The sequence below is a fragment of the Clytia hemisphaerica genome, unplaced genomic scaffold, assembly GCF_902728285.1.
Source record: "Clytia hemisphaerica strain Z4C2 unplaced genomic scaffold, Clytia hemisphaerica genome assembly, whole genome shotgun sequence".
In the NCBI taxonomy this organism is placed as follows: domain Eukaryota; kingdom Metazoa; phylum Cnidaria; class Hydrozoa; order Leptothecata; family Clytiidae; genus Clytia; species Clytia hemisphaerica.
Window position 1 is genome coordinate 380,858 of NW_027103833.1, and position 110,802 is coordinate 491,659.

The 110,802-nt window shown below is 35.0% G+C and overlaps 3 protein-coding genes across 10 annotated transcripts; all 3 read left to right on the forward strand.

The window, feature by feature from the left end:
* Positions 1-7,005: 7,005 nt before the first annotated feature.
* LOC136806875 (serine-rich adhesin for platelets-like) lies at positions 7,006-9,780 on the forward strand. Of its 2 annotated transcripts, none has more exons than XM_067063451.1 (2): positions 7,006-7,099; positions 7,481-9,780. In XM_067063451.1, the coding sequence occupies exons 1-2, from the start codon at positions 7,045-7,047 to the stop codon at positions 9,703-9,705; spliced, it is 2,280 nt and encodes a 759-aa protein (XP_066919552.1). In that variant the 5' UTR covers positions 7,006-7,044; the 3' UTR covers positions 9,706-9,780. The 2 variants fall into 2 exon arrangements, with proteins under 2 accessions (XP_066919552.1, XP_066919553.1); XM_067063452.1 differs by having other exon boundaries at positions 7,024-7,176.
* A 2,822-nt stretch (positions 9,781-12,602) lies between these two features.
* LOC136806876 (uncharacterized) lies at positions 12,603-28,635 on the forward strand. Its single transcript, XM_067063453.1, has 9 exons — positions 12,603-12,643; positions 14,474-14,783; positions 16,128-16,248; positions 16,762-16,908; positions 18,017-18,182; positions 20,825-20,922; positions 26,170-26,313; positions 27,232-27,529; positions 28,257-28,635. Exons 1-9 carry the CDS (start codon positions 12,612-12,614, stop codon positions 28,417-28,419), a joined length of 1,479 nt encoding a protein of 492 aa, XP_066919554.1. The 5' UTR covers positions 12,603-12,611; the 3' UTR covers positions 28,420-28,635.
* Positions 28,636-36,642: 8,007 nt separating this feature from the next.
* On the forward strand, positions 36,643-72,418 carry LOC136806877 (alpha-1-macroglobulin-like). Of its 7 annotated transcripts, none has more exons than XM_067063456.1 (27): positions 36,643-36,925; positions 38,019-38,081; positions 38,636-38,793; positions 39,594-39,791; positions 40,337-40,465; positions 41,236-41,434; positions 41,941-42,076; positions 42,639-42,872; positions 43,628-43,801; positions 44,064-44,282; positions 45,209-45,362; positions 46,003-46,199; positions 46,811-46,960; positions 47,682-47,831; positions 49,463-49,631; positions 61,677-61,764; positions 62,152-62,386; positions 62,864-63,413; positions 63,867-63,948; positions 64,949-65,106; positions 65,601-65,837; positions 67,021-67,241; positions 68,477-68,626; positions 69,031-69,318; positions 70,582-70,653; positions 71,390-71,492; positions 72,082-72,418. In XM_067063456.1, exons 1-27 carry the CDS (start codon positions 36,864-36,866, stop codon positions 72,159-72,161), a joined length of 4,656 nt encoding a protein of 1,551 aa, XP_066919557.1. In that variant the 5' UTR covers positions 36,643-36,863; the 3' UTR covers positions 72,162-72,418. The 7 variants fall into 7 exon arrangements, with proteins under 7 accessions (XP_066919557.1, XP_066919561.1, XP_066919555.1 ...); XM_067063460.1 differs by lacking the exon at positions 49,463-49,631 and adding an exon at positions 56,944-57,043; XM_067063454.1 differs by lacking the exon at positions 49,463-49,631 and adding an exon at positions 51,252-51,423 and having other exon boundaries at positions 36,690-36,925.
* Positions 72,419-110,802: the final 38,384 nt, after the last annotated feature.

Below are 110,802 nucleotides of genomic sequence, written 5' to 3' on the forward strand. Positions count from 1 at the left end.
ATTCAACAAAAATGGGTCGTTCGCCAAAGTTAATTCTCGCCAAATTTAAATTTCTTTCACATTAGTCTCTATTTCTTCTAAAACCCCTTTTTCATCCTTTTTAACCCTTTGAGTGCCAGGGTCCTTTTTTCTAAGTTTTTTTTTAAAAATTGCTAGTTCAAACTTTAAGGGCTTATATCTTCTGATCTAGAATGAATTAGAAGCTCGTATATAGCTCGTTGGATAGCTTAGAGTCTCCTCTTTCTTTTGGGCGCCTTCGGCGCCGCCCGATTTAGGAAGGGCGTGGTGGGCGGCGGCCAAGGGGGGGGGGTAGGTTAGGGAATTAAAGCAGTCAGGCCCGCTGCGCGGACCTGACTGAACTGATGGAAAGGTGCCCAGTGGTAAAACTTCAAATCGACTCACTAGAAGACAGAATAAAGTAAAACAGGGCCAAATTTGGAGGTTCTTGGATCACTCGTTGACCAAAAATAGTCAAAAAACGGTCAGAATCTCAAAAAAGTGAATTTTTGTCAATTTTTTGCATTTTTTTGACTTTTTCGCTTAAAATCTCGCTGGAAAGACTCACTTTTGAAATTTTTTTTGCTTGACCATAAAGGACAATCTAATTCCTACGAGTTCGACCAAAAATAACGATTTCTAAATCAAACTAGGCATTACAGGAGGGCTTCGCCCTCCTATATAGCCCATGTCGTATATATACGACATCGGCACTTAAAGGGTTAAGCTTAAATATTCAACAAAAAAGGGGTCGTTCGCCAAAATTAATTCTCGCCAAATTTAGAAGTTTTATTAAATCGCCAAAATGAATTCCGCCAAATTGCAACAAAATTGGCGAATTGGCTCATTCGCCAAAATTTCTTCCCGCCAAAATTTCTTCCCTTAAAATAAGATAGAATTTCTTTGCTCCATCCATAGAGAATCAATTCCCAGAGCACTGTTATAAACTCTGTACCGCTTTCTTACGAACATTTTGTACACGTTTTTTTATAAGAACATCCAACATTTTTGAAGCCTTCAAATGTTCTTAACTTTTTGAGTTTCAAGCCTAAAAATATTCTTAGCATGTTCTTATTTTCACCATTTCTTGAGCAATTTTGTCCATTTTTTCTAAGAAATTGGGTGTTTTAGAGTCGGCAAAACCTTAAAATGTTCTTAATCGAAGCGTTATGTTCTTATATAGTTTGTTCTTATAAAAAACTTACTTAACTTACCGTTAGGCGACGTTAAGTTTTTTCATTGCAACACATTAAGGTCGTGTTCAGACCAAGGTTTAAAGCAATAAGGTCTACATGTTTCTTTTATATTGCTTTTGTATTTAACGGCACGCTTCTCATTAGTTAAACCAAAGTTTATTAAAAGGAATCACCCTCTGGTTTAAAAAAAAAGTTTTTACGATTTCGTTACAGTTTTCTGAATAGACGAAATCAGAAGTTGCAAGTGAAAAGCATGCTCCTTTTGTAAATGAAGAATAAAGAACGTGAAATTTATGACTTAGAGACGCTCGGAGCATCTCTAGCAGTAATGGCTTCAACGAACACGAATTAGTGTTTTGCAGAGGGATTCCCTGAAATCTTTTTTGTTTCAAAGTATCTCAAGAGAGAAGATGACATGATTTCAAGTTAGGAAAGGAGATTCCTCGAGATCGCCAATCGATGATGACAAAAGAAAAGTGATTATAATTGAATTCCCATATCAACAAAATACTACTTAAACCTTAAATTTAAACTTTCAGGTCTGAACACGACCTAAGTGCTGAACCTATGAGTCATCGTGGGAACAGCTTTAATGAGCAGGTCTTTTTAATTGATTACCTATGAATTAACAACAATTGCTCGATAATTTGCTCTGACTCATTTATGATGTTATGTTTGCAAGTAATGACCTTTTAAGCGCTCAAACCATCCTATTTAATTGGGTAGTTTGTGAGAAATCTTATTGCAGTCCTTTAAATATGATATTCAAGCGTGTGAGAAACTTTTCATAACTGACAACTCAGTTTTGCATCTGATAGTACACTTACTCTGTTCATTGATTATTTTAAGATTGAGGCCAAAATCGATTGGGAATGGTAACCAAAGTGATTTCAAATGTTCTTAATTTTTTTAGTTTTAATCCTAAAAATGTTCTTAACTTTTTTAAGTGCCACGGTCATTTTTTTCTAAGTTTCTAAAGAAAATCGCTAGTTCAAACTTTAAAGGCTTCTATCTCCAGATCTAGAAAAGTTAGAAGCTTGTTCATAGCTCGTTGGATAGCTTATTAGAGTCTCCGATTTAGGAAGGGCGGGGTGGGTGGCAGCTAAGGGGGGGGGTAGGTAAGGGAAATTAAAGCAGTCAGGCCCGCCGCGCGGACCTGCCTGAATGATAGAAAGGTGTCCAGTTGTAAAACTTGAAGACAGAATCAAGTAAAGCAGGGCCAAATTTGGAGGTTCTTGGATCACTCGTTGACCAAGAGTGGTCAAAAAACGGTCAAAATCTTAAAAAAAGTGGATTTTTGTCAAATTTTAGCATTTTTTGACTTTTTAGCTTAAAATCTCGCTGAGCATTATCGTCCAATTTCCCAACTAGTTCTTAATATTTTTTCAATAGAAGCCTCATGTTCTCATATATTTTGTTCTTATTAAAAAACAGTATCTCGCTTGAGTATTTGGTTCATACTTTAAAAAGTAGAACATACAAAACCCGCTGGGAGTAATTTGGCTTAGCAATACTTTGAAAACAAGGCAATGTGTTGCTAGGGACCGCAATGATTTTTTCAAATTGTTTTTAGCGCATTGAAACCATGCTCATTGGAAAGAGCATCAAAAAAGAAAAAAAATGAGGGGTCATTCATCAAAATCGGCCAAGCCGTTCTCGAGATATGAAATTTTCTATCTCCTGAAAATGACCCTTTTTTTGGAACGATTTTCGAGGATTTTTGTAAAAATCATGGTTAAATAGGTTTAAAAGTGAAAATCCGGGGGTTATGTCAAAAAATACATTTTTTGCAATAACTTTACTTCTATTAATGCTATAGCATTGAAACTTGGCACAAAGGTTCTCAAGACAAAGTTTTAATTTTTTATCAATTTTTTTTTCAAATTTTCGTTTGCCCGTACGAATGAATCGAAAATATCCTGTATGCCGGAGAGTTGGCAGATTGTCACTCTCCGTGGACTTTGAACTTTCGAATTGTAAACAAACACGCGCTCGACAATTCTGTAGAATTTCTCGAATACCAATAAACTTTGAGCCAAAAAAGACAGCAGAGCGCGGGTGGAAAATGTTAATTTTATTAAAACAAACAATATGTAAAAAAGGTTGAAATTTCATATTATCTTGTTTTTTGTCTTAATGCCGGGGAGGACAGCTAAAGCCCTCAAAAGTGGCTTTTTCCCAGAAAAAACTGAATAATTTTTTGTAGGATTTGATTGGGTCAATGAGACAAAAAAAACAAACAGCGCTGATCTCTTCCAGTTCCAAAAGTGTATAACATCATGGGGGTTTGAGGACGCGCTCACCTGTCTAAATCAAATTTTCTGTTGGTAGGTCGTCTGCCATTCAAAATTTTACAAAATTGCTCATATTTTCATAAAAAATAAAGTTATGGCCACCAAACTTTTACAGGACATTTATTTAATGATAAGAATGCTTCTAAAACTTATCCCATGGTTATAGGTGGTCTAAAACCTAAAAACAACATTTTGGTTTTTCCAACCATTTTACCCCCGTCTTTCGCGGTCCCTAGTGTTGCCCATCACATATATCATGAAAAGACCGTACGCTAGAGCAGACCATACGCTTTTTTGTTTTAGTCCATACCCGGAGCTAGCAGTCTGGTCGGGGATCCGGTCAGAAGATTGTCCAATACAGAAGGTCAGAGATTGTTGGGCTATTAATTAACAAAAAATGTATGGACTCAATAACGTAGTTGAGAATAAAGTTTTTCCTCTCTACCAGTGGATACCCCTTAAAACCCACAATAAAAAGTGGTATCCTCTATCTCATTGTTTAGTTGGAGTGTAAGGCTGAAACTTTTTGTGTTGAAAGTACGTTGTCTATGATTGTCTTCCCTAGCAGTGATGTTTTGTAGAAAACAGTTTTCAGTTTTTCACGAGGAAGTGAAAAAGTGCAGTTTTAGCTATTTACCCCTTAAAACCTACAAAGTGGTTTTTCTCGAATAACTTTTTACAAAAAAGTTCCTTTGACCTCAAATTTTGAACAGTGATTCACTGTAAAGTTACTAATGTTATGAATATACCATTAGTACCTAAATGATCTCAAAAATATGTGTTAAAATCAAAATACCCCTTAAAACCTACAAAAATAAGGCTAAAAACCACAAAAAGTCCGACCCTTGCTAACGGGATACTCAAGCTGATGGATACAAATTTGGTGTTGCTTCGTGATTCAATGGTTCAAAGACTTGCTAGAAATTCATTCCCACAACAATATTTTCATTTTTCAGGATTTCATGCCCATAATGCAATTATGTGTGGTTTTTTCGTCAAAAACGGCTACGAAAGGCCAAAACCTACATTCGCTTCATTTTTGACCTATGTTTCTAATGTTTTTCTAAATCTCCATCAAATTTGTGACATTTTGGTATGCAACATGACCAGGTTTTGAGAAAGTCGATTTTCAGATTTTATTGATCATCACCATAAAAGTGCTTTAAAGTAGAATTTTAAGGGCCTGTCATTTTCGTTGTGGTCTATTCATGAAGATGAAAATGATTTTTTCATACCTACCATAAGTATAGGTATCTAAAAAGTATAGGTTTTATGACCTTAAATTCAATTGTGTAATTTCTAGGTCCAAAAAACCTGATTTTTTGAAGGGATTTTTGATAAAATTTTGAATAACTTCGAATTTTAAGATACTTTAGCATCTTTAAAATCCTTAAAATTTGGTATTTTATGAAAGAACATTTATAAGAGGTTGTAAAAAAGTGAAACATACCACATAAAATTAAATCTGGTAGTTATGAAAGCCAAAAATGCAACATTGTGGGTTTTAAGGGGTATGTGGTTTTAAGGGGTATCCACTGGTATATATCAGCAGTAGATTATATTCATCATAACTTAGCTGTCCCCAGCTGGACCCAAAACCAAAATCACTTAAAAATTAAAAGGTCTGATTGCATTACAAAGGATTTGTGTATTAAAATGAGTTAATTATCAAATATTTATTAAATTTAAATTGCAAAAAAACTAGGGTATGTAAAACATATCAAAAATACAATCCAAGGATCAGCCAACCGTAAAATTGAATCAGAGGAAGAACTGTCAGTTACCAAGGGCAACCATTAAAATAAACAGACATGCTTTTGAAATTTACAAAAAAACAAAAGCACATTTTGAGCATGTTCTTTAAACAATAGGTTCGATTTATAAACAAAAGAAATCAAATTAAAAGTTCGAAAAATGCCTTTTCTGTTTCATTTTAAAAGACGCAGAGATTTTTAGCTTCGATTTTTTTGTTTAGATTTTTTAAAAGTTGTTTTACGCTTTTGAGACAGATTTTGGCAGGACATTCTCCATAATTCAGCTTTTGAGGGGAAAATGTTTTGTTCCAGTTATAGCAAGAAAACATTTTAGGGGACAGAGAAACCATATGAACCAAATGAAGGTTCGAGTCATGAATAATAGACTATACAGTTCGAATTAGAGCAGAGTTGTTTTGTTTTGGTTCGACCAAATAAAGATTTTAATCTTTCATTAAAACATATGTTTGACCCACTGAAAAGTATATGAAAAAGAAAATCAGAGGAAAGGGACCCAGATGTGCGGTACCTAGATATACATGGGTGCTGGGTATGTGCGGACGATAACGGTCGTTTTTCACTTTCCAAAGTCTAAGGGTTGGAAAAAAATAAAGTGTAGTCTCTCTTAGGGTCGGAAAAATCACAATTTATATTTCAGAGAATTTTTTTCAGTTTCGAGAGAAACAATTTAAAAAAGTCTTCGAAAACCAAAGAAAGTTTTTCAAAAATGTCTTTCTAAGGGTAACCTTTTTGCAAAAATTTAAACTCTCTAAGGGTTGGTTTTAAGAGGTCCCGTTCACACATATCCGTGTTCTACTAACACTAGTTTCCCCTCTCCCTCTGGGAGGGGAAGCTGGATTAAGGTGTTTCCCCACTGGAAATGCTTAAATGCTCAATATTGGTCCAATAAACTTGATATTTGGTCACATGAAAGTATTTGAGGTAAAAATAAATATTTAAAAAAAAAAATTTCAATTTCCCTAATTTTCCTCATTTTGAGCATGATTTATTAGCCATTTAGAGGGCTCCATTCTGCAGTAAATGGAGGACGCAATTTTGATCAGAATGTTTTCAAATTTTGCAGGTGCATTTTATATAGAATTTTCCATGTTCCCTATAAATTTCTAAGAGTTTGGACTATTTTTTGTTGAGCTATGCTATTTTAAGTACGCAGTTATTAATTTGGCAAAACTTGGAGAAACTTCAAATCGTCACATTGAGCTCAATTTTTTTGCTGTCTTAAAGAAATTTATAGGGAACATGCATAATTCTAATATAAACATTCCCTGAAAATTTCAAGTGAAAAACTCAAACCGTTCTTGGGTTATTTTCTGCAGACTTTCTAAAAATTAAATGGAGAAAATCACGTTTAAAGTTTTTTCTTTACATTTTAGCCAAGAAAAGGACAAAGAAGGTCTAATTGAAAAATCTTTTTGCTTTTTTCTAAAAGTTGGACATATCAGCACTCATTTAAAGTCATAAAAGTCACTTTGATCACAAACGGCGAGCACTAACGGCGAGCCTAGTCAAATTTTCTTTAAATCTTAGGCGCAAAATAACTCCTTGTGGTGGGCGGGGAAATTCCCCAATGACCAAATAAGTTCCCCAGAAGTGAAGTTCAACCAACAGGAAGTCTTTCTAGGTCAACTTTGAAAATGGTATTTTCCGGTGGGGAACCACCTTAAGATTTCACTCAACTTCGTGATAGATGATTCCAGTAAAAATGATTCAAGAGACGGATCAAAATAGACTTAACATATTCTTTAACCAATTTCTTTTTTCAGAAAACGTTTAAAAATAGACATGACCAGTCTCAACATGACGGTGGATGACGAGCTGAACTTCGCCGAAGCTGACAGTAAGATTTCCGAGATTGTCTTCTTTGACTATGCGAAGGGTCGTACATAATAATCCTCATAATTTTCAGTTTTTGAAGTGTGTATGATGGTTTCATGTTTTGTAACTTCCGCCATTGTGGAAGCAAACGTTCGATTTGTGTAAGGAATCACCTCTAAAAATGTTTACTTTCATTTGCAGAAATTATGTAACTTGACAAAATATGAAAAACCTCTATTCTTGATATTCATGATGCAATGTTTTATGCGGAAGCACCCAAAATAACCCTGGCTTTACCACTAGCTTTATTGCTTAGATTCAAACACCCAGGCTTTTTTGGGTGCTACGGTATAAAGCATTACATCATGAATATCACGAATTGAAAACTCTTCTTCTTTAACAGGCGATTCCGATTCCATCAGCGTCAAATACTTACTATACCCGATCATTGGCTCCATATTAACGGCCCTTGTAATCATCGCCGTTGTAGCCTTCATTCTCTCAAACCGGAAATGTCAAAAACGGTCACCCAAAGATACGGAATCACAAATCTTAAAAGAGAAATTAGAACAAGAGAAGAAAAGAGCATTGAATACTAGTCTTGTTTATTCAACAATGCAAGGCAAACCCGTCTATACCTCGATAACCCAGCAGGAGGAAAACGAGATAGCCGAGGAGGTTCGGGAATGTTATAAAACGATATCTAATAATGTGAATCTGCCGATTGAATGTTGTGCCAATGGTTATAGTTATATACCGAAATCACAATATCCAGATAAAGAGCCAGAAATAATGCTCAACAAGTCCGGTAATCCAGAAAGTCATGGGGAATCTACATTTAGATCGAACACCGAGAATCAGAATATTGATTTAGAATCTGACTTTGACAATGATTCGTTGTTTAGTTTCCATCAAAATGAAGACAACCTTTGGCAAGATCACCAGAATATGGATAATGTTCAAAATTCAAATTTTCAACAGCATGGGGAATATAAAAACGAGTATGATTCGAATCACTCATTAAGTGATTGTAAGGATGATGAAAATATCCCAGAAAGCATTTCTTCTAGAAGTGAGGTATACCCAGAATGCAATTCCAGAAAGAATACTGTAACTAATAGTCGAATTTCCACGTGGGTTAAATCAGATGAAGACCGAGTTTCAGAAGAATTTGATAATCGTGATTTTTCCACCAAAACAAATTTTGATTTCGCTTACGAGGATGATGAATCCGTATTAACGTCAGTATCCCGTATGGATCGGCGACGTATAGAAAAACTACGCGATACAGAATTCTATCGTAATTTACAACAAAATGATCGTAAAGCATTAAACTTGTCGTTAGATAGTATCGATTTTGATAATATAGACTCTACGATTAATACCCCGATTTTTGGGAACACGAAACGATCGGTGTCCCACGAAGAGATTGTATCTGTAAGCTCCAAAGATGGCGATAGTGCTAAGGATTGCCAGCACCTTACCGACGATGAATCCGATTACGAAAGTACTCTTTTAGAATGGGAAAACATATCTAAGAGAAGTCTCAAGAAACCGTTACAATACATCGATAAAGATTCTGAAAGTTTTTTCAAGATTGTCCGACCAGAATTGAACCCAGATGAATTCAGCGAATCGGGACGAACTTTTTCGGATGATTTTAAGAAATCTTATCGTGAAGGGTCAGAGTTCTTAGAAAGCTCTTTATCTACAAATACTTATAGTTATGATCGAGAAAGCAAATATATCGTAATCGAACGGCAAAATCAGGAAGTGAATTCTGTCAGACTGGTCTCACCCGCATTCAAGGAAAAGAAACAAAGCGTCCATAATGGAGGAAAACATCAAACGGCCTCTAGTCTAGCAACTAGTCACACATCCGATTTTCAATCTAACCTGGTGTCTCATTCTAGTAAAGAAACTTTAAATGAAGAAGACTATGAAGAATTAGCTGCGAATCTAAGCTATGATGACGAATCATTATCACTCACGCTGACGGATTGTCAATCTCAAGAAAATTCTGATTACTATCCACCATTTGCAGGTTTGCCGAACCTACAAACACAAGAGCGAACATCTAAATATTATACACCTTCAACTAAAAACTATATCGGATCTGGTAACTTGTCATTATCTGACTCAAACATTCAAACACAATCTAAGAAGAATCTTGATAGAAACCGATTGCTTCCTTCCAATTTCATTACTGGCAGTGATCGACAGTTGGTTCGGATCTCAACTTCACAGTTAATCAGTTCAAGTCTAAATAACAATTCGCTGACGTCAGCATCTACCAACAACGAGGCCATTTTCGAACCCGACAATGCGAACGAAACATCAAATGATAATTGTAAATTCGTAAATTCGTATAAGGATCAACAATCAAAAACAGCTAAAAATCAACGTACAGTTCCGTATCATTTACGAACACCGACTAAATTCCGATCAGCACGTGCTGGGAATCTGAGCGCTTACATCAGCTCAAGACAGTCAGCCAGTAAGTCTGGTTCAACTACACCATGTAACAGAACTTTGAACAGATCAGCTTCTCCAAAGATGATGGCAACTCCAAAGAAAACTAGACAATCACCTGCACGAAGAATGTTTTCCAGTAGTGCTAGGAAATAGATAGCCTGTACCAGACTCTTCTTCGCTGACTGAAAAGGTTAGAAAGATTAGAAAGCAAGTTCTTTTTCAAAATATAGAAAAAGCCCGTGGCGATGGCGTGACACAGGCTAGGAAATAGAGAACAATGGGCTTTTCAAGAAATAGTCCTTGCTCGTCTGTTGAGAATATCGGATAGTTGAGCTAGACATCAAGGGGGGCTGTGGAGCTCGAAAAATTATATCCTCAACAGGGGGAGGGTATGGAAAATTTCTGAAAAAGCCCAATACTCTTGTGTGCTTAGTTGGGGGGAGTGGTCGTATTACAATTTTTGGAAAAAAATCACCCCCATATCACTTTATAATGATCCCCCATTTTATTACCTTTATGCTACAAAGTGCCAAAATTGGCTAAAAACCTTCATTTTCGAAAATGAAGCACTTCAAAAGCAAGTCAAAAGCACTTAATTATGAACCCCCCCCCCCAATTTGTTGATTTTTATCTGGAGCACCCACCCCCTGCTTATTCCTACCCACTCTTCAATTAAGCATGCAAGAGTACTTCTTTCAATTCTAGAAATTATTAGCTAATTTTTTCAAATTACAAAGGAAGGGATAGCAGAAACTTGTAATGTAGCTCGAAAAGTAAAACAATTTCCCGTACTAAGAATATTCCTGGCTTATTTTGTATGATTTTTGGCTGTAAACCATACCTTGAAATTTGGATTGAAAGGTCACTAATGTTCCGTATTTGTTCATACTCAGAAAAAGGCGAGTTCACTTTCCAAGAAAGCATAGCTGGTCATGGTGATACATACAAACTGTCTAATGGATTTTGGTGTAATTATCAATTAGGTATTTTAAATGGTTTTACAACCATGGACTTTAATGTTTGAGAAAAACACTGGAAAATGCTCTGGAAAAACCATGGAATGGTCCCCCCTTCCCCCCCAGTGGCAATGTTTAGTGCGAACGACCTTCCCACCAACTTTTCCAATGCCCTTCAACATTGCCACTGGGGGGAAGGGGGGGGGAGGAGGGTTGTCTCACAATTTTCGTCCATGATTGTAGATCTTGTAAGGCTGCTTCTTATTAAATTTTGGGGCAAATTTGGGCCAATAAACGGCTAAAAAACGGGGTTTTATGGACTTAGTGAAAAATTGGATCATTAATTTTTTCTGATTTTTTGCATGAAAGTAGGGTGCCATCATAGGTAAAGGTAAAGATGGCTGAAGCAGATTTTTGCAAAAAAATTTTGTTGGCTCAAAAAACGCATGTTTATCTATAAGAATCACTTGTAATAAGCATACATCAATGTTCTTAGTCAAATTACTCAATTTTTATATGAGAAAGATGTTTTATTTTGCTCATGAGGCCTTACTGTTGAAGAATATGTGTGTTTAGACAGGAAATCTGGGTTGCTTGGCGTGTTTTTATAAAAAAACTGGCCAAATTCGATATTTTCTCATAAGCACATTATCAATTACTTAGGTATTAGCTTTTCTCGAGATTGGCTCTTTCATTCTTTATGATTTATTGCACAAACATGCATAACTATAAACCCTCGAATGTAACGGAGCCCGATTTTCGAAAGAAAATGTTTTTGGGCAAATTTGGGCCAAAAAAACGGCTAAAAAAAGGGTTTTTTGGACTTTGTGGAAAATTGGATCATTAATTTTTTCAGATTTTTTGCATGAAAGTAGGTAAAGATGGCTAAAGCAAATTTTTGTAAAAGAAGAATTTTTCAGCTCAAAAAACGCATCTTTATCTATAAGAATCACTATTAATAAGCATACATCAATGTTCTTAGCCAAATTACTCAATTTTTTGATGAGATAGATGTTTGTTTTTGCTCACAAAGTCTTGAATATGAAAGAATATGAAAGAGCATGAAATTTTGGTTTCTAAACGTTTTTTTTATAAGAAACAAACGACTAATTTTAATAGATCGTCACTATTTGTGTTCTGAATGATTGTTTAATGGTCACGTCACGTAGATATCAATTATAAATGTGTTAAATGCATAACTAGGTAGGTCCATAAAAGTATCACTTGTTTGGTACGGTATTACGGGATTCGACGAAAAAAGTGACGGGAAAACGGTATTTTAAAATCAGACGGTGACGGTATTTACCCTATTTTTTTGTCATTATGCCGTTATTTCAACCTCTACAAACCGGTGTGACGATGTTGTTAATTTCGCCTTAGCGAAAGTATTACAATCAGCATTCTGCGGCGGCGGCGGCGAGGAAAAAAAATTAGAAAACAAAAGTACTTGATACGGTGGACGAACTCACTAAAAATAATTTACAAATTACACGCTCGTATAACCACGGACGATTTTTGCAGGTTTTCTTCGGATTACGTCATATATCTTTGTGTCTTTAGCTTCACAGTTTTAATTTTTTCTTTATTTTCTTATAAGCATATACTTTATAAGAGTCAAATCAATAACTCTTGATAGACGGTGATATACCTTTCGGTAATTAGTTCTTACAAAGTAAACAAGGGATGGTGCACAATATGAGCATATTTATTTTTCTTATAAGCATAAATAATATCAAATAATCAAAAAGTACACAGTCATAAATATATTCATAAAGAATATTTTATTAATTTATATTCTTTAATTTCATAGTTTAAGATGCAAGACAACGAAATTTATGTATTTAAAATGCGGTTTTAACGAATGACGCTTGGCAACTCAAACGTTTTTTCAACGTCCATCTAAGGACCATAACATTCATATCGTCTAAACTATGTAGCAAGGTTACGGGAAGATTTTGCACTCAATGGCATTTGTTACGAAAGTGAAAAAAAAAACAATTGAGAAGGAAAACTTTAGACAAGATTTTTTTACGATTTAATCGGATTTGAAGTCAAAGTTTTTAGTTCTGTTTAGTTTTTTTTTTTAATAAAGTTTTGAAGAGGATGATGATGAAATTTTCAATTTTGATATGCAGGTAGATATTTGATTTGTTTTTTTTACTGTTCACTACTTGTACTGACTGAACGTCAATTCAACGTTTATCAAACCATAGTATAAGAAAGCCGCGGCTGGAATATGTACTGCATTGTCTTTTCAGTTTATTGCTGTTCCATCTCTGTCTCCGAGCTTTATAAGAACATCAAGATGCTCAGTTTATTATTGGTAGATAGTTTTTGAAATTTTTCTCTTATTTTCCTTCACAAAAAGTTTTTTTGTTGCTAGATATCTTTGAATCTGTACCCAATAGAACACTTGAACTAATTTTGGACATATTTTAGGGGTATTTTGTGGAAACAATAGTTTTTCGCCAAAATTGAAATTATAAGAACTATATTCAAGATGACAACTTTCCTGTCAGTTTAAAGGATAAATTTTGAAATTGCTGGCTTGAAATTTTCACAGTATTATCTTGATGTACTTTTTCATTGATTTCTAAAAAGATTTTACTGAAATATTGTGAAGGCATTTCGAGGCACCTCATTAATTTTTGAGTTCTTTCAGCCCAGCCATTTTGTGCTTGTTTAAATTTCTTAGTGTTGATTTTTCCTTTACAATGATTTTATAATGCAAGTGTATTATCAAGGGCATATCATTAATGTCTAAAACGCACTGAGAAATAAGTATTAACGACAAACCAATAAAATTTACCATTTAAGATGCTACATTACTGATCTCTTGATCAAAAAATAGTCATCAAATACGACAGAGATAGAACAACAGAAAATCAAATGTTATCATTCCAGCCGCGGCTTTCTTATACTATGATCAAACGTAAGAGATACAAAAACAACAAAAAGTTTAACAAGTTTTTCTAAAGGTCGGGATTTTCCCCTTTTTTGGGTCCTTTTATTAAGGGTATGCAAACCCTGAAAAGTAAAAATATCGTCTCTCCAAGGGTCCTTTAGCGTAAAAATTTGGTCACGACGGCGGATATGAAGTTTTTCTTCTCCAGAGGGTCCCCTTTGGTAGCTTTTTTAAAGAAAAATGAAAAAAGTACTATATCCGCAATCATGTGTATAATGGATTTCAGGGTGTGACCGTCTTCCTGGGGTGATTTTTTCTCGTGACACAAAATATCTTTCTGAACCTGGCTGGACCTCTGTGCTAAATTTCATTATCTCTTTACCATTTTTTTTTCTGGGTAGTTATGTAATTTTACCTTATACCCTTAAGGGAAATAATTTTGGCGGGAACTAATTTTGGTGGATTTGGCGAATTTAGACGAAATTCACCAAAATTAGTTCCCGCCAAAATTAGATATTTTGCTCACTCGCCAAAATAAGTTCCCGCCAAAATTAATTTTTTTTGTTTTTTTGCCCAAATGAACCCTAAAATTCATCAAAGTTGCTCAAGATAAGGCAAAATAGAACAAATTTACGCTGTCATTCGCCAAAATAAGTTCCCTTAAGGTAATTTGTTATAACTTTAAGCTTAAAGGGACCATAAAGGGACATAAAATTAGTAAAATGTAAACATTGCGCGAACTACGTGTCATTAAAGAGAACAATTAAAATCACGTGTCCAAAACAAACTTGTAAAACAATTGAAACAATCAAAATCAGCCTCATTTGTTTTTATTTTTTATATTGACATGTGACATTTGTTTTGATTTTGTATCTCGCTGCAAACGGTTTGTTTACAAATTTTGTCAATACTTTTATGTCCTTTTAAGTCTCGTTGTTTTTAATCATAATTTTTCAGCCTCGTTCCTAAAGGTAGTTTATAATGAATTTTCAGCAAATCTGTTATCTATAAACGACCTAATAAATAATGTATTTTGACATATTTTTGGTATTATTTTCAGTATTTTGCTGGGCTCAGTAGAAAGTCAAGAGCTCAAATTCAAGAAAGACACGTCATGCTCCACCAAGATGGCGTCCAAGCTGCGAAGACACAGTATTTTAATCGCAAGCAAGATCTCAGGCAACCAAGCAAATATCGCTACATTGCGAGATTGTTTTACCGGATGTTCGAATCACGCAAATTGTGAAATGTTTGCACATCACGAAAAAGAGAAACGCTGTATGTTTTTCAAAGAGATTTTGGTCAATGAAGTGCTTTCAAGACTCATTTTTGAAGGATGGAGTCCTGGCAAAATAAACGCCCAAGAAAAAGTATGTTTCTGAAAAATTCGAAATTCCTATATCCACCGCACTGGCTCAACTTCAGTATCTTTAATGTCACTTGCTGACCAAATTGTAAAGTTGATGAAAAAAAAAGAATTTAAGCCAAATGGGACCATTTTTGAAGTCTTCATTTTGTCTGAAAGCTTTTAGCCTCGTTTCGGGGCTAAAACTAGTGGCAACACCCTTAAAAATCTAAATTTTGAAAAATAGTGACTCACAGGGATTAGGCCAAGCATCAAGTGTGCAAACTTTAAGTCAAATCGGACCATTTTTGAAGTCTCCAGTCTGTCCCAACGTTTTTATCCTCGTTTTATACTCGTGACCGCGCCCTTATTAAATGAAAACTTTGAAAAAATTAAAAAATCATCTCCAGGGATTCGCTAAAGAATCAAGTGTGCAAAATTTAAAACAAAGTCAATATCTCAAACACAATTTTACGTAAATAAAAAATCAATAAAAATTAAATCAAATCTTGAACACAGTTTTTCGTATTAAACCTCTCGGCTAAAAGTTCGATCATTCACACGGGGTCTACGACAGACCGACTCGACAAACTGTACACTGAATGTAAAAATAATGGGAATGGGTAGAGATTTGAACCGGGAACCCTTATGGCTGACCCTTGACACTTTTGAGTTGTGACACCTACGCTACCACGCGCCTCCTTCCTCCATTAGAAACTCGGAGTTCAAATAATAAAGAAGAGTCTCTTTAAAGGGACATAACAGTACTTGCGAAATTTGTAAACAAACTGTATGCAGCGGATACAAAATCAAAACAAATGTCACATGTCAAAATAAAATATCAAACCAAGAAATGGCTAATTTTGATTGTTCAATTGTTTTACAAGTTTGTTTTGGACACGTGGTTTTAATTGTTCTCTTCAATGACACGTGGTTCGCACAATGTTTACATTTTACTACTTTAATGTTCCTTTAAGTCAAACCTCTAGAACTCCTTAACTTGAACAATTTTTCCCGTCCCTCCAGTTAACATCACCTAACCTAAAACTCCACAACTCGAAATTTCCTTAACTCGAACAAATTTGTATCCAGCTTTGCCGGTTCGAGTTATGGAGACTTTGAGGTCTTTGATGACTTTGATAATATATGAATGAATTTGGAGATGAATTTCTCCCGATTCACTGTCTCTGTCCAGTCAGTAGACAAGAATTCACTTCAGGTTCCCCATGGACCCGTAGCTCAATGGTAGAGCAAATGCCCGCAGACGGCGGTGGCTTGTTCTAGACAACATGAGAGCAAATATACTCACTTCATTGTAATACATAAGGGCGAAATTCATGATATAAATAAATGCTTTTCTATTATTCAGATAATTTCATACATTTCGGATACCTGTTCTGAGGAGTATTGCCGAGATTCATGTCTATCTGGAGTAAGAGAGACTTGCACCCCGTCTTTATACAGACTACCTGAATGTACAGCATATGATGGTAAGAGCTTTCCATTTCTTCTTTCGATAGCTTCGGAAAATGGACAAAAAGAAGAATATAACATAAGAACATGTTAAGAACATTTTTAGGCTTAAAACTCAAAAAGTTAAGAACATCCGAAAGGATTCAAAAATTTTGGATGTTCTTATAGATAAAACGTGTACGTTTAGCCTTTCGAAGGCCGATAGACTGGAGTCGTTTATAATTCATGGTGTATTGGTTGACAATATTAATACAATGATTAGACAACTGCGTCAACCTGAACTTGTATCATCTTGTATAAAGGAGAATTTTTAAAATGATACCTTAAGGGAAGAAATTTTGGTGAGAAGAAATTTTCGCGGAAGATATTTTTCGCGAATTAAGGTCTCGAAAATTTCGTATTTCGCGGAAGAAGTTTTCACGAATTAATGGCATAAGACTTAATTCGCGGAAAAAATTACGCGAAAAAGGGGCAAATATTTTTGGCGAAAATTTCTTCTCTTAAGGTAACCATTTCCTTCTTATATGTAGGCGTTTTTACTGGCTGCGATCATGCAAGGAAAATACTGCAGCAAAATCCATCCATGGGTTTATCATTATCCTCAGCCTCGTTCGATCAAACCATCAGGATAAGCATTGGAGGAGGTTCGGTTTATGTCCCCTGTCAAGAACACGTTGGTAAGATAACCAAACGCTATAAGGGAATGGTTAGAAAGTATCTACTAGGGTGGGGCTGGAGGATACTTTCGAAATATATTCCAAAACAAATTCGCACCCCTCCCTTGATATCCTCAAAAAAATATTCAAGCCCTTTTCCCTAACCAGTCATTATATTTTCGACACCCCCTCTTAATATAGAAAACCCAGTAAAGACATAAAAATTTTTTGAGACCCTCCCCTAAGGGTGGTAAAAATTTGAAAGCCCCCCCTCCTAGTAGATATTTTTTGACCACTCTCCCTAATTCGAATCTTCAGTAATTCAAACTGAGACTATCGAGCCCTCAATCGTAAAGTAATGTTACTACTGATACTGTCTGTAATTCGAATATTTCCCTGATTCAAAGAATGTTTTTTTCGGTCCTTTGAAGATCGAATAAGAGAGAGTAAATTATTTTTTCGAAGCCACTTGTTCATAAGGTTGCTTAGCATTCTAAGTCAATTTTGGAAAAATCTGCTTAAAGCCATCTATCCCCAACACTACTCTTCTGTGCCTAATTGTAGGGGGTCACTTTGCAATTTTCGCCCCAATTGCATTTTATAATGACCCCCCACGACCCATATTATGAAATTTTATGACTTTTTTATAAAAAAGTGCCAAAACCTTCATTATTTTCCTAGGGATTTTTGGGAAAAATATCCCAGAAACACTTAATATTGACCCCCATTTTATGAGTTTTCTCCCAGAGTACCAACCCTCCTGGGACCCCTTCCCATTGAAAAAATTGGCCAAAATATCGTCCCCACTGAAAATAGCTGAATAAGTCAATCATCACTGCAAAAAAATATGCTATTTTTCCCATCCCCACTGAATTTTTTTGAAAACAATGGAATTCAAATCCCAAGCCATAAAACAATTGGGAATATTTGTCCCATCGAGTTTCGGTCCGTTATTTTTACCCCCCCCCCCCTGCCTGAAAAAATCCTACCGGGTCTGTGAGAAGGGGTTGTTAAAAGGAGCTTCATCTATTGACTATACAAATATTTGATAATCCCGGGTTTTTAAATCATGGATTTTAGAATCATTAAATTTCACTAAAAACCGCAAATTTTGTTTTATTGCATTTAGAATATACTCAGATCGTAGCCGGAGATGGTAAATGCATGGCCGATGATAAAGATAATTGGTACGGCTTCTATCGACGTAATTGTTATGGCGGTTATGGCACAACCTACGCTTACAATCGTATAACGCATGTGTTAAAACCATTATATCGTTCCTGGCAATTCTTTAAGTAAGTTTTATCATTCCATGCTTTGTATGAAGTGTTTTGAAACCATCATTTTCGTCCCTATCAATTCTTTAGGTAAGTTCTATCATTCCATGCCTTGTATGAAATGTTTTGAAACCATCATTTCGTCCCTCTAACAATTTTTTAAGTAAGTTAGTTAGCTAGAAAAATAACTATATATAAAAGTAAATAAATCTAGGAAATCACAGCGCTATGACAAATAAAATAAATAGTGTATGTAAGAAAAACTAAAAATATTAGACACACTATAACCCATCAATCACATTTTTCCAAGAATTACGATCAAGAGCAAGACCAGACCAATTAAATCTATCAAGATCAACAGCCTTCAAGGCTTTAAACATACCACGACCATAAGTGAATTCTGGCGACCTAACCCAAGACGATAACAATTTAGAATTTGAGAATAGATTTCATGAATACGATGATTGGTCTTCATTCCGTGAGCATGTTTTGAAGCCATCATTTCGTCTCTATGAATTCTCTAACTAAGTTTTACCATTCCTTGCCTTGCTTGAAATGTGTTGAAACCATCATTTTGCCCCTCTATCAATTCCTTAAGTAAGTTCTATCATTCTATGCCTTGTATGAAATCTTTTGAAACCATCATTTCGTCCCTATCAATTCTTTAAGTAAGTTCTATCATTCTATGCGCCTTGTATGAAATCTTTTGAAACCATCATTTCGTCCCTATCAATTCTTTAAGAAAGTTCTATCATTTCATGCATTGTATGAAATGTGTTGAAACCATCATTTTCGTCCCTATCAATTCTTTAAAAGTAAGTTCTATCATCCCATATCTTGTATAAAATGTGTTGAAACCAGCATTTCGTCTCTATGAATTCTCTAAGTAAGTTTTACCATTCCTTGCCTTGCTTGAAATGTTGAAACCATCATTTTGCCCCTCTATCAATTCCTTAAGTAAGTTCTATCATTCTATGCCTTGTATGAAATCTTTTGAAACCATTATTTCGTCCCTATCAATTCTTTAAGAAAGTTCTATCATTCCATGCCTTGTATGAAATGTTTTGAAACCATAATTTCGTCCCTATCAATTCTTTAAGTAAGTTCTATCATTCCATGCATTGTATGAAATGTTTTGAAACCATCATTTTCGTCCCCATCAATTCTTTAAGTAAGTTCTATCACTCCATATCTTGTATAAAATGTTTTGAAGCCATCAGACAAGCTTGAAGACAAAGAAATGGATAAATTCAACCCATCATTCTAAATCCGGTGCAAATCGTTATAGGCTTCACTTTTTCTTGCTCGACAAAGGTTGAAGATCCCTATGTTAGCCCTTTCGAGGGTTTAAACTCAACAGGCTCTTCAGAAAATGTCCGTACATCGGGAGGGGGTGGGGGTGGAGGATATACTTTAAGGGCAGAAACTTTCGCGGGCAGAAACTTTCCCGTTTTTCGTGTTTTTGGCATTTTTCGCGAAAGTTTCTGCCAGGTAAGAAATTAAACAAGAAATTTGCGAAAGTTAATTTCGCGAAAAATGAAATTTTCTTAAAAATCGCGAAAGTTTTTTCCAAGTTTTAAAAGCCGAGGAGAGTCGATATTATCGATATTATCGCAGTGAATTGGATTCGGAATGGGAGGAAGAAGTGCAAATAGTTTATTTTTCATTTATTAGCATATCACTCTTTCGATTGAAGAAAAAAATTAGATTTGAAATAGTTTTTTATTCACTTTCCCTAGCCACTCTGGAAAGTTATTGCTACTAAAATTGAACATTCGCAAAAAACCGCGAAAGTTTCTTCCGTAAATTTTCTTCAAAAAGTAAAAATCGCGAAACTTAAATCCGCGAAATTTCGCGACTTTTCGGTCTCGCGAAACTTAAATCCGCGAAATTTCGCGACTATTTGGTCTCACGAAACCTTCTGCCCTTAGTGTCCGGAAAAATTTGCCTTTTCCGGGGGGAGGGGGGTAAACTTGCTCTGTTTCGGGGCAATTTAGCTCTGTTTGAGGTTAATTTGATTTTCAATGGGATTAACTAATGCTTGTCCGGGGGGTTAGACTTGTTGTCCGGGGGGGGTCAAAAGTCACAATGTCCGGGGGGTAAATTTCCAAAAATATGGTTATATCCTCCACCCCTGCAAAAGCCCAATGTTGGAAAGGCAATGTTTATCGGTGTTAATTGGGTATTTTTTTATATTGTTAACCGGTTACTTTTTCGAAGCGGGCTACATGGCTTTTTGCGCAATGCAATTGGTTCTTTTCGCATGACGACGGGCCTACATTGTCCAGAGTTGCCCGTCGTTAGGAAAATTCATTGTGACGTCACTTTTTCAAAGGAAAATGAACAATGCGTTGACATCATTTCTCTCATTTTTTATTTCTGACGTCAGAAATTATAGCAATTTTCTATCTCTTTTCGCTTGTTTTTTCTGCTTTATTTCGCTATTTTTCCTGGATAAAGCGCTAAAAATCAATCAAAGTTGAAGGAAACGGTTAACAAATACAATAATGACCGGGTTTTTTCGGGCTGTACTGAAAATATTGCCCTCGGTCAACGCAACAACCTCGCAAGCTCGGTCGTTACTTGACCTCGGGCAATATTTCTCAGTACAGCCCTCACTAACCGGTCGTTATTGTATTAATGTTTTTATCTACTTAAAGGATGGCTAGTCATAATTATTATTATCGCTGGGACGTGTCGCAACATTTGATGCCGACCGAGGATGAAGCAGAGAAAGAAACTTTCAAGCGCACAGGATGTAAGTGAAAGCAATCTCATATTCTAATGGTGGATTTGCGGCCGCCCACGCTCAACATCTTAAAGAGCGAACAAATTTTCAATCGGAGAGGAACGATAGTTCGGCCTTTGATTCGTCTAGCAAGCTGGACGACTAATTCATACATAATAGAAATAAACAAAAAGTAAAGGACGGAACAATTTTTACACATTCTAGATTTTATACACACTAAATCCTGTAACAATAATCGTATTATCATATAACGCCTATACTTCTGTATTACACGCATTATGAACTACTCCAGTCTAGCCTTTGATATGCTGCATCCGCATTCGGGCTCAACTAACTTTGCCTGTTACCCTGAAAATATATTAGTTGGACAAGCCCTCCCACTACAAAATCCTTGACGCGAAATTCCTTAATCTAAAACCTGTCAGATGTTGAAGATTTACAATCATGGTTGTAATATTTGAGCAAAAAGGTAAATTCCCGCGAAATCTTATAGCCACAATCGATTTGGAAGCCCTCTAACTTAGGTTGAAAGGGTAGAGTTTTAACTCTGAGTTTTAACATGAGACTCAAGACTTTTGATCCAAAAGTTCAAAAATGGTCCAATAAGGCTCATAATATAGCCTGGAAGTCTATAAACCCGAGCCAAATTAAAACAATCAATTCAATTTTATTTGACGTCAAATACAGTCGCATCGCGAGAGCAGCAAAAAATGTGCACAATATGGCGGAAATAACTGGAAAAATATACGAACGAAAATCCGAGGAAATTGGTTATTGTACCCCATCAAGCTGCCTCATCCATGCAAACAAAAATAAAAAGGACACTTTACAATGCAAGAAATGCGAACGTCGAGTTCATTTGGCTTGCTCTGAGCTTCCTCCTTATCAAATCCAGCTTTATCTTCAACACAAATCTAGAAGCTATCAATGCATGAGCTGTGTGATCATAACACCAGAATTGAAAAAGAAATTGAACTTCAAGTCTGTTGGAGATTTACAAAAAGATATCGATGCATGTGAGAACATAATAAAAGCACAACGGGAGGACATTTCAAATTTGAAGGCTAAAGTGTCAACTAACAATGTGAATAAAGCAGTCGCAGAAATTGAAAACACCTTCAATAAAAGAATTGACGTGCTGGAAGGCAAAATAAATAAAATCGCAAACAAGAAATCTCCGTCTGTGAATGAAATTGCTTGTGAAAAATCAAGTTATTCAGAAATAACAAAGAAACATCTTCAGTCGCAAACGAAAACGATAAAGCGTTTCCTTGAAAAAGAAACTAAGGATAAAAAATGGATTGAAGCGACTTCGTGTAATCTCATGATACATCATCTATATGAAACTACGGAAGACACGAAAGAGATAGCGGATAAGAAAGATATCGACTACATAGAAAAACATGTAATTTCAAAACTGAATATAGGAGAAATCAAGGTAAAAATATCAGAAAGAATCGGTACCCTAACACTTGAAAACGAAGAGAAAAAACATTACCGTCCATTGAAACTTACATTTCAAAGTGAGGAAGATAAAGAAAAGGTGCTAAAGGGGATCTGCAATTCAAGACGCCGTTACGAATTTAAAGCAACAGACGATCTGTCAAAAAACGAACGAAACCTCGTTAAGGAATGGTGCCAAAAGGCAAAAGAACGAAATATGAAGAAGAACGATGACAGCTTCCAGTGGAAAGTCCGTGGAAGCCCAAGAACTCGACTTTATATGAAAAAAGTACTTGTACAATAAGAATAAGAACTTTGTTACATTATAAAGATAAACTGTAAATTTAAATGAGATTGTTTCATAGAGGTCAATGGACCTGCGAAATATACTTCTATAATAAAAATATAATCGATTAAATTTAAGAAAATCGATTTTCTCGCCCCAACTCCAAATTTCGAAAAACGAAGAAATAAGCTTAATTCTCAATAGATTTCGACCATGATTGTAGAGCTTTTTTTTAGCTGTACCATGTCAGAATATATGAAAATCAGCAAATACAAAATATAGACCCTTGCAATGACTTCGCACAAAAATAGTAGCTTGTCTTGTTTTACGTATATTATTTGCAACCAATCCATGATATTCATGACGTAATGTTTTCTACGGAAAGACCCCGGCTTTTGCCAGTAGTGGCAGATTTTATACAACTTTTGTCTAGTTAAATTTGCCACTGCTGGCTAAAACCGGGATCTTTCCATAGAAAACGTTACGTCATGAATATCATGAATAAGACGATCTGAAAATGACGTAATATTATAAGACATTGATTGCAGGGGTGAATATCCTGAATAGAGCAATCGCAGCCGATGTTTTTCGACGTTCATCTAACGTTTATGGAAATCATGAAAATTCATGAAAAATTATGAAATTCTTGCCATTTGCTTACACAACAATTTAAAACAAAAGAAAAAACAACTATCTCTTCTGTTGGCGCCACCAAGGAATCACAAATCTTTGAGAATATCTTTTGTTTATTTACTTTGTCAGCATAGGCTCCACTCTATATCATAAAGACTCGAACTCACAACCATGCCATTCGCGGGTATTTAGGGGCTCAACTGCCACTCGGTAGAGCTGGAAGTGAATTCTTGTCTACTGACTGATCAGAGACGGTGAATTGGGAGAAATACATCTCCAAATTGCTAGTGTGTTGGGATCCACCAACTACTACACTAACGGAAGGTTTGGGCATGCGACCACAGATATTAATCATGAATATTGCCCTTGTGTATTACAATGAAGTGAATAAATAAATAAATATATATAATACATAGACTGAAGTCGTTTATAATGCATGTAATACAAGCGTATTATGAGAATACGAATGTTGTTACGGGATTTAGTTTGTAGAAACTAAACTAAAATTGTTCCCTCCATTACTTTTTGCTTTATTTCTACTATGTCTGAATTATGCAGCAAAAAATGGCTTTTAGAATTGCACCCTAAATCGGTGAAATTCATATCCTTATACAGGGTGTCCCTAATTAAAGTATCGAGTCGAAACACAACTATGAGTAGAAAGTTTTATGTGCGAGTTCACAAAATTGTTTTTTAAGCTCTCCCTCTTTTTTCTTTGTCATTACAATTAATTTATACGTTGTAACTACAGTATATGGCCCCCAAAACGGAGACGGCCCCCAAAGCGGAGGTTTTCATTAAAATGAAGATTCTGACTTGTAGATTTATCAGAATTAAACGATTTTTGTTTATTTTAAAAGAATGATGGTTATACTTAAAAATGAGCATGTTTTTGCTGGTTTGAGACAGATTCAAAATAACATATTTGCGTCTAAAGGAAATATTGTAACACCAAAATTAGATAAAGATTGCATATAACTCACTCTAGCTCCTTGGATATTGAAAATAAGTTATGAAAACGGGGTATAGGAAACTTTCTACACCTAATGCCGTTCAGAAAATGCAAATACATCTGTGACTTTAGAGGCTGGGTAAAAGATATAGCATCTTGAAGGTCAACCATTATTTTGGAGCCCTAGAATCAGCATTGCCAAAACCGAAAATTCTAAATATGAGAAAAAGAAAAAAATCTTGGAATTCTATTCCTATCACCTTGAGTGAATAGTTTATAACAAAAAATTAACATTATATATAAAAATTTTCTCTGAATCAGCAAAAACGGCAAATTCTGTCATTTTTTTGCAAAATTTAGGAGAAAAATATCTTTAAAGCTTAATATTTTCAGTATCAGTTAAGCTTTTTTTCTAAAATTTTCACAGCTTATTCCATACATGAATGGAACTATTTTCAAAAGAGATTTGTTTTCAAAAACCTGATTAAGACGTTGTCAAATCAAAATTGTCATTTCGAAAATTTCTAAATTTTCAGTTTGGACTTTTCAATATCGAAAATCTTGAAATATTTCATAAAAATCATAAATTTTCCATCCATCGGGTCGTAAATTTAAGGGAAAACACAAATATGTTCATAGTTTTTCCCGCTATTACCACTGGGCTTAATAATTTGATTTTAACTACACCTCCATTTTGGGGGCCCCAAACCTGCATTTTGACAACCAGGGATATACTGTAAAAATTTTATCAAATAAATTTATGCCCAAAACCCTATAAATCATATTTCAAAACTATGGTCAAAATTTTGTATTCATATCTTAGAGATATCTCGAGAAATCGCTAAAATTTCAAACCTCCGTTTTGGGGGCCATTAGAAAAAAGCTACCTATCTTTAAGCGATTGAAAAATATTGTTGAAATTGAAAATTTTGAAAAAGAACTTCCAGGAAATAAAGTAGAGATGTTAAAGGTTTTCATGCAGCAAAAATTTTTGTAAAATCTATTTTCCTCTAGATTTGAGAGAAATTTCAAATTTGATCACCGTTTTGGGGGCCACATACTGTACCTGTTGTAATAAGCCTGTGTGATGGAGAACGTTCTTATATTTTAGCGATAACACACACAAACTTTTCTACTCAATCGCATGTTCAAACTCGATACTTTAATTAGGGACACCCTGTAGTGCATACATATCTGCTATCTTGAAAAACATACCCTTAACCCTATTTTTATCAGCTTTTTTGCTAATAGCTACATAAAGTTTTATTTGATACTCTGTAACTTTTAACATTTAATATTACCTTATTAGCCACATGTATACCAAATTTTATCATCATACCAGGGGAAGAGATTTGTAATTGTAATTTAATTGTCTTTGAACGAGCGTTGCACTCCTTCGTATGTTTCCGACGTAATTGCTCTCTATTGTCTTAAATCCGCCAGTGATCCACCTAAAACCCTGTCAAATCTCAAAATCTTAAAAATCGGCAGTTACATCTATTTCTGATTGGTTCGAATTTATTGACATTAATAAAGTTATCAGCTGTAAGTTGTAAAGCAAGTAACATGGGAACAAAATCACGTGAACTTTTTCGAGTAATTGCATATTTTTGACTGCATTGATATAATTTTGCAACCTGTGTTTTCTTTTTTAAGACCATGTTCAGACGTTACAATTCCGTTACGTTCCGTTCCGAAACGGTTCCGAAACAAGTGTGAACGTCAAAATTCGAAACGTCAAAAAAGAAGACGTTACAAAGCAAAACAGATCAAAATGATTTCGCTCCACTTTTTTCATCGGAACGGAACTGCTCCGTTTTCTTGTTCCGAAACGTTCCGAAACCAATATGAACACACTCGATCCGTAACGAAAATCATACCAGAGCGAAACGGAACGGTAACGTGTGAACATGGTCTAGTACTTTTTTTCTCTCTCTTCTAGTCGGAACATACCAGATCAGTGATGGGCGTTACATGATGAGAGAACTACACGTGCATATGCTCAATTACTTTTACCAGGAACTTTCTTCACCTCCATTCGCATCATCAACTTTGTCTCATGAATATAACAACTTCACAAACATACGTAAGAAAATTATTCATCGACCGCTTGAGAGTAGTTTTAATGGTGTAGATATATAAGTATTTAAGTTTGCCTTTCCTCTTAACAATACACCTTTTCGTCCGTAGCCGTCAATTTCCGCGCGGGCAATTTTTTGTCCATTTTACCACCCTAAAACCGTTCCAGTCTTTTCACATCTAAAGACAATAGAAAAGTGTAAAAAAAGGATTGGATCGAGTTTAGGGTGGTAGATTAAATAATAAAGTGACAAGCGCCTGACCTCGCGACTACGGTCGAAAAGGTGTACTGTGGCAGTTCATAACGTTACGAGAAAGGGTTTGTAAAAGTTTCTTATTTTTTGAAGCCATTGGATGTTCTTAACTTTTTGATTTTTAAGCCGAAAAATTTTCTTAATATGTTCTTAATATCACTATTTTGTTAGTTTTTTAAAGCAATTTCTTAAGAAATTGGGTATTTTAGAGTCCACAAAGCCTTGAAATGTTCACAGCTTGTATTCTTAATAGTTTCTTCTTATAAAAAAGAAAAGAGTCAAAGCCAGATTTTTTAGCTACTTATATTCCTATGAGCATCAGCATAGCAACTTGGATGAAAAGGTCATTACACGTTTTTTATAAGAACAAGCTATATTAGAACATAAGGCTTCGACGGCAAAAATGTTAAGAATAAGTTAGAAACATTTGAAGGCTTTGTGGACTCTAAAACACCTGATTTCTTAGGGAAATTGGCAAAAACACTCACAAATTGGTGAAATTAAGAACATGTTAAGAACAATTTTTAGGCTTGAAACTCAAAAAGTTAAAAACATTCGAAGGCTTCAAAAATTTTGATGCTCTTATAAAAACGTGTATTTTTTCTAAATCTTATCAAGGAAACTTGAGAAATTGAAAAAGTCATTTTTTTACTTTTCTTTGTCAAAAACAGCTGGCGCAGTGAAAGTCTCGCTATATGAAGGCTTCATCGGAAACTTGGATACCTTGCACGCCCAAACGCCTTCAAGAATTGGGCGTTATGACAACTTCGAATCTTTTAATTTCGATCGTTTATTGGAAAACTATGGTATGATTTTACAGACGTATTTTGTACCTCCGTCTGATGGATTGTATCGTTTCATCTTGGTTTCTGATGACGATGCAAAACTCTTCATATCTTTGAATGATCAAGAAAGTGACAAATTTGAAATCGTCCACAACCTAATAGCAATTGGAACAACCGATTACAGGTTTGTTAGTAGCTTTTCCTTTAAATTTTTTTCGGGTTTCGAAGACGAGAGAAGAGGGGAATGAAGCAAAAAAGTGGGGAAGGGGACAGATGAGAAGGTGAAAAAGTGAAGAAAAGAAGAGGGGCAAGATGAGAAGTAGAAAAGAGGAGAAGCGGCGAAGGGGGGAGATAGGATGAATAAAAGCGGGAAGGGGGAGACGGGAAGGTGAAAAGAGGGAAGATAGGAAAATAGGAAGGGGAAAAAGTGCAAAGGAGAGAGTAGAAGGGGGAAATGAGGGAAGGGGTGAGATGACAAGGGGAAGAGTGGGAGGGGAGACGAGAAGGGGAAAGAGGGAGGGGGAGACTGGAAGGAGAAAAAGGAGAAAAGATGAGAAGAAGAAAAAGGGGAAATGGAAGGTTAGAGTAAGGAGGAAAGATGGGAAGGGGAAAGGGGAAAGGGGAGGGAGAGGTGAGTGTGGGAAGGGGAAGGGGAGAGTAGAAGGTGAATGAGGGGAGTGGGCAAGAGGAGGGGGGGAGGTGAAAGAGGGAACTGGACAAGAAGAGCTTGGGGAAGGGTAAGGGGAGAGTAGAAGGTGAAATAGGGAACTGGACAAGAAGAGAAGAGGGAAGGGGGGAAGACAAAAAGGTTCTTTTTGTGAAAGTTTCATGATAGAGGCCTGGGATTCAAAGATTATCTTTGCATGGTATGGGTTTACAAGAGCTAATTTTTTGGTTAATTTCTATGATAGCCGTCAATCAAGCGCCATTCAACTTCAAGCCAACCAAAAATATTACATGGAAATTATCGGACGAGAAATACACTATGATGATTATTTTATCGCAGGTGTTATTTTGCCGAACGGAGATCAAATTGTACCGATTACCTATCAGTACTTGGAGCATTATTATTGATCTAACGAAAAAATATCACGGGAAATTATCGCACAAGATTAATATTTTTAATATTTTTAACACGTTGTTTATAAGAAAGAAAGGTCCAAAATTTTGGAAAATATTTTGAAGGATGTTTTTAACCTTTTGAATTTTAAGCCTAAAAATGTTCTTAAAAAGTTTTTTTTTTCATGTGAGTATTTTTGAGCAATTTCTTGAGAAAATGGGTGTTTTAGAGTTCGCAAAGCCCTAAAATGTTCTTAACCAGTTCTTAATATCTTCACCATCAAAACCTTATGTTCTTATATATTTCATTCTTATAAAAAACGTGTATTGATGGCTTTTGATAGTACCAGTAATTTATCTGGGCCATTTAGGCGTACAAACTTTCGCGTGCAGAAACTTTCGCGAGGACGAAAAATCGCGAAATTCACGACATTTACTTTCGCGAATTTAGCGGGAAAATATTTTTTGCGAGCATAAACTTTCGCGAATCAAGACGTAAAATTGAGAATTTTCACATGAAAAAATGGCTTAAAGGGACAAATACTTCTTGAATTGGCTTGAAACATTTGTCCTTTGACTTATTAAAAAAAAAGTTACATTTCATTTAAAGTTTGAAGTTTTACAGATTTTCTATTTTGTCAAGAATTTTTCGCGAGCATAAACTTTCGCGAATGGCCCTTCCTAGAATTTTTAAAGACATTTACTTTCGCGAAAAGGGCCAAAATTCGCGAAAATCGCGCGAAAGTTTGTACGCCTAAAGTACACGCTTTTTTATAAGAATATACTTTATAAGAATATCCCAAGAATATTCATGATGAAATTGGCCGCAAACTATTTTTTGGATTTATGCTCAATTATGCCCAAATGAATAGCGTCGTCAATAATAGTTGATGATAATTTACACCGATAACAGTTATATGAAAATGATCTCGTAGCTAGTGTAAGGGGTCGTAAAAAAGCCCCTCTTTTCTGAACTGTCCCTTAAAGTCTAGTATAGTATTTATTGATAGTGATAGGGTTAAAATAAAAAAACAATCTCTATTCCGGGATTTATTCCTAATTTAATCATGTCTATAGTATATTTAAAAGTTGTAATATTATTCTTAACTATTTATTTGTAATAAATTCAAAAAAAAAGTTCACTGTACTCGTGTGACTAGGTTGTGAAATTTGTAGCCTCTAATTTCACCTGTCTTTTCATGATTCCAAATTTTCCCAAATGAATCTAATCATATTTGAGAAATTTCACGGCTTTTTCAAACCTCAAAATGAGACTATTTATATATCGTCAAAACTATTATTGAAATTATGAAATTCGAATTTTCAACGTAGTTTCTACGCGTGAAAAAAAACCCTTCCAAACACATTTTTTTCAAGAAGTGATTGATTCGATTGTTTTTTGGATTTATTCTTCAACATTGAAAGAACTTATTTTTACGACAGCTAGTCTCGAGGCCAGAGCAGAGTTTATCAACTTTTGAACCATAAGGCCCAATAAATCATTTCTTGAAGAAACCTGTTTGAAATCGGCTGCTGACCCAGAGACAAAGATTTCTTTCCGTCTACGTATTCAAATAGGACATTGGGTACTATCAAACCAGGACAGTTTATCCATCTCGCGATTGTATTTCGTTCTACTGTATCCAGAGATAGTTTACATATGATAAACCACTATGGATGGTTATTTCATTACCGATGTCACATTAAGATCTATCCCAGTCATTCTGCACAGTATTGGCTTAACGCTTTTATTAAGAGTACGTTATAAACAGAATTTCAACAAAATACAACGACTCTACTTAATAGTAATGAGTTTTAACGAGATGTTTACCAACCTGTTGCGCATCGTCGAAAAATTCTTAGAGAAAGACACGGTATCGTTTCACATTCGATGTTTTCGCCAAGGTTTCTTAGTCTCGCAACTGTATATGGTTATGACAGCACTAACGATAGACCGGCTTTTATTCGTCCGCTTGAACATGCGTTACGATTTATACATCACTATATTTCGGACAAAACTATTGCATCTTGGGATAGCCTTAATCTCTTCATCAATAACCGTTATGTTATTTATCACACAAACAACGCTATCCCAATTAAACTATAATTTAACGTTATATTTTTGGACCATTTCTGATGCAATGTTTCTGATGGTTTCGATCACGTGTTTTATTTCAATCAAACAAAGTCTCAAAGCCATCGTCAAATCATTGAATCAAGCGACTGCCTCGTTATATCACCGAAAAATCAACAAGGCTTTAACGATACCTACGTTTATTATCGTGTCTTTTATCTTAACATGGATTGTTGGAGACATGATTTATTTGTATTTCTCATTAACAAATACTGAACAGCCTTCATGGCAGAAAGTGGTGTTGAATTTACTGTTTGTTATGGCATATTCTATTGATGCCATATTTTATACGTTTTTTTGTGGACGAATTAGAAAAATGATTCGAGGTATCTTTCCAACGTTACGAGGGAGAAGAAGTACAGTTACGACGAAAAGGAAAGTCAAGTCGAAGAACAATTGTAAATAATTTCAAGGGATTTTCAGATGATTTTTGATATTTGGCTTAGAGATCCCTTTTATCCAGAGAGACACCTATGTATCTTTTGACCCATTTTTTTCCAAAGCTGAGATATTTGACTTTGAAATCTCTAAAAATGCGTAAAGACTTGTACAACTAAGAATGAATTTCTATTGCTTTCAAGTAAAAATTTGAAAATTCTGAGCCGAATATCTCAGCTTTGGAAAATAATTGGGTCAAAAACTTTGGAAATGTTTCTTAGGACCATGAAAAATATCTCTAAGCCAAATATAAAAAATCATTTGATAACGCTGAAGCAACACAATCTTAGTTTAAGCCCGCCGTTGTAGAGGAATCGAACATCCCAGCTGGCTACACGGCGGTGTGTGTTGCTGGGGTAAACAGGACAGATAGACATAGACAGGACATGTTCCCATTTGTGAAATTTTTAGCATTTGGCAGACTTCCAATATTAGATTTATGACAAAATTCAAGTATGTAAAGACTGCGTAAGTAAAATAAATGTTGTCTCAGAACTAAGGGGAGGTTTCTGACGTTTGTCTAAACATCGTATTACTAATACCCTAACTCCAATATTTGTTTAGTTTGTAAAGTCGGATTAAGTGAAAAATGGCCTTAATGGAAGAAGTTTGTCAATTGTCAACCACTGAAAATTCATTTTTTTGAATCATGAGAGCTATAATGATACAGAATGTCCTGAGGATACTTAGACAAAATGGGTGTCAGGTATATGCAAGCCAAATGGGTCTCTTTTTTACGTCCTCGAACGTCTCTCACACAAACCATAATTTGGCAATTGAGCCTCTTTAAGGGTTCCAAAATTACTAAATAACATAAATCGACTTCTTCACAGGATTAAAATTTGAAAATTTTACTCATAAATTGGGAAAAGTAGTTTCTCAATCAAAGGGTTGAAAAAAACTATTTGAACTTTGGTTTGGACATATCCATCACCTTGCAAACCTCATCCCCACCCCGAAAGCATGTCCCGAATAAAGCGTTCAGTTTCTACTTTGTATGAAAACAACTTTCTTGGCCAGCAAAATCAACACTTTCGTGTTTTTGAAATTATACAGTAGCGCTTTTAAATATCGTCTTATGAAATAAAACGAATATGAATTTGAGGCGACACTGGTGTTACTAAGAGGATTAATCTAGATGCAATTCTATAAGTGAACTTATACGAATTTTCCATCGATACTTTACAGTTTAAACAAATATCATATTGAGATATATGTAACCGAAGAGTTTGGTTTTCAAATAGGGTATAGATTAAGTAAGATAACCGCAATTTTCGTTAGATCTTATTGCGAAAACAATTCTTAGCTTCCCGGACCGTTATAAAGCTTTAAAAAAAACTGTGAATGGACGTCAAGACAGTATATTAAATGTCAACGATATGTAGGAAAACGAATTCTAAAAATTCAGAAATAAGCCACATTATTGGTTTGGACATAAATTAGTGGATAGCCTTTCAAAGACAATTTTAGAAGGTTTCTCATTTCCAGAAAAAGAGTGTATATTTTACAAACCTGTCTATATATCCTGAGAAATATTTACTTAGACAAAAACCTTTTTATTTGACACGTTGACCTTATTTTCGCAAAAATCGATTGATCACAAAATTTATTTTTAAAAGCCAATGTAACAATCATGTTTGTAAAATCTGAAATATTTTATTAGTAAATATTTATCACAGTTCAGTTCTCAGATGTGAGTGGGTCGAACATTGCCTTAACAAATCTGCATATAAATTTTTGGAAGATACTCTGAACTTAACCTGTTCTAGTCTGAATCGGAGACCTCTAAAAATCCACTGGTAGATAGATACGAAGCACGAATTCGATCGTATTCGTTCGTTAGAAATGATGCAAGCAGTTTAAACTATTTCGAAGTGGAAAGGTTGGTTCGGAACACAGTTGACTCTCTCTAATTCGATCCTCAAGGGACCAGGGATTTTTATTCGAATTAGAGAAGGAATAAAATCACAGAGAGTATTTTTTACTACTTTCTAGTTGAGGGGACCAATATTCTAGTTCAATTTAAAGAAAGATTCGAATAAGAGAGATTCGAATTAGAGAGAGTCGACTGTTGATTTAACCGACAGTGGCCATGTGGGGGCCATGTCCAATAAATAATAGATAATGTTCGAACAAAATCCAGTCCACACATTTTAATCCATTGCTCTTGAAGGAAAATATATATTTAAAGGTAATACCTCGTTGAAAAGATCGTGCTAGGTGGATGATTTCAAACTGTTTTAAAAAATCGAAAATAAAGATAAAAATGAACATGAAAAAAATGAAGATTTTACTTTTGTGACTTTTCTGAAACTTTGAACCTTTCTGCTATTAAATATGTTTTCAGATTTCTTAAATACACGCTTTTTTTTATAAGATACACTTTACAAGAATGTCCATAATGAAATGGCCAAAAAAACAAAGAATATGCTAAGAATATCACCATCATGGAATTTTGCTATTCAAGCTAAGAATGCTAATTTTAGAGCATTTTCAATCATAAATTGTCAATTACCCCCAAGTAAGGCTCACACCTTTCACAAAAATGACATCATATGCTTGAGACGTATGTACTAAATGTTAAATCTAGTCTGAATTAGGACCCTAACCTAAGAATATGCTGTAAGAATATTTTAGGATGATTTTCCCAAAAAAGTTAAGAATATCCATGATGAAATGGATTACACCATTCTTAAAAAAAAGCGTGTATCTCTTGGATCAAAAGTTACGGCCCTTGAACACAGTCAAAAATAAAGGGGGTTTTGTGACATTTCTACCTTCTGTCATATCTGATACCATATCTGGTGAAATTTTGAGGTTACCATATCAAAACTTTGAAGAACTCAAGTATAGAAATTTCTCGTTGTTTTAGAAGAAACACGAATTTAAGAGGTTACTTCAATCCTGAGTAATACTTAGAAATATGATGTGGTTAAAGTGAGGTTACCCAAATGAGGTTACCTCATTCTAAAGCTTATAAATCAATACCTACTGAAGCAAAATTGCTCAAAATTTAAATATGCCTCAAGTAGGCCTCATTCTAAGCAAAAACTAATTTGGATTTCATATAAGCCGTATTTTTGGGGCTAAATTGAGGTTACCAATTCACAATTTTCATAAACCCCTTTATCCCTATTTATAATTGGCTTAAAAAAAAGTGGATATTTTGTTGGCAATTAGTTTGATAAAGGTAATAGAAGCTAAATCATGAAAATTATGACTGATAAACAAAAAGGTTGTATATTTAAGGTTACTCTTGTAGAAAAGCACCATTTTCACTGTAACCCTGTGTTGAGCTAAAGCTAATAAGGCTATTAATCAAAGATCAATATTATTTGTTTTGCATGACTATAACATCAAATCATAAACTAAATCACATCTCAAGATGGATTATTAGAAGTAGAAGAAATCAGAATCTTTAAAATTCAAATTTTGATGGGTTTTTGAGGTTACTACAATCCACCGAAAAGTAACCTCAAAAATCACACCAAATTTTCAATATTTTTCGCACTTTTTTCGACCAAGTGTTGCCATGTCAGTATAGAGTATGCTCTCAAGTTTTTAGAGGTTAAAATAGTTTTTACTAAAAGATGTGGTGTTTCAAAGGTTACCCTATAAAAATGATGGTAACCTCAAAAATACCCAATAAAATCTTCCAAAAAATTTATGACAATACCGTGCTAAGACACCGACCCTGGGTGTAAAATTTCAAAGCCTAAAAATGATTATTTATGATTTTATTCTAAATTTACCAAAAAGAGCAATTTTTTGACTTTCCAAAAATATCACACAATTTTTGACTGTGTTCCCTTCAAAAGGGTTCCATTCGCCAATTTGAAAATGTTTGGCCATTATTAGTTTACTTTGGAGATAATGCCTTCCTTGAGATAGGAATCATTGGCTTTCAAAAGATCATATCACGTTTGCTGGCTTTCAATGTGGAATTGTTACACCATCAGAAACTTTTATTTAAAAACATTATTGAAATAAACAATGACGCATAATTTGACTGAAATTTTAGAAACAATATACCCAGTCATAACTTTAGTAGCCTTGCCGAGAATGCAGTCAACAAATATAATAGGACAATTAAAGTAAATTTATCACAGCTTGTATTTCTGAGAAATTCAGTACGTGCATCACCCGGTGGATCATTTATCGATTTAAAAATAAAACGCTTTTTATCTGGGCAAAAAAAATTGATGAAAAGGGCGCATTATTATCGTTTGTTAATAAATATTTCGCAATACGAAACCCTACCCAGACTTCATCAATGAAAACAGAGATATTATTAAAGCTGAGCTGAGCTTGAGAAATAAAAACAGTTTTGACGTCACGCCCATTTAATACGTTGTCAACAAACATTGTAATAGATGCCTATGTCAGCTTTTGTCATTTTTTTCATAAGAAAGCTCTATAAAAGCTCAAATTCAAAAGTCAAAAATTGACAAGAACATAGACTGAAACAGTGCTCCGGAAACAGACTACATTTTTTTTCTATAAGAAAAATTTTATAAGAACAGGCTCAAAAATGCAAAAAAAAACTGATCATGAAATTACATAATTTTTATAAGCAAATCAAGTGCCAAATCAGTTTTTCTCTAGAAATACGAACTTGGTGAAAAACAACTTTTGGCTCAAACTGCCCAAAAAATAAAATTATAAAACCAGAAAAATATGCGAATCAAATATTCTTCACTTTCATTTTGAAAGTTAAATTCTAAAAAATTGTAGAGCGGTTAAACCTTTGCCTAAAAGTTGACAAGGCTAGAATATGAAACATTACCCTGTTCCTTCTTTCTACCCAATTGGCATTTAACTTTGTTTTATAGTTTGTTAGTGCGAAGATATTTGGCCGTTATTTCGACGTAACTTTGGGGTACTAGGGTTGACAGATAAAGGGGTGCGGACGAAACCTCCCAAACGGCCGAATTTTAATGAAAAGTGACGCTTAGAGAGACATGTTTGAGTTTTCCGACCCATATAGTGACCACTCAAAACTTTCAGATTTTTGTAATCCTTGAAGAGACTTTTATCGTCCCCGTATACTCATCACCTATCTTTGCTTGATAACCCTCCTCTCCTTGAATCCTATTGATGGAGCCTATAAGGAGTGGAATTCCATATGGAATTTCAATAAAGACTTGTCAAAAAAGGTTGAACCTCCTCAAAATGGGGTATACGGTTTTATTTCTCTGGAAAAACCCATTTTAATATGGCTAGGTCCTTTTAACGCCGAAATTTGACCGGGAAGGTTTTCTACGAAAGAGGTTCTTATATAAAAAAGAAACTAATAAAATTTTTCTGTAAAGAATTGTCTAAGCGTCAAATGTAAATTAAGAAACGGTGATGACATTTGTATTGTTGTGAGTCAAAACAGTCTACTATTGCTATTTTCCTTAATATCATTATCAAAATAAATTTTTTATAAGAATCACATATTTTAGTCTGTTTGTTGAATTTGATATTCAGATTTGAAGACAGTCTTTTCTACAGATGAAGGAGATATGTTCATTCGCAAATTTGCTTACCGCAGTTGGTAAATTATAAAAAAACATAAGTAAGACGAAGTGTTTCTACGTCCGCACTTTTTTGATCGAGGAAATTATTTCTGAACAAGAGCTTTAAAAAATTCTCATACTATGATAATTTTCTTATAAAAAGGCGGAACTGTGTCATTATTTGACAAAAATGATTTCAGTGGGTTCATGTATATAAGTATTATAGATCAAAACGAACAAAAAATTAGGTTTGCCGCGGAATCACTTTAAAGATTAAGTTAAGTTGTAGAGTCATTTCAAGAACTGAGGAGTTTGAAAGTAAAAAGCAGAAACTTCTCTGAGTTTGACTTCATTCAGACGAAGCTATTCACTGGTGAATCTCCAAGATGAGCCGTTTTCTTTGGCATATGCTTTTGGTGGCTTTGTCAATACTGGTTATTACTGAAGCGTAAGTTGTGTAATTTTTTAAATATACTTTTTTATTTGATAACGACTTTTTTTTGCTAAATTGTCCAATTATGGGTTAGCATAAACCTTGTTGGGGAAGATAACCCCCTTCTCACAGACCCGGTGGGATTTTAATAGCCAGTGGGGGTAAAAATAACGGACCAAAAGTCGATGGGGATTGATATTACCATGTATTTTATGACTGGCGATTTGAATTATATTGTTTTCTAGCCAGAAAATTCAGTGGGGAAGGAAAAAGTAGCCTAATATTTTGTAGTGAATCCTCAATTGCTTATCTGATTATTTTCAGCGGGGACAAAAATAAGAGTATAATTTTCCACTGTAGACGATATTTTTGCCAAGGTTTCCCAGTGGGTCTGTGAGAAGGGGGTATGTAGATATAGTCGAGGTGAGTGAATAATATCTTGGTGTAAGTTTTCAACAGTTTCCCTGGCCGATTTGAGAACTCTAGCCGTGCTTTTTGTCACGGAACGATAGTCGGTTCAAACATTAGTCAAAGAAATATTGTGTAGACGTTTCATTTTTCAAGACGTCAAACAAACCCTTTATCACAACAGAACAATTAAACCGTCAAAGACTGCACATGTTTTCGTTAAACCTTGAAGTTAGATAAGGAACTCTGCGTTTCTGACACCTTCTTCTCACAGACCCAGCGACCCTTCCAACTGGAAAAATCGGCCAAAATATTGTCCCCGGTGGAAAATTATCCTCCCATATTTGTCCCCACTGAAAATAATCAAATAAACCAATCCTTACTGCAAAATATTATCCCCGCTGAATTTTCTGACTTGAAAACAAAATAATTTAAATCCCCGGCCATGAAAAATATGGGAATATCAAACCCCATCGAGTTTCAGTCAGTTACTTTTACCCCCACTGGCTGAGAAAATCCTACCATGTCTGTGATAAGGGGGTGTTTTCTGGTAGGAAATTTCTTTTGAGGGATTCCTATCCAGAAGTTGGGCGAATTTGAAGAATTCAAGACGAAAAATGGTAGCTTCCCCGCAAAAACATAATTTAGGATAGAGAAATCTGTATTGAGTGAATATATTTTGGTGTTTTCTTGTATACAGTGAGCTGATACAACGAGATGAGGCGAAATGCAGTAAAGACAAAACACTCAAAGAATGTTCATGGTAAGAAACCTTTCTCAGGAAATAGGCTTTAACTTCGAGCAGAGCCTGATTACTTCGCGCTAGCAAATATGCACTCTAAAGGTTATGGCTCCGTAAGCGGGCCGCTTTTATCTATTTATCCTGATTTGGGATGAGTATTGAATGACCTTTTGAGCGCAGTGATTGGCTAAAAGAACATTATCGTCCTAAAACAAGCGCCAATTATAAACATAAAGATTGGAACCCAGTCACTTTCGCTTTCGTTCTAAAGCAAAAAGTAACGCAGTTTCGAATGTTCTGGCTGAACAACCAGATCGCTACATTCACCATATCCCTTTAGAGCAGTTCGTAGAATGCGCAAGATGGATCTGATCTGTTATGAGATTATGACATCATCCGGAATCACTAGGAAATGATTTTACTCCTGTTTAAAAGAAGGAATTGCTTTACCGGTTTCTCGTACTCCTAGTTATAAATTCGTTCGGGTGTTTTTTTCTCTGTACTTTTTTAACTCCCATTTTCACCATAGACCTTTCTCTGTAACTTCATGAAATTTTCATCCCTTTACACTGCAGGCATTACTTGGCATATTTCCCAAGAATGTTTCGATCAGGCGTTACAGAAAATATCATGATCTCAACACATGGATTTCCGAAATCCGTTTCGGTTAACATTCGGTTAACGAAACAGGACGATTCGGATTACACAAGTGTCAGCAAAATTGTACAGCCAGGTAAGTGTAAAAACAAGTGTTTCGACATCAATCTAACATTTAAGTAACATTAGATGAACGTTGAAACAACCTTATGCGTTGGTTTCGTTAACGCTTCAAACCTGAGTACAGTGTAAACACGTTCTTCGAGACCTTTCTAGTGGTACCAAAACCATTGTCTAACTCTCAGGGTTACAAGCTTTTATGCCAGTTTGAAATTTTGGATTTCAAAAAAAAAGAAAAACAAAGCTGGTAATGAAGAAAAGACGTTTTTTTTATTCTGCTAATGGCAGTTTCATGCAACTTTGGTGACAATCTTCAGGTAAAAAAAAACGTTCAAAACTTTTCGAATTTTTTCAAAAAATGTTGCGCATTGGAAAGCCTTTATGAGCAGATACGAGTATTCGGACAGTAGGTCTCCTTGTTAGATAAGCTCTTTAATATTGATTTTTACTAAACAATCCGAAACATATATTGTCAATCTTGTTTATGAGAACATGGTTCAAATTTTTGCTTGTCTTTTCCCAGTACATTGAACATAAAACAGGTAGCTGAAATACACCTTTTCGACCGTAGTCGCGCGGTCAGGTGCGCGCCACTTAATTATTTAATTATACCCCTAAACTCGATCCAATCCTTTTTTGGCACATTTTTCTATTGTCTATAGGTTTGAAAAAAGGACTGGGACGGTTTTTGTGGGATAAAGGGGACAAAAAAATACCGGCGTCTACGGTCGAAAAGGTGTATTCATTTTGGGCTAATTGTTTTCATCGACCTTCCAAAATAGGTTATAATGCAGAGAAAAAAAAAATATTTTTAAGGTCAATTATCAACAATACCTTTGTTTGTTGGTCACGACGCATCCAACCGTTTGAAGCTTCACATTGAAGGTCTTGGAGAAGCCATCGACGGTGATTCCTGGCTCTTCAAGAACACAACAGATTACATTTACGTTCAGAAACTTGGATTGAACATCATGGTGCAAACTGACCGACCAATCTATAAACCAGGACAAACTAGTGAGTAATTTTTAGCCTCCAATTTACACCTACAGTATTGACTCAAGGCAAGGTTAGCTAATTACCATTTTATGACTGAAGTTTATTCTTGGTGTACAACATTTTCAGCCGGTAACTAAACATCTTAAAGACATTCCTTTAAGTCTCCTGAAAAACTAGTGAATGATTTTTTTTTAACACCCCGATTGGGACAAAGACAGCTGAGAAATAACTAATTTCCCCGATTTTCGGCTTTCCTCTTTGAGTTGAAGTGTGTACCCGAGTCATAGATCTATATCTTTGGGCTCAGCTCTGCTGTGTCAGCTTCGCTACTTATTGTGAAAACAAGAAAGGTGATACATAGCCTGTTAGACGAAAACCACTCTTTTTGCATTTTAACGATGATATTAGAAAATTGGGTTAGTGGGAAGGTACTGGCTACAAAATAATAAAAGGTTATCAAAACAAATAGAATCTACTAGCCTAATGTTATATGAGTGATAAATGGGCATTTAGATTATGTATTTATTAAAGATTAAAAAACTGTGATCTTTCTTCAATTTCAGTCAAATTCAGAGTGATTGTTGTGGACACAGACCTCAAACCTTTCACTGGAACGCTCAACAAGGTGCAAATCGAAAATCCGTCAGGATCCGTAATGAGACAATGGCGAGAAGTGGATTTAGTGGATTCAGGTACAAAGCAGATTCAATAATAGCCCATGCTTTCATTATCGAGACGTTCCTTGTAGAGGCTCCCCCATTGGTAACTCTGATCACGATATCACGCAAATTTTTGTCTTTAATCACGATCACGTAAAAAAGCAAAAAACTTGGATATCTACTCACACATCCCTTTAAAAAATTCAAAATCACGCATCACGGCTAAAAAGTCTTTCAAGTCACGATCACGTTTTGACCTCTGATCACGCTATCACGAAAAAAGATTTTCCAAATCACGTAATCACGCTTGAAAAAAGTACCTATCACGACATCACGAAAACTGCTTGGAGACATTCCTTGTAGTCCGGTTTCTATTAGATTCCTACGTGAATAGATTTCAGCTAGACCACCAGGAAAATAAGACATAATTGATATGAGAATGGGGATTTTCTGGACACTTAGCTTGCCCTGGCAAGAGATATAGAGCCAAAATGGAGAAAACGTACTGTTTTTGCAACTGATGTTAATAATCCAGTAATTTCAAATATCTTGTTCGATAATTAAGTTTTCAAAATTCGACTACCCAATGGGCACAAACGTCTTTTGGATGTCTAATGTACGTTTCTAGGACGTCCAAAGTCTTAAAGCCGTCCATTGGATGTCCATAAGACGTTGCATGCCCATAGGGTATGGTCAATATGACTTCATGCGAGTAAACCATGTGAACCGGGCAATCTTGATTAAATAGTAGAACTTTCAGGTTGCTTGGCAGTCGAAATTAAGTACAATATTTCATTTTACAGGCTATGCATCATTCGAATTGAAAACATCTGAGAAACCAGTCTTAGGAAAATGGAAGATCACAGCTCACGTGAAATCGTACAAGAAAGTTTTACAAGTGGAAGTTAAGAAATTTGTTCTTCCTAAATTTAAAGTCACCATTTCACCGCCTTCATTTATTTTGGTAGCTGATACGACTGTGGAAGCAGAAATTTGTGCGAAGTAAGTGAAGCCTGAAATTTCAATTAAGGGAACTTTAAATATCCACCGAAATTAGTTCTCGCCAAAATTAATATTTTTTTGCATTTTGCCAAAATAGAACCCCTAAAATCATCAAAATTGCTTAAAATAAGGCAAAATAGGACAGATTTAGCCTCTAATTCGCCAAAATCAGTTCTCGCCAATATTAGAAATATTCAAGATTTTTGATGTTCGCCAAAAAAGTCTCGCCAAAATAAGTTCCTTAATGTATAATATTGCCAAATTAAGTTCCCGCCAAAATTTCTTTTTTCCACCATCCGCCAAATTAAATTCCCGCCAAATTAAACGTATGATCTCTTTTAAGGTGTTTTTGCCATTTTTTCGCTGTTTTGACGCTATCTTAAGGTTAAATTTTTAAGCGACCGCCAAATTAAATTCCCGCCAAAATTTCTTCCTTTAAGGTATTAGATTTCTAAATCCTTTGCTGTAGACTCAACGCTATCAAACACTTTTCAATCCCGTTTTAGATATTCGTACGGAAAATCAGTGATTGGTCAATTAACAACTACAATTTGTGCCCGAAAAGATTACGGTTATCGTCATTGGTATCAACCTATTTCGCTAGATGGAAAAAATCGGAAATGTAAAACAATCAAGAAAAGGGTACACAACCACATAATTCTGATAGATTTTCGCTTGAAAAAAACAACAACAATATAGGTCTAAAGAGATCTTTCTTGTTTGGATAAGTTACGTAATTTTTTACCATTATGGAAGCAAATATTCAAATCCGCAATTGAATCTGCAAAGTTCGGCTTTGAAATTATATCAATTTGATGCATCTAAGTAGACCTCACAATTATACGCGCTTTTTATGAGAATATACTTTATAAGAATATAAATGATGAAGTTAACCAAAAAATTAAGAATATGCTAAGAAGAATATCACCATCATGGGATTTTGCTTCATCATCTAAAAATACTATTCTTAGGGCATTTCTCTACCATAAATTGTCAATTATCTCCAATCAATGCTCAATACTTTTATAAAAATGCCATTTTTTGCTTCAGAAATGTAGCACATGTTAAATTTAGGTTAAATTTCAATTCTAACCTAAAAAGACCGTAAAAAAATATTTTACCCCAAAAAGTTATGATTATACAAGCTGAAATTGAAAAACATTGCAGATTTGATTTATATATTCTCACTAATTTTAACAACTAGATTGATGGTTGCGCAACAATCACCATCCCAAGAGACGATTTCTATCCGATCAAAGACGAGAAGTCATCATCCAACAATCAACTTGCCATCTCCTATGATGCCAAAGTCAAAGAATCCATCACCGGTATTGAATTGGAAGCTGAGAAGGTCGAAAGAAAAATGCAATCTGTTGGCTACCGATTGAGTTTTGAAAAATTTGATTCTTTCAAACCAGGATTTCCTTTGAAAACTAAGGTAATTGTTGACTATTGAATGTCTTTCCCGATCCAGCGACGTCTGGACCATTGACTTCGAATCCCCGAAGAGCGAGAATCGAGACTCCTGGTTGGGAAATGAAACCATTTATTTCCCATCCAGAACGCCCACGCGTGGTTTTTACACAAACGCCGGATTGAAAAAAAAATGCAGTCCTCCAAAGCAAAGGAAGCACTACAATCCGTCGTCATGATTACGGCGCGTTCTGGATGGGAAATAAGTGGCTTCACCTTTTGTTGCCTGGGGAACGGTTAGAAATTCTACTCTAGCTCTTCGGGCTTTAAACTCAATGTTCTGGATAGCGATTTGCGTTCATTTTTGAAAAAATTCCTACTTTGTAAGAAATAGGGCCAGTTCACCCAATGACAACGGCTTTATGACCGTTGTTGACTGAAGAAAATTTGTTCTTGATGGTATAAAGATGTCTTTTACATTCCTATTGTTTGTTATTATAAATATTTCAGACATTATTAATTGTTCTCAGGTCTTAGATTTTTGGTCAAATATTCTTTGGTTGGTTTGGTGTTAACTGATTCTTATTTAAAGAGCTTCAAACTTCCAAAGATTCGGTTCGCCGCCTCAAAAACATCTTACACTAATCAATATACTGGAATTGCAAAAAGTTCGCCAGCCTAGAATCTAGAATTCGCCGAAGTAAATTTTTCATTCTCCAGCCTATCAGAAAAAAGCAATACTCACTCTTACCTTTACTCATTTTTTCATTCGTTCTCTAGCTATTTGTCAAAGATTTGGACGGCAAGCCAGCTGACAAAGTATTGGTAACGCTAAAAGTGGGAACAAACTACAGAAAAGGAGATATCTTGGACAAAAAAGCAGTTGTTACAAATGGCGTCTTTGAAATTGATGTCCCTATTCCACCTTTCAAACACAATAAAATCTATTTACATGTAAGCCAGCCTTATGAGCTACTTATTTTACGGCTCTTCTTACACCTTCCACATCGTTTCTGCGTTGGGAACGGCTGGTGATGTTATAAGAGCCAGTGTAAAAAGCGCATGGTACAATAATCAGAATTTTGCTACATGCCACTTATATTCTTTTAAAACAAATTCCCTTTTCTAATTTTGGCTTACTTAATATCTTCTTCATTAAGGGTAAAACCTCTTTCGACTATTTAAAGTCTAAACATTTCATATTTTTAAAATACAGGCCAATCATGAGCGCAAACCATTGTATACAGGTGAAACACAATGGCGTAGACGGGCGGAGGATTCGAAGTCATTGACGGCCTGGTTTTCGCCATCACATAGTTATCTTAAGATCGAAAAACAATTCAAAGGAGCTGCAAAGATCGGTAGCTTTGTTGATGTGAATGTTCATTACACAAGTGTCGATGCTGGAGATATAGATCGAACCGTTTATTATTCTGTAAGCTGCTTTTGATTACTTGTCTTCATTTTCTGTCTCTCCTAAGTCGGGAGGCACTTACGCAAAGTTGGGTGCATGGACATGCCGCTGTGCAGGGCCCCTTTTTTAGGCTCTGAAGATCTTACAGGGTCCCAAATTTACTAATTTTCCAGATGTGTCGACTTTTGGATATTTTGGACAATTTTCAGAGTTGACATTAGAAAATCTTTCAATTTTTCGTCTACTTCTAGTCATTTTTGCCACTTTTCAAGGTTAAAATGGGAAAACATTTTCGTTTTGTCGTTCAGACAGGGTCCTAAATTTACAAAACATTCATATCTGACAGGGTCCACTTTTCAAACTCCAGCGGAACGTTTCCCCGTCGGCTGTCAAGGCCGATGCCCCCGGGCCTAAGTCGTAGGCTAGACAAGAAGAAATCTATAAAAGACGCGCCAAAAGTAGAACCAAAATTCACGAATTCGCGCAAAGCAATTTCGAGACTCGTGCAATCCTGATGTTTAAGAAGATCGGGAAAAAATCTAGAAAATTAAAAAAATCCGGGGAAATTTACTCCAAAATTGTGGTTTAATGGAGAAGGTTTTTTATATTCAAATATATACTCGCGTGGATTTCGCGTCCACGATTTTTTTAGCGAAAAACACTTATCCGCTAATTTACGTAAACCTCTGCTGGTGGGAGCTCCATTAAACATAGGCAAAATAACGGCTAGCAGAAGGACAATGTTGTAATAGAGTGATAGTCTCTTTAACTTGAACCTCTATAACTCGAATTGCTCCTTAACTTGAACAAGTTTTATGGTCCCTTTAGATAATAATACATTATAAACCTTACTCCATAACTCGAAATTTCCTTAAATGGAACAAATTTGTGATCCCTATGCGTGTTCGAGTTATGGAGACTCCATTATAATGATAATTTCCTTTCAGACAATGTGCGCAGGGAACATTGTAGACTCGGGAAGTTTCACCAAAACATTCGTCAACGATGCGACGCCTCAACCAACGGCCACAACGACCACAACGACCACCACAACCACGACAGCTAGTCTAGCAACGAACATCACTACTGAAATTTATAGATGTAAGATATTTCATAATCTGAAACAAACAGACTGAAGACTGCTTGAGTAGAGAGATTAATTAATTATGACCTTTGATAAAAATGTAAGATCTGATCAAATATTACGAATACCACGATTACCAGTCATTAGTTTTACCAGCGAAACCCTTGTTTGAGGGTTGAACAACTGAATTTTTTTACCTTTAGATTGCTTGAATCATCAAACAGTTTTACGTTTATTTTTTGCATTTTTTTGGCTTGCATCGAAATGGGGCTGCTCTAAAAGGGTCCGTAAACTGAGGGACAATACAGTTGGCAGTATTTTCAAAGTTCCACAACGTTCTATTATTAGATAGGCTCCCTTATTCGATGAAAATCTAATTCCCCTTGAAAATCAAATTTGGAGCGCTAAATGTATACTGATTTTCCATTATTTCATAATTTTTTTATATCAAGTATATCTATTCATGATATGCACCATTGCAATGTCTTCCACGGACCTAACATTTGATTGGTTGCAAGTGACGTAAAATCAGTCAATACGTCACTTGCAACCAATCAGCTGTTGGGTCCGTGATGTAATGTTAGAAGACATTGCAATGACGCATATCATGAATAGAAGTCTGCGATTTAGACTAATTTTCCATTCTCTCTTTTACAGCGATATTTCGATTAAATAACGTGCCACCAACCTGGCCACCAGTCCCTTCAACTCTTCGCAAAGGATCATTCAAATTCTCTTTCGACATCACCAAAGAAATGATGCCACATTGTAAAATGGTGGTGTATTATATGCGTGGTGAAGAGATGGTCGCTGATAACACCAAGTTTGATGTGGAAGATATCTTGGAAAACGATGTAAGTTATGGTTATGGAGATCTTTTTGGAGCTAATTTTCACGGGAATTAATTTTTAGCGTTTTTCGCGGTTTTTCGGCAAAAGTGCGAAAATTTGAACCCGTCAAATACAATTATTTCCAATTTTATCGCAAAAATTTGAAAAATCCCTAGAAAATTGAAAGAAATTTGTTCAAAAAAGGGCAAAACCGCAAAAACTAAAACCCGCGAAATACAATATTTCCAATATTTCGCGGGAACTGTTGTTCCCGCGAAAATTAGTTCCAATAATAGTCGCATTCTTTTTCACCGTTTAACTATCCTTAGTAAAGGGATAACCAGATGGTTTGATATGGCATACTTGACATATCAGATATTTGGCATAAACGTTTTTTATAAGAACTTAAACTATATAAGAACATAAGGCTTCGACGGCCAAAACTCACAAACACTCGATTATTCTTAGGAAAATGGGTAAAAGTGATCACAATTAGGTTAAAATAAGAACATGTTAAAAACATCTTTAGGCTCGAAACCCAAAAAGTTAAGAACATCAGAAGGCTTCAGAAATTTTGAAAGTTCTTATTAAAAAACGTGTACTGTATCTTTTTAAATTCAATTTTCCACAAACAGGTTTCCATAAAATTCACCAGTGATGAAGTGAAACCAGGAAGATCAGTCCAATTGAATTTGAAAGCTGCTCCCAACTCGAAAGTAGCCGTCACTGCAGTTGACACCAGTATCCATTTCCTGGCAAAAGGAAACGATTTGAAACAAAAAGATGTAAGTTGATTTATGGATTTTTTCTTCAACGGTAGAGACGGTTAACTTTTTAATTTGTCTAGAATTCGTTCTAAATTTTATGGTTTAAAAAACAATTTGTTACTTCAATCGATTCCTGATCGTAAAAAATTTGTATGTTATGTTTTGAGATGCCTCTCTTTCATCGAATCTTTTCTACGTTTCTTATTCGTGAAATTGGTACGGTAAGTTGGTCTAATGTCGACATCCCTCATCTAATTCCGACACCCTTCTTTAAACCTCGGAATAATGGAAAGGTCAGAATCCCTGATTGATATTTAGCGGTTAGAGAGGAACCATCTTTTTTTCAATCCGTGATTCTGACCTTCCTTTTAATCCTATCTCTAAGAAGGGTGTCGGAATTACACGAGGGATGTCGACATTAGACCAACTTACGGTACGGCCTTCAACCGAGATTTTGTCATGGTTACTTTTGTTCTTGCTAAGTGTGCGTTGAATAGAATTAGAATTTGTCGTCACATCACTGTGATACTGGCTGAAGGGGAAAATTACCCGTGACAACACGGAATCCGCGACCCTTGGAAATGTTACCATGTACGCATCTCAGAAATAGCTGTTTCTGTAAGGAATGTAAAACGGACTCGCAAACCACGTTTGCTTACCAACTTTTGAGTCAGAAAATGCAGTCGGCGGATAAATAGCGCGCCGGAAGATCATGAATTGCTTTGTATTTTATTTTTAGCTATTTGATATCCGAGAGAACTTAGATATATCAGCGGGTTACGTCCGAAGCCGTTGGGACCGTTGCCCGAATCCATACGGATTACGTCGAAAGAGAAGTATTATTCCGTATGACGATACTGAAATGGTCGATTCCGAAAAAGCTTTTGCCGTAAGTTTCAACTTTCATTTTCTCCTTAGTTAGTGAAGTTAAGTAAGAGGCTATTTATGACGTAAAAATGTGTGTTCCCACCTGTACTGTTCTTTCAAGATCATTCTCACGGGTTTTGATCGAGCGGGCTATGTACAGATGGGCACACACATTCACGTCATAAATAGACTCTTGCTTTTAACCTCACTATTTTAGGCATAGAGGCGACTCTCTCTAATTCGAACCTTTGTTTATTGAACCTTTTTGTAATTCGAACAAAAAGGATAATATCTTCTTACTCGAAAAATCTAACATACTAAAGACTTTCCCCTAAATTAGAAATTCTCTTAAATCGAAAATTTGAAAATCCCTGGCCCCTTGAAGAGATCGAATTAGAAAGAGAGGGCTAACTGTAGTCCTATTTCTAAGGGAAGAAATTTTGATGCGAAATTAGCTGCTATTCCATACCAAAACCGAGGTGTTAATTTCTATTGGAAATTTCTTCCTAGAGGAAAATATCGCTGCCATCAAGGCAAAAGGTCCAATCTCAAAATTAGTGTCTGAGAAAACTGAGAATTTTTCTATTTGGCTCACCTTAAATCTTGAGCTTGGCCCTTTTTTCATAGTGAGGGGGATCCCATCTACATGAAAATTTTGAGATTGTACCTTTTGCCTTGATGACAGCGATACGGAGCTTTAGATTTAGGGACCTTCTAGTTTTTGAGAATGTTTAAGATACTTGCTTCAAAACTATCAATGCAAAACGCATCTATCTATACATAGCACTGCACATAGCACTTAATAGCACTTTATTCAGATGTAGCATGAATTTACGTGAGCTAAAACTTGACTATTGTTAGCTAAATAGCTATTCTGAAATGCATTATTACACGAAAAATAGGTTGATACATAATTAACGGCCTTGAAATAAACGCGCCAAAATAACAGGAATTTTATTTGCTTTTTCAAGGACACCACCGCTGAAATTTTTTAATTTGTGTTAATTGCATGTTAACTTAATTTCTTGTAATAAGGTATATATAGCTTCATGTAAATTCATGTTTTTCTGAGATCATAGTTATAAGAAAATAACATGGTTTTTCTCTTATGAACTATACTAAGATTAAGGAGATAAGAGATTCACACTTTCTATGCACCTGAAAACCCAAAGCCAATGCACCATTTACACACGACATCATCAACATTTTCATAAACATCAATATGAAACATATCATATTCAAAAGCCAATCTCTATACATTTGCGTATTTGGTCAACCAAAAGAAAAGAAAGAATCTCATTGGTCAAAAGTGATATCAACCATTGGCAAAATGTCTTCATGTTTGATTAACCCTTTACGCGTTTAAAGGGGATTAAAATGAACACACACTAAAGCTCTGAAGATCGGAAAAATTTTGAACATCTGGACGGTTTAGATTACGGAATCTCGCCAGACCGTTTCAAGGATTTGAAATGGGAGGCCTTAGCTCAGTCCCTCGTTTTCGCGGGTTGGCGGGTCCAACCAAAATCGGATCCAGTCCTTTTGAGCTTTAGTGTGGACACCATCGGAATATCAGATAATAAACGGATTTAATCAGTCTTTACGGACGATAACATTCTACTAACAACGTTCAATGGAAATCTAAATTTACAGGAGATTGGGTATGAAGTTCTAACTAATTTAAGACTCGATACCAGACCTTGTCAACGCCGTAGATTTGGTCCACCGAAAATTGCATACAGTTTATCTGGAGGTCCATGGCGTGGACAGACTACTTCGACCACGATGATGCCACGATTAACAACCACTACAAGAATACCTGGTACTTAGTTTTGTTTATTGTACATTAACTCGCCCCATTCCGCCCATTCTTCTATTTCTACCACTTCACTGTTACGACTTTTTCCTTACATTTTTCTTCTCGCTCAAATTCCAAAATTAAAAGTCAATTCGCTTTAAGTGTGCACTCTTTTTTGCAGGTAGAAACCACCCTCAAGGTAATTACTCTAGTTACGCTGAAATGGTTTCTATATAACAACAAAAAAACAGTGCGCTTAAAGCGAATGGACTTTCACTTTTCTGTTCATTTTCCTGTCAAACTTTAGGATCACCTCTTCTTTTTCATCATCCATCAAACTAGCTAGTACTTTAAGAAAAGTTTGGCGAGCTTACGAGTAAAAAGTTTTTTGGAGTAAAAGGTCTGGGGGTCAGAGTATTATTTTTTTCTATTTTATTGTCAGCAAGTTTTTTCCAGTTAGCAGAAGCTAGAATAAAGCAAGTCCGTGAATAAAGTTACTGTTGGGAAGGAATTATCAAAGATTCATAGCAAAGACCTAGTCTAGATAGAACAAAACTAGACGTAATCACCAATGTCGAGGTTGTTATTGACCCACATCTATGCCAGTCCCTTTTGGCTTTATCTTCAATGATCTTTTTCATCAATATGGACGAGTTTTAAAATTTAGTATTTGTTCTGTTTGAAGCATTTTTTTTGGAAGTTCTCACCTTATTGACATCATGAGCATTAAACTGCAAATGTTGTTAGATTGAGGAGGGCTGATAATGTTAGCAGTTGACCAGTAAGGTAGAATTGCATATCTACAGGGACAAAAATGGTATAAAGATGAAATCTGACACAGAAGTTCTGGAATATGTCAGGAACCACAAAAATAGATTTATCCAAAAAAGATAGAACATTTGAAGATTTGACACCCCAAAATCCTCATTAGCGGACATAGTGCTGAAAATTCAAACTCATTCAGGAAATCTTAATTGGTTCAAATTAAGTACCGAGGAACAGGAGTAAAAGAAATTTTTCATCTTGACGTGGACGATATAAAGAAAATTATGGAATCATCATTCATTTGTTGTTGAATTACGTAACTTCCTCCATTATGGAAGTAAACATTCGATTTGCTTGAGGGCCTCTGCAGATTCGAACGTTTGCTTCCAAAATGGCGGATATTACAATACCCCTGTCTCACAGCCCCGGTGGAACTTTTTTTCTCAGTGCGGATAAAAATTCCTAATATAAATCCTTTTTGCTTTATTTTTCAGTGGGGCTGGGATCCCAGTGGGTCTGTGACACAGAGGTGTATTACATAACTTGATAAGTCCATCAAAAATCTCTCTTTGTGAATTTTGGTCATGTGTTGGTGTATTGGTTTTGGGTTATCAGGAGTTATGTTCTTCTGTGAACTAAATAAGTATTGTCACCTTTAAAAACACTTATTGTGGTTACAAAGTTACATGTAGCTGTTCTTGGGTCCTTTTATAAGCATTTTTAGCATTAAGTGTACAATTTCTTCGTCCACCAAATCATCTGGTAAACTATTTTAAGAATTCGATGCTCTTACGATCATTCTGATACTAAAATTACATCAGAATAAAAAGTGAATGAAGACCCTCTCTGGTCGTATAGTAAAATAATTTGAATTTACAGGCGATTGGCTACGAGGTCCTAACAAATTTAAGACTGGATACTAGACCATGCGAAAGAAGGCGACCTCCAAGGATCGAATTTGGTGAAGGTGACGGCAGTGCTGAAGTTGACGAAGATAGGGTTTCTGGACTACCAGGACCCAGAGCAGAGAAGAAGAGAGTGGAAACCCGTGGTAGCTACTTATTCTCCGTATTTAATACAGTCCAGTCTCCATAAACTGAACACGGGCGGGGACGACCAATTTGTTTAAATGATTGAAATTTCAAGTCGAAGATTTATAAGGCACTGTTAAGTGAAAGGACCAGAGAACCTGTTCGAGTTAAGGAGACATTCGAGTTATAGATGCTCGAGTGAAGATTTTTCTCGATGTGTGAAATTCAACCTCAGTTGGTTGGACTTAAATTTTAAAAAGTCATTTAGCTACCTTGACACGTCATGGAACGCCCCCCCCCCTTCATAGGAGGTGTACATCAGAAAGGTGAGGTGACTTAAAAACAAAAGTGCGATAGACCAGAGTAAAAATACTAGTACAGTCTCCATAATTCGAACCGCTATAACTTGCATGTCTCTTGAGCAGGTTTAACAGTCAGTATAACTCAAAATTTTCATAACGCGATGCCAATTTAATTTGTTGTTATACGGAAAAGAGGGTCGGTCGGTCGGCGAAGAAATAAAAATAAAAGTAGAATTTCACCTATAAAATCTCGTAAAAAGGCAGCAAAATTGGTCTCGCCTAACCAGAACAAAATTGCTTCTCCCCGTGTGTGTTCAAATTACAGTATAGAGACCTTACTGTATTGTATATCTTCAGCTGAACGTTAATTAGACTGTAGGACTGATCTAAGTTTTACTGAGAAGTATCTGCAGTTTTTGGTGAATCGGACACTTAACAATAGAAATAAGATAGCCAGATTAGGAAGTAAAATGAAGTATTCTCACAGATACCTTATATAAAACACTAGATAGAGCTACTCCGTCCCTATTTGAATCAAAATAATCCATTTAGGTTTTTTTTGCTTGGTTGAACAAATTACCGGTACCGAACTGTGACCTACTTTCAGTAAAGATGGCGCATTGTTTTGCTTCGCCTGTCGCTGCTTGGGAAATACAGAGTAGCTCTATCTAGTGTTGTATATTTAAGACATTACTTTGATTCAAAGGAGGAATCCTTATTATAATTCAAGTAATAATGAAAAAAGCTTCTAATTCTTCGAGTCCTTCATTTTTTTCATTCAAGAGTCAGAACCGTATATGTGGAGTATACAAAATTAGTCCCCTGTTGTGCTTGGTTGGGCTTGATTTCACAATTTTGTTGGTGATAATACACAACTTGCAAAATTAAAGTTTGAGGACAAATCACACTTTTACTCGAAATTCTTATGTGCTTGTCACATGACATTTATTTCTGATCCAAACCGGCTGTAACACACAAGGTAGTTTCAACGTCTATCTAATGTTCACAACGTCCAAATAACGTCCGATAAACGTTGAAGCAACGTTGTATGCCAGCTTGGAAACAACCTCAACATATTAAACACAACAAACGGCTTTGGAACACAAACACAGACATCCCATCTAAACACGCACAAACTTCCCTAAATTATACAAACTTTTTATGAAACAATAGGAAGCTGGTTTCCAGTCTTTAAGCAGCATCCGAATGGACACACGCCCTTGCCCAGACTACATTCATTTTCTATTAAAATCATCCGGTTCAGATATCTTAAATGCAGAAGTTGAAGAATTGCCGAGGCGATTTATCATTGCAGATTCTTTAAGAACATCTTCAGGTATCAACGGTATACGGTTCCAACTCTTTATAATAAGAAACAATGGAATTTTCACTCAAGTCTTAAAAGTTCAACATAGTCAAGCTCTTTTTAATTAGAACAAGTGTCAAAGGGACTAAACATTCAAGCTCTTTTTTATAAGAACAGGTGAAACTTTCACTCATAAGTCTAAAAGGGACAACATAATTACAGCTGTAGTAGTAGTATGTAGTTTAATTAACACTTTTTGTAAAATTTCGTTAGGCAAAGTCAAACGCAAAAGTCTGGGAATAAAGTTATTATAATAAAACATATAAGAAATGAATGAATTCTTTGAAGAATTTACATGTACACTGCCTCAATTACACCCCTGTGTCACAGACCCGGTGGACCCCCCACCCCAGTGGAAAAATAGGCCAAAAAATTGTCCCCGGTGGAAAAATATCCTACAATTTCAACCTCACTGCGAAATTGCTCTATGATTTTAAAAAATTGCACTCAAAAACCATCCCCACTGGAATTTTAGAGCTGGAAACAATAGAATTTCTATCTCCACTGGCAATTTGATAGAAATTTTCATCCCCACTGAGGGAAAAAGTTCTACCGGGGCACTGAGACAGGGGTGTTCAATTTTGAGAAGTGGTACTTTAATAAAATATATTTTGGTAGATGTAAAGATAACTCAGTTTGGTTTTCCCGGGGACCAATTTTTCCATTAAAGGTTTTAAAAAACAGTGTTGCAACTAGGTTTTGTGAATATGGACGGAAACCTTAGGATTAGATGGTCATTTAAACCAAAATCCCTCTTACTGGCAAGACGGAAATGATATATTTGTATCTCAACTGGACGGAAAAGTTGCAACACTGAAAAAAGTACTTAATGTTCGCCGGTACTGGGTCTTAGAATTTGCACTTTCAGGGTTGTTTTAAAGTATTTTATTTCGAATTTTAACATTTTAACACAATAAGATGAAAACTAATATCCTTCAAGAAATATTTGAGACAAATGGGAAATTCCCCAGGAAGTTTTGAAACCACAATCGATTTGTAAGTGCTCTAAAGTAGGTTCGAAGGGTAGAGTTTTAACTCTGAGTTAAGATAGGACCTTAGGATCTGAGGATCCAAAAGTTAAAAAATTGTCCGGTAAGGCTCCGAATATAGCCCGGAAGTCTGCCTACCCGTCTCAAATTGAAACATTCGATTAAATTAAAGAACCGGCTTTTTCGCCCGAACTTTAAATCTCGAAAAATGTCAAAATAACCGGAATTCTCAATATACTTCTTGAAAGATTGTAGCCTCACCACGTCGTGCGAGGCCATTCTGATCATTTTTGATGATTATGTTTTTCGGTGCATTTGTTTTGAGGACAAGGTGTATGATAATCTGAAAATTGAAAAATAAATCTTACCAACTTATGTGACGAATAGTGTAAACATTTCATGTCATCTCCATGGCTTTCATAACTTTCACATCAAACTGTATCATCATAGGATTCTGGCTTTTCCATACTGACCGATTTCCACGTGGACGTTCGACCATGTGTCCGTCCAAATTATGCAATTTTGGGACAGGTTCCAATCCATAATGGTGGCATTGGAACGTTTAGCGCTGTCAAATCTCGTTTGTCGTTCAATAACAATAATCTAAAGAAAACAGGTACCACACGTTTTTTATAAGAACAAACTATATAAGAACATGAGGCTACGATGGCCAAAATGTTAAGAACAAGTTAAGAACATTTTAAGGCTTTGTTGAGTCAAAAAATACTCACAAAATGATCAAAGTGAGAACATATTGAGAACATTTTTAGGCATAAAATTCAAAAAGTTAAGACCATCCGAAGTCTTTAAAAATTTTGCATGTTCTTATAAAAAAACGTGTATTTGGTTGCATGTAGAATCAAAAACCATAATTTGGTCAAATATCGTCTGTCATTCAATAACGATAATTTAAAGAAAATAGGTACTATTTTCTCGCAATTAGAACTATAACCATAATTTGAGGAACAATTGATTACATAACTAAAGAGTTCTTTCATAAAAAAGGTTTTGGAGTAAACTAGACCTTATGCCTATATCTTCCTAGCGATCAAATGACCCAGAAAAGGCTTAGAGGAAGCACCGTTTACATTATGCCTAGACTTTCGCAAAATTGTCATAATTTGAGAACGACGCGAAAATTTATCCACGCCAAATTCAATGCACGTAAAATAATTGATTTGCATATCTCCTGCCATTTTCCGTAAGAGCATTTTCAAACCCTCGCCACGCGCAGAATGAGAAAACCCTGTTGCTAATTTAGCGTACTTTAAGGGCAGAAACTTTCGCGGGCAGAAACTTTCGCGTTTTTCGCGATTTTGATCCTTTTTCTGGCAGGTAAGAAATTTAACCTGAAAAACGCGAAAGTTTTTTTTGCGAAAAATAAACTTTCCTACTCAGTTTTGCACTGTTTGCTAAATTTTTGCGTGTTTTATGAGTTTTTGTTATCAAAAAAAGGTAAATTTTTTATATGAATTCGCGAAAGTTCTATCTGTGAAATTTCGACTAAAACCATAATTCGCGAAACTTAAATTCGCTAAACTTTTTGACTTCGTAAAACTTTCTGCCCTTAATATATGTCTTAATAAAGGAATTGTAGTTTAGTTAGTTTAATAGATACTAACTGGCAGTAGTTTAAACAAGTCGAGCCTTTATACAATCAATGAATTAAAATCTTAGTTAGCAGTGTCATATTTTTCTTACACAGACCTCTCCGATTGTAATCTTGTACGTTTTATGCAATCAATACCTATTATTTTCATCAGCAAATACACCTCCTTAGCACCCAAAAACGCACATTCAGCAATTTACTTAATTCTTCACTAAACAAACTAAGAAATTTGTATTGATAATTTGAAGCATGTATAAAATTCAAGGACTAAAAGTTTTTCTCTTTATAAAAACAAACTATTTTAAGAACATAAGGCTTCGATGGCTAAAATATTAAGAACAAGTTAAGAACTTGCTTCTCAGACTCTAAAAGACCCAAGATTTCTTAGGTAATCGCACAAAAGTACTTTTAATGGTGAAAATAAGAACATTTTAAGAACATTTTTAGATAATTTCAAGATGATTCACTCCTCCAAATTACTCTAGGACGCTGGCCTTTCCACCATGACTAACCTGGATATAGACGTTAGACCGTGCACCTCGGCTAGAGCAATTGCTATGGCATTAAAGGAATCAAACGAAAATGGTGGAGGTAATCCTAGTAAAGTTATCTGTGATGATCTACGGATCCGAGAGATACCTAAGTGAGTTCCCAAAGCTGTATCACCCCGGGTATCGTACCATCAAGCAATTTTCATTTGGCTCTCCTCAAGAACACGAAATTGGACCAAATTTTCCAGCTTGATTTTTTTAGTGAAATTGGTAAAAATTAATTCATCGTGCGAAAAAAGCGGAGAATAGCCCTAATCACACATGCTAGTAATGCATAAAATCCCTTGCCCTCCCATCGAAATCTTAACCACGCCAAAACCTTGACACCGCATCACACCAAAACAAATTTGAAATCACACCACCATGCAAGAAATAAAAACAGTAACGCGTTATTATCAAGAAACCACTTGGACCTCAATAAATTTTTCACAAAATGTACGTTTTTCTTTCACTGAAGGTAGTGGACACATTTTCAGTGTTCTTTCTAGCTAGAAATTGAAATTATAATTTAAATTTACAAACATTAAAGCTGTGCCAAAAAGTCACAACTTCAACGCTAAATTATCTTAATTTGACTACTAAGTACGATTTCAAAATTTTGCGGATTCTGCGATTTAAAAATCAAAAGCGTTCTAGTACCGGAGCTCGTCATCACAGATAACTTTAAACCTCAAACCATGCACGTGTTGATAACTCAAAGTAATATTACCCATAACCCTTTAGAATACCGGCATGCAATTCATGACTAGCCTGAATGTGGATGTTAGACCGTGCGTCACAACACGATACCGCGTGGAAGCACTGGCGGAGAGCAGTGTTGGAGGTAACATTAATATATTTGTATACAGCTTAAGCGCCAACATAACAAAATTACACGAATGAGCTTTTCCAGAAAAAAAACCGTATACCCCCTGTTGATGAGGTCCATTTCCGTTCCAATGGGGTAAGGTTTGATATGTGATGGATTTCCATCGGAAGATACAATAATCTGTCAAAAATAACTGGAATTCCATTAGGGTAGCTTTTTAAATCCTACTGAAATTCAGAATTCCAGAGGGGTTTAAACCTGAAATTGCCTGGAATTCCAGGGGGTTACGGCATTTCCAGCCACAGAGGGATGGACCTCCTCAACAGGGGGTATACGGTTTTTTTCTGGAAAAGCCCAATCTGATCGTTAGGATTTTGAAGAGTATAACTTATTGAACACTTTGAAAGTACAGTAATACCTCGTTGGAAAGGTTACTTCGAGCAGCTTGATGTTAGCTTTGTAGAATTTTCTCAAAAGTTAAAAACGAAGCTGAAAAATGAAGAAGGAAAAAATGAAGATTTTTCTTAGTTAATTACACCAAATTGTGCAAATAGCAGTACTAATATGCTTAACAGTGTCATGATTGAGGAAGGTGTCCCCCTCTAACAATTCAAAACAATCAAGGGATTATTCAGTTATCTTTTTTTCTTTCTTTCCTAATTTTATTTCATCATACATCACCATTATCTAAAACATTTTCCGGATTCGTCGTTTTATTTTAGAAAAATTTTTAGTTTGAAAATTGTGAATGTCTCGTTTGAACTTACTAGAAAGTTTAGTGGTGGTTAGCGCTCCACTTGATTGCAGGATGTGTGAATTAGCGACTCACACTAAATTTTGGTTAAAGAAATCCATTCGTTAGCATTTTCAGATAAGAAAAATTAATTTTGTACCCAAATCCACTTGTACCTCCTTTAAATTTTACTTGTGGACGTGATTCAATTTTGTCAGCTCTATCAGTGAAAAGTGAACTATAAGAAACTTGGTACGAGTTATAAGATGATGTTTTGATATTTAAGGAAATAGCTTTAAAAGCCTTAAAATTGAACGTAATTGTAGCTGGATTGCCGAGAAATAATGAGTAGTAGACCGATAATTGAAGTTTTATTCAAGTCAAATGGTTTTTTATTGGGTTGGTTTGAAAGTATGAAGGCATTTACCGTTTCAAGTGCTTAGGTTTTTTCAAGAGCAAACATACATCCATAACCTAAAAATGACAATATTTCCATCACCATCCGAATATAAACAGACTTCACTCCAGATACCATCATTTCAGCTCATTAGACATCATTATAAATTCAAAATTGGCGTTTTACATTGAGGTTATGACTCAAGTATCCCCCTCGAAAATATGATCTTTATACTAGGCCTGAATTCCTATTTGTTAGGATTAACTCTGGCAAAATGGGCTATTCCATTAAAAGACCATACAGGAGGATGAATGAACCTTTTCAAGCCGAAAAAAAAATTATTGAAAATGTGTAGTTACCTCCTAGAAAATGACAAAATTAGCAAAAATACCCTCGGAAAAATTATTTTCATACCTTAAAGTGAGGGTGGACGAACTGAATTAGTGCTTTTACCCCCTAATCTAACAGGGTTGTAATGATGCTGAAACTGTTCGGATGACTGTCGCTTTTTGCTAGAGATCGTCATGGTTAATTTTTGAAATTCCAGCGGCATGACCCTGTCTGTCCTCCAGACCGTTGTCAACGAACTAAATTAAGGGGATAGGTATACAAAATCCGAATTAAACTACCGAAAAGATATAATTCTGCCGTTTCAGAGCCAAAGGAGGTAAGTTACAAATTTTCAAAAAAATTTTTTTTTCAAAAATCATGGTTTTTTGACCTGCTCTATCAGATGGTGTTACTAATTTTCATTGAAAATGCCTATTTCAGACTTGCCAAAAGAGGTATGTTACAAAAATTCATAAATTTCTCATTTTAAATGATAAAAAAATGTTTTGAAAGGGAAAAATTGGAGGTAAGTTACAAAATCTGTTTAAATAAAAAGCTGTAAGTAACAAAGATTTTCTAAAATTTTGCTTAAAAAGATGTAAGTAACACATTTTTGAACAAAAATTGGATTAATCAAAATACTTTCAATAAGATCTGAATAGATTTTATGGAAATCAATTCTTTGCTAGATTCTTTATATTTAGTGTAAAAATTGGTACTAAATGGTCAAAATTGATCCTGCTGGCACGTTTTTCTTGATTTATTCCAAATCCAGAATATTCAAAAATTGTTACATACCTCCTTTGGCTCTAAAACGGCAGAATTTTGCTTTTGAGATAGCTTTGGTGAAACAAACAATCGACCTAGGTTCTTGAATACTGCTACCTGTGTCTTAGGTTATTGGCTTGGATTACATCAGTAGTATAAGACTTGACTTGAGGCCTTGTCCATCAAAAAGAAATACTGAAGGCTCAGGTGATTATGGATCTGGTGATGGAGATGATTCTGAATCTGGTGATTCTCCTGATTCCGAATATATGGAATCAAATGTTCAAATATTACCGGATGGAATAGGTATTGAAAATTGTGTGCATGAATGATTGGAACGAGATGGAGTTTTTTACAAGCTCTTATTTGGTTTGGTTGGTCGTTAACCAGTAATAAAACAATTTTTGTTAATTTTTCTAAAGAACCCGTCATTTTCATTACTTCAGATGACCAACTATTAAAGTATCTTATAAAAACTCCATCTCATCTGGAATGATTGACCACGTGTGTAAAATGTATTCTATGGTTACACGTTTACATTTTTCTTTTTAAGTAAGGGTTCATTCGAGCTGATGCTGGGTATATGCTTAAATGTCTTTTGTTCTATAATAATAGATCTATTGTTTTCAAATCTAAATTCTAACCAGGCTATGCTTATAAACGCTTATGCTTATAAAGAATTACCGACGAATTTTGTGCCGATAAGGTATTTTATTTCCATTTTACAGACAATCAATGTAAAAGAATTTCGTTTTCTTGCAATTATTTTGTGTTTTTTCGAAAGATTACCTATCGTTGATTATTCAATTCATCATGACTAATTCAATTTCAAAGAAAATTCAGTTGAGTTGGGAAATTAGCATAATATTTTGCAGTGAGGATTTGCTTATCTGATTATTTTCAGTGGGGACAAAAATTGGAATTGTATTCTTTCTTCTAGGGGCGATATTTTGGCCTAAAGCTAAACCTAGGTTTTACTATTTTCAGTGGGGACAAAAATTGGAATACAATTTTTCTACTAGGGACGAAATTTTGGCCAATTTTTCCAGTGGGAAGGGGTCCGAGAGGGCCTGTCAGAAGGGGTATCCTAAGAGGACGTTTACACTTAGTTGGTATAGTAGACAAATTTATAGCTACAAAAAATTCTTTAATAATTTATAGAGATTTTAGCTTCTAGAACAGTTTTATCATAGCAGGTTTTATGTAGTTATGATCGGAAGAACATCTGCAGAGTTGAACATTCTGATCAAGTTTTTGAGGTTGTTTAGGCGCGGGAATAACTCGAAAAATCGTTTAATTCAATTTTTGTTTCCAGTTTTCTTTTACTCTAATTCCATTTAGTAAAATTTTCATAGAGCCATTTTACCAGATCATCTTCAGACATTTTTTTTCATTCCAATTTTCTAATTTGAAATTAATTTCTTTTTACAACCTAATATTCTAAACTTACAAACTACTTTCTCATTGCACATCCTCGAGATTATCCTGCTGTTTTCTACGAGAATGCTGGCAAAAAAGGAAGCCCTTTTGCTCTAGGAGTGATTGCCTTATTATTTAAAGTTAATTAACTTTCACCTACTTTAATGGGATAAACTTTCGCGGGGATTAAATTTTCGGATTTGGGTGTCATCCACGAAAATTCGCGAAATTAAGTCCCAATGGAAATTTGGAAGGGCCTGATCCGCGAAATATTTCTAAACAAAACTCAAAATATGTCAAATAAATACTATTTGAATGTTTACTTGCATCAATAAGGCGCAAATAATGTGTATTTCAACAACCAACATGCATGATTTGACAGTAAGTCACAAAATCGTGAAAATATTGCCACCCAATAGTGCCACCCACGAAATTAAGTCCCCCCCCGCGAGATTCTTGAATTTCGCGGATAGGCCCAACCGCGAAATTTAATCCCCGCGAAAGTTTATCCCATTAAAATATCTTAAGACTTGGTTATTTTCCGTTACAAAGTGGCGACGAGAAAGTTTCACCGGGAATGAAAAAGTTTAGCCTTTTACAGTAAATTTTCATGATGTTATATATTTATAATTAGAAAGTCTCTGCTGCTGCCATCCTTTAGGGAATTTCTATGTACTATCTGTGGTTTCTAGGGGTATGTGACTCAGACTGCTAAGATTCTTAATGTGTACCTTTATTTTGAAGTATATTTGAAGAAGATCTCGATAGAAAAACAGCTTATTAGTCAGTCTTTTTTTAAATTAGAGCCTCAATTTGTTTTGAATTTTACAAGCATTTTTTTTCTAAAATTGAGCCTTACGTTTTGAAAATTGCTCTTGTTAAATGACTAGCGGCTCCGCACATGTCTGAGCACCAATGTCCTCAATGATGCCTTGCAAAAATGAAAAGTGCAGTTGAATCCAGTTACATAAATTAATATAATTTCCAATTTTCATTCATAGTTGACGCAACAAACTCAGTTAACAAAAAGAAACCAACTCATGTTCGCCAAAACTTCCCTGAAACTTGGTTATGGCTGGACGAGACTGTGTAAGTGAACACAAATTGTTTCCATTGTATTGTTAAAAGGCTCTTGCTTCAACCGGGGGGGGGGGGCTGGGTTTAGAAGCCGACTCATGTTCGGCAAAACTTTTCCCGAAACTTGGTTATGGTTAGATGAGATTGTGTAAGTGAACACAAAATTATCTCCATTGCAAGACTCAAAAGCCTATCCTTCCACTTGGGGGACTGGGTTTGAAAGCCAATTTATGTTCGGCAATGCTTCCCTCGAACTTGATTATGGCTAGATGAGAGACTATGTAAATTGTCACAAAATAGGATTCATAAACCTTTTAATCGAGCTTAAACCTTTTGCTTTTTCTCCCTCGACTTAAAGATCTTTTTTGGACAACCATGCCAATATTTTTACTTTTCCAGGTCGAATGAAGGTGCCAAATCCATCGACGTTAAAGTGCCAGACACCATTACCTCATGGTACGCAAGTGCTTTTGGAATCTCAAAATCTGCTGGTATGGGAGTTGCCAAGGCCACCAAGATTCGAGTCTTCCAACCATTCTTCATATCGTTGAATCTTCCATATTCGGTAATTCGTGGTGAATTGTTGACAGTACCTGCTGTAGTGTTCAACTATATGGAAGACTCTTGTCTATCAGTAAGTTGAAAAACGAAATTCAAATCAATGTCAAAAACATAATACGTAACTACCATTCTAGAATTACCAGCCGAAAACTCAATAAATTTCGATGGAGGGGGGCTTCCGAGAATCCGGTAAATCGGTATACCGGTATTTGACCGATGAATGACCGTTATTCCGGTATTGAAAGACCAAACTTTGGGTATTCCGTCCTGTACTCATCAGAACATTTTTGACCGGTATTGAGAAATTCTTTGGCGGTACACTGGTTCTCTGGTTTGAACCCTTGGAAGCTTTTGGTATAAATTCTTGGCAAGGGGATTATTGTTCTCAACAAACAAGCTACAAAATTTAGATTATTCCATCTTTTAGCCCCTCCACTCTTACAGTTGTCTGGCCGTTATTGGTTAAAATCATTTCAACGGTCACCCTACAATCTTTCAGCTGAGGCTTTAACACGATAACAATAAATCATGTTCTCCTTTATTTTCATAGATTCGCGTTTCACTTGAACGTTCATTAGACTTCCAAATGGTAGCCGGTCCATCCGCAAAAACATGTCTGTGTGGGAAACGATCTGCTAAAATCCTTTTCAAACTTATCCCAAAAAAACTTGGTCAAATTCCTATTCGAATCACTGCTGAGACGCTAGATCACAACATCTGTGCTCTAAGTAAAAACATCGACTCTACTGTCTCTGCATCTGATATCCTGGTCCGTAAATTACGCGTCGAACCTGAAGGTGTGAAAAACAGCTACACACTTTCTGAATTTATTTGTCCACGTGAGACACCTACGACTGAATTTAAACTTCGCAGACCGGAAAATTTGGTTCCTGGTTCGATCTTTTCTAAAGTGAGCGTTATTGGAGATATCATGGGTAGCAGTCTGTCAAATATCGATGAATTGTTGGCCATGCCTTACGGATGTGGTGAACAGAATATGTTGAAATTCGCACCCAATATTTTCATCATGAACTATCTAAACCATACTAATCAAGCGACTGGTGACATCACAGATAAAGCGCTTGGATACATGAGATCAGGTAAGAGTCATGAAATTTATAAAAATAGCATATTAACAATAGATCTTCAAAGTCCTACAAGGGATTCTATGACAATCACCACCACGGCTAAATGAAACAAGTAGTAAAACAATTAATAATCATATCATACTAATGCAGACATTTTGGTAACGCAGGTGTTTCTTTACATGAGATTATCGCAATACATACCGAGCTTTTAAAGGGACATAAAAGTAGCAAAATGTAAACATTGCGCAAACCACGTGTCATTAAAGAGAACAATATAAATCACGTGTCCAAAACAAACTTATAAACAATCAGAAATATTTGTTTTTATTTTTTATTTTGACATGTGACATTTTTTGATTTTGTATCCCACTGCATACGGTTTGTTTAATTTCGTCAGTACTTTTATGTCCCTTTAAACTAAACTTATTTTAAATTAAACACTAAAATCTTATCCATCATCAACAGGCTACCAACGCGAGTTAACCTACAAACATTCGAATGGCGGTTACAGTGCTTTTGGAAGTCGAGATACAGAAGCCAGTACTTGGTAAGATTGTCCTTATAATCTAAAGATTTTCGTCCATTATTATAAGAAGCAAAATACTGTAGTTCAAATTTTAGTCTTTTCCCCTGCGAATTCTTTGAAAACTTTTCCAATTCCGACTGAAATCTTGAAGGGTTTTGTGAAATTCAACCAATAAAAAAAATAATGGACAGCCGGCGTTTTCGTCGAACCAATCTTTCTGATGTTACTTTTACTATCATAGAACACTTAAACAGGGTTTAAAACAGTATAGACCGATTCCGTGTGACGTCATTTTCACCCACGATCTAAGAAAAGGCAAAAAGAATATGTACAGGATGATTTGGTAACACCTTGCTTAGCTGCAAGGTTTTAACTGATCCCACTTGGACCTGCGCATAGTTTTTTGTTTCGTGGGTGAAAGTTTTAGGATGTTAGGAACAGGCAGCTTTGCTTGAGGTTGTCTTGAAGATAGTTCCTAACTGGATTTTGTCGAATCGGTCTATATACATCAACTCTTAAACGTGAGATGACTGGGTTGGGTTTACCACGTAGATTTTGATAACAACTGTCTGAAGCTGATAACACCCCCCTTCTCACAGACCCAGTAGGATTTTTTCAACCAGTGGGGGTAAAAATAACAGACCATAACTCGATAACTGTTTTTTATGGCTCAGGATTTGAATTGAATTCCATTGTTTTCGAGCCAGAAAATTCAGAGGGGATTGAAGAAATAGCACAATACTTTGCAGTATGGGATTGGCTTATCTGATTATTTTCAGCGGGGACAAAAATTTAAATATAATTTTCCACTGGGGACGATATTTTGGCCAATTTTTCCAGTGGGAAGGGTTCCCTGCGGGTTCGTGAGAAGGGGGTATGTATACAGACATTTCAACGTCATTTTTTATTTGTAAACTCTAGCACAATATATTTTCACATTTTAAGAGGTGCCTACTCACTGACGATTAGAAAAGGCAGGGTAGAAAGTCAACCGTCTAAACTAGAATTTAAATACCTTTAGGTTGACAGCTTTCGTTTTGAAATCATACGCTGAAGCACGTCCATGGATTGACATTGATGATAAAGAAATTAAACACTCATCCCAATGGTTGCTAAGAGCACAAAGCAAAGATGGCTGCTTCCCTTCAATCGGTTCTCTCCATAATAAAGCCATGAAAGGTATGGGAACTACTCCTAAAAGCAGAAATACAAAACATACAAGTGTTGATAGCTGTCTAGTCCAAACAATGTGAAATGATTTTGTTTTCTCCACCGCAAAAAGCTTTAATATAAATAAACTATCTGGTCGATCTTTGTGCTAAAGAGTTTCTAGAATTTCATAAACACGTTTTTTTATAAGAAAATCAAAATTTCTAAAGCCTTCGGACTTTGTGAGTTTTAAGCCTAAACATGTTATTATTTTCACCCTTTTTTGAGCATTTTTGCCCATTTCTCTAAGAAGCCGGTAAAGTCTTAAAATGTTCTTAACTTCTTCTTAACATTTCGGCCATCGAAGCCTTATGTTCTTATATAGTTTGTTCTTATAAAAAACGTGTAAAGAATACAGTTAGTGAAACTTTAATCTCAAACAATTCGTCATCATTTTTCTAAAATACAATAAACACTTTTAAAGTTGATATCACTTTTATGATTGATTCATTTTATTCTGACAGGTGGTGTTAAGACCCCAGCTACACTGACAGCCTATGTCACCATTTCACTTCTCGAGGCCGATGTTGCATCTTTTGACACAAGGCTATATGCGGCTTCCAAATGCGTCCGCAAATCTTTAGACGATATAAACGATTCTTATTCGTTGGCAATTATTGCATACATGTTCGCCAAATTGAAAGATAGCCAAGGATATGATCAAGTTATGAAAAGATTAAACTCAATGGCTATTGACGAAGGTATATACACAATTTTTACGGATTATTTTCATAAGGTAAATAACATTTAAGAAGGCGGGTCTTCTCTTGATATGACTCGACCATAATTTCTGTCAAAAAATTGTCAAATAGGCAAATCTCTCGAATTAGAATTTCTGGAATTATTGCACTGTTATACAATTTTTGTTAAAATTTGTTTGGCGCTGTTTCTATGATTACACCATTGCAATGTTATACAACATTACACCACGGATCCAACAGCTGATTGGTTTTAAAAGTGAAATCAGTCAATACGTCACTTTCAACCAATCAGCTTTTGGGTCCTTGAAAGACATTATGCAATGGTGCATATCATGAATTACTTCGTCTCTCCAGCAAGACTTCACGAAATTTAACACAACCTAAAATTTCAGCAACCTACAATCCTAAATCTAGTAACACGCAAAATACGTACGTTTCTGTTCATGAAAATAGACGATATCGGCTTTCCAAATTCTCCCCGAATGATTACCCATGATGCATTGCGCAAAGAATTCACGGAAAATATCGTCTATTCAGTAACACATGAAAAATTGAGTAAATCACCCGGGTGGGAAGAATACATTTCATACCTGGGACCGTGAATGCTTTCCCAATCGGGTGAATACACCTTTTCAATCGTAGCCCCTCCAAATGCCACGCGGACATTTTTTGTCCGTTTTACCACCCTAAAACAGTCCCAGTCTTTTTTCACACCTATAAACAATAGAAAAAGGTGTAAAAAAGGATTGGATCGAGTTTAGGGGGATAATTGAATAACAAAGTGGCACACAGGGTGTCCCGAAAAAAAGTAACGAGTCACTTCTATAGAAAGAAAGTTATTGTGTTTGTTTCACTAGATTTGCAATTTTTATCAAAGTTTCTCATTGTGTCATGTTAATTGTCACGAGACATCTTTTATAAATAACTTTTACAAAAAACAATTCTCAATAACTTTAATGCCATGAAACTTGTAAAGAAAGTTAATCCTTTTTAATCATAATGACTGTTGTAAAAACAATTATTGTGTTATATATTTTCTTACATTTTGTTAAACACGCACAGCAACCTTCTACTCAGAATCATGTTCGAACTCTATATATTTTTTACGGGACACCCTGTACACTTGAGGTTAGTTAATTTTTCCTTCATCCTAAATAAAACAACGTTTCATTTTTCACAACAGCGGGTATGAAACACTGGGAAGAATCGAAAGACGAGGACGACGAAAATCGATCACCGAACAGATGGTATTATCAAGCACGTTCAACAGACATCGAGCAAACTGCTTACGTCATGTTAGCCATGTTGGAAAAGCGAGGCAAAGAAGCCATTTCGGATGCTATTCCGATTGTGAGATGGCTTTCCAAGCAAAGAAATGGACTCGGTGGTTGGTCTTCAACTCAGGTATTTGAATGGCGCTATGGTATAGTGGTCATTGACCTTGGTTGCTGCACAGGCGACTGAGGTTCGATTCCCACTCGCAGCAGTTCATTTGGCAAGTGAATGAACCTTCGACCGGTTCAACCCATGCCATGTGAGGGGAATTGGGTAGTCAGTTCAAGGTGCTGGTGGGGCGCTAATTGAAAGGGTCTATAGTTGCAAAAATGGGCCTCAAAGCCTCCTGCCACTCAATCGAGTAGAAATAGAAATAGAAACGAGTTGAAAAAATATTCGGGGAAAAATTGGGAACAAATCGGAAATTATCTTAGCCGTGGGAACTTTTAGTCACAATTCCCAAAAAAAATTAAGGAACCTTTGCTTTTCTCTAAATAAATTGATGGTCTTTCTTTTGCGGGTATCACTATTCCGTTTTTTTTTCCAAAGAAAAGTCCCTCTATTCACTTGTTGACCAAACTTGGTCAACTTTTGTAAAAGATTTCTGACTTGTTTAGCCCAAATTTCGGTCGAAATACAGAATTTTTTCTTAGTTTAACCCTGAAGAATTTTTATTCGACGATGTTTCACGTGACGCAATCTTCAGACAATGAAGTGTATTGGGCTATTCCAGAAATAGTCTGTACACCCTGTGTTGAGGAGGTGTGACGTCCAGGGTGGTCTGGAAAATAAAAAAACCTTGGGTGGTCTGGTTTTTTGAAGGGTAAAATCCAGAGTAGTCAGTAAAATCGGGTTAAAAATCCAGGGTGCTCAGTATAACGAGGTGGAAAATTCAGGGTGGTCAGTATAACAAGGTCGAAAATCCAGGGTGGTCAGTATAACGAGGTGGAAAATCCAGGGCGGTCAGTATAACGAGGTGGAAAATCCAGGGTGGTCAGTATAACGAGGTGGAAAATCCAGGGTGGTCAGTATAACGAGGTGGAAAATCCAGGGTGGTCAGTATAACGAGGTGGAAAATCCAGGGTGCTCAGTATAACGAGGTGGAAAATCCAGGGTGCTCAGTATAACGAGGTCGAAAATCCAGGGTGGTTCAAAGAAATGGGAGAAAAAAATCCAGGGGGTCACCTTTTCAAAAAAAGATCTCCTCAACATTGTGGGTACAAATTTTTTCTGGAATAGCCCATTGTAGATTTTATTTGGAGCAATCGTAAGTTAGTTCTTCATTTTTCGATATTTTCCTCGGATGTCTTCGAATTTTGCACTTTGTAATTTCATTTATTTATAAATACGCTTGAATATTTCAGGATACTGTTTTGGCGATGCAAGCATTGGCGAACTTTGCAGATTTGACGTACGGCTCCTCAATGAATATGAACATCCAAATGGAGGATGGGAAAGATACAAATGAATTTGAAATCACTTCCAAAAATAATTTGGTTCTTCAACAAGTTGAGGTAAAAACTGAAATTTTACTTTTCCACCCAGCACAAAGCGTTATTTATAAGAGCGAGCAAGCAAGCTATAAAGAACATAAGGCTTCGATGGCCAAAATTTCCAGAACAAGTTAAGAACATTTTAAAGACTTTGCAGACTCTAAAACCATAGAGGTATAAAGAAAGACAGGAGATAAGATTAATAAGCCAATAAGATTTTACCTATCAACAAAAGAGCTCATTAAAAATGCACAATATATGAGATTATGAGCATGCATACCTCGTAATATTTTTAATCGTAGGGCGAGCATGGTTACAATAGCATACTTCTCCTGTTTCTTTATACCTCCATGCTAAAACATCACTGTCTTAAAAATTGCACGCGATGACTTTTTCCATAATTTTTCCTTTTTTCATCTTTTTAGGATATTCCAGTGCCAAGCACTCTAAAGATCAAAGCCAGTGGGGATGGTTGTGCTCTTCTACAGGCGCACGTTCAATATAACGAGAAACATGTGCTCACTAAACCTTCATTCGCCGTTCGTGTTGAAGAAGCTACAATCAAAACAGGCAAACTTACCCCCCTCAAAACATGTTATTCACAACAGTTGACAGTCTGCGCAAAGTGGTTACGCAAAGGAGTATCCAACATGGCTATGATCGATGTCGTAATGGTTTCTGGGTTTTCACCAAATGAAAAATCGTTGAACAAGGTTAGTATCAAGAAATTTTTTGTTTTAAAGTTAATTTTTGTCTAAAGAAAAACGGTTCTGAACGTCTTGTACACGGGACCGAGTTATTCAAGATTTGCACAGCTGCAATGACTTTAAATGAATGTAAGTTTCCAACCAATACGTCACTTTTTGATTACCTTACTCACGTAAGGCGTAGTGGTGTAGTGGTTATCATCCTTGTCTCCTGCCTGGGAGGCCCGAGTTCGATACCCACTGTGTCACTACGATTCACTCAGCAAGTGAATGTACCTTCGCCCGGTTCAAGCCATGCCATGTGAGGGGGATTGGGTACCATTACTCTGATACAAGAGTGTAGGTAGATTAGACAGGCATTGTGATGTGCCATGGCACTCACGAGGTTCGGCCTCACTTGAGCATCGCTCTTCCAGTGCCGTTCGAGTGTCACGGTATACGTCATAGCTTGGCAGCTCGCGTCTGTCAAGTCGCAGTGTCTGTCAGCGCTGCAATTTCTACTCCTTCGGGAGTAGGACCCATTCCGAACGCATTTCGAGGGCTCATACCGGGTGACCCACGAAAAAGTTCAGACGTTTCCCGGCGTCTTGAGGCCGAAAAAATGTCCCAAAGTGCTTGGAGTTTTGATATTTAGAAAGTAGATATCCTAACTGAAAATTTGAGCAATCACTTTTTAAATTTGACCAACTTAAAGTCAAAATTCACTTTACGGAAAGTGTAAAAAACACGTAAAAAAGGGGTATCAAATTTGGTATTTTTGGACGTTTTTGATATACAGTTTTTGAAGAAAATCTATGAAAGCGCCAATTTTTATAAAAACTAGTCTTGTTTTAAACAAAAATTACTTTCAAAGGTGTTTTTATTAATTATTAATGTCATAAAACTCGTTAAATAAGTCAATTTGTAAGTGATTTTCTAATTGATTAGATGAATTTAATACCTCTTTTTTACGCGTTTTTTACACTTTTCGAAAAGTGAATTTTGACTTTAAAAGCTCATAAGTAGAGAACAAGTTGGTCAAATTTAAAAAGTGATGGCTCAAATTTTAAGTTAGGATATCTACTTTCTAAATATCAAAACTCCAAGCACTTTGGGACATTTGTTCGGCCTCAAGACGTCGGGAAACGTCTGAACTTTTTCGTGGGTCACCCGGTATCTATATCTTACTCACGTATTTGGTAAAAACTCTTGGAAATAACATATGGCCATCAAAGAATTACAAAGAACGAATTTAGTTTTCAATTTACTTTCAAAATTGTTTATTTTCAGGCGCAGTGGACGACACCAGGACTGAAAGACGTGGAAACCAAAGGAAAGAATGTATACTTCTACTTCAATCGAGTAAGATGTTTTGGAGTTTGGATTTTGTTTGTTTCAGTTATCTTCTTAAGTTGCTTATATCTTCTTCAGCGAGAGAGTACTTGACCCGGAGGAAGCATTTTACACAATAAATTGAAGTCGAGATTAGAATTGTTTGATACTCAAGTTTCACGCAAATTTTCGTTACGATCTTCAGTCAAAAATTCTTTACTAGAAATTCGTTTCAAGTTTACAATTTTACATAATAATCTTATTCACAGTTTTTTGTTTGTTTACACTCTAATGCTAAGATTCTACAATCAGTACCAAAATACTTGGCACAAAAGGGAAATTCCCCACGAAATTTTATAACCACAAACAATTTGGAAGCGCTCTAAATTAGTTCGGAAGGGTATGAGTTTTAACCCTAGACTTAAGACTTAAAACCTTAGGATCTGAGGATCCAAAAGTTCAAAAATGATCCGGTAGGGCTTGAAATATAGCCTAAAAACCAATAAATCCCTCCCAGATCGAAATATTCGATGAAACCAAGTTGAAGGCCTGAAATTGACATTCTCGCTCGAACTTCAATTTTCGAAACATGGTAAAATAGCCAAAATTGCCAATATGTTATGGCACCGATTGTAGACTAGAAAACATAAGATCTATTGTTTATCGAAAAGTAAAGGCAAGAAAGGATACACGGCAGACAAAATTCGCTTTGAACGCCTTCTCCGAGATCGTTTACTAGAAAAACAAATCTATGTCATTCCTTTAGTTTGAGAACAAAGAAACGTGCGTGAAATTCATCGTTGACCAAGAACAAGTGGTCGAGAAATCGAAAGAAGTTCCCATCAAAGTTTATGATTATTATGATACCGGTTAGTATGTCTTGATAACTCCTCCCTTTATATAACTGTTTCACTGTCTTAATATACAGGTTGCAAAATTAAAGATTGGTTCGAATTTATTAACACCAATAAAGTTATCAGGTGTAAGCAAGTAACATGGGAATAAAATCACGGGAGTTTTTCGAGTAATCACATGTTTTGACTGCATTGATATAATTTTTCAACCTGTGTATTTAGCCTTTTCATCTTGGTGTCTGTTAGGTTATTGATGAACCGGGAGAGGGGGTCGGTACTTGGGCAAAAAGAAATAAGTGTCTGTGAGGACAGGATAGGGTAGCTTTTTCATACTCATCGGTTCAGGTAGGGTCGCAAAAATACAAAATTGGAGAAACAGACTTTCGTAGAATACCTTTGTGTTAAAAATAATGAAAAATAATGAGAGTGTTGAGAAAATTGTGGAGTTCTCTCAGAGTCACTTTTTTGAACTACAGGGTCATTGCCTCGATCACCACAAATAGCATCGCCGCGATACACTTGTAGGATTGTGGAAGATTTAAGTCGAAATAACGGGGTCTATTTTCTTCTGTTTTTCATTTTTTAGTAATTTTCTCTTTTTCAGAGAAATCAGCGACCGTCATGTATGGGTTCAACAAAGAAGAATGCAAGGGAGAGAAGCACAATTTCTCACTTTTTCCTTGAAACAAGTGCCAAGGTTCTAGTCTAGGTTAGATCAGTAACAGGATTAGAGTTAAAGACAAAGTGAAAAATACAGAATTTTTCAAAGCTGATGACTAATTTTTTGTCGAAAAAAAATATTGACTATTTTAATTCATCAAAACATATTATTTGTAATATTTTTTCTATTTTTATAATATAATCAGTTTATTTTTGAGTAAATTTACTTTACAGACTAAAAAAAGATTAACACAAAGATCTGAATAATTGAATAATCCAAATTCTTAAATCTGAAATCTCCTGAGCTTTTGAAAACTTTAGAACCAACCGGGGGGAGGGGGTTCTCTTAGGTCGCTCTTAAGGGTTCCTTTTATGGACTTCCAAAGTCCCACTGATGGAAAATAAGAAAATCTAATTTCAGTCCAACTAAAGGTCGGGAAAATAGGAAAATTTCAACTTTTTGCCCCAAAAAACATCGAAATTTGGTCAGATTAGTCCCAATAGGGATAGTAAAATTCACATTTTCTTTAATGTTTTTCCTCCTTTTTAGTCCCGCTAAGGGTCCGAGGGACGAAAGTCGGGCGGCTCATACCCGTCAGCTCGCAACCCTAGCAACCCCTCTGGTAGAGTCATTAAGATATCTTTTACTCTTCCGTAAAAAGAATGAAAAACGAGTTACTTTGACTTGATCGAAATTTTTAAAAACGGGTTTCGATGAAAATAACCCTTTGTTTGATTTTCAATGATATACCAATCAAGGTACATGCCCGGACAAAAGGTCTATAGACTTTTCAAATGTTGTTTAAAATAAAGGGGGGGGGACTAAGAAATGGCGAAATAAAGTCATTTTAAAGGGGACGTCTGCTTTGGTAGATCATTTCAGTCATATTTCTATGCCAGATAGCTAAATTAGTGAAAAAAAGTTTGCAGAAAAAACGAACTCAAAATCTTTAGTTTTGACTGACATATTCAGATTTTAGTGTTTTACAATTTCCTCTCTTTTACCTGATTTTTGACGTAACCTTTGTTCGTAATTTATAAGAACAGAAATCTTGTCTGTAGCCTAAAGTACTGTATTTAAACAACTTTTGATAAGAACATTTTAATTCAAACTTCTAATTTCGATGATTTTTCAAGTCCACAACTATATAAATATTTCAGTTTTCTATGAAGATGTTGGAGTAAGCTTTCATTGACAAAATGTTTGGAAAAAGATGTTTTAACGACTTTAAATGCTCTTGCACATCTCTGACTTACTTAAAATCTTCTTATAAAAATTCCAGCTGCACAGAAAGAGGAGTTAATCTTGTTTACTTGAAAGAACATAGAAAACATATAACATAAGCTACGTCATAAAATTTGAAAAAGAGGGATTTTTTAAATGGCCATAGAAAGTGATTGAAAAAAAATCTCTTGGAGTGAGATAGCTCATTTTAATCTCCCTGGAATAATTTTTCCAAAAATTCTAAAAAAACAATACCTAAAATCAGACCAGACGTCCCCTTTAAGTATGGCAAACCTAAAAGATTCCTAGAATTCCTTGCAACTTTAGCCCTTCTTTATTAAATCAAAATAAAATCACCTCAGATTAGGATAAATGGGTTTCAAAAGTTTACTTAAACCTTTTCCATTGAATTTCGAAAAGTTTTCTCCAACTTTTTGGTGAGGAAAAAAAAATTCTCTGAAAATCTAAATGAGCAGTCAACCTATAATATCAAAAAAAAAAGGAAAACCCAACATTTCTTATCCCCTACGCCAGTTCATAGAATTCTCGCAAATTGAATAAAATATTCAGAATCTGGTCTTTATAAGAATCTTAAAAAATTAACGGCTTCGATGGCCAAAATGTTAAGAACAAGTTAAGAACATTTTAAGGCTTTGGGGACTCTTAAACACTCGATCTCTTATAAAAACGTGTAAGCTCTCTAACTTCAGGAAACTAAAAAATCTAGATTAATCAGAGTATCAAACATCGAGCCCAATCTAAGGGTATTTCGACATTAGGGAGAAGAGCACAAGCGAGCAGTAGTATGGGTAACAATTGCCTTACCACAGCTGCTGTTTGCCGAGGGGACCACTGATCTGATCTAACTGTCTGACTAGATCGGGCTTTCCATATAGATTGCCCAGTTTTAGATAGCTGACCAGTCCACCATCTTGCTTTAAATTCCGGTCGGCAACAGCGTGATTCGAATGTTTTGAAATTCGAACATTCGTAAATATAGCGAAAGTTTATAAAGTTAGAAAGCAACATGACAGACTAGTCAAATTCAAAACTAGAAGTTTTGAAAATCTCCCAAAAAAGTCCAATCTGAATCCGAATCTTCACAGATTCTTACAAATAAATAGAGTCCTAAACTTAAAAGGATTAAAAGGCAAAGTTTCATATCCCATAAAAATGTCTTCATAAAATATATATTGGAACCAGTTTTTTTGAATCTATAAATGACATCAATGAAGAAAAAGAACATATATTTTCTTCATGGCTCACCATTTTCTTAAACTGAATTGACCATATAAATCCGAAGAGACATGTTTTGCATGAATGGCTTGATTCAGATTTATTCAGTGTCTTTTCTATACAGGGTTCAGGTTTTGATATATTTATATCTATATTTTTTTCTTATCACGGGGAACCCTTGCATGTTTGAAATGTTTTGTCGAAAGTTTGTACTTATTATTCAGTTTTAGTTTGTGTTTGAAATGAGCGAGGGTTTCTCGGAAGGCATGGGTTATGTTATATGAATACAAAGCTCGTCTATGCTGGTTTATCATAATATTGGGACTATTTCATTGATTGATCTTCTGTGTCTTCTGTAAAGAAATATTTGGGATGGATGAATCTCCAATAAGAAAAATTACTCTCGACTAATCGTCCTCAAACTTAAAATTGCAAGATCGACAATTGATTTATCTAAAGGAAAACATACATTTCTGATAGATTAATCTCCATTTAAAATTTTCAAAGAAGAAAGCTTGGGGATTGATTAATCTTCAACATAGAAAGATTGGGGATTGAATAATCTTCAACAGAGAAAGATTGGGGATTGATTAATCTTCAACAGAGAAAGATTGGGGATTGATTTATCTTCAACATAGAAAGATTAGGGAATGATTAATCTTCAACAGAGAAAGATTGGGGATTGATTTATCTTCAACATAGAAAGATTAGGGAATGATTAATCTTCAACAGAGTAAGATTGGGGATTGATTTATCTTCAACATAGAAAGATTGGGGATTGATTAATCTTCAACAGAGAAAGATTGGGAATTGATTAATCTTTAACAGAGAAAGATTAGGGGCTGATTAATCTATAGAAAGCTTAGGGGCTGATTAATCTTCAACAGAGAAAGATTGGGGCTTGATTAATCTTCAACAGAGAAAGATTGGGAATTTATTAATCTTCAACATAGAAAGATTGGGGATTGATTAGTCCTCAATGGAAAAAGATTGGGGAATGATTGATCTTCATTGAAAAAAGGTTGGAAATTGATCAAACCCAAACGAAGAATGAATGATGAATAATTTTCCTAGAAAAGGACTTTAACATTGAATGGTCTTGTAAGAAGGATTCGGAACTGACAAATTATCTAAGAAGAAAGATCCGTTATTATGTTGTATATCAGTTGATCTTTGATATTAAAAATAATCCTTAGGAGGAGTCAAATATAATATAAACAATATGTAACCTATAGCCTTACTTTCGATCTGAAGGTCAAGGCAAGTTTTTGAACTTCCGCAACTATATAGAAAACTCTCACGTTGTTTTTGAAGTATTTATCCATATTTAGCTCGAAAAAGAAGAGCATGAAAGAAAAATGATCTGATGTGATCCATGTCGACTTTTATGACCGGAAAAAGTACCTAATTATTCCCTAATCTAACTTGTCATTTCATAAATTCCTTTAAACCTTCTTCCAAATTGGTTATTTCCGATTCGACTACTGATCGTGAATTTTCAAAACGAATAAAAAACATCTTGATTTCAAGCAAGATACGTGATCAGGCAGTCTAAGCGAGACCAAATTAATTTACTGTTCTACGCGCTCGACCAACCCTGCTTTTTCCGAAAATCGAAAACAATTATAATATTGATTTTGCAAAGCTGGGGAATGGCTTTTATATTTTTTTTGTAGATATTCTTAACTAAACCCTAGGTTTTGAGAAATTTATTTTTATCATACCGACCAACCGAACCATATTTCCTCGCCAAAAAAGTCCGAATAAGATATCTCAGCATTTGTGGATATAATGAAGTCAACAAGTGACTAACTGACTGAACGAAAGAATTAAGACTGGAGATTAACGGATACAAAAATACCAGGAATCCGAGGGAAAACATGTTTAAAGAGCGAAAAATTAACTGGGTAGGGTTCTTCTATCAAGCCAACTTCTTCCCTGAAAGTCGAGCACAAAATATTTGACATTAAGTAATAGAGGCCACAATCATGAACAAAACTGTTCCCTGTTGAGACCTCCATACTCCAATCCAAAATTTGAAGGGAGGGATTTGCATTCTAAATTAACATTGAAGATGGGGGAAGGGAGGTGCAGACAAATAGTTCTACGACATGGATTGTGCAGTAGAAAATCTTTTCTTATGCCTTACACACGAAACTCTCCAGAGAGGAAATCTATCATTTGTAATTATAATCACGTTAAATACTAATGATGAGGCCTCGAATATTCGTGAACAAAAGAAAAAATTGACAGCTTATAATTCGTTTGTGTATCACTAAAGTTGAATGTTGCGAAGGAGTTGAGTTTGTTGGTTTTTTATGGTTGTAACATTTTGCTGTGGGAAAGAAGTTTTTGCACTTTTCCTTCTTCATTCGAAAACAGGACTGATATTTATAGTAATTTAAGCAGCCGAATCAAGAATCTTATTTCATAGTTATGGGGTCGATTTGGCAATGATTTACTAATAGTTAATCGAAAATCAAAAAGACAAAAGAAGCACATCAATGAGTTGGTCATAACTGAAATAAGTCAGCTTGCTTTAGAGAGTAAATGACTTACAGTATTAAATAGTGGAATCTGAACGAGTTTTGACTAGTTGAATGCTTAAAGTAATGTAAGTTACTTTCAAACTCATGAACAATCGTTTGTAAAATGGCATATTTAACGTATAATCCGAAATAATCAAATAATGCGACCAGCCTTAATCCACAGGTGGTCATTTATAAGTAAGGATAAATTAAAATATAAAGTAAGAGCATTTTGAATCATGAAATAATGTTCAACTTTAGTTGCATTAAAACGAATTCGAAATGGCTTGCTTCCTGACGTTATGTTGAACAACAAATGATATTATGTTATTCCCACGTCAATCTATTATAAGAATAACATCGGATCATAATATGTATCCAGAATAAAAAACTGAGATTTATTGGACACTTTATTTAGATAGTATGCTCCGATGAGCTATCGAGTTAGGTAGTATGTTTTAAGAAGGATCATCACTCAACGGGTGAAATGGTACAGGGATATAATGAGGCCTGAAATCAGTAAATAAAACACCCCCTTCCCACAGACCCGGTAGAATTATTTCAGCCAGTGGGGTTAAAAATAAAGGACTGAAACTCAATGAGGATTGATATTCCCATATTTTTTATGGCTGGAGATTTCAATTATATTGTTTTCAAGTCAGAAAATTCCGGAAAATTCAGTGTGAATGGGAAAAATAGCATAATATTTTGCAGTGAGGATTGGTTTATTCGATTATTTTCAGTGGGGACAAAAAATGAAGGATGGACGATATTTTTGCTAATTTTTCCAGCGGGAAGGGTTCCCAGGGTCTGTGAGAAGGGGGTGTAAAAAGGTAGCACTGGTAAATAATTTTGAAAAAAGACAACGTTGGAGGCATAGTTTTTAGAGTGCCTGTACCAGTGAGTCCCTGCCTGGGATTAAAAGGGTTGAAAATAATCAAAATCGATAAAAATGATCAGAACAAGTGATGTCTTAAGGGACTAAAGTGATTAAATAAACCCAAAGCAACTTCTGTCAAAAATCAGGCAAACCTATGATAAACTTTTAAGCAGTAAACCGTCATCAACCTGTGAATGTGCTTATAATAAATATTGCATTTTATAATTGGATAACAATCTCTTTTCAAGCCTATTGCCTATGTGTATTTGATTAATTGTACTAATGTTTTTATTATAGCTTTTTTTTCGAAATTTCTTTCAAGAACTTTACTGGGATGAGATTAGAAAACTTGTTTCACAGTTACAAAAATATCACATCAATCGTTCAGATTGGTGATTCAGATCAAATCTATGGGACTTAGTTAGTTTTACATGGCTCAATTTTTATTCTTAAATTAATCTTAAATACTGAATTCCAACGGTTTGCTAGTGCTTCGCTATTATTAAAGTACAGTATTTCATTAGATCTTATAACTAGAGTAGGTAATCATCATTAAAGCAGTTGATACGCTTTGCTTTTTTTCTGTTATTGTCTTTTCTTAATGGATGTTTAATAACTTGCGGTATATTTCTTTTTCTCTGTTAACCTTTCAAAGGTCTATTTTGTTGATTGGAGTGGGAAATGATGTAGATATTTTGTTGTGTAAATGGTTCTGGTTCGATTGCTAGTTGTTATTTAGATTACTTCTATCTATGGTAAATCATGAGGTATTGGTGTAACAATGTCAAATAAAAAATTTGGTTTTATGGTTCTTGTTCGATTGCTTGTTGTTTTTTAGATTACTTTAATGTTTTGGCAAATCGTGAGGTATTCGTGTAATAATGTCAAATGAAGAATGATATAGATGTTTTGTTGTGGAAATGGTTTCTGGCTTGATTGCTTGGTGTTATTCATATCAAACTTCAATTTCTGGCAAATCATGAGGTATTCGCGTAATAATGTCAAATGAAGAATGATATAGATGTGATGTTGTGTAAATGGTTTCTGGCTTGATTGCTTGGTGTTATTCATATCAAACTTCAATTTCTGGCAAATCATGAGGTATTCGTATAATAGTGTCAAATGAAGAATGATATAGATGTGTTGTTGTGTAAATGGTTTTTGGTTTGATTGCTTGTTGTTATTCATATCAAACTTCAATTTCTGGCAAATCATGAGGTATTCGCGTAATAATGTCAAATGAAGAATGATATAGATGTGTTGTTGTGTAAATGGTTTCTGGCTTGATTGCTTGGTGTTATTTAGAATACTGTAATATTTTGGCAAATCATGAGAGTTATGGGTAAAATTAAAATAATATCGAATGAAAAAATGTTTCGACTAAATGGTTCTTGTTAGGTTGCTTGTTGTTAAATTTAGATTATTTCAATCTCTGGTAAATCATGAGGTATTGGTATGATAAGGTAAAAAGATTACTTCGATCCATGGTAAATCATGAGGTATTGGTGTAACATTGTCAAATAGAGAAAGATGTATAGTTGTGAAGACGTGTAAATGGTTTTTGGCTTGATTGTGTGTTTTTATTTAGATTACTTCAATCTTTGGTAAATCATAATGATTCTAATAATGTCAAATAAACAAGTGATACTTTTGTGGACCTACCTGGTTATGAATTTAACACATATAATTGATATATTTACGTGAGCATGACCGTTAAAAAATCATTCAGAACACAAATAGTGACGATCTATTAAAATTAGTGGTTTGTTTCTCATAAAAAAAAACGTTTAGAAACCAAAATTTCATGATCGTGAAATATTCTTTCATATTCAAGACTTCGTGAGCAAAAAACATCTATCTCATCAAAGAATTGAGTAATTTGACTAAGAACATTGATGTATGCTTATTAATAGTGATTCTTATAGATAAACATGCGTTTTTGAGCCAACAAAATTTGTTTGCAAAAATCTGCTTGAGTCATCTTTTACCAATGATGTTATCCTACTTTCATGCAAAAAATCAGAAAAAATTAATGATCCAATTTTTCACAAAGTCCAAAAAACCCGTTTTTTAGCCGTTTTTTGGCCCAAATTTGCCCAAAAATTTTTTTTTTCGAAAATCGGGCTCCGTCACATTTTGGCCATTACCATTTTGCACCTTTGTACCAAAAATCAAAAGAGTCTTATTATTCAATCCTGAGAAAAGTTGGTAACAGACGAACGAACGGACGGACGGACAAACACAGGTTAATTTATAGGACTTCCACCTCACCGGGGTAGGTCCAAAAATTTGTGTAAATGGTTCTTGTAAGGTTGCTAGTTGCTATTTAGAATACTTTATTGTGTTGGTAAAACATGAGGCACGAGTATAATAATCAAATGAAGAATGATATAGATCTGATGTTGTGTAAATGGTTTCTGGCTTGATTTCTTGTTGTTATTTAGATTACTAGAGTAAATCATGGGGTATGAGAACAAGAAAGTCAACATGAAAATTTTGTTTAAATAAAGATAATTCGATGTTGTGTATATGGACACAGGTACCCAAATCAAGAAAAACTTGTACCTACTCTCGGGTACCTAATAGCCGTACCCCTCCGCTAATTAATTTTTCGAAAATTTTCCACCCAGGACATTCTTATTCCAACTCCCCCCCCCCGGCTTATTAATTTTTGGGAAAATGTCTTTGAAGGTTCCCTTTTTTGTCCAAATTCTGCTGTATTAGCCTCCTTTAGTAGTAGTTGTATCACAACGAATTTGTGATTCTTTCAAAAAATATTGACCAAATTAATAGAGCAAACGGGTGTTTCGAAGCTTAAAGTGCTTAAAAAATAAGGAATAACCAAGGATTACCCCAATAAGTAACCCAATTGGGGTACCCTACCTTTTAGGAACACCCATAACCAAGCCTGAAGATTTTACTGATTCCTATGAAAAAAATAATTGTAACAGAATGAGAATGTTTTTGGGGAAAGGGATTGTAACATGTTTGTTCTGATTATATGTTCAAAAGAAAATCATATTCATACCAATGTGATCGTAAGTTGGTGTTAAAAATATCACATTTCCCAAATTTCATTTAATGATTTTACCATCTATCGGTCGATGGTTGTGATTCCAAAAAGGGTCTGAGAAAAAAATTTCAAATATTGTGAGAAAGTTTGGTACATGTTTTGAGCTGAGGTTACTTAGGTTTGAGATTCAATCGTTCTTAAATATTGAGTCATTGTACATCCCCTTCTCACAGACCTGGTAGGATTTTTTCGGGCAGTGAGGATACAAATAATGGACTGAAACTCGATGGGGATTGAAATTTCCTTATTTTTTATGGCTGGGGATTTCAATTCCATTGTTTTCAAGTCAAAAAATTCAGTTGGGGATGGGGCAAATAGCACAATATTCTACAGATTCTTTTATTTGATATTTTCAGTTGGGCAAAAATTGGAGGATAATCTTTCAACAGGGACGATATTTTAGCCAATTTTTGCAGTGGGAAGGGGTCTCAGTGGGTTGGTCTGTGAGAAGGGGGTGTATAGAAGCTTTATGTTCTTATATAGTTTGCTCTTATATAAAACCGTAGTAGTAGCGTGTAGTTTAATCATCCAATTCCTTCTTCAAAGTTCCAAAAGTCTTTTGGTCAGACTTTAACACCCCCATCTCACAGACCCAGTGGGACCCCTTCCCATTGGAAAAATGGGCCAAAATATGGCTAACAATATATCGCTAAAATACCCCACTAAAAGTAATCAAGAAAAACAATTCCCACTGCAAAATATTTACTATTTTTCCCATCCCCACTGAATTCAAAACAAAAGAATTTAAATCCCCAGCCATAAAAAATATGGGAATATCAATCCCCATCGAGTTATTTTTATCCCAACTGGCTGAAAAAATCATACCGGGTTTATGAGAAAGGGGTGTACTTTAGGATACTCTTAATATTGCTTTGTGACCACATTTTGTGTTGTCTAATCTTAATTAAAAAGTGAAAATTTTCCAATATCAGTGGCATCCTTGACACCGTTACATGTATAAAGAATGGAATGCTTTTTTTGTCGGATATGTTGTATTTCATGTTTTTGTTGTGTGTTTTTACCGATGACTTGGCACGATGCCAATATTCTTGAATCTAAAAAAAATTCATTGGTATAATAACATTATGCGTTACATGTTTTTTTTTTTATAAGCATTGCACTTATAAGCATATCTAGGCTCAGATATGGGGAAAAATTAAGCATATGGCAAGCATTACTTGAGCCTACGAAAAATGTTTTTTCCTAATTTTGGCTTTTTTTGGCTGGAATTTTACCGATTTTCAGTATTTCCCTAAATTTATGCGTTAAATTTTAACCATCCCCTCAAGCATTTTTCAGCCTTATTAAGCTTTCGACCTAAGCATTTCTGAGCCTGTTTTCGGATTTTTGTATGCTTATAAAAAAAAAACATGTATGTTATGGTTTTGTCGCCTGAGGTATTTTCTGGCTTATAAAGAATGAATTGAACACAAACGCAGAATTGCTGGATTTCGAATAAAGCAGTGTCATTTCGAGGAGAGTGAATATTAGATGTATACTGTATGATTATTCTACAAATGAGTTCAAAAACGGGGAAGTTTATAAATTTGAATAGATTTTAAAAGAGCTGTACAGATGAAGCATTTATCCCACTTCGGAAAAATTGATAAAACATACCCTCGAGAGAAAATGCTTTCAAAAATTCCAAAACTGAAAACAAGATAGTTGAAATTCCTAGATATAGAAAATTCTATCATTTTAGTATTTACAGATTTACATTAATGACGTTTCAATGATTTAAAATTGAAAGTAATCAAGCAATTGCCTGGGTAATAAATAGCTTACATGATGAGATAAAAAACATATTAATTTCATGCTTGACTATTGACTATTAAGTTGAAATAACTTATCAATCATTATCCACAGCTCAAAAGGGATAAGTTTTTTCTTGATGCTAACAGCAGTACGGAGTTTTTATTCTTGTATTTTTTTGATTAAATCTAATCGAGTTATGCTACTAGCACGAACATTTAGAAGATTTTTATTAACTCCTTCCTACTTGACTTAAATCAATTAGCTTGTTAAGAGTGTTAAGAGTGGATGTTCATCAAAGTATGTATGCTTAAGAAGTAATTCTTAATTGGTTAATTCATGCGGGTGTTGTATGGACGTGATGTTTACAAAGTGTCCGGGAAAAATTGTGACAGAATTTATGTAAAGAAAGTAAAAACATGATTTCTAATTCATGATATGCACCACTGGAGTGTCTTCTGAGAACTGTAAAAACCTGATGTCCCTAGGTTTCAGAGGGTTGTATTTTAGCTGGTCGGTCTTTAGCAATAATAGTCGAATCTTGATTTATTAGTTTACATGCTTCTTCCGTTCACTTTAGATAATTATGAAAAGTAGCTACTCTAAAACGTGAGTTCACAAGTTTAAATACATGGAAGACCACGAGATAATCACGTGATTTTAGAATAATAAAAATATACAAAGAAAGAAAAGATAAAAGATAATTATGCGAAATATGCTAATTATGAAAAATTATGTAATATATTTTACACTCCCCCCAAAATTTGTTTACCCAAATTTTTCAATAAGTCTCCGTTTCAATTGTCCATCTGCGGCAGCTTTACGTTTAGATCTAAGATTACTACTGACAAGCTTGATTTCGCTGGGTGCGCACTTATTTTCAGGTTCTGGCAAGGGCTGAGTCAAAGAGTCCGAGATAAAAGGTACTAATCTTTGCAATGGGCGGCTGCATGTTGTTCTGCGTCCTTCTTTCGATGTTGTCTGCAGCTTTGCACCTTTAACGAATCCATCACGTCCAATGACCAATTCTTTCACTTTTCCCATTCTCCAGCGGTTGCGTGGAAGGAGATCTTCTTTTAAAAGCACGATGTCCCCGACAGAAATGTCCTGTTTTATGGATGAATTTTGTTTTCGGTACAAATTGAATTGTTTGAGATCACCGAGGTAACAAGTTGAAAAACGACGCCAAAAATGGTCAAGTAAAGAAGAAATATGTTTTAAACGTTTCTTGTGTGTTGGAAAAGTGTGTCGAGTTTTTGTTTAACTTCGCTTTCGATAAAATGTTTCTGCCATAAAGTAAATGAAAAGGTGTAAGCGGCTCGTCAATGTCATCTTCGTTCAAGTAACTGAGAGGGCGTGAGTTCAGTGTACCCTCGATTTCACATAAAAAGGTAGAAACTTCTTCAAAACTTAGAAGAGAATTTCCGAGGATTTTGCGTAGTGATGATTTCACGTTTCTTACTAAGCGTTCATAAAAACCACCCCACCAAGGGGCTAAAGCCAATATAAATTCTTGTTTGATGCCATGTTTCAAGAAAAAGTGCTTCACTTCGCGTGATTTGAAAGTTTTTGCATTATCATGAATTACCAGTTCAGGATAACCCTTCCGGGCGAAAAAACGAATGATTCCACGAATAAAAGACTCGTCACCCATGTCAGGCACTAATTCTAAATGCAACGCCCTACTAGTCGCGCAAGTCAGTAGCAAAATATAGACCTTAGTAAAAGAGTTCTCACAACATTTTTCTTTGACGTATAAAGGTCCACAAAAATCCAAACCAGTGTGTTGAAAAGCAAAATCGCTTTCAAGTCTATAAGACGGAATATCTGCTGTAGGTGGAGGTAAAAAAGTTCTTTGGTTGAACCTCCTACATATCGTACATTTTCGAAGGATGTCTTTTACACGTTTTCTTCCTTTTGTTAGCCAATATCTTTGTCTCACGAATGCCAATGTTGTTTCAACTCCGTGATGTAACGTCCGTTCATGTGCATCTTCCACAATGAGTTGACTGAGGTGTCCGTCTCTCCTGATGATTGCTGGATGCGATTGATCGTAAGGTAGAGATGTGCCCATAACGTCCTTTTAACCGTAAGATGCCGTTGTCGTCTTCATAAAGGTTCAATGATGTCTTCATTTTGTCAAAAGAAGCGTCTATCTTGATGAAGTATTGTTCTTCTTTGATGATTCGATCGTGTGCATCTTTGAATTCTTCTGGTGACAGAGTTTGATCCATATTTGGTGGTTTCTTTTTGCGAATTAGGTTGATAAATCGGGAACACATAACCAACAACAGATATGAACTTTTTCAAAGAACCAAAACGAGTAATGTCAACCACGTTAAATAAAGAATTATTGCTTTTGTTCTCGACAACAGATGCTAAGGTTAGAGTTTCTAAATCACTTTTCCGCTTCTCCTTCATAACTTCCACCAGCAAAGCTTGGTTATGACACTCAAAAGGCTCAGAATTCAAGGAAGAATTTAAAAGAAAACTTGGTCCTTTTTCCCACATTTCAGAATATGTTTCAAAAGGACGAGTAGGAAAATCAGATGGGTTTTCCTCACTCTTGACATGAAACCATTTGTCTCTATCAACCACTTTTCGTACTTTCACCGCTCTGTTCTCTACCCAAGGCTTCCAATCTTTCTCCTTACCTTTGATCCAACACAATGCAATCTCAGAATCCGACCAACACAACGTATCACTAATGTCAACCCTCCCATGAAAGGCTGAACGACATTGTGATAACAGATCAGACAACAAAAGACATCCAAGGAGCTCTAACCTAGGAGTACCCAAACGTTTCAAAGGTGCTATCCTTGTCTTTCCACCAACAAAATTCACCGAAACTCCACCTTCCGAAACAAATCTCAAATAAACTACAGCACAATAAACCTCATCCGAACTATCAGAAAAACCACACAGTTGAACACTCACAAAATCAGTAGTAAGAACAAACCGTTGCAACTTCAAAGTACCAATATTCCTCAAAAGAGCAAGAAAATCAACCCAATACTTCTTTAATTCCTCAGATACATCATCATCCCATCCAACTTTACTCTTACAGAGCAACTGGAAGAGAAACTTGATCCTAGCCGTTACTGACGAAATAAAACCCAAAGGGTCATAAAAAGGAAGCAGAAACACTTAAAATGTTCCGCTTAGGTCAACTTTAAACCTTCACACATCTCGAGAAAACTTCTTAAAATCAAAGACAAAAACAATCATCAACTACATCCCATTCAAACTCCTAAAACCTTTTTCAAGCGGACAAACTCCGCATCCCCAATCAAAAGCTTTCTCAACTCAGGATCACTTGTTAAACCCACTTCCTTAACTCCATACCAGCATCCTTGATAATCTCAGATGTTTCTCACAAAAAACTGTTCACCTTTCTCACCACTCTCAACACCGGATACAAGATCATCCACATAAAAATCATCCATAAGACGCTCAATCAACTCCTTGTCAGTCGACAAATACTTCTCCAGATGATGCTTGATAGTACCATTCAACAAAAAAGGGCTTGAAGTCATACCCATCACGACTCTCATAAAACGAAAAACAACCAGTTTAGGATCACCATCCGACTCAAAAATCATACCACAAAAAAAACGAAGAAAATCACGATGCTCGTCAAAAACCTCAATGTTCAAAAAAGCTTTCTTAATATCCGCCAAAATAGCAACCTTGTTCAAACGAAAACGAATCAACATATCAAACACCTTCGAAAACAAATTAGGACCAGAATACTGACACTCATTTAAAGAAGGACCATTTATACCACAAGAAGCATCAAAAACAGCACGGATCTTGGTTGTCTCTCTATCTTCCTTCACTACTGGCCTGTGAGGTAAGTAGTGAACTTTACCTACCTCTGCAGAAATCTCATTCTCAGGAACTTTCTCAATGATACCTTCTTTCTTATACTCTTCAAAAACAAAACCTCATTATACCTCTTTACCAAGTCTGACTTTTCTAGTCTCTTCTTCAAGGAAACTAATCTCTTCTCAGAAGTCTTAAAATTGTCTGGAATAGTATCATGATCTGGCTTAAAAGGCAACTTCACTTGGTACCTCTCTCCAGTATGGACAATATCTTGCTCAAACTGGTGTACCACACAATCTTTCCTACCAATGTTCTCAACTTCCCAGAAACGATCCAAAGACTCCTTCAATTGTCGATCCGAATCACTTTCAACAGAACACCTAAAGTTCAAAAAACAATAACTATCCTCTTCACTTTTGACCTTTGCCTTAACCTTTCCACTCAAAACCCAACCAACGACCGTCTCCGACGCAACTGGACCTGACTTACCTGTTTTGGTCTTACCGGAGAAAAAGTCATGGTAAAAATCAATACCGACAAGAACACCAACTGGGTAATCGATTGAAACCGCATTAAAGGTATCCGCCAACTCTAAATCCATCAAATGATCGTATTTTGAACGATCAAAGACCTTGGATATCGAGCCACAAATCCTCGGGACACAAAGTGCTTCAACAGCTGTGAAAGAGTTGCGGCCTTTGTGTTTAACCTTGATCGTGACAACATCCAAGAACTTGGAAACTTTTTTGCTGTTGTCTCCCTCACCGAAAGTCTTGATGACTACTTTCTCTTTTCTTTCAGACTTCAACTGTAACTTATCTCTCAAGGCTTGAGTCACGAAACTCCTTTGACTACCACTGTCAAACAAAATCTTAGAAGAACTCCCCTGTCTCTTACACTTATCCTGAATATAAGCTGTAGCTGTCTGCAACAAAATAGACTCGCGTTCTGCTCTGGCTGACATAACAAGACCTTGCTGAATTTCTTCTAGTGACTCTCCGTCATCCTGATCTCTCTCTCTGTCTTCTCCACCTCGATCACCATTTCTGACTCTATTCTCTTGATCTCTTCCTCTACGATTTCTATCTCTATCTCTTTCTCGATTTCTCTCATTCCTGTCTCCCTTTCCAAAACAAATTGCAATGTTATGCTTCCCATTGCAGTTCCTGCAAATATACTTTACTCTACACTCTCGCTTCTGATGACTTTTCTTCAAACAGAGAAAACATCTCCTATCTCTCCTCAACATGTCAGTCCTGGACTTGACATTAGTAACCTTTCTACACTTGTGAGATGCATGATCTTTACTACAGAAAACACACTTATCAGCTACATCCTCACTCATACCACCGAAAAGATTCCATGTGGTAGACTTACCTTTGGACGAAGGAGACGATGAAGATCCACCTAAGAATGAGGAACAATTCTCACTAGTTCTGATCTCCTTGTTCATATACTCAATCAACTTGTCTAAAGTCCAAACTTCATCCTCAAAACGTCTAGAAATGTGGAAAACTAACTCATCTGGAAGTCGCTCCTTCAAAATCGGAATCAAAAGACTACCATATGTGGAAGTTTCTACGTTCATAGACCTCAAATTTCTGACACAATTCTCCACATCACTAGCTAATTTCCTCAAACTTTCTGTCTCTAACATACTGTCAACCTTTCTTAATTTCAAAAGAGACTCCGTGTAAGCTGAAATTAAAACTTGGTGATTCCCATACCTACCTTCCAAAAGTGACAGTGCTTCCTTGTAATTAGCAGCTGTTAAGGACAAACCAGAAACGAAATTCGACGCTTGACCCCCCAAATATCTCTTCAAATAAATAAACTTGTTAATATCACTTAAACTTTCGTCATCATCTACAGTCTTGCTAAACTGTTCAATGAAGCCTTTCCACTTTAAAACATCTCCTTTGAAAGTCGGCAATTCTAACTTTGGCAACCTACAAGACTTTGTCACTGACGAAGCAGAACTATTGGCTCTTTCAGGTACAGAATTAGAAACTTTCATGGTCTCAAGGTGAAGTTTCTCAAGTCGAAACTGAAGGTTAGCCAATATTTCGTACGTCGGCTTGACTGCTTCTATACTGTCAAGAACATCCCGTTGAATTTCCTCAGCGTCTAAACTGTTGGCAATCTCGTCATCTAAGGTACTTAGTCCTTCTCTAGAAGTCTCCATTCTCTGTTTCAAACTCACCATTTTAGCTTGCCCCAAATCTTCATTTACTAGCTCTCTATTCGCTTCTTCAATAATCTCTTTGAGACTAGTCCTGAAAGCCTCTCTCCTTGCTTTCTTTCTCGCAAGAGCAGCAGCCATAATAACTTATAAATTCTCCCAAATATCAAAACGTCAAACTTTTACTCAATCAGATAAAAACGCAACAAAATTTTGTCAAAAAGTGCTTATAAAAAATTCGTAAAACACGTGTCAAAAGTTAAAAGTATGCAAAAATATCACGTGATTAAATTTTCTCAAAATGTCCACCCGGCTGAAAAACAACCGGTAAAAAATTTCACACACGAATGAAAATGGTAAAAACAATAAACAACCAGTGGACAGTTGTGCTTGATATCAATTATAATCAAAGCTTCCGAAAAAGGAAAATTTTCACACCAAAATGTAGCACTCAAATAAAGACGGCTGAAAAATTCAATTCATAAAATAATCACACAAAGCTTTTGGCAATTAAAAAAAATTACTCACCAAAATGTTTCTCACTCAAAAGACAGCTGCCGAACCAATTCATCAAAAAGCACGCTATGACAATTCCTATGTCAACACTAACTTGTGCACGAGGGCAACAAATAAAAACTTTAAAAATCCCGTAAATCACAAAAAATGCATGAAACCAAATTTCAGCAACAACACTATCATTTAAAAAGAACTCTCCCGTACCACAGACGTTGAAAATTTATATGAGAAATACTTTTAAAAATCCTTTGACTGATTTAAAAGAACGACTATTAAGCCAAGACCATCACAGCGAAAAAACACGCAAAGAAGAAAATGTAAAAAATTTTTGAAAAGAAAGACTCAATAAAAACAAAAGCAATAACCTTTACTTAGCCTATGGCCTTCAATACCGCTAAGACTCAAAGATTAATATCAAAACTGATGAAGGAAACGCGATACCTCAACTCCTGACGTTTTTTCCAGTTTGATCTGCTTCCGTTCCAATGATCTTTAGATGGGTTCTGTATCAGCAAATCGGTGCGCCATGTAAAAACCTGATGTCCCTAGGTTTCAGAGGGTTGTATTTTAGCTGGTCGGTCTTTAGCAATAATAGTCGAATCTTGATTTATTAGTTTACATGCTTCTTCCGTTCACTTTAGATAATTATGAAAAGTAGCTACTCAAAAACGTGAGTTCACAAGTTTAAATACATGGAAGACCACGAGATAATCACGTGATTTTAGAATAATAAAAATATACAAAGAAAGAAAAGATAAAAGATAATTATGCGAAATATGCTAATTATGAAAAATTATGTAATATATTTTACAAGAACTTTTCAAATTTTCCACCCAATATGTAAAAGTAAACAGTAGAAAAAGTGACGTATTGGGTGGAAGTGGTGCATATCATGAATAGCAATTTTATGACCTATAGTTTAATTGATTAATTCAAATTGAATGAATGTATTATTGTATTGGGAATCTTTGAGTGAGAAAAGTAGGCAAAAGGCATTGAAGTTATATAATTTTGAAAAAAATGAAGCAGCATATAGCTGACTGAGGCTGAAACTTAAAAGTGCTTATAAAAAAAACGAGTTGGAAATTTTACATATATTCCTATGTATTTTTCTTCCATTCTTAAAAAAAACTAAAACAGTTATTAGAAGTATAAATTTTGAATAAAAAATAAAACAAATGAAAAAGACAGTTATTAGGGCCAAGTATATAGTAGAAAAAATCAAGATTATTTTTATATGATTGCACAAGATAAGGGTTTGAAAACTCGATCGTGATGAGCAGGGGATATAAAAAGGGGGATATATTTTTCAAAAAACTCTACAAAGAAGATTCGATTGGTTAACGGTAACGAAGATACAGATACACGTTTTTTTGTAAGAACATCCAAAAATTTTTAAAGCCTTCGGTGTTCTTCTTAAAAGTTTTAAAATTTTAGGCCTAAAAAAGCTCTTATTATTGAAACATTTAGTGTGAGCATTTTTGTCCATTTTCCTAAGAAACAGGTGTTTTAGAGCCTGCAAAGCCTTGAAATGTTCTTAACTTGTTCTCAATATTTTGACCATCGACGCCTTTATATAGTTCTTATATAGTTTGTTCTTATAAAAAATTGTGTACTCTTTTATGATAGCCCGAAAGACTTGTTCCTTCGTAGATGCTGAGAAAAATATGATAGGTTTTCTTCTGTTACCCAAATTTCATCGCATAGAAGTTAAAGAGAATACTTAAATGTACTTCTTCGAAAATTCGAAAAAAAAATGATGATTTGAAAGAGAAAAAGAATAAAGAAAAAAAGACCTTAAAATGAAAAAAAATTGCACTTAACTAAAACCCCCCGAATCGATTGACATTCACATAATGACTTTTAGACGTCCATCATCTTTCTATGTATGTGACTTTATGAGCCCAAAGCTAGATAGAATGGTCCATTTTATTGACTAGATTGAAGACAAGTATTTTTTTCTATTGTCGACGGATAAAACTGTTTCAATTCTAACATCGATAAAACTCAAAAATAATAACAATCTCTTTTTATTGGTGTACATCATTATACACGATAGTCTCTCAGTTGGTCGATGCTGAGACTTATATATAATATTTCCCTCTATACTGTTCTAGTTGATGAGAAAAATTTGCTCAAGAAAACGGCTTAACTTGGTACAGTTGCTATGATGAGTATGAAAAAACTGTTAAGGCACAATCTGTTGAGTGTAAAAAAGGGGAGACTTTATGATTCTTATGTTTTAGCCATTTTATGTTTTGGATGAGTGTAGGTGCCTATGTGGGCGATGTTTGTGTAAGATGTACAATACATAATCACGAAAGTCTGTTGCGTTTTATCCCGGGGGCGGGCTAGGATAAAAAACGACGGGCATTGTTTGTACACGATTTTTTTTTTATAAAAATGGTGTAAATCCATTTCATCATGGATATTCTTAACTTTTTTGGGAAAATGATCCTAAAATATTCTTACAGCATTCTTAGGTTAGGATCAATGCAGACTAGATTTAACATTTAGTACACACTTCTCAAGCATAAAATGGCATTTTTGTGAAAGGAGTGGGCCTTACTTGGGGGTGATTGACAATTTATAACTGAAAATTCTCTAAAATTAGCATTCTTAGCGGAGTAGCAAAATTCCATGACGGTGATATTCTTAGCATTATTCTTAATTTTTTGGCCATTTTCATCATGGACATTATTATAAAGTGTATTCTTATAAAAAAGCGTGTATTCGGCCTTAACCTTTAAAGGAGTTGTGTTGAGCGGTGAAAAAGAATGCGGTTATTATATTTTGATATTCCCTCTAAAAGTGTTGGTGTGTATCTGTTTGTATTTCAGAATCACTGAACGCACCTCTCCCCACGCTATTAGAGATATGTTCGTATAGAAAAGTAAACTGTAACGGGTTGCCGAAAAGTGCAAAATCTATGATAATGTTTGGAAAAATTTATTGTATAATTTTTCTGTTAATCATAATTTTCCTAATTTTCCTAAATTCTTGCATTTTCCCAATGTATAGCCTTAGCACTGTAGTCTATATTTTGAGCCCCTGGGAGCCCCTCAAGAACCATTACGTCACGTGGATCAAGCACCCTCGTATCATCTACTTCAAATGAAACATACGCCAAATAATCCTTTCGAAATACCTAAAAGATCCAATCCCAATGGGGAATGTCATAACAGTCAAAACAATTCATCCCCACTGAAAAATCAATAGAAAAAAACGCCTTCAAAATTATCCAAACTGACTTTCCAGTACTGTACTAGGGTAAAAAAAGATTAAATATCTTCGGGGGCCCCCTTAATGGAAAATTTATTTCCCAGTAGTTAAAAAAGGTCCACCAAAGCACTGAGATAGGGGTTTTCGGCATTTACTTCGAAAAGCAGTCGAAGCAGGCCCGGCGGGAGCAGGGAGACTGGGAAGACTTCAGCCTCCCCACCAGTGGCGTGGTGGCAGGGGGGGCCAGGCCCCCCCAGCGGAGCCCTTTTGAGAAGGGGCGCCCAAAAATAAGGGACGTTAAGAAGGATTTTTTAGGCGCCCATATCGAAAGATTGACAAATGAAAAAACAAAAATGGCGCCCCTCATCACCTCAAAAACTCAAAATTTTCTGGCTCGCTTCGCTCGCACACTCCCTTTTTTGTGTGTTCATAATGAGCGTATAGAGAGGGGCGCCAAAAACAAAAAGTCTTTAAAAAGGGCGCCATATTTGCCTTGGCCACCCCAGAGAAATTTTCCCACCACGCCACTGCTCCCCACTTTAGAGCAAATGAGATCTTTCTATAAGTAGTACAGTAGTAGTAGGAGAAGAAACTTGTGAAAATTTAACAAGCCCAATATTTGCCAATTTCTTTCATTTTTTTTAAAAAGCAGGTCTTTTAAAAAAATTCTTTACTTTTTTATGTTATTCGCACATCTTTTTATAATATATTTACGGGATATTTTCACAGTTTTTCTTCAATAAATATTTCTGTGAATTTTGTTTGGAACTTGTAACATTGAATTAATAGATACACATATAATATGAAGATAGAATCTCGTTTTACTGGGAAATGCTGGAGAGGCGACTGGAGAATTTAGTGTGTGTAATTCAAAGATGACGAATATTTCATTATTTAGCAAAGGCGGAGTAGGAGGGAAATTTCAAAAAACTTATTAAGATGGAGAAAAATCAATTAGAGACTCAACGTAACACAATAGCAAAATCTGTACAAATTTTGTACAAAATACAATTAATTTTCTTGGTTCTTTATTTATTACTATGGTGTGGTGAAGAGGAGTTCTTGCACTTAAAATTTTAAGAAATGAAAATTAAATTACTAGATTTACTAAAAGATTCAAAAGTTTCGAACAATTTGAAAACTTTCGAAGATTGATTTCAATTCGAAAAATTTCCAAGCCTTACATAGAGACTTGATTTTCGGTTTTGCTTTTATAAGCCTTTTGGAGTCTAAAGAATGGGTTGAAAAAAGTGAATGAATTTATTTAGTCAATCGGCTATCAAGCTTTACTGATAAATCGGAAAAATCCAGCTAATATTTCCCATTTTTTATTTTTTCGAACGATTAAAATATTTCAAGTTCATGTTGAAATATTTTGAAAATCTTTCTTTCTAGGGAAAAATATTTTGTGGCAAAAAGTTTTTGCGGTATTCACGTTTTTTTTTACAAGGAACATTTTTGTAGAAATCTGGCTAACTTTTTTCGATTCGATTCTTCTTTTTACCCAATTTCAGCCAAAATGCTTTTATAAATTGGTTTCTAATAATAATAGCGCGAGGATTTAAATAGAAGCAGTAAGTCTTGACTAAGCCCAAGCTATCTCATGATTTTAAGAGACCCAACAGCGGTTTTCGTGATGGTGTGATTGGCATTTTTTCAAGTTCATGATTTCGTGATAAAAGATTTTAAAACGCGTGATTGCGTGATCGGAGGAACCAACGTGATAAACGTGACCGTGATAGAAAGGAAATTCAATTCGTGATAACGTGATTTGGAATTTTTTTTTGCGTGATGGCATGATTTGAAAGGTGACTGGGACCTTTTTTAAAGGTGAAGTGTTTATAGAGTATACAAATAAAATCCTTAAAACACTCACAATCCAAAAAAATTATTCACATTTCTACATATCTTCAAATTTGAAATCACTTAATATCTTTGTTTGTTGAGAGGGGTTGGATATCAAAGAAAAACGAGAGATGTGTACACGACTGATTTTAACGTAACTGTTACAAAATTCCCTGTGAAAGAGATGCCAGACTGAAGCTCCGACGTTCAATCATTGTTTATTTTACGTTATAAAGAATTCGTCCGGCTTTTTAAAAAGTTGAACTATAACGTAACACCTGGCATTTATAATAATAATTTTCATATTACTCTGATTGACTGACTGACGGACTGATTGATTGATTGATTGATTGATTGATTGATTGATTGATTGATTACTGCAGCGAGATTCCCGCATCAAAACATTTCACTAGCGATTTTAGCTGACGAATCTTCTTTGCATAATTACATTATCTGATTTATAATTTCGTCAGAGGTCTTTTCCTGGAGATCGTCAACAACCTTTAGGGTCGTGGCGCTTTAGGGTCGTGGCGCCCCTAGGTGGTGTCCAGTCAAAAAAAGGGTGTGACACAACTTACATATAATTTATTGATTGGACAATCATTTAAGTCTCTTTGTTCATAATGTTTTAACGATACATTTAAATTTGACTCATTTCACCCCAAAGTGAGAACATATCTTAAACGAGGATGATACACGCTTTTTTTTATAAGAATACACTTTATAAGAATGTCCATGATGAAAATGGCTAAAGAATATCACCGTCATGGAATTAAGCTAAGAATGCTAATTTTAGAGCATTTTCAGTTATAAATTGTCAATCACCCCCAAGTAAGGCCCACTCCTTTCACAAAAATGCCATTTTATGCTTGAGAAGTGTGTACTAAATGTTAAATCTAGTCTGAATTAGGATCCTAACCTAAGAATGTTTTAAGAATATTTTAGGATGATTTCCCAAAAAAGTTAAGAATATCCATGATGAAATGGATTTACACCATTCTTATAAAAAAGCGTGTATTTTACGGGTAGAGTTTGACGAAGGTTTTATGTATGAGGACACCCATAGTGATACTAAGTAAAAAGTTTGTATTCATATTAACATGTTATTTCCTTCACAAACTAAGGAAGCCACGGTGCACAGTCCTCCATATATCTCTATCCATAACCCTGGAGGCCCTGGAGTCCTCTGGGATGTCAGTTAAAACTTTTTTACTTATTTTATCTACAAAATTCATTTCAAACTGAGATATCTAAATTTCACATCAAATTATTTCTTTATTGTCAAAATTGTTTTTTCCTGGTCATGCAGGGCATATCAAATGTATTAAACTATTTTAGATCAGTTTGTTATTAATTTTCTGCTGTCCAGGTCACCCACGGTGTAACAAAAATTCCATCTCAAAACCATTTTTTTTCTTAAGATCACGCAGTTTATAAATTTTATGTAATATAGATTATTTCATGTACAAACTTTTGGAGGTGAAATATTTTTAATCAGAATTTTTGATGCACTATTTTCGGTGACGGTGCTCATGTGAAACTTCATGGTGTTTGTTATTTGTGCGGAGGTAAAAGAACCGGTCATCGGGAACAAGTTTAAGGAAGTCAACCCGAAGTCAATTTCTTTCTTGATAAACTTAAACCGTCTTTGCATATAGCACTGCTTTATACCCCAGGGAAGATATCTTTATATAGAGAGAAAGCTCATCACCAGGATAGAGCCGATCTTTAACATTATAACAGCATTCTATTAAGAAAATATTAACACTCTGTTCCGTCCAACAATAACTTATTTTGGAGTAGGCCAAAACTAGCTGATCATAGTTCATAGTATTAAAAGCTTAGTTTATAGTTTGGTTGAGTTTTAAGTAGCTTTTCCACGTATTGTTCGTTTGACGTTCGAAGACAAAAAGGGATTGATAACAGAATCAAGGGTAATCTATTAAAAATGGCCAAGAAAGGGCAAAATTGGCCAACTTTGGAGGTTTGTCAGGAATTTTTTTATCTTCATTTTTTCATCTTCATTTTGAAAGCTTCCAAATCATCACTTTAAAACTATCTTGTGCAATTATACCTTTTTCCTTCAAGAACATTGGAACATTCTTGGATCATCCCTAAATCTAAAACCCGAAAAAAGTTCGCTTCGCAACTCTTATACATAGACACTAGCTGATTGCTTTTAATTCAGGTCAATTGATTGGAATACCGATTCTATTCAACTTAAATCGTTAGGCTATATCAGGACATTCAAAATCCGATAAATGGAATGAAAGTTTTCACGCAGAGAAAATGGATACTTTAAGATCGAAATTTAATCCAAGTATTACAGTCAAATTAAAAACCGCTGGGAAATCCTACATATACAACTATAAAACCTCCTGCTATCAAAAATGTTAAGCTTAGTATTATATATTTATAACAGAGATAGTGTCAAAAGATAATATATTTGTTGCAAAATGTTATCTCATTTTTATAAGCATGTACGGGTATAATAAGCTCGGAAAAAATGTTGTTTCTAGCAAACTTACAAAGTTTTATACGAAGAAGTTTATTGACTTGACTATGGGAATTCGGCTATTGTGCATCAAATATGAATTAGCATGTCATTACCAACAGTGAGGTTATCAGTATTGTCTATTTTACAGACGCATGACTCCAAATTGCAATAAGTAGCCCAAAATTCCTTTTGTAAAAAATAGGCTGATTCCATAGATCTATTACAGGTGAAAACTAAATTTCAAATCAGAATGCCGAACCGTTCCTGAGCTTTTAGCCAAATCCAAATTCTGATTTTTCAATTTCGAATTACTGTAAAGGAGCGTATTACACTCTTTTTTGTAAGAACAGGTAAACTTTTGTTAAGACTCGGCTGTTCTTATTTTTTAGCATTTTTAAGCCTTAAATTGTTCTTATTCTGTTCTTAACCCTATTCAACCTAGGCTCTTAGGGGCGGTTCAGAACTAGGGGGGCTTTTCCTGTACCACCCCTTAACTTTTGATCTAGTGGGTCTTTTTCGATGAAATTTGGCACAAAAGATCCTTGTGACGTAAGGTAACTTTTGACAAAAATTTTTTTTGATGACGTAAGGTAACTTTTGACAAAAATCTTTTTTGATGACGTCACTCATCATACCCAAAGTGAGCAAAAACCGAAAATTTCCTTTGTTCTTATAAATAGCTATTGTATTCTAACAAAGGCTTTAGAAAAAAGTTGCCTGAGTTTAAAATGCTTATTTTATCCTAAATATTCAATAAATTACGGTTTAAACGATATATTTGACAATGAAAATAAATTTGTATTGGAAAAGTGTCAATTTTGTGACACCTTACTGTCAGAAATGTCATCATGCTCAAGGTGTGAAAATATTTAGGTGTCAATTTTTTTTTTTGAAGCTAAATAAAAGTTAGGAATTTACAAAAAATTTCACGGCAAAAGCTCTATTATTTCAGGAGTTATTTATATTTGACCTCCGAACAGAAAGAGCCCCCCCCCCTAGGCCGAATAGGGTTAATGTAAAGGAAAATTTCAGGATTTTCATATTTAAATTAGATAAAATTTTCAAATTTTATTCCTATTTTAAGAGTTAAGCCATTGATTTGCTAAAAATTCCAGGCTGAGGATTGTTCTTAATTTGTTCTTATATTTGTCATTTTTGGGGCTAATTGTTCTTATAAAATTGTTCTTAAAAAAGAAAAAGAGTGTATTTAGACAAGGAGGAGTATATCACAGGGAAGCATGATATACAAAAAGTATCTTGTAAGCTCCTTCTGAGAACTTTTAATAGGAATCTCATTCTTTTCTTGTATGTATATATCTGCTTTTATATTTTTCTCCCTATTGAATATATATTATATTTTACATGTAATATTGCACTCGCTATGATACTGTTTCTAGCTAACTATGTATATAATCTCTCTTTTTCCTTTATTAGTGAAAGATTAAAAAATGCACGATATGAAATAAACTATTTTTGGAGAATGCAACTTGGAATGAACTTGAGGATAAAAATATTTGGAGTATATAAAAACTTACAATTAATCTGCAATAAAAAAGAGAGGAAGACAGAAAATCGACAATCGAACGAGCTGAGAAAGAAGTTTATTCGTTCCCAGGACTCTCGGAAAAAGGATAGAGGTCACAGAAAGATTTTTCATATTTTTGAAGATTACGTAAGTTTTCAATGATCCAAGTATCGACATCTTACAAGCGGTGGAAACTCTGTATGTACAGGGGGGGGGGGGTAAAGTTGCAGGGTACTTACTGAGGGGGGGGGGGGCGTACGGGGTTTGCGATTTCCGAAATACCGATTAATTTTGCCAAAATTTCCGAAATTCCGTAAAAAATACTTGCAATTTCGATACCGATTTTTGGGGTATTTTTCCTCGTTTTAACTAATTTTTCATCAAATTTGATTTTTCATGTATGAATTCCGAGTATGAATTTTTCCGGAATAATGTGCCCAGATTTCTCTTGGTTAATAGCTTTTAAATAGGGGCGGGTGCGGGTCCTTCTTTTCCTCAAAAAACAAGTTAAGTTAGTACCAGACAAAAAAGGGGAGGTTGTACCTAAGACAAATTTTCTTGAAAATCAGGATTAGTACAATGTGGCTACTTTTCTCTAGTACAAAAGAAATAATGTTTTTCAGGTGTTTTTGCCACCGCATACAATGAAGCTCAGGCAGCCAATGCTAGGAAAGTGTGAACGCGATTTTATATCTGTGGTTTTGTTATTAGATTAGGGATTTAAAAAAAACCAGAGCTTTGAACCTGGGGAAAAGTTTGGTGTTCAGCAAAAAATGTACAAATTGTCATAAAGACAGATTCGTTTACAAAAACGTCCGTATTTACATTCATTGTCAGACAGCAAGTCAGATATTATTCAAATATTGTAGAAGGACATACTATGGAATTCTTTCTCTAATTGCTTTTTAACCATAATTTAACCTCTAGACGTTTAAACTCATTATCTCAGCCCTCAATATTTACATCACATTGTTTGATATTTTACATAACGGTAGCACTTTTCAGTCGTTGATACGTTGGATATTTTTAAAGCAGGCAGTTTTCAGTCACAAAATGGCAGCAAAGGAGTGGATATTCTTACACGGTCTTATACCACGTTGCAGAAACATTGTCTCGGTAACTCAGTGAGATTTTTTAAACTAGTAGGAATACGATGGGGTAAGTCAATGGGGGAGAGTTCTGCATGATTTATAACTCAAAAATCCAATGAGGATTTTCATTTCCAATATTATATTGTATCTTCAAGGGTTCATTGTAGATTCTCAAAGGATATTTTTCTCTAACGTGACGCTATTTGACTATTTTCCCTGTGGAGGAAGGGGTCCCAATCGATGTGACATTTTCAACCAGATTTTGAGTTCAAAATTGTTTAAATAACGTCTCACGCTTCCCTTATGTTTTTGGACTAGTGCCTAGTCTTCCTAAAGCAATTTGATTTCTAATACACTGCCGTAGGAAGCATTTTCAATTTGATTTCCAATATCAGAAGACCAGCGCATGCATACTTTGTCGATTCAATTATTGCGCGAAACTAAAAATTTTAGACTTTGCAACCATTAACCATTTAGGTAGACTAAGCTGTAAATAGTTGAAATATGTTTTAGACAACTTTGTGCCTCACTCTTAAATTAAATAATTTAGGCATGAAATACAAGGAAGTAAAAATACATATAAATTGGGGAATAACATGAAGGCACCCTGCGATGTAAGATATTTCTCTCATTTTCCGCTTAGGGATGAATACTGTTTCGTTCTTACTAAGAGTTATATGTCTGGAATGTGACTTAGCTTATCAATCATTACATATTTTGTTTTGTAGATCAATTATTATTAGAAATATTTTTTTCTCTTCAAGGTTACAGAGAGTATATGTAGACATGTTGATAGTTAAAACACTGTCTTGTGATTAAATTGACTTCACACACTAAAAAAAAAAGTCATAAAAATATTTTTGGGAAAAGTTGTTGGTCAAAACGTTCTTTCCATTTAATTGTTGGCGGTTCAACTGGAACTTAATTTTAACCTGGAGCACGAATTCAGGGGTTTAGCTTTTTTTTCTGATAGACTGGCGAAAGTAAAATTAGCTCCGGCGAACCCTATATTCCGGATAATCTTAGCAAGCTCAATGTATCGATTAGCGTGAATATGTACTTGAGGTAGCGAACTGAATTTTTCAGATCAGTAATTTTTTGTGTTCTGGGCCCGCGAAATTTAATTTAATTTAAGTAAGGGAAAACACACACCCTTGGACTCTTGCCTTGTAAGAACCACGGCTCGAATTTCTTGTTAAATTTTTCATGGATCTGTTTATATGAAAAAAAAAGTTTTTCTGCACGTACAAAAAAAGCCTTGATGAGATCTGATGAGATTTATTTGAAAGATTTATGGTGTTACTATGACGTCAACAGCAAATCATGTCATGATGACGTCAGAGACATCAAAAACCTTTAATTTTGTAGACTAGATTATATATGAGGTTGAGTGTAAGATGGACTGCTTCCTGTAATGTAATCGAAACACTTACGAGACCGGAGACATTGGAAGGGCGGCTTCATGAATTGTTTTTTATTCGGAATTACGGAAAATTACCGGCGGGGGTGCAGATATTTGAGCACTTTCAGTTCCTAACTCCGGGGAATCTCTTCAAATTTCATGGGTTTTGCACTTCGTGGCCCGATGGACAGTATACAGTATTCTACTTTGGACCCCTTTGGAATTCGAATGTGAAGTCAGAAACTATGCTTAATGTTATTACAAATTTTTGTCGGATAAGCAGGGCTAACAGTTTGGAATATCTAAACTTGCTTCGTTTGACATCAATATGCAAAGGATGTACTCTAACGTGACAATAATATGAAATCATAGAAAAAACAGACAAAACTTTACAAAACCGTTAAGTTCAAGTACATTCTTAATGGGATTATCTCCGAAGACATGATCATGTAATTTTACTAATCTGAGGAAATATATTTGTCTACACATCTCATTTTAAAGGGTGAACTCTTATTTTAGAGGTTCGTTTACTAAGTTATGTCCATTGAGCTATTCTCGTGTTTGCCGGGCTTTTTGGTGTTTGTAATAAATGGTATGTCCTTGAAAATGTTACTTACATGTGTCTATTTTAGTATTAAGATTCATAGTTGTTATTCTGAGGCTACAATCGTGGACAAAAGGTCTGTAGACTTTTCAAAAATTCCCCAAATGAACCACAAGTGGTTATTTGACAGAAGACACATTCAAGCTAACAGTCCTTGTAAATTATGGACTTCCAAAACCTTGTCCGAGATTGTAGTCATTTGAATATGGAGTGTGCAGCGGTATTTTTAGTGTTTAGACTCTATGTTGTAATTAATTTAGAATAATTCTAAATTAACTTTTTGTATGGCGAGGCAATTCTTTGTCGATACAGCGGATTCAAAATTAAAATAGAATTCGGCAAAATTCACACGCTGCAATCTTGTATGTAATTTTCGAGACGTTATCCCTTCTTAACTGGTTAGCTTTTGAATCGAAATTTAAAAAACATTAAAATTCCAAGATAAAAAAAAGTACGTGACAAAAATCAAAAAGTTTAAAATTTCAAAAGAAATTCTTAAAGTCATAAAAATGTCCAAAACAAGGTAAAAATATGGTCAAAAATAACATATTTTTCCAAAGGGATTACAAGAGATTTCAAAAACATGAAAATTCAACCACGAAAATAAAGAAGAATTTAAATTAGTTTCCCATCGTGGTTTTGCTATCGAAAAAAACTCAAATTTTGATTTCAAGGGATGTACCTTTCTATTTAAAAAGTTTTAAGATGCAAACAAAAAAAATCTTTCTAAATAAATATTTTTGCACATTTTGTTTCTAAAAAATCTTCAGAAGGCGGTATTAAGGAAACTTAAGAAATCAGAATCAGTTTCAAAACGTTTTCAAATTGGAAACGAGAGTAATACCAAAGTATAGTGAAAATTTATGCGACTTTTGGATGTTGAGCTTCATCAGCTTTCTAGTTTGCAGTAGTTTATAATGCTATAGAAAAGTATTTGAAAAGTTCATGATGGAGATTTGTTGCCAGATTTTGCTGCAACGCTGTACGGCCTTCCAATGTCCTTGCCGGAGTTGTAGTTTGGCTAGGCTACAAAATGTACTGTTAACACTTGTTCACACTTACTTAATTTAAAAATTATAAAGACTACGACTACTATAAAAACTAGAATGTGTATTGAAATAAAATCTACAATACACCTGCATTGCCTGAAAATTTGCGCCAGCATGAAACACCTTGTAGCAATTGTTAGTTCTTTTTTCTTGATATTTCGCTCGAATTGTTTCGGATTTTCTTGAGCACTTTGTGATTCTATTTATTTCATTTTATTGTTAACTCAAATAAGTTTGGTTGACATCTAAGAGGCCCCAAAGCTAGAAGTTTGTGTGACAACGTGATTGGACCTTTTTTGGCGTGATGGCGTCACCTATGATTCCACAAAGCGTGATACATGATTGATAAGAGAGTTTTTTTTTGAGAGAATATTTTCAGCGTGATGGTATATTTAAGAGTTTGGGAACTCCACGCTGGAAGGCCACGTCTTCAACAAAGTCTGTACGAAACTCATATGATAAGACTTTAACCATAAAAGGTTCAATTTTCACAACAACCACACAAGTATATAGAGCAGACCACAGAAAATCTCTTCATATGATGAAAAAGACAGGCATACCTGAAGTGTCATCTTGTCACTTGAACGGCATTTTGATTACAATAGATTGTTTGTCTTTGGTACTGAGGCACGGTTTTAACCTGCAAAAACAAGTACAATTTATAAAGACTCAGTTTGATGTTGGAGGTATAAAGCTTCTATGAGACGAGATCTGATGAGTCTTTATTTCATTAATTTGATCGGCGCAAATGGTTTCTAGTAAGAATAAATAGAGTTTTTTAATAGGATAATTAACCCACGATAATAATCCAAGATAATCAACATTATTAGATACAATTTCCTAGAATTTCTTCAAGATCTTAAAGACTTAAAGCATGTTTGTATATCAATTTCATTTCTAACTTTATTAAGACTTATTATGTGTAAGTAATACCGGTGTACCTAACATGCATTATTACATGATTGACATCACTGCATCACTGAATGATGCCTTGTTTATTTTTTATGATAAGTTTTGTTACATATTATGTTCCGGTTGCAAATAAATAGCAGTCAGCAGTTTGAAAATGCGTTTTTAAAAAATCATTTGAAGAAGGTTTGTTACATAAAATAAAGAATTAAATTTTTAGAAGGTATGATTTTGAGTTACATTTTAGCAAAATCTTTCTTCTCAAACTTGGAGACTTGTAATTTTGATTTGCTTCTGCTTACGGGGTGACCAACCTGACGAGACTAAACAAAAATTGTTTCTTGAAAATTTGAATGAATGAACCATCGAACCGACTTCCGATTATTCTTATAAAAAGTATATTTACCCTAAAAAGGTAAAATAAATTTCTCTCGAAGACATTATAAAATGGATCGTTATACTCACACGCAGTGGTGTATATTGGCTGGATAGCTGTTTCATTGATTGAAATTTTCTAGAAAGTAAATTTTCTTTAAAATCGGAAATTCATATTTCAAATACTTCGTTTATCAAACTGATTTCATTTCTTCTTTGACATTGTTTTTGACATATTTGACAACTTGTAAATGTGTGTAAAAAGACATGTAAATGCCATAATGATGTATGGCAGATGTTTTGTGAAAGAAAAAACGATAATCATTTTCTTAATAGTCCTTTAAAAGATAACATTTCATTATTGATTTGTTATGGTAAATTTTTTATTTTACAACACAAGATCAGAAGGTATTGTGTCTTAGATGTCGGGATTTTCGAATGTTTCAAGTTCTAATTCTATGGTTGCCAGAAATAGAAACAACATGACAGACTAGTCAGCTATACAACTAGACACGCTTCCATGAAAAAGCTCAATCCAGTCAAGTAGCTAGAGGATCAACATCATCGCTCGTTTTATTCCAAATTCCTGAAAGCCTTTTTATACATATCCAAACAAGACTCAAAGTATGATCAGATCGAAGATAGGAACTAGATTTCTATACAAAAAGACATATAACAAACTAATGGACATAAGGACAATATAAAACTTGAAAAAAGGAAATATGAGACAAAGTCTAGACGAGGGGTTGGGATTCGAATATCATTTAGTACTGTAGTAAGTTATATCAATAGTTGATCCTTCCCTACATTAAAATTGCTCAACATTTCTTTAAACAAAATTACGAACACTATTTTGAGGGGTTTTGTCATTTTGACGTTAATTTTGTAATTCTTCGAAAATCATGGATGATTTCCGAAAAATCATAAATAATGTTAAATTAATTCTTCTTTTAGGATAATTGTTTGAAAGGAGATTCAAGGTCCGTCATTATTCATGGAGAATGTGATTAAATGTTTTTTTAGAAGAACATTCAAAAATTTTGAAGCGTTCGGATGTTCTTGGCTTTTTCAGTTTTAAGCCTAAAAATGTTCTTAACATGTACAAACTTTCGCGAGCAGAAACTTTCACAAGGACGAAAAATCGTGAATTTTCACACGAAAAAATGGCTTAGAGACACAAATACTTCTTGGGTTGGCTTGAAACATTTTTCCTTTGACTTATTAGTCTTTTAGCAGGCTAAAAAGTGCCATAAAAGTTACATTTTATTCAAACTTTGAAGTTTTACAGATTTTCTATTTTGTCAAGAATTTTTCGCGAGCATAAACTTTCGCGAATGGCCCTTCCTAGAAAAGGGCCAAAATTCGCGAAAATCGCGAAAGTTTCTGCTCGCGAAAGTTTCTACGCCTAAAGTAATTTCCTAAGAAATTGGGTGTTTTAGAGCCGATGAAGCCTTAAAATGTTCTTAACTTGTTCTTGACATTTTGGTCATCGAAGCCTTATGTTCTTATATAGTTTGTTCTTATATAAAAAAAAAACGTGTAAATCAAGATTTCAAGGGATATTTTTTTGATTTGATTATTCGGCTTACTAGTACAGTTCCTTTTTTAAAACCTGTGGTGTATGAGTTTGAAGGCTCATGTTAAAAAGTTTTTTATTTATAAAAAAACCCCTAGATGATTTGAAGAACAGTTTCAATCTATTTTGGGAAAAGAGAAACAGAGAAGTTCAAATGAATCCAATTTATCATCATATTTTTTGTTCACCAAATGGTTAGATTCGTCATTTTGGGTTCTAAGGATTTTTAGTAAAAAATTGAGATTTAAGTTAGAATGTTTATAAAATATTTGGGTTCCACATTTGAGGAAAACAGGGAGATGTTTTAAAAGGAATACGCCTAAAAGTCATGGTTTTTTTTAAAGAGCTTGAATTTTATTTTGTTTCTTAAAGTGAATAAGTAAAGGTTTAGGAGATACTGTTTTATTTGTGACAATCTCTCTAAAATGAAGAATAATGAAAAGACGTGTATTTCTTTATGCTTTAGTTAGAAAGTGTTGTGAAACATTAGACTACTCCAGACAATAGAGGATTTAAAAAAAATCTCACTTAATGGAAAATTATACCAGTGAGAAGAATAACGAAGAGAAAATTTTGAAAAAAAAGTAGAAAAAAAGCAAAAAAAAAATCTTAAGTAGGGTAGAACTGTAAAAAGTGAAATTTTAAACTTTTTTAGTAGAAGAAAGAGAAGAAGCAAGAGAAAGACACAGCACAACAACAAAAGAAAACGAAATTATTCTTTAGGGGATTTTAAGAGGGTTAAAGGATTGGGAGAGGAGAATTTTTTTTAAAAAGGGGGGTTGACAATATCTTTTTTTTGTTGTTGAGTATTATTATTATTATTGATATGTTACATTTTATAAAGAAGTTGAGTTGTGTATGATTTTTTAAAGAGTTTTAAAGTTGACCGCAAAGGCGTCTTATATTTCGCCTGTTTATGTTTTCCATTTCTTCATCTTCTTCTTCTTCACTTACTCAAGGAAGGTTTTCGTTTTTTTTTCTTTCTACTTTTCAACCGTGTTTCGAGAAAAAAAATTATTTTTCATCAAATTTATATCTTAAAAGTGATGTTTTGGGTTAGATTTGAAAAAAAACGTCATTCTTTTCTTGAGACCTAAAAGGCCTATGGTGTAGAGAAAAAGTTCTTCTCTATAAATGATAATTACAAATCAGTTAGATCTCGATGAGACAAGTCTTAAAGATAAGATAATGCTTAATAGCTGACTGACTTTAGCGAACCATTAATTTATCTGGTACTCGATGTAGAAATTTTCTTCCGACACGCTAAAGCTCTGAAGGTCGGGGAAATTTTAACATCTGGAACCTTTGGGTTACCATTTTTCATTTTTCTGTAAGGTTTCTCAGGCAGCAGAGATTTCCATGCTAAATCCAGTCGGGTGCAACCGATAGTCAAGCAAAAAGTGTAAGGACAGCTAGACACGACTGTGATGCGGTACATCAAACGATGACTTCTATAGGTCTCCGATGGTGATATTGGCCCGCTCCTTCAGAGCTTTAGCGTGGGCGGCCGCCAATACACCATCGGAATATCAGATAAACCATTAATTGGCAGACCTTGAATAAAGTGCAAAACTCTTACTCTGACAAACTCAACCACTTGTTAGAACCATTAAAGCTATTTAGGCTTTGCGAAAGTTCTCGTCTCATCTTATTGATCTCGACTTGTTCTCATCATGTTTTTATTTCTAGGAAAACTGAGTTTTCTTGGTTCCTTGGTTTCTTTTATAATTTCATACTTTCCGTTTTATTAATTTGCTTAGTTAAATGACTACTGTATTCTCGGCCCTTTTTGTGTTATATACACGCTTTTATAAGAATAAACTTTATAAGAACATTTAAACATTTAACATTTCAACAGTTAAGAACTGTCGAACGTGCTAACCGCACTGGCTCAACTTCAGTATCTTTGAAATCATTCGTAGGCCCAATTGTTGACTTAATGGCTTAAGAAAAATTATAGCATTTTGGGTTTTAGCCTCGTTTAGGCTAAAAACTCGTCCCCAGGCCCCAAAAATGATAATTTTCTAAAAATAAAAAAAGGTCCCCAGGGATTTGCCCAAGGATCAAGTGTGCAAAATTTCAGCCCAATCGGACCATTTTTGAAGTCTCCAGCCTGCCCCAAAGTTTTAGCCTCGTTTAGGCTAAAAACTCGTCCCCAGGCCCCAAAAATTAAAATTTTGAGAAAATGAAAAAACTACCCCCAGGGATTTGCCCAAGGATCAAGTGTGCAAAATTTCAGCCAAATCGGACCATTTTTGAAGTCTCCAGCTTGCCCCAAAGTTTTAGCCTCGTTTTGGCGAAAAACTCGTCCCCAGGCCCCAAAAATTAAAATTTTGAAAAAATGAAAAAAACACCCCCAGGGATTTGCCCAAGGATCAAGTGTGCAAAATTTCAGCCAAATCGGACCATTTTTGAAGTCTCCAGCTTGCCCCAAAGTTTTAGCCTCGTTTTGGCGAAAAACTCGTCCCCAGGCCCCAAAAATTAAAATTTTGAAAAAATGAAAAAAGCACCCCCAGGGATTTCCCCAAGGATCAAGTGTGCAAAATTTCAGCCAAATCGGACTATTTTTGAAGTCTCCAGCCTGCCCCAAAGTTTTGGTGACAGACACACACACAGACAGACACACACACACACACACAGACATTCTCAGATTCTAGCTCAACTGAAGTTGAGAACATTGCAAGGTTTTGTTGACTCTAAAACACGTTAAGAAACGGTTAAGAACACCCAAATATCTTCAACAATTTTGGATGTTCTTATAAAAAACGTGTATTGTTCTAATGTAAGAACAAGTTCGTGTCTAAGAAAGCATCGGGGGTTTCTCATATCGTGTAAAACTTTATCATACAATGTCTAAAAACACCGTGATTTTAAGCTAAACGCTGTTTAAAATGTCTTGTGTTGCTATCAGGTAACGCAAACATAGGAAGCCTTTATACTATTTACTTAGGTTTTTCATTGATGTTGTGAGTAAGAAAATCAGAGGCATCGTTTTTATTAATCATAATATGGTTATTATACTTATGAAGGGTTATTGGAGTTCTCATACCATGTAATCAAATTTATGAGTTTGGTACCAGAATCATTGGGAAAGCTTTCTTCATGATGTGTCCCATTGCAATGACTTCTGACATTACATCACAGACCCAATAGATGATTTGTTGTCAATGTAAGTGACGTAAAATCAGTCAATACGTCACTTTCAACCAATCAGCTGTTGGGTCTGCCGAAGACATTGCAATGGTACATATCATGAATTTAAAACTTTTTAGGCTTTTTAAATGGAATAGTTAATGGGAATATTTGACAGAAATCTAAGATGTTTTTATAGGAATGCTATTTAGGTTGTGCCTCGAATTTGTACTCTTGCCAACTTGTACCTACTTTCTATAATATATAATGCATTCCATTATGGTCTTATTGGTTAAAAAGAAAATACGAGGTCAAATTATGTTCTATTTTAGCATTCTGATCGATTCTCAAAGTGAAGTAAGGTGATTTGCTTCGGAAGTAACTTAGTTTTCCGATGTAAAATTTAACGTACACAAATTTTGATCATTATCGCAAAGTTTACCAATTAGAATTGCGCTCTCTAAATTGCAGTGAATTCTAAATGACAGTGATCATTTAAAAAACCAGTTTTATAGAAAAAAGAATTCGCTTAATATATAGTTTACTTAGGGAACAAACGGAAAACGTAAAATAGTTTTTATTGATGTTTGATATGAAAATAAAGTTGAACATTTGAAACATCAACATTTTATCTTATATGAGGGATCTTCGTGTAAAACAATATGAAACGTTATCTATCTTCTTCTGCTGTTGATGACATTGAGAAAGGTTTTTATTTTGTTTCTTTGGCTGGCCATATGAAATGAAGTTGGATTGATGATGGATGAAAAAGAGAGACGAGAGCTTATAATCGTAATAGAGCCTAAAAATGAATGAGTCAACCTTGTGTCAAAAGATAAGGGGTACGTGGAGGTTTACGACTTTCTGTATTCGTTGAAAAGTTGCAAAAGCCTTTCAGGGTTTAATTGGCAATTCTTGAAATTTAGCTTATACTCAACTTTGGTTATTCCAGCGTAAAAAGGCATCAAGTCAGAAAAGAGTTTTCGGTTTTAATTAAAGAATAAGTTTCAATGATTATAAATATGAAAGTATGTAATTAATTAAAGGTAATTTATCCCTTGATATGGGAGTGCTGGGAAAAAGTGTAAAGTGAACGATTATTTGATTATGACAAGATTGGGATAATTATCATAAAATTATATTAAGAATCTTCACTATTTTGGATGTAATTTAGTTTCAAATATTCATTTGGAATATGGAAGATCTTTTCAAAGTATTTCTAAACTTTTAAAATATGATACGTATTTGCTTGAAGTTCTAATCGCTGCCTGAGTCTGAAATTCAGCTAATTCTGACTATGATTTTGACCTTTAAACATTTAATTACATCAGTGCATTTCTCCCTTAAGGCATCAGACACTAAATATAATACACCAGTGCTAATCTCTTGGTGTTAATCCTTATTAAGAATAAGTAAGAAGAGAGGGGTCTGACAACTCCTTTTCATTTCATTGAAAAGTGTCATTTTTGGTGACAAATAATTCAGAGTTCAGTTCAATCGAAGAAGTATAAGCAATTTATTACATCAAAGATAGTACAGTAGGCACGACGGAAGCTTTTTATATCTGGTACGGCGAATGAGGAAATTTAAGCGATTTTATAGCGATTTGACCGACGAAGAGGAAAACTTCGGGTATTTTGTGAAAATCTGGTACGGCGGCCGCTGTACCTGCCGTACCCGTTGCGTCGTGCCTGCGGAGTACCAAACAGAATACTGTTGATTTTGAATCATACAGTATTTAAAAATACAGAAAGTTTTTTTACTAATATGTTGCATGAGGTTTTTTTTTGATTTTGTAACTGAATAAGTCAAAGTGTCATTTTTGTGGCAGTGATGACTGATTTGTTTAGAAGGTTGTGGTATCTCTTGTTTTGATATTTCTGTTATTTAGTATACATTATACGGAGATGAAAAACATCTTTCCCGCTGTATTTGCTTAAATAAAGTAATTCCATATTCAAGTTAAACACTTGAAAACAACACTAAAGTTTGGAGTAACTTCTTTATTAAAAATTGTTACTCAATTTTTTAAATGGCGTAGAAAGGCAAGGATATCCTCTAGATGAATATTAGGCATTTTTGACCGGTATTTTAAAAGCTTTCAAGAGATTTCTAAAATTTGAGAGTAAAATATGGAATGATTTATTTGAGAAGATGTGGTACAGTACAACTGGTTGTTTTTCTTGTAGTAAAGTAATATTTTGTTGAAGAAAAATTT

What these genes read in the sequence shown, in the direction of transcription:
- LOC136806875 (XM_067063451.1), top strand. Translation starts at nt 7,045, where the DNA reads ATGACCAGTCTCAACATGACGGTGGATGACGAGCTGAACTTCGCCGAA. An exon ending in GAACTTCGCCGAAGCTGACA is followed by an intron (nt 7,100 to 7,480) that starts GTAAGATTTCCG and finishes CTTCTTTAACAG; the next exon opens with GCGATTCCGATTCCATCAGC.
- LOC136806876 (XM_067063453.1), top strand. Translation starts at nt 12,612, where the DNA reads ATGATGATGAAATTTTCAATTTTGATATGCAG. An exon ending in TGAATGTACAGCATATGATG is followed by an intron (nt 16,249 to 16,761) that starts GTAAGAGCTTTC and finishes TCTTATATGTAG; the next exon opens with GCGTTTTTACTGGCTGCGAT. An exon ending in AACTTTCAAGCGCACAGGAT is followed by an intron (nt 20,923 to 26,169) that starts GTAAGTGAAAGC and finishes TCTCTCTTCTAG; the next exon opens with TCGGAACATACCAGATCAGT.
- LOC136806877 (XM_067063454.1), top strand. Translation starts at nt 36,864, where the DNA reads ATGAGCCGTTTTCTTTGGCATATGCTTTTGGTGGCTTTGTCAATACTG. An exon ending in CACTACTGAAATTTATAGAT is followed by an intron (nt 45,363 to 46,002) that starts GTAAGATATTTC and finishes TCTCTTTTACAG; the next exon opens with CGATATTTCGATTAAATAAC. An exon ending in CCATAATAAAGCCATGAAAG is followed by an intron (nt 65,107 to 65,600) that starts GTATGGGAACTA and finishes TTATTCTGACAG; the next exon opens with GTGGTGTTAAGACCCCAGCT.